General features: G+C 39.9%; 1 protein-coding gene across 8 annotated transcripts; it reads left to right on the top strand.

Moving 5' to 3' along the window:
* Positions 1 to 11,526: 11,526 nt before the first annotated feature.
* Positions 11,527 to 98,420, top strand: CEP120 (centrosomal protein 120). Of its 8 annotated transcripts, none has more exons than XM_043514493.1 (20): positions 11,527 to 11,662; positions 25,650 to 25,806; positions 27,948 to 28,062; positions 30,641 to 30,782; positions 34,167 to 34,315; positions 37,598 to 37,795; positions 39,553 to 39,780; positions 40,037 to 40,253; positions 45,458 to 45,635; positions 46,898 to 47,047; positions 47,974 to 48,156; positions 60,534 to 60,630; positions 60,719 to 60,868; positions 62,857 to 62,946; positions 63,360 to 63,452; positions 68,393 to 68,554; positions 76,361 to 76,483; positions 80,039 to 80,137; positions 95,294 to 95,439; positions 96,099 to 98,420. In XM_043514493.1, the coding sequence occupies exons 2-20, from the start codon at positions 25,679 to 25,681 to the stop codon at positions 96,334 to 96,336; spliced, it is 2,886 nt and encodes a 961-aa protein (XP_043370428.1). In that variant the 5' UTR covers positions 11,527 to 11,662; positions 25,650 to 25,678; the 3' UTR covers positions 96,337 to 98,420. The 8 variants fall into 8 exon arrangements, 6 of the variants coding, with proteins under 6 accessions (XP_043370428.1, XP_043370427.1, XP_043370426.1 ...); XM_043514492.1 differs by lacking the exon at positions 11,527 to 11,662 and adding an exon at positions 11,994 to 12,053; XM_043514491.1 differs by lacking the exon at positions 11,527 to 11,662 and adding an exon at positions 21,474 to 21,971.
* Positions 98,421 to 114,849: the final 16,429 nt, after the last annotated feature.

Here is a 114,849-nt window from a genome sequence, read left to right as displayed (position 1 = left end):
TGCTGAAGTGAAGAAACAGATTGACAGAGCCAGAAGAGTACCCAGAAGTCACCTACTACAGGACAGCCCAACAAAGAAAATAACAGAACGCCACTAGCCATCACCTTCAGCCCCCAACTAAAACCTCTCCAACGCATCATCAAAGATCTACAACCTATCCTGAAGGACGAGCCATCACTCTCACAGATCTTGGGAGACAGGCCAGTCCTTGCTTACAGACAGCCCCCCAATCTGAAGCAAATACTCACCAGCAACCACAAACCACACAACAGAACCACTAACCCAGGAACCTATCCTTGCAACAAAGCCCGTTGCCAATTCTGTCCACGTATCTATTCAGGGGATACCATCATAGGGCCTAATCACATCAGCCACACTATTAGAGGCTCGTTCACCTGCGCATCTACCAATGTGATATATGCCATCATGTGCCAGCAATGCCCCTCTGCCATGTACATTGGCCAAACTGGACAGTCTCTACGTAAAAGAATGAATGGACACAAATCAGACGTCAAGAATTATAACATTCAAAACCAGTTGGAGAACACTTCATTCTCTCTGGTCACTCGATTACAGACCTAAGAGTGGCTATCCTTCAACAAAAAAGCTTCAAAAACAGACTCCAACGAGAGACTGCTGAATTGGAATTAATTTGCAAACTGGATACAATTAACTTAGGCTTGAATAGAGACTGGGAATGGATGAGTCATTACACAAAGTAAAACTATTTCCCCATGTTATTTCTCCCCCCACCGCACCCCCCACTGTTCCTCAGATATTCTTGTTAACTGCTGGAATTAGCCTACCTTGCTTGTCACCATGAAAGGTTTTCCTCCTTTCCCCTTCCTGCTGCTGGTGATGGCTTATCTTAAGTGATCACTCTCCTTACAGTAAAAAGAAAAGGAGTACTTGTGACACCTTAGTAGCTCACGAAAGCTTATGCTCTAATAAATTTGTTAGTCTCTAAGGTGCCACAAGTACTTCTTTTCTTTTTGCGAATACAGACTAACACGGCTGCTACTCTGAAACCTCTCCTTACAGTGTGTATGATAAACCCATTGTTTCATGTTCTCTGTGTGTGTATATAAATCTCCCCTCTGTTTTTTCCACCAAATGCATCCGATGAAGTGAGCTGTAGCTCACGAAAGCTTATGCTCTAATAAATTTGTTAGTCTCTAAGGTGCCACAAATACTCCTTTTCTTTTTGCGAATACAGACTAACACGGCTGCTACTCTGAAACCTGTCATTATGCAAGGCACTGAATTTAGCCGTATAGAGTGGAAATCTGTCAACTTCATGAAAAAACTCGTACAGATACAGACAGACATCATCTTCCTCTCCAAATGCAAACAGATGGACATCATACCGAAAGGACTGAAGGTAAAAAATCCAATACAACCTACATACCACACAGACTATCATAATCTGACATCATAATCAAAAAGGCTGACAAAGGAGGTGCTGTCGTCATCATGAATAGGTCGGAGTATGAACAAGAGGCTACTAGGCAGCTCTCCAACACCACTTTCTACAAGCCATTACCCTCTGATCCCACTGAGAGTTACCAAAAGAAACTACAGCATTTGCTCAAGAAACTCCCTGAAAAAGCACAAGAACAAATCCGCACAGACACACCCCTAGAACCCCGACCTGGGGTATTCTATCTGCTACCCAAGATCCATAAACCTGGAAATCCTGGACGCCCCATCATCTCAGGCATTGGCACCCGGACAGCAGGATTGTCTGGCTATGTAGATTCCCTCCTCAGGCCCTTCATTACCAGCACTCCCAGCTATCTTCGAGACACCACTGACTTCCTGAGGAAACTACAGTCCATTGGTGATCTTCCTAAAAATACCATCCTAGCCACTATGGATATAGAAGCCCTCTACACCAACATTCCACACAAAGATGGACTACAAGCTGTCAGGAACAGTATCCCCGATAATGTCACAAGCAAGGTAGGCTAATTTCAGCAGTTAACAAGAATATCTGAGGAACAGTGGGGGGTGGGGGGGGAGAAATAACATGGGGAAATAGTTGAGCTGTAGCTCACGAAAGCTTATGCTCTAATAAATTTGTTAGTCTCTAAGGTGCCACAAGTACTCCTTTTCTTTTTGCGAATACAGACTAACACGGCTGCTACTCTGAAACCTGTCAGATATTCTTGTTAACTGCTGGAATTAGCCTACCTTGCTTGTCACCATGAAAGGTTTTCCTCCTTTCCCCCTCCTGCTGCTGGTGATGGCTTATCTTAAGTGATCACTCTCCTTACAGTGTGTATTATAAACCCATTGTTTCATGTTCTCTGTGTGTGTATATAAATCTCCCCTCTGTTTTTTCCACCAAATGCATCCAATGAAGTGAGCTGTAGCTCACGAAAGCTTATGCTCTAATAAATTTGTTAGTCTCTAAGGTGCCACAAGTACTCCTTTTCTTTATACTCAGTACTCTGTGTGTTCTCAGCAACCAGGGAACTGGGTCCCAAAACTGTAAACAGCACCATGTCACCATGTTATAATAACCTACAATAACCAATGTTGGTGAAAAATAAGTCGTTATTTTCAATAATTAATATTATAAAAAGGTGCCAGAAAATGAGCAGAGAGACTGAACTAATTTAAAGGAAAAAGGATCTACTGATATAATTCCAGGACTATGCTTGGTAACAACAGAAAATGTGAAACCAGAAATTAATGAACCTAAATTGGGGTGTCAGATATTAGGCCTAATTGGTGGACAACATAATGAGGGGATGGGTGATTGCACCCATCATTTCCATTTTCCTTGAAGAAAGAGACGCAGAGGCAGAGGAGACAGAAGAACAGATGGAGGCTACTGAAGTAAGATGCAGCATCATGGCTTCCGCCCCCACCATCTCTTGGGACCCTGGGCCTTTGTCAGCCTAATTCTGAAGGATGTCCTGACCAAATTGGGCCAGAGAGAGGGTGAGGAACCCCAGTGGGCCAGTCTATATTCCACCCTGGTCCCACCAATCACAGAATCCATTTAGTTGCTATCAATGTGTCTGTAAATTTCTTTTCTAAATTCTGATCTAATTTTTGAGGTTGCAAAGCCAGCTAATTAACTAGACTAGTAGGGACTAATTCATTAGATAATAGATTAGATGATAAATTATATATGACCTGTTTCACAGCAATTTGTACATGGGTCTTAGTTTCAGAGGAAAACAATATGTGCAGTCCAGGTATGTAGCAAAATTGGTAAAAATATGAAATCAAAAACAGTAGTGCTTTAGTTAAATATCTAAGACAGGATGCTATATTTGATAAGCTGCACTTTGCTTACATCTTACAATATTCCTGTTTAACAAGGGATCATCTGGTAATAAATTAGGTTAGGAATACATCATTTCACATTTGTCATCTCATTTCTTTTCCAATGAGGAAAAATAACCCACTTTTGGAGTCCAATTTTTTTTATGACAACTGTGAAGTCAGGAGATGTAAATATACAGAGGTGCACAAAAGTCAAATTAAGTCATAAATAAATGCTTTTGTTCATTGAAAGTGTGATAACATGTTTATAACCATAGGGCAATTAAAGAAACCCCCTTATCGATTTATGATTTGGGATTTTGGAATGGAAAGTCATTTTGAGATAAACCTCATTCTAAGGGGGAGCTTTGGGTTTTTCTCAGCCAGATAGGTGTTAAAATACAACTTGACCCTTCTGTGCTAAAATGTCTTTGTTAAAACATTTTAAATATCTACCTTATATCCTAGCCTAAGCAAGCCCTGCACATGGTATCCTAAGCCATTTTGCTACCTACTCTTAGGTGGATTTAATCCTCTGACAGACGGGTATTGACACAAAGAAAATTCTTCAATATTTTAGACAATATACAGTCTATATAATTTATGATTACTTCATATTTGCTAAACACAGTACTTTAGACACTCCAACTGCTATAAGAAGGGTATTTGTTACTGTCTTGGCAGGAATCTGTTGTTATGAGGACTTCATGTTTCAAGAGGCTGTTTATACAAACTAGTAATTAGATCTGATTAAATCTAGGATTACATTAATTTTTCAGTGCCTGCATTGACCTGCCATTAAATCTACAGTGTAGAGATTATGAACTGACTCCAAATATTCTCCTGGTGCAAACTGCACACAACTATCAAAATAACCCATTTTGTGTGGATAACAAATCCATGTGTTAGTTAGCTAAAACAAAGAAAGGCACATATTTAACCCATGTAACCCTGCTGAAATTTGACTTTGAGTTCTTGCTAAATAAATTGACAGAAAACTTTTCATGAGAAAACAGAAGAAAGGAAATACATTTGTAAACTGTTGGTAGCGGTGCCAAATACCTCTATGGACTTTGGATAGTTTAATAATCATCTGCACAAAATCATGACATGAAAGAAAACTGTACAGTGTGCAAATCAGTGCTACTAAACTAGTTGAGCTACTTGGCTGCCTAACACACTTTTTATAATTTCATGTGAATACGAGTAAGAATTTCAACTTTTGTCCATGTTATGCAAATAATTTAACAACTGTATGATTATTTTGAAGTCCCCTTTAAAATAATCCAGGTTTAATATCTTATTTCTCAACCAGTTATCATGAACTCATATGGAACTCATGACCCCAAATTCACCTCAACTATGAAGGAATCAATAGGGCTGTAGTACTGATTTACAGTTTGGTCAATCACTTGCAGCATAACATTAATGATCTTGATCCCGCTCTTACATACTTTAGTCTGAAAATCCTTGTCATATAAAGGAGACTAATCCGGTTTGTTTAAAATAAAGAAGATTCTGGGCCAGATTCTCAACAGGTGTAAATCAACATAGCTCAGTTGAAGATAATGGAACCACATGGATTTACATCAGCTAAGGATTTGGCCAGTTATCTACAGTGTTGTTTCTTGGCTCAAGAAACCAAACCAGACTCAAAATTTCATTGTACATTGACGTCATTGTAAATCTCTTTAATGACCAAAGAAGTCAATTAAAACATTTGTATTGACAGCTTTCTTTTGGAGAGGTCATATACTTTTACTAATGTAACCTTGTACCTCATCTTGAGCTATCAATGCTGAAACAATATTTCTAAAACATATTGCTTTCTGAATGATTCATAGACCAGAACTGAAAACATAGATAACACAATGACAGAATTCTTCCTTTTCAGATAATAACGTATAGAAAGAAGGGGAGTGCTATATTATAAACCTGATTTAATGACCATTCTAGTCAATAGAAAGAAACCCATTAACTTCAGTGAGCATCAAGTTGGGTCCTAAATGGGTAGACAAAAATAGCATTACCCTAGTACTGAAATAGGAGTGACCCTTTGCAAATCTAAACACAAATATCTTGTGAATACCCTTAGATGTTAACTACATAACTTTTTAAAGAAAAGACCATTGTAATTGTCAGGAGTAAGCTCTTTCACCTGAGCCTGAGAACTAGGCAGCCCGTAGCCTCCAGGCACATTAATGAGCTCAGCTGGGCTGTGGTAAGACCACCTGATTGGCTGGTCTTCCTGATTGACTGAAGGGAGATAGCAGGCCTACTCAGCAGCAGCTCACTAGTTATTCCCTATATATAGCTGTATCTGCCTTGTTTCAGCTTTGCTCCTGGTTTGCTCTGGCCCTTCTTGTGCTTGAGTATTGTCTCTGACCCTTGACTCTGGTTATTGGCTCCTGTTCCAACCATTGGGAACACACCCAGTTGTGACAGTAATTACAAGCTGGTGCATTATTTTGGCAACTTTACTTAGAAGGTCAAACAGTAGTTACCATGTACTTTATACTCTGATTTAGAAGTTGGGAAATCTTTTGGACCTTGTAAGTAATATATATCTTGTAATTTAAAAACTTTTAAATCATATTCCCCTTTCTGCCCAGGATTCTTTTTTTAAAGCATGACAACTTAACACCTTATACCTAGAACTGGCCTAGTAGATAGAGCACTGTGCTGGGACTCAGGATACCAATATTCCTGGCTCTGCCACTGGCCTGCTGGGTGACCCTGGGTAAGTCACTTTACATCTCAGTTTCTTTATCTGTAACAGGGAAATGATGATGATAGCGTAACAGAGTGGCTTGCCCCTGGGCTGCAATGCCTGAGCTTAAGTCAGACATGATTACAAGATGAGCCCCACCTGACAGGAATCAAGTGATTCCAATATAAAAGGCAGCAAGGCCAGAGAGCAGGCTGGGCAAGTCTGAGAGACTGTAGAGCTGGGATTAATGGGGGAAGCAGATACAAGGAGCAAGTGAGTGAAAATAAAGAGAAGTCAAAGGAAGCAGAGCTAGAAGGGAATTGTAGATAAAGCTGTAGCAAGAGAGTTGCCTGCAGGGCCCTTAAGAAGGGGACAGTACCTCAGGGAGGAGGGGTTGTGTCCAGTTTAAGGCCGGATGGAAAATGCATTTCTGGAGCGGGGGGTTTAAGGAACTGTACTAATCTAATAAAATACCCATACCCTGAGAAGGGCTGTGATTGAACCGTGGTGTTTTATTTAAGAAGAGGAGGAAAAACAGGAGCAGGGCACTGTTGAGGCACCTCTGGCCACAAGGGGATGGCTTAGGTGGCTGCCACTGTATTAGAGATACTGCCCTTCTTTGTAATGTGCTCTGAGTTCTGCTAATGAAAAGCACTGTATAAAAGTATACTAATTTATACCCTTTCTGCTTCCTTCCCTTTCTCTTCCCCCACTGCACCCCCATTCTATATCTCTAATTCTAGAAGGGTATGTGTGATGGGTTTGATCACAAAACTCCCTTGGGACTGTCACCTGATGTGCTGAGACTACCCCTGAGCCTATTTTCTCTGCCAGTTTGGGCCTCCAGAGCCCCGCCTTGTGCAGCCAGATATGCCAGTCTGCTCCAACGCTGACCCAGGGTCTGCCACACACCTCAAAGCTGCAGACTTAACTGAAAACAGCTTAAGAAGTGCTCCTGTCTCCAGCACCTAGACACCCAGCTCCCAATGGGATCCAAACCCCAAATGAATCCGTTTTACTCTGTATAATGCTTATACAGGATAAACTCATAAATTGTCCACCCTCTATAACACTGATAGAGAAATATGCACAGCTGTTTGCTTTCTCCAAGTATTAATTACTTACTGTGGGTTAATTAATAAGCAAAACTGATTTATTAACTATAAAAAGTAGGATTTAAGTGGTTCCAAATAACAGACAGAACAAAGTAAGTTACCAAGCAAAATAAAACAAAACACGGAAGTCTAAGCCTAATACATTAAGAAACTGATTACAGATAAAATCTCATCCTTGGAGATGTTCCAATAAGCTTCTTTCACAGACTGGACTCCTTCCTAGGCTGGGCCCACTCCTTTCCCCTGGTACAGTTCTTGTTAACTCCAGCTCAGGTGGTAAGAAGGGGATTTCTCATGACTGAAACCTCATTTGTTCTGTTCCACCCCCTCATGTAGCTTTGGTACAAGGTCAGAATCTTTTGTCTCTCTGGGTCCCCACTCCTCCTTCTAAACGGAAAAGCCTCAGGTTTAAGATGGATTTCAGTACTAGGTGACGTGGTTGCATGTCCTGGGAGACCCCAAGCCTTCATTCTTCCTGGCCTGACGCACAGGAAGGATTGCAAGTAAACAGAGCCTTTTACAACCAATTGTCCTAGTTGATGGGAGCCATCAAGATTCCGAACCACCATTAATGTCCCACACTTTGCATAATTACAATAGGACCTCAGAGTTATATTTCATATTTCTAGTTTCAGATACAAGAATGGTACATTTATACAAATAGCAAATGACCACACTCAGTAGATTATAAGCTTTGTAATGATACCTTACAAGCGACCTTTTGCATGAAGCATATTCCATTTACATTATATTTCACACAGTAGCATATTTTCATAAAATCATATGAAGTGCAATGTCACAGTATTTTGTAATAATCGGGCCTACAAATGTACCCTAATTGTGAGCTCAGCTGTAAAAAGTGAGTGTATAAATTCAAAAGATGTCATAGCAAACTGTAACAACAAATGTTGATTGGGAAAAGGTGCAAAAAGGAGACAGACTAAATTAATCCAAGCAAAAAGGTCTACTTATATATTGATTTTCACTTCTACATTTCCTGAGAAAAGTGGAAATCAATAAACCAAAACTGGTATCAGAAATTAGGTCTAATTGGTGGACAAAATAATAAGGGGATGGGCTAAACTAACCATCATTTCTTTTTGGAGGTCCTTAAAAATAGATTTTGGGAGACAAATTGCCATTTGGGAGACAAATGAACTTCACTTTCATGACTGCCACCCTTGCTGTTTCCTGGGACACCAGACCTTCTTCATCTCCATCCTAAACTAGATCAGGCCAGAGCGGGAGCCAGATGAAATTGCCACCTTCAACAGCTCTAGCTGAAGCCCAAACACCACCTGGGATGTGAGACTTTGTCTCCCCGCAATCCTTGTGTCCTTTTCCTTCCCTACCTTACTACTACTTTCTTACATTTTTGTCTATTAAAACTCTGGTTTAGCCAGTCAATAGTGCATATTTTGTAATGCTGCTGGGAGCAGAGAGGTAAGTAAAAGCAATGTCATAAAGAGCCCAATGGTAGTACAAGTTTGCCAGGGCTTGGAATGGCTGATAAGACCATGTGCTAGACCTGTGTTTTTCCTGCACTGACGTTGCACTAGAGACAGGAGTTGTACTTTTTTTTTTTTAATCACTGCTATTGTTTCCTCTCCTTTTGTGCTAACTGGGCACTTTATTGCAGATATTTTTAAAAAGTTAATAGGATGGTTATAAGGAATTGGGGCTAGGGCAGAAGGGAGGTGAACTCAGGCCTAGGTTTCTCTTTACCAGTGAGGTGGATATCCCTTCCACAATTTTTAGGACATCTAACAGGGAGGGCCCAAATCTCTCCTTCCTGAAAAGATCTTAAAGCAGACAGAAACAGCCTCTGGGGAAGAGCTCCAGCATAAGGGGATTTATGAGCAGTCCAGCAGTATATTACAAGTCCTCAGGCTACTTTATTTTACATTGTGTGGTGAACAGACCCCTAGAAAGGCTCAGAAAAATGGAAGCACAAAGACACCATTCTTGCACCCAGTGCAGAAACACAGTAAATGAGAAGTGGGACCTGAATCTCCAGTAAATTGCAGTTGCTTCTCATGTGTAGTTTTCCATTTTATTCTCTTTCCACTTTTTCTAACAGGTTTCTTAAATACCACTTACAGTTCAGTTCACTAATAAAACTCTTGTAAATTATGTATTAACACAGAGATTCTAGTGTCACAGGTAGGGCCCTATGGAATTCATGGCCATGAAAAATGTGTCACGGACCGTGAAATCTGTATAGTATAGGGTAAAAGCACACAAAAGACCAGATTTCACGGGGGAGACCAGCGTTTCTCAGATTGGGGGTCCTGACCCACAAGGAAGTTGCAGGGGGGTCACAAGGTTATTTTAAGCTAGCGGTATTGCCACCCTTACTTCTGCACTGACTTCAGAGCTGGGCGGATGCAGAGTGACGGCTGTTGGCCGGGCACTTAGCTTTGAAGTCAGCGCCCTGCCAGCAGCAGCGCAGAAGTAAGGGCGGCAATATCATACCATACCACCCTTACTTCTGTGCTACTGCTGGTGTCAGCTCTGCCTTCAGAGCTGGGCACCCGGCCAGCAGCTGCCACTCTGCAGCTGTCAGCTCTGAAGGCAGCGTGGCCACCAGCAGTAGTGCAGAAGTAAGGGTAGCAGTACCGCAACCCCCTCTACAATAACCTTGTGACCACCTCACAACTCCTTTTTGGGTCAGGACCCCTACAATTACACCACCATGAAATTTCAGATTTAAATTGTTGAAATCATGAAATTTATGACTTTTAAAATCCTATGACCATGAAATTGACCAAAATGGACAGTGAATTTGGTAGGGCCCCAGTCATAGGGTAAGGAGACATCTGCATACCATAGAGATAGGTAACTTCTATCTCAGGCACAGCCCTGATTAAATACAACCAGGATAGTGAGAGAGGAATCTTATCCTTATGTATTTTGAATTTATTTAAATACTATATTCAGATAAAAATAAACAACCAATTTTCCACTGGTCCTCCATCCCCTCCCAGCCGTGTCCATGCTGTGAAATTTGCCATAAGTGACCTACAGTGTCTTAGTAGCAAGTCAAAGGCTTTCACTGTCTATTTTAGTAAACTTCCCTTGCTGCCGCTTCCAACCTGAATACCAGCTCCCTTAAGTACAAACTTTTCAACAGGCCTATTGCTCAGTGCATCTAGTTTAGAGACAGGAACAGCTGGATCAAATCCATTTGAAGGAGCGTATCCTACAGTTCAGGTCTCTTTTTCCCAGGAAAATGTTTATTTTTCTGCTGGTCCAAACCCTGCAAAAATATACTCTCAAACTATCTTTCTCCTATTTCACTTTTTCCCTTTCCCAAATGATCAGTTTGCTCTTCCTGAGGATTAGCAGGTCATGCAGTGAGGACAGACCCTTATTTTCAGTTCTTTGCTCAAGAATAGTATTTACACCCTGTTACATACAAACTGTATATAAAGTACAGTTTAATATGTTATTGAAGTTCTCTATATTTTATGAAGAAATAGAACAAAACATCTGATTATTTCCTATAACTGTAAACAACCCATGGCTGATCAAAGGAACTAAAGTTTTTCTCCATTTTTTTTATCAGCAGCTCTATTCATAAGCACCAGAGGACAGAGCAATTTACAATGATCTGTGCAAGGCTATTTAAGTTTAGGAGACACCAATCTTACTAGGCAAAGTGATCTGTAAAAATTAAAGGAACCTGAGGCAGGTTTAAATAAGAGCTAAGCAGACAATAGTCAGTTAATAGCTATGCAGTGATGATTTACTAGGTCATTCTGAAACAAAGAAAGTCAATCTTAGAGCTGAAAATAATGGGGGACAATGTAAAATTAAAAGTATCAGCATTCAATGTAGATTTTTAAATGCTAATATCAGTGGCTTGTATTCTGAATTAAACTGTGTATGCTTTCAAATCAGAAAGGGATATAAGGCTAACTACAAAGAAATGAGATGTGAGTGGAGACAGACTAATTCAGCCCTGTTTAAAATTGTAACAAAGTTACCTATTATCAAGTAAGATCATGAAGATTATTATCTTCTATCCTGTTTCAACTCCTACATTCCATTCCTAATTGTAAGTTAAAGTTGTCAACAGGGTATCCATGTAGCTAATTCACCATTTTTTGAGGCATCAGCTATTGGCCACTACAAGGGCACAATGCTGCAGCTGGTGGATCAATTATCTCATCTGCTATGACAAAAGCAATGTTCCTAATTTGTGCAAACTAGTAAGTGTGGTCTGTAAGGAAAGGATAAGTTGCCTATAGAATTAAATAGCATTAACACTTTTTGTTGCCAAGTTAAGGTTGCTTGTGCCCTTCCAGAACATCAAGTTCAACAAAACTCAAATTTCTGAAACAGAAAATACAAAGCTAAGGTAAATGCCCATGCAACCTTAACTCTGCACATGCCCACAAACCCCCACAGCTGGCAATAGCCACTTGGAATTATCTTTATGCACTCCAGGTGCATTGTGTGTTACATGTAGCTGTGTTGAATGGAGAAACAAGTTGAAGCAGTTTTGAAAAGTTGTGTTTGTGATATGAGGAGATCTGGGTAGGAGTCCTCCCAGGTATGTGATCAATGGAAAGAAGTTAATCAAAAGAAAGAAGTCTTTTCAAAATAAAGAGGTTCTAATCCACATCATTTCAATACAGATTTAGGCAGGTTGTCAGTAGGAGGGCAATGGATTCTTTTTGCCACAGATATTCTCAGTAGTGAGCTTGTGTTTGGGGATTTAATGATGGCTAAGGGAAAGCATAGGTTTTGGTGGTATCCTGTGTACAAATGTGAAGCGTTATATAATGGTATGAAGTGGTTGTTAAATTTTACAAGTGTGGTAAGCTGTAGAAGGATTGTGCTCAGTGTTTAAGTGTGGGACAGATACAGGAAGCACCTGTCTGTTACATTGAAAAGGCAGTGTGAGAGTATGGGTGTTATGGGGCATCACTCAAAGAGGACAGGTATGTGGGTGTTAAAATTATATGGCTGTTTTACCTTAACTCTATTTCCTGGCTATCAGAAGTGTGTTTGCGCTGAACTTTTTATAGCTGTCTTCACCGAAAACCTTAACACCGCGTTAATAAAGAGCTTATTTGGGGATTTTTGCCATTTGATTTACTAGTATTTTATGGGTTTGTTTTAAACAGAGAAATGTTTGTTGGTAGGAGTTAGTAGCCATTTAGATAGTTCTCATCTAGGTTTGCAGTTGATATGCTGCTGTGGCTAGGTAATAATGAAAAGCCACAGCTTTCACATAGTGCTTTTCATCAGCCACAGAGCAGTGAGGTGACTTGCCCAAGGTCACCCAGCAGGCCAGTGGCAGAGCTAGGAATAGTCCCACTCCAGTGGTTTTTCCGTAGGTCACAGAATACCTCCCGCTCCCCTTGTACATTTTGTTATATTGGAATGGGGACAATGGTTGTGCTTTGAAGTGTTTGCAATATGCAGCTACTAACAGGGATGGTGAGAGACATCTCATCCATGCTCTAGGTCCCCAAACCTTGACAGTTCTATTCCATGATGTGTACAGTAAGACTGGTGTGTATTATCTTCTCTACTCCCTTCCCCGCTATTCCCTCAAATATGCAGTCCTCCTGCCAATTCTCTCCTTCCTGTCCCATAAAGCCATTTGTTGGCACTGCTACTTTAAAAATTAAGAGGCAGCTCCTTGCTGCCTTTTGCCCTGTGCTGCTGTGTATAATACAGGCAGCAGTTTACAGGAGGGCCACGCACTACCTTGGTTATGCTTATGTAGTCTGAGCTGGGCCCCTCACTCCCACTGCCCATCCCCAGCTGGGATTCCTGCTTCTGCTTCAGCCAGGTTCCCTAGCCATGCCCCAGGTCTACCCAGTCCACTGCTCCTCAAAACTGGGCCCCTCCCACACACTCTCTGGTAGTTTCACCCACCCCACCAGGGGTAATGTGTGTCTTAAATATTTATGTTCTGGCTTTCAGATGTTTATATTTGTGTTACCTTCAGTCCGCTCCCCACCCCTAATCCAAGCTCCCATAGAGGGACAGGGGCAGAGACATCCCAAGAGGAGCAGGGGCCCCCAGAACAAGTGGCAGGGAGAGGGGATCAGACTGCTACAAAAGGGTAGGGCTCCTGCATATCCCAAAGCGCACACTACAGGGAAGAATAATTGACACCCTCCTTCCCAAAATCCCCACCTTCCTTTGCTACACTTCACATTTTCCAGACCCTCCCATCCTCTTTCCTCCCACTCTCTCTAATCCCTGCTCCTTCCCCCTTACCTGAGCCTCCAACCCCTCTTCCCTCCCTACTACCCATTCCTATTAATCCTCTTTGCCATAATACCCCCATCCCTTGCTCTGTGCCCAGAGTCCAACCCGTTCTCTCCATAATTCCACCTACTCTTGTACCCCCCCATCATACCATGACTCCCAGCAAGCACCTATATGTATAATTTATCTTCTTTTCAAAAATAGTTTCAGTGCCATCTGAATATTCTCCTGTACTCAGATTACATTTCTCACAAATAAATAAATACACCAAAAAAAAAAAAACCCCACAACCTACAATCAACTAACAAAAAATCCTTGACACAGGCAAATTTTCCCTAAAGTGTACAGTTCATTCTCAGATTTCTGCTCAGGGTTGGTTTCCAACTTTAAAGAATGTGTAAAGTTAATGAAATGCTGTTTTTCTTCTTAGAGTTGTATCTCAAGAACCCATTGCTCAAATCACCCCCACGCTCTATTGCTAACCCTATCCTACGCTCCCGTGAGACATAGGAAATTTCAAGACAATGTGTGCAAGCAAATGGATTTTAGTGCATGTGTAGAAGTCATCCTTTAAACAGGATGGGCTTTCCAACCTTAGTTAGTCAGAGTTCCTGCTTGTCTCTAATATTGTATGAAATTAGAAGGAGGAGAGGCTCTATGCTTCCAGCAGTAGCATAGCAGGCTCAGAGAGGTGGTCCATTCATCTTAATGAGATGTTCTCAGATGGAAGAGACTACCCCATGGCAATGCATATAATCTGAAACAGCAGCTCTGAGATATGTTATTGCTCCATTCATGTCAGTGGGTGTTCCCATCCTTCCTACCCACTGCTGGAGAGGCTGTGATATGTGTTAAGCGTGCCAATTCTCAGCTCCTCACTCTAGTGTCATCAGTGTGTTCTTGGTGTATGCTCTGAGCATGTACCATCCTAAGCTCCCAATCCTAAAAGACACAGTTTTCCCTGATATTGACTCACATGTGGGAAGTGCATGCACAGATGGGACTCCTCTCAGACCCTTGGAGGGACATAGCACCCAAGATCCCAGTTTGGAAAAGGGGCTCAGATACCCCTAGAAAGGCAAGCCCCCCTAGAACCTGGCTCACATGAGCAGGGCCTGGATGGGGGTCAGATCCCCAGAGATGGGCAGAGGTCTGCTAGATCCTGGCACGTGCACAGAAGGAGAGAATGGGGGGCTGACCAGCATCCCTGCCCCATTCTTTCCCAGTCCGACTGCCACTCTCACCCATGTCTTTTTTTCCAGTGTCACTCTGCATACCCTCAGAGCCACCCAGGTCTTGTGATCTAGAGAGAGTTTTCCAAATAGTTACCCTTTCTCTACGCACATGTGCAGTGTAATCCATTAGGTGCATGATTAGGCATATGAGCCATAGGGTTTGTACACACTTACAGCACTACAGCAGTGCAGATGTAAGTGTAGACAAGCCCTGCTGCAGCGCTTAGTGAAGAGGCTACTTACGCCAATGAGAGGTGGTAGCTATGTTGATAGGAGAAGCATTGCCATCAACATAGCAGTATCTACACCAGGAGTTAGGCTGGTATAACTGCATCTGTATAACACACTTCTGAGTGACATAGTTATACCAACATAAATTTGTAATGTAGACCAGGGATCAGAGTTGCTTGGTGCACGCCTAACCGGAGAAGCAAGCTCTTTTTCAAATAATGTTTTACTTTAATTTCTCCCAAAGGGCTGCTGGGTACCATACACTGTGGTGGGGTAGCCCTGCAGCATCTGATAACCTTGCACAATGATCTGAGCCCTGGTTTAGTCTCTATCTGTGAGCAAAAAACCATTGCTAGAATGTGTCAACTTTTAAAAAAGTTGTGTTTTGGAGGGGGGCTGTATCTTTGGAACCCCTGGGTCAAATGGCCCCAAATTAGGACCACCAAGCATACCCCATATCCAGCTGAATCGCACACAATTTCAAGATAATCCAAGTAACAGTGCAGGTTTTACAGCTCTTTGAAGAGTCAAGATACAAACAGAAGGGGCTTCTCAACCTTAACTATAGTAGAGATGAATGAACTTGGGGATGATAGAAGGACCGTCACCTCTATTATTAAAAATAAAAAATAATCCCAAACTCCCCACTCCATTGAACACACTTCTCTTCCTGAGGAGAGAATGAGAGAACAAATGTGTGTCAGAGGTTAGTCACATTGCTTAATGCACTATGGGAAGGTGCTTAGATACTATAGTGATAGGCCTGGTACAAAAACCTAGATAGAAAAGAACAGAGGAACAGAATGAACTAAAATGTAATTATAGAAGGACCTGCTGTGTTCCTTTAGGGTTAAGTTAGATTACAGGAGTGCATAAGGGAAAAACATGATGCAATGACACCACTAGTAGAGAAGCAATTGAAAATGTTTATTGAAGTGAAGGAAGAAGAGATGGTGAATTAAGTAATGAACCTTGTAAAATGAAGGATAAATTAGGGCACAGGTGCAAAATTAGAATGTGAGAGATCAGTGAAAACAGAAATTGCAGGGGAATGTTAATGGTTAGAGAGAGCTACTGTAGCTGAACAATTTCTGGGATTGGAAGGAAAAACGAGTGAATTTGGACTAGTCTTTAACAATACCAGTCAGTCATAATTTACCTATTTATGCCATAATTAGTCTAGCAATAGAATGTGAAGTACATTAAGTAATAGACAGAAAATTAAATATAATTAATGTTTACTATTTATAATATATATATTTTAAAGCATTTTTTCCCTTAGACTCCTCGATGAGTTAAGGTAGAAGTGAGATGTGGGGTAGTGGATGGGCTATTTACTACATGCAAATTTCATTATAAAATGATAGATGGATATTGAATCTCGGGTAATTCTAATTCCATTACTAAATGAGGGATTTTGTGTTTAATTTGTAGAGCATGTGCATTAACAAGAATTAAATCAATTACGTGGAAAGATTTCAATGCCTAGGTGGTTATGTGGTGACTTCAGTAGTCACACACACAAACCAATGATTGTAATGGGGTAGCCGTTGACTACTTATTGAAGAAAACACTGTGGCTGTTCTTAGTGATTGTAATGACATACATTTGGTTCAGTCTGAATTATATTTCAGTTTATTTAGAATTTGAGGTTTTGTTTTCATTTTCACATACCTTTATTTATTTCATTCAGTCAACTAAAACAAATATGCTGCACTGAAATATTTAAAATATGAATCATACTGTCATTTGCTTTACATTGTGTTAATTTAATCCCCTTTCAGCTCCCCTGTTCCTGTTAAAGTCTTAAGGCCATTCGATTGTTCCATCCTGGTAACCTTTCAGCCACAAAGATGAAAAATGTGCAGAAATTTAACCATATGAATTTTCATTCCTAGAGTAAATGATTTCCTTTACCAAAACACTTACTTGGGGTGTGGAGGGGAAACCATTATAAAGACTGGCCAAAGAAGAAAATCAGACCAGATCAATGTGGGTGAAGTGGGGTGGGTGTCACAATTCTCAGGTTACTGACTGGAAACTCCTGGTGTTTGGCCTCTGGTTAAACCCATAAGGGGGCACTCCAATGCACACAAACAGGACTCCCCTATACTAAATTAAGCTAAACAATCTGCCTTCATTGAAAGGCGGAGGAAGGCCCTGGCTCCCACTACCCAAGTCCTTCTTGGCATAGTCTCAGATTCACCACTATGGGGCCAGTCAAGCCTGTTCCACTGTCGGTAGATCAGTAGGCATGGGAATCAGTGAGTGCCCTTGTAGTGGGGAGGGCAGCTTCTCTGAAGCTCTCTGGGGGCTTCTCTGGAACTGAGAACTGTAGAACTACAGTCTACTGTCCGTCCAGAGCTGTCCAGATGTCTGGAACTTCCTGTTTTTAAACCCTTATTCCATCCTTGACATGATGGGAGGGAATCAGCCTTGTCCACAGTAGCTCTTTAACCCCTTTGTCACTGGTGGGGGTTTATACACTCTGTCACGATGGAAGACAGTAAAAAGGGGTCAATGTAAGAATGAGAGAAAGCGAGAGGTGGCAAAGTTGTGAATATTAGAGAGACAAGACAATGGAAGAATATGATTGGCAGGAACAAGGTTAGAAGTTGAAGGGGAAACATGATGAAATACAGAAGTTGAACACTGTTGAGGAAGATGGAAACCTAAATTTGTGTAAAAACAATGAGGAGTCCTTGTGGCACCTTAGAGACTAACACACTTATTGTTAGTCTCTAAGGTGCCACAAGGACTCCTCGTTGTTTTTGCTGAAGCAGACTAACACGGCTACCACTCTGAAACTTAAATCTGTGTGATGCTTCCCAGGGTTGTGAAGCATCTTGCTACCACCTCTCTGCTTTGTCTGCATATGCCAGAGATCAGATTCCTAACTCCACCAGCCACAGGCAACATAAGTATTCTCCTCTCAGCATATGAAGGCTCTGCCATCCCTTTGCAGGTTAGCAATAGATACAGTCCACCCCGAGTGCTCCGAGCATCCCCCTGGAGTGCCCAGCCACTGATCCACTGGACATTCACAGAATTCTCATACCCTATGCTTCCAAAAGAGCAGTACACCTCAGCTTTTACTGTTACACCCTCGATCACTGCTCCACTTAAAGCACAGCACTTACATTTGTTTATAGCAAAAACAAGAATATGTTTATTGAACAAAGCTTAGACATACTAGTGATAGCAAGTAGAAATATTGGAAACCAACAGAAATACTGGAAACCAAAATAGAAATATTTGCTTACCCAAAGTCCTTCTTATAGCATTTTCCCACCAACAATGCTGAGACCCTCCTTTCATGTGCCCAAGCCCACTGGCTGCTTGTCTCCCAAGATGAAAGATGCCAGGGTGTCTCTCTGCCCCTCTACATGTACTAGACTAGTAATCTATTCATCACTTTTAAGCAGGGTTCTTCCCCGCTGTTCATCTCTTCCTGTTAATTTCTTCTCATGAAGTCTCCACAATATCTTGATTAGCAATTGACTAAGTATGCAAATAGACTTCCATTGTAAGACACAAAATACACAGTGGCCAGCCAGTGCCTCCTGTCTGGTGTAACCTACATTAAATACAGTACCAGATACATGGGGTCCCTGTACCCTTTGCCAATTGACATGAGAAGTCCTTGGGTCACAATGGGACTAAATCTAATTACATTTTTGGGCCAAACAACCTACTCACTTTGATTTCTAGAATAAATGCTATTGCAATCCTTATTTTTAATTCTGTATAGCCTCACAGATGGCTGGACCCAACTGATTTGGGGTAATTGCCCTTGAGAAGGCATTCTTCCCCAGCAATTGCTCTAAAGGGAATCAGCTTTCAACTATAGCTAAGGTCCAGAGGAGGATGCTGTGGAGATATGCTGAATAAGCACATCTCCTAGGCACTGTGGCCATGTTCCCTCTGTAGCCATCAACTTTTCAATTGGCTGCCTTCAGGCTCTATCAAAGATGCAGGCAAAGCAAGTGCCCAGAGCCTGGTTTCCAGTGGCTTCCAATGACAGAAAACTGAGAATGACTAAAGTGGTGGATGTGAAGATGATTTAGTGTGATGTGGAATGTGGCTTATTCAGGAGAGAAAGGTATAACAAGAAGCAATGGCTGGAAGATAAAGCCAGACAAATTGAAATTAGGCACCATTTTTTAACAGTGAGGGTGACTGGAACCATTGGAACAAGCTACCAAGGGAAACTGTGTGTTCTCCATGTCTTGATTTCTTCAGATTAAGACTGGATGTCTTTCTGAAAGATACGCTTTAGTCAAACATGTTATTAGGTTTAGTGCTATAATGAAAGTCAGACTAGATGATCTAAGGGTCCCTTCTGGTCTTTAAAAACTATTAAATCTAGCATACTTTGGATGCTGTAAAAATAATCCTCCTTTAGGATTATCACTTATGTCTTGCTCTCCATTATTTATTCTACGTTTATGTTAGAGGTCTTTCGTGCTTTTTTTTCCTTATCAACCACAGCCATGCTGCATGCATGATACAACTATATATGTATGCAGTGTTTGTTGCAGCTTTGTTGGTCCCAGGATATTAGAGAGACAAGGTGGGTGAGCTAAAGTCTTTTATTGGACCAACTATATGTGTGCAGATAGCTGCTCTTCATTATCGTAGTGAAAAAATTCACTGAACCCACAACTTTGTTTCAGCTCTGACTTCAGTGGGGCACAATATAATACCTACTGCAGTTGCTTTTACATAGTCAATGTTTGTCAGCTGTTTTCACAGATATCTTCTATTCTACGTTTAAAGGGAAAACTGTGATATTTCTGATACCATTGTGTGGCAACTGTTGGCTGGACAACACTGTTTTTTAATGGTGACTTGTCTATATGTACATTTAAAAAAAAAAAAGAAGAAGCAGCTTTTGGCTATTTTTTCTTGATCTGATGTGTTCAGATGGTATGGAGTGTATGTCAGAGATCTGCATATACAACTATTTTGCAGTCAATTTTCATTTTTGATCCAACTGTATAGTTAGTTAAAATCAGGATTAAAAATGAACAAATTAACAAAAATGTCAAGCACATAAAAACTTGCAGCAAATTAAAGGCTGGATCCACTTGCTATTTAAGTTATTGGAAGAACTTCTATGGTCTTTGGATATATTTCTGCATTTTGGTATACAGATTGGGTCTCAGGAGCATCATTTATGCTATTTGGAGCAAAAGGGTGAAAAATAGTGAACTGAGGCTATTTAATTTTGATAATCAAGATATTTCAGTTTTGTTCCTGGCAAAAACAATTTTTGCACTATATTGTGGCTCACAGCTTGTGTAGCACTAGCATTATTTGCATGTTTTTTAAATAGTTTCTCATAGTACTTCAATGCCAAGTTATTAAATACTAGGAATAAATTACTAGATTAAAAAAAAGTTTTTCACCTCTTCTGTTTATATTTTTCAGTTATTACATCCATAATATTTTATTAACAAATATAAATAAAAGGATATACATGGAATCTTACAAATAGAAATTAACTACTTTGAAATTTAAGTTACTTTTCTTAAGGAAGTCTTTAACAGGCTGGAGACTCTAAAACCAAGTTTTGTTCCTTCACAGTAAGAACTTGTCTACATGTGGACATTTACCAGCATAACTATAGAGCAGTGGTTCCCAAACTTTAACAGCCCGCAAACCCCTTTCACTAAATTGTGAAATTTTGTGAACCCCCTCCTAAAAATGAGTATTTCCAGGGAATTTAAATTTACATTTCCTCCGCACTCCGTGGGGCTCCTGCTGCTGGACCCCATTGACCTCTCCGGTCAGCTGAGCTCCACTGAGCTCAGGCTGCAGGTCCTGCTGACTGCCGGGGCTTGGGCTGCCAGCCCCAACTGCCCAGCCCCGCTCTCCCTGGGCCTCAAGCAGTCTGCTCTGCAACCAGGTCCCACCTGCTGCCTCCAATGCCCAGGGTCCTCTGGCCACCATTAGTGAAATTTTTCTGTGAATCCCCTGTAACGTTCTGCAAACCCCAGTTTGGGAACCACTGCTATGGGATATAAAAGGTATTGCTCTCATTATACTGGTATAGCACCATGCGTGGCCACTCTGAGGTTATGTCTACACTACCGGGACTATACCTATGTTGCCATAACATGGCAGCATAAGATGAGTGTACCCTGTAGAGACAGAAGGGGTTTTCCCATTGCTGTAGGAATTCCTTCTCCTGGAGCAGCAGCAGCTACGCTGATTGAAGCATTTTTCTGTTGACCTTCTCGCTACAGTGGGAGTTAGGTCAATTTAGCTATTTAACTCCTGAGTGCAGTAGGTATGTCAACTTTAATTGCAACTGTAGATCGCACCTTCTAACGTAGCAATCCCTTTCCCCGCTTCAGTTTACACCACCTTCAGTGCAACGTAACAGGCCCAGGATTGTGGTAGCTGGGTTAGATTCGTATGCAAATGAGGAGGCCGATAACAGTGCCTGCAAACCCCCTCTCTGGACATTTCCCTCGCACCCCAGCCCTGTGGCGGCGCTGGGAGGACGGAGAACATAACAGCACGACCCCTTACTTCGCTTGCTTCTGCACGCCCCCACCTACAGCGCTGGGGTGTCGTTCTCCCGCCTCAGCCACAGGTGGCGCTGCTCCACACAATGCGCTTCCTGCCACCCCGAACGCCGCTGCGAACGCTGCGCGGCAGGTTGGCCCGGAGTGATCCCAGACCGGAAGCGGCGCTCTCTCCTCTTCCACCCTAGTCTCTGTGTTTCTTTGTCCGCCACGCTGCCCGGTGCCGCTTGGTTGCTAGGCGGAAGTGGAGCGGCGGCGGCAGCGGTTTGGTTTAAAGAGCGTCCGTGGCGGCAAAGGGCTGCGGGTGGCGGCACCGCGAGCGGAGCTGGGCGCGGCAGATCCTGCTCTCCGGCGGCGGCGGCGGCTTTCTGCTCTGTCCCCGCAGAGGTTGAGACGCTGCATATGGGGATCCCTCCCCCCCGCCAGGGCCCGAGACTCCACTCCCCGTAACCTCCTGTCAGCCCGGACCGGGACACCGCTCGCCCCTGCCTCAGATTCCGTTCCCCCAGCAGGGTCAGGGACCCCCCCAGGCTGCCAGCCTTAGCCCGGATCCCCGATTTCCCATACAGCCCCAAAGCAGAAATGGTTTCCAGATCCGACCAGCTTCTGATCGTTGTCTCCATCCTGGAAGGTAAAGTATTGAGCCCGACACTGTCCTGTGAGCGCAGAGCTGGCTCTTGCTCCGTGCACGATGGTCTCCTGGCATTAACAACTTTGCACTTTTTTCATTTCCCCTTTATTTTTATTTTTTTTTTTTGGACTATGTAAATTTTGCTAAAATACCATGATGATGGATTTAGTAATCTCTGTAAATAACATGCCAAGATGTGGGACAGAATTACCTTTTAAGTAACGTCTGTGGGCTTGCCTTACAACTGATGTATTTTTTGTCTGATTTTTTTTCTCGTTATTGCCAGCAGCAGAGTACTTCATAAGGTATATACAAGAAGAGTTTTAGAACTGAAGTTACATTACTCCTTAAAGGCACAGTCTCCATCTTACTAAAATCAGAATCACTTAAAATCTAAATGAATGAGCAACTTTTGAGTAGTTTTGTTGAAAGGTCTTTGAACCAAATTCATCTCTCATTTCAGTGAGCAGCTGATTGACATTATTGGCAAGATGTAGGGCCTATATATCTTAAGGAGACCCTGAGCCACTACCTTCCACTGGGAAGGTGAAGCAGGGGCTGGGGTAACAACTGTACAGTCTTTAAGAACTTCCCCCCCTTTTTCTGCTTGCTTGTCCTGGATGTTGTATCTAATTCAGGGTATATGCAAATAACAGGGTACTCCTTCTAGGGCATCAGAGAGTAGAAGTATTAAACTTTTGCTTGTCTCATTTGTTTTATGGTGGTGCTTTCTTTTTCTCCAATTTTAAATGGCAGAAAATATTGAAAGAAAACATTCATTCATGTAATACCATAAGATTAGACGGTGTAAAAGTCAATTCCAGGGTGTTAGATTAATCCCTGATTCTGGTTTACTTAAGGGAAAGTGAGTTTTGGCTACGTATATGTTAGAATTGAAACAATAAAAGGGAAATAACATTTTCAGTGTTGTAGCTACCATTTGTATGATTACTTTAACAGAATGAAAATTGTTCTCACCCAATTTCTATGTTGTTATAACATTTGATGGCAGTTTGTGTATGATCAGTTTAGCGGTTCTGTTTGCACAGTGCTTTCACATATAAATAAACAGGGAATGGAGAAGGGGACTTCAATTAAAAAAAAAAAAAAAAAAAAAGGAGCGGGGAGAGAAACCCAAACAGGGTGACTGCAAAGTTTTGTGTATTTTACAGATGTGAGTCAAAGACGGGTATAATTCCTGAAACACTTGATATACTCGTGGCACTCAACTCTAGTCAGCTTTTTAAAAAGTTTGTATGCCCCTTTATTTGCTATAGCTTAATGATCTATATCTTAATTGTTTATAACCCAATCATAATCAAATAAGGTTTGATATCTGGACTGACCAAACCCTATAGAAACACAAATTCTTAAAAATATAAAGACAAAAGCTATCAGCAGTTATACCCCTCTTATTGAAGGGGTTGTATTTTACCTTAACCATGTGAAAGAAGCTGCAAAGTTTAGGATTTGTAATAAATTCCGTGCAGACCTCATTACAGGTTTGGGGCCTAGTACACCACCCCGTTGCACTCCTATTCCTTACAGTTGGATCCACACCTCATTTATCTACAGAAAATGACTTTACTCGGGAGAGAGCTTTCTTCTGAAAATCGTCTGAGTTTGGACATACACTTTGTAAATGTAATTTAAAGTCTTCTGTTAACTTTCAGAAATTTTGGTAGATGGAGAAAGGGTGGTTAAATAAATATCTTGGGATTTTTCATGCTTCAGTTGCAGATTGTCCTAAATGAATGTTTCTCTGCTGTATCTGAAAATATCTGATTATTTCTGTATTACCAGGCGCTTCATGTGTCTTTCTGTGTTTTCAGCATTAGATTCTCAGTGAATGACTTTGGGAAGATCTTTTTTCAGAAATTGTTCTGAATGTTGTTTCTAGAGTGCCCACCACTACAGATTATAATTTGAAATAATTGATAACCAATTTTTGAGACATAACTACAGTAAATACAAAATACATGTTGTTTTACATTCATGGTCATAAGGAGAAAAACTCTTTTTTTCTTTAAAATGAGAAATCCATTAGGCCAGAAGAATGTTGATTCAGACTGCTTTCTTATCTCTCTCTTGTCTCAAGAGTCATGCCATGTAGTAACCACTGGTTTCAGAGTAGCAGCCGTGTTAGTCTGTATTCGCAAAAAGAAAAGGAGTACTTGTGGCACCTTAGAGACTAACAAATTTATTAGAGCATAAGCTTTCGTGAGCTACAGCTCACTTCATCGGATGCATCCGATGAAGTGAGCTGTAGCTCACGAAAGCTTATGCTCTAATAAATTTGTTAGTCTCTAAGGTGCCACAAGTACTCCTTTTCTTTTTGCTATGTAGTAACTAATTAAGGGAGGCAAGAGAGGCATGCTGGTCTAAATTTTCAAAGAAGGATGATTGGTGGTACCCAATTTAAGACACCTTAAGGAAGCCTACTTTTTATAAAGTGCTGAGCACCCACCTCTTTAAAAGTCCCAAGTAGTACTTTCAAAATAACTTTTCACATTTGAAAATGTAGGCTGCTTTTTATGAAGTGTTCAGAATTTTAGGATGTGTATAAATATTTGAGGGATCAATAATGTTCCTTCTCCAGGTATATATTAACATTTGGTTAGACTGATTACTCTTTATGGACCAATAGCTTTCAAAATTCAGTTTATACTTAGGTTAGGAGGTTCTTCTAGATTTTTACATTCCAAAAATACAACTCAAACATTTTTAGAGGTAATGCTTCTGGGCTGAAAATTGGTATACCAAATTCAGATAGATGCTAGTCAAATCCCTAAATAAAGTATTGTGAAAATTTGGGGGGGAGGGGGGAGAATTGCACAATGCCTATCTGGCTGAGTGTTTTTAATACCCTGCTGTTATGAACACCCAAATCACAAAATTAACAAACTATCACAAGACTCCATCTTCATTTCCTCTACTCCTCATTGTTTTAAAAAAATAACAACCTCACACCAGGTTAGTGAAAAGCTTAATGGCAGCTTGTAATGAACCACTTAAAGATCTGCACTAGCAATATACCTACTATGTATCTGACGGTATTGTCTGCCCAGCTTTGATTGCAAGCTCTTTATGGCAGGCGGTGAATTATTCTTGCTTATGACAGTACTAGAACGCTGGTGTACAACAAATAATATAAAAATTCAGCCCTGGCTCTTGAGATAAAGTTAGGAAACGTTGCATATTATACCCATTTAAACAACCCAGTGAACTTCCAGAACTAAAAGGAAAAAAATCAAAATATCATAGTAAGTGCCTGATCCCATACACATGGGAGAGTAAAGTTACTCATGTGAGTAGTTCCATTATATTCAATAAAATTACTCACTAGTAAAGCTATTGAAATACATTGTTTGCAAGACTGGAACCTAATGCATTAAAAGCCAGTTTCTTAATAGAAAATTATTTATCATGTATATTTACTCAGGACACTTTCCTTCCTTTTATGTGTTGAAGTCCACTCTCCACTTATTTGAAACAGAAAGGAATGATAGTTTTTTTAAAAACTAAGATGTGGAAAGTATATTAATACATTTTAAAACAACTTCAAGAAGAATGATACAGGACATTTATTTGTACAGTTTCTGTTTTTTGACAAAAACACAATTCTTCTGTGTTTTTAGCAGAGATGCCTGATAGTTGTGCCTTTGTATTTTTTTCCAGGACGCCATTTTCCCAGACGTGCAAAGCATATGCTTGTGGTAGAAGCGAAGTTTGATGGTGAACAGCTAGCTACAGATCCTGTGGATCATTCAGACCAGCCAGAGTTTGCCACCGAATTGGCTTGGGAGCTTGATAGGAAAGCACTTCACCAGCACAGGTTACATTATAAAATTGTCAATGTTATCATTATTTTTATCTTTACAGCCAGTGAAAGCTGTGTTTGGCTTCTAAAAATTTTAGATGACAGTAGTACTGGGTCTCTTTTATGGCCTGCTGCCATTATAGATTTTTCCCTTCTAGTGAGAGAAAGATATGGTAGATCTCAAAATAATGAAGGCTGCACTCAAAAAGACCTCAAGACTTCTGGAATATGCTGCTTCAGCAGTTTCACTTTTGTTTCTACTACTTGTCCTTCCCTTCTCACATTTATCTCCAGACTTCTCCTTGTCCAGATCTATTCCACCCCCCAACAGTCTCCTGTTCATTGAACTTTTTGAAACTTTTTGCACTTTTAGAGAGAGGTAAGGGATTGACTCTGTGTACACAATTTTGCAGAGGGACAATAGGGTTGAGGTCTCTATATATTTATTTAAAAACATTTTTGCTATTAACAAGTATGTTATCTCTGGAGCACATATCCACAGTTTGAGATCTGCAAAACTAAGCAACTCTGATGGTATCTTCTAGACTGAGCACTGAGTCCCATTGGGTGGGTAGACAGAAAGATTAGCCTAAATAATCTATACAGAAGCGCCTGCCTGGAACCCCATAAAATTGGGTCTCTAATCCATGAACTCTTCGAACTCATTTACAAAACTTTTTTTAAACATTACATGAATATACTGTCTCATACTATAGAATTTATAATTCCTATTCCTTGGTGAGATACATTATAGCACAAAGATATCTTTATCTTTAGATAAACTGCATTTTAAGGGGAAAAAAAATCTATCAAAAAATCTGGATTATTTTACTTTTATAAAAATAATTGATTTTTATCCACCCTGGGTAGTACAATCTGCTATATATAATTACAGTATATATTGAAAGTTTTCCATTGCTGCTACAGCACAAATGATAAATGGTAGTATGAGTGACACTGAAGAAGTCTAAAACTCATGAGTTTTATTTTTTAAAAAAAATCTTACAGTAGAAGAGCATTATGCTACAATACCTACAATGGACTCAAATTATCCTGTATACAGTGGAATATATTACTAGAAAACTTAATCCTACACCATATTAAATGCAAAAAAACAAACAAACCCCTTTTACAGTTCTGAGTTATGGTTTCTGCAGCATCTGTCGCTTAGCCTAATTGAGCATATATAATATCGTATCTGGTGTCAACTCTATGCCTTAATATTAATGCTCAAATTAACAGACTCCCCACACTTAGTTACTTTGCATTTTCCATAGTGGTACCACCATCATCAGAGACCTTTTTTTCCACACTTACTACTGACAAGTGCATGACCATCCCTGCCCAAATATATTGATGCACAAACCACAAGGGGGCATTATCTATGCAGCCATAGCCATCTTTATTTTGATGGCTGTATATGGGGGGAATAATTTCAGATGTTTTGAGGAAATTGTTTTTAATGATGTAGCTAAATTTACATTCTGAAGACGCTTGAAAATAGTTCAAAGGATGTAATCAAGTAGTGAACTCAGTGAACTGTTTTTATTTATACCTTTTTAATCACTGAATTAACACTGAAGTGAAATTCCAATTGAAATAAGTGGTGCTGCTTATTTTGTGTCAGTTTAATACTATATATCCAACTATAGCATAAGATTTAAAAATACATGGTGATGAATGTTACATGTCTGAGAGTAGAATCTGAACCTGCCTCTCTTTCTGAGGAATAGTTTCATGTAATCTGATGAAGTGAGCTGTAGCTCACGAAAGCCTATGCTCAAATAAATGTGTTAGTCTCTAAAGTGCCACAAGTACTCCTTTTCTTTTTTGCGAATACAGACTAACACGGCTGCTATTCTGAAACATGTAATACCACTATATCTTTTCCACGATTGCTTGGACTTTAGGAGGGTCTAGTGAACTAATTTTTTAAAAATGGGATTATTTACCTCCTTATCATTTATAACAGTGTTAGATTGTAGAATTTTAACAGTATATTCAGTTTGTACTGATGTAAACCAGTTAAAAAGTTGCTATATTTTCATATTTATTTTTATACTGTCATCTTTCTGTGCTGTGACATTTTTCCATCAGTTAAGTCTGATTACAGGGATTGTTGGTACAAATTGGATTTCATTGTGGTATTCTTCCAGGCTACAGCGTACACCTATCAAACTCCAGTGTTTTGCTTTGGATCCTATATCTTCAACTAAGGAGACTATAGGCTATATTGTACTTGATTTAAGAGCTGCTCAAGAAAAGAAACAGGTATGTTATTTGTTATGAGGAGATAGTTTGATAGTACTTATATTTTCCATTTTTGTAGGTACTGAAGTAGTTCTTAAAAGGAACTTGCAGAGCTCTCCAATCCCATTTAAAGGAATGTTAACTCATCAGAACATGTAGTTCAAAACTTTTGAAAAGAGATTTTAATAGCATGTGTGAAGTACAAATACAAATATTTTGTATACATTTTATTAACATGATGATGAAATGTAAAATGCACCTGACTTATTTTTAAATTGGTCATTGGAGATTACTGTGATATGGCCAAGCATGTGTGAAGGTTCTTTTGCCTTCCTGAATTTTAAAGACTTTTGAGAATTGCAATATTAACATTGATGTATTTGTATTTCATATGAAATAATTTTCTGTAGTCTGTCTCTAATAATCAGACTAATATTGGATTTTTATTTCTGTCTGTAATTGAGTAGTTGGTTCTTCTTTGCTGAAACAACCAAATTTACATTCTTTATTTAAAAAAATAAAAATAAAAATCCCTCAGATTATGGCAATGAAATAATAGTACAGGGAGAAATTCTCAAAGAATGATTAAAATGAGTGAGAGCCTGGGAGCTGAATCTCTTTAGTTTATCAAAATGATGATTGAGAGGTGACATTATTACAGTGTTAAAGTACCTTCTCAGGAAGAAAATATTGGGTACTAAAGGACAAATGTGTAACAAGAACCAGTGGCAAGTCAGTAAGTTTTAACTAGACATAAGATACACAGAGTGAGTGAGGTAATATCTTTTGTTGGCCCAACTTCTGTTGCTGAGAGAAACAGCTTCAGAGTTGCCTTGAAGAAGAGCTCTGTAAAAGCATGTCTCTCTCAGCAACAGAAGTTGATCCAACAAAAGATGTTATGACACCCACCTGGTCTCTCTACTATCCTGGGACCAATACAATAGCACTGACAGAAATAAGTACATTTTTAACAGTGTAGAATTGGAACAAACTACCAAGGGAAGTAGCAGATTCTCCATCTCTTGATATCTTCAAATCAGTCCTGGATGCATTTTTGGAAATTACGCTTTAGCCAAACGTGTAGAATACAGTGCTCAATACAATGAAATTTTAATGCCCATGATATACAGGCAGTCAGGCTAGATGATCTAATGATCCTTACTGGCCTTAAACTCTGTGTATAAACAACACCATGGCTGGAAATACAATAGCCTGGATTCCCTAGAGCCATTTTAGCAGGGTTGAAAAAACTCATTCTTCTCAAGATAGCTTGTGTTCCATACAATTTTACCATGTGAGGGTCTGTCAGATGAGATCTTAGAAAAACAAGATTTTTCTCTATTTTGATTACAGATTCTATAGTGGATTTAGCCTGTTATCTTGTTGAGTGTGCCCAGACATTGGAAGGAATATGTGCAGTTTTTTCCTCTAGGAGTCTAGCCTAAAATATGGCCAGCTAATTAATATGGCTTCAAATATGTCAGTCTGTGTCTTGATCCAATTTTTTAGTTATATTAAGCTAATTGGATTGAAAAAACACACCTTTGTGTATCAAGACAGGACTTATGAGTCTCGCAAAACACCTGTGAGTTAGGATGCTATCTAGTATACAAAGAGAAGTAATGATTTGCACAAGATTATGCAGGGAAATAGGGAAAAACTGGGAATAGACTTCAGATATCTTGACTCCTTCTCCCTCTGCTGCAGTCATTAAGCCACAGTTGCCTACTTCAGAGGAGAGCAAGAGAAAAATGTTAAAAAGGAAAAAATAAAGCAAAAGGCTGGTGTATGGCAGTTTTTAGAGAGCTATTTTATAGGTGAATGGCAGGCACTTTTGAGTAACCTTGCTCAAGGGTGCTTGGGATGGGGCATGTGCAAAAGGGGCAGTTCACCCCAGGCGCCCTGCTTGAGAGGGCTCCCATACCAGTGGAATTTGAGCACATATCATTGTGACCTGGCGCACAGGGTCACAGTGCCACTTAGCTTTGGCCTGGCTACTCCTCTGTCATGATGGAAGGGTCGTTGGGGAAAATTTGAGCAGTGATCCCATGTGCCAGGTCACGACATATAGAGTAGGGAACCATGCCCAGCCTTGTGGGACAGGAGGCGCCTCTGCAGAGTGAGTGGGGCAAGCTAGCTCCCTACCATCCTACCCCAGGTCTCAGATGGGGAGGGAGAGGTTCAGTTTCAGATTTTGCCATAAGGTCCCCTAAAACTGTGATCTTGCTGTAATTTGTGGCTTCGCTCCATCTTAGCCTTTGGAAGTGCATGGGAAGCAGCCTATCAAGGAATTGTTGTTAGACATGTTGACTGTTAGGCAGAAAGGTTTGGTCCACATCAATCTACCTAAGAAATGTTGTATAACAAAATTTCTGCTATTATGGTGGAATGTGACAGAGAATCAGTCTGATATTTTGAAAATAAACACTGAAGCACATCTTGCATCTTTTGGCAGTTAGGCTGTAGCAGAGTTATTTCATCCTGTAACTCCATTATATGCCTTTGCCATTCTTTTTCTTCTTTTTGGAACATACTTTATCTATATATTATTATTATTATTATTATTATTATTATTATTTTTTTTTTTTAAATTCTGCAGGCACCAAAATGGTATCCTGTGCTCAGCAACAAATATACTAAATTTAAATCTGAGATACAGATAAGTATAATGTTGGAAACTGATACAAAAGCACCAGTGGATGGCTTCAAAGCAAAAGAAGCACCTCCTAGAGAAGGGAAAGGTTAGTAGCATAATAAACATTTTAGTTGCATTTTATTCAGAAAGTTGTGTTTTTCTGTCTGAAGAACATACAGTTGATTGCAAATGATTGTTTTGGGACACAAGTGCATTTTACTTTAATAGCATTTTTATACAAAATATTTACAACCTATTATAGTGCATATAGTACATATAAATGTAAGCACTGAGTGCAAGGGTTATTTTATAATGGCTATCCAATCATATCAGGATCCAATAAAGTGTGTGTGTGTGCTTGTTTGCTTATTGTAATAGGATGGGTGTGAGGTTTCTGTCATTTAAAAACAAACAAGCTGCTTATTTCCTTGACAGAATGTAGTTTTGATAGTTTGTACTTAAGATCATAAAGTATTGAAATCGAGTAGTCCAGAAAAGAGGTGGTAGAAAACAGGGGTAAGAGTTGATCAGGGCACGCAGGAGAATAAAATACAGATACAGGAATGGATTTTTTTAAAGCAGAAGGTGCAAACTTTATTAATGTTTAGTTTGACGAGAGAGAGCTGTTCTCCTGCTCCAAAACCAGTGTGACACACAGACCCCTTGGCAAAGAATCCTCCTTTCTTTGTAAATATCTCTTGCATCAGATCTGACAAACTCACTAGTTATCTATAGAGAGTAACATGTAATGTATCTCCAAACGCTTAAACTTGTCAAGAGTCATAATCATTGTGAAATATATGCATGGGTAATGTTTAAGGAATAATATACTGAAAGTATGCTTGATGGACTTGGAGTAGAAATTGGTTACAAGGAGACAATGTCTTGGTGATGGCCCATATGGGCAAGGGGGAGTTGTCACTCTGCCTTGATTGGCCAATGATGCAGTAGAAGAGCTAGATTATTTAGCTCTGCATAATATGAAGGCTACCTCTACTACACAGCTACTACACAGCTTTTAGCGACATGGCTGTATCACCAGAGCCGTGCCACTAAAAGTTGCGCAGCGTACCCGCTGTTGGTCGGCTCTCCTGCCGACAAAAAAAACTTATGCCCCCAATGTGTGGTGTTGACGTTGCTGGCAGGCGAGTGCTCCTGCTGACAACGCTGTTCACACTGGCACTTGTTGCGGCAAAACGTTTGTCTTTTAGGGGTGGTTTTTTTTTGGTTGGTTGGGTGTTTTTGTCGTTCAATTGCCAGTGTAGACATAGCCTAAGACTTTTGAATGGGAAACCAGCAGAGGCAACAAGAAACAATCAAAACCACTTAAAGGTAAAAAAGAAACTTTACAGCTAGGCAGGGTTTCGCCTTATCTGTGAATAGAAACCAAACACACTTTTCAGGATAATATAGTGTGGGGAAGGACACTGCATCCATTCACTGAGGAAACCCCTCATAAATATTTGCATCCTGGTTCTCGAGAAACCAGCCAGTTCTGCAACAGACTGAATTTTGGTGAGAGGGGAGGAAAATCGACTTTCTTAGATAAGTGTAGATCCAGATTCATGCTTCATCCTTCTTTTTTTTTTTTTAAATTGTAACCATTTGTTTTCACCACTTTATTTTTTTTTTTATTTCTAGTTCAATCTTTATTGTTTTTGAAAACTGCTTTTGTTTTATTATAAGTGCTCACAAGCTCTGTGTGGTTTACAGGAGCAGTGGTTTACGGTAAAACTGGGGTGCGTCTTTGGGTGCAGAGGATCTGGGATATCTGTGAGTAGCCAGGGGCTGATATCACAGCGGAATGATTCAGGAATTGGGGTACACCTATTGTTAATCTGAAAGGCGAAGCTAGGGCTGGCATAGCCCAGACCAGAGTGCCTGAGTGGCTGAAATGTGGTGTTAAGGAACTGACCCCCAGCTACCACATGAAAGACTCCCTCTTCTGAAGGTAGGGGTAACAAGGTGACTGTCAGTCCTGGGTTCCCTGAGAACTGTCACAACAACACAGTTCAATGCAGTGTTAAATGGCATCATGTTAAATAACCTATATTCAGGGTTGGCTCCCTTCAGCCTAACTCTCACTCCTCTAAATTCTTTCACCCTTCCCTGGAAGGAGGAATAAGGGCATATGTGAAAGGTTACCTAAGTTTGTGAAGACTCAAGGTCTTCCCTGTTTCCTGTAGGCTAATAGGCACCCCCAGGTGTCTTACGTCTCCTTCTCAGGTTTGTCTCTGGGATATTGAGCGCTCACCCACAAATTGTGACAAATTATGGGCTTTACTTAAGATGAAAACTTTATCTTTTAATTCTTCACTCCTTAACTTAAAATCAGGCCTCCATGATGCTGTGAGGAAGATGGAAAAACTACTGGACATCTTGCTCTTATTTCCCCAAAGGAAAACTTTCCTTCCTGACCCCAAACAACAGTGATCTGATCAGATTACAAATCTTGGAAACACCAGTCGGGTTGGGAGGGTGGGGCATTTACCTCAGCAGAAGGGTGCTTCTTGTCCTTGAGATCTTTAAATATAGAAAAGAGGTGGCACAATGAAAGAATCATTTCTCTTTTCCTTCAAAGCCAGTTGGGCAGCAAGGAGAGATGGAGAAACCCCGTTTTATTCCTCTTCCCTGCACCTCCCTGTCCAGGCATGACCTCCACTTGTGTTCTTGGTCGAGGCACTAGGAAATAATAGAAGGGCCCAGTCCTTCTCTCTCCTCTCAAGACCACACTGGGGTGAAGGGCTACGGATCTAAAGAGGAACTGTGGTGCAGGAGGAGAACCTGGAGTGGCTGGGCAAGGAGACTTCGACTAGGAGCCAGGAGGGAAGTGGGCACTGGATATCAATGAAGATAGAGAATATAGTGGACGGAGGAGGGACAATTGGAGGCTGTGTATGTAGAGGGGAGAGACTAGGGTTTGCTTGGAGAAGAAGACTAGAATTCAAATAAGGAACTTGGAGTGGAGACAGACTAGCTAGGTGAGGGAATGGGAGTGGTCAGGAGGAGCCAGGAACAGGAAGGAGATGGGGCGGAGACGGGGACAATTTGGAGGAGATGGCAGAAGGAGTCATGCTTGGGGGTGGGGAATAGGCATGTGAATAGGTGTCTGCTAGAGCACACTGCCCTCCAGAGCCTGGGATTCCCAAGTCATCCGAGTCTCTCAATTGCTTTGCTGTCAGCAAATGCCCATGAAACCCACTGATAAAATATTCTGCTCCGCATAGAAGATGCCAGTCTGATACACTATTAGTTACGTTGTTAGCTCAATCAATCGGTGTCTGTGTGATGGATCTAAAGGTTCCAACTCTGCTGGTGGCCCAGGTGGATAGCAGTCTGATGCTCCATGATGTAATTTTGGGGAGGGGGGTTTCAGTTGTGTGGGGGTTTTTTTGTTTTGCTTTGGTTTTTTTTTAAGAACAGATGAAATACACAAATCTGGAAATCTAGAAGAACATAACAATATAAATTCAATTCTCTTCTCTTAAAGTGCCTGCTCTGCTTTCTGAGCTAGATCCTAAAAATATTTTAGCAGTCCTGAATGAGGAAGAAGGCTATCATCAAATTGGACCAGCAGAATATTGCAGAGAATACTTTGTTTTGTCTGTGACTATAGCATTTGCCACACAGCTGGAACAGGTAATGATTATTTTTCACCTTTAAGACCATTATGCCAATAAAACTTTTATAGTATGTGAAAAAGTAATGGTTTTGCTATTGTTTTCCCGTTTCTTGTATTTCCTGTATTTATCTTTTAAAATTAGAGCTTTATAATGGAAACTGGTTGCAATCATAGGACCAGATTTTGCTACTTTGAGTACCTTATTTGAAGGTGGTATTGTTATGCTTATAAGAAGCACATGGGATCTATTTCAGTGGAAAAGGCAACACACTGTGTTTATTGAAGATGCAACAATTAGTGCGCGTGCGCACACACACACATTGTCTCTCTGTCCTACCAGTCCATGTTATAGTTACCAGTCCGGAGCAACCTAGTGGCTGGCTAGGTTGATCGCTGGCAGGGAGGAGCTGGGTTCTGTTGGTCGCGACATGATGCTCCTGGGAAGTCTTGGCAGGGCAACCCCAAAATTTCATGACAAAGCACCCTGTTTATATAGTGATCTTCCTTCATTGGGACCAGTGAGTTTTGCACAGTCATGCTGCAATCAGTTGCCATTTGATGAGTGCTTGTTTTCTTAAATTCTTTCTTTCATTAGTCTCTTGGGGAGATACCCTATGCTGGTTTTGATCACAGCTATCTTGTCCCGATTGATAAGTGCTTGCCTCATCTTTAGAGTTATCAATCAGCCCTCCTTTGACATCTCAATAGGGGCATGTTGCAATCTTCTGGCACCTTTACGTCTGTCCTCCCTAGAACATCTTGTCTGGTGATGGTTTTCACACTTTTCTAACACACACGTTCCTCATTCACATACAAAGCAGGATTGATTTACATAGAACATTTGAACAGGAACATCAAATTGCAGTGCAGGAGAAAACAATCATTGCATTCTTTTACTTATTTCAAAATACTAATTTTAAACCTACAACAAAGCGGTGACTCTAAAGGTCTATTACTGCCTTGAAATCCGCTTCAGACACAAGGTTCTGGCAGATGCATCTTTACCAATGGCACATGAGGCCATTCCTTTCTGCTTTCAGAAAGGGTGGCTGGCAGAATACGATCAAATCGTATCCTACATCAATACATTTAATACATGCTACATTATTATTCTTTATCTTTCATTCTAAATGATACAAAATATAACCATAAAATCCTAGTACTATAGTATGATCTAGTCGCTGGGGCACTGAAATGGGAATCAGGAGACCTGGGTTCTATTTCCATCTTTACCATTGACTTGTGTGACTTTGGGCAAGTCATTACACATCTGTCTTTCTGATCTCCCTTGTTTGATTGTTTCCAAAGTGCTGAGAATCTAGACTTTCTTACTATGTGTTGTACAGTTTCTATTGTGTTGGGGTCTTGATTTCAGCTGGGTCTCTAGGCACTAATGTGTAATACAAATTAGGACTGTCAAGTGATTAAGAGAGCAATTAATCATGATTAATTTTTTTAAACAATAATAGAAAACCGTTTAAGTATTTTGGATGTTTTCTACGTTTTCAAATATACTGATTTCAGTTATAACACAGAATTCAAAGTGTACAGTGTTCACTTTATATTTTCTATTACAAATATTTGCACTGTAAAAAACAAAAAATAGCATTTTTCAATTCACCTTATATACAAGTACTGTAGTGCAATCTCTTTATCATAAAAGTTGAACTTACAAATGTAGAATTATGTAAAAAAACAAAAAAAACCCTGCATTCAAAACTAAAACAATGTAGAACTTCAGAGCCTACAAATCCACTCAGCCCTATTTCTTCAGCCAATCACTCAGACAAACAAGTTTGTTTACAGTTGTAGGAGATAATGCTGCCAGCTTCTTGTTCACAATGTCACCTGCAGTGAGAACAGGTTTTCGCACAGCACTACTGTAGCCAGCATTGCAAGATATTTATGTGCCAGATGTGCTAAAGATTTGTATGTTCCTTAATGCTTCAACCACCATTCCAGAGGACATGCATCCATACTTACGACAGATTCTGCTTGATAACAGTCCAAAGCAGTGCAGACTGATGCATGTTCATTTTCATCAGCTGAGTCAGATGCCATCAGCAGAAGGTTGATTTTTCTTTTTTGGTAGTTTCCACATCGGAGTATTGGTCTCTTAAGATTTCTGAAAGCATGCTCCATTCCCCATCCCTCTCAGATATTGGAAGGCATTCAGATTCTTAAATCTTGGGTCAAGTGTTGTAGCGATCTTTGGAAATCTCACATTGTGCCTTCTTTACTTTTTGTCAAATCTGTAGTGTTCTTAAAATGAACGTGTGCTGAATCATCATTCGAGACTACTATACCATGAAATATATGGGAGAAACACAATTCTCCCCCAAGGAGTTCAGTCACAAATTTTATTGAATGCATTAATTCTTAAGCATCCTCAGCATGGAACCATGTCGTTTGGAATGGTGGCTGAAGCACAAAGGAGCATATAAATCTTGAGTGCATCTGGCATGTAAATACCTTGCAATGTTGGCTACAAAAGTCCTATGCGAACTCCTGTTCTCATTCTCCGGTGACGTAAATAAGAAGAGGGCAGCATTATCTCTTGTAAATGTAAACAAACTTCTTTGTCTTAGCAATTGGCTGAACGAGAAGTAGGACTGAGTGGATTTATAGTTTTTGCACTGTTTTATTTTTGAGTGCAGTTATGTAACAAAGATTTTACATTTGTAAGTTTCCCTTTCACAATAAAGAGATTGCATTACAGTACTTGTATGTGGTGAATTGAAAAATACTGTTTCTTTGGTTAATTGTTTTTACAATGCAAATATTTGTAAAAATATAAAGTGAGCACTGTACACTTTGTATTCTGTATTGAAATAAATATATTTGAAAATGTAGAAAAATATCCAAAAATATTCAATTTCAATTGGTATTCTACTAACAGTGTGATTTACATATATGCAATTAATCACAATTAATTTTTTTTTGTGCTAATCGCGTGAGTTAACTGTGATTAATCGACAGCCCCAATACAAATTAAAGCTACCTCACAAGTAGGCCCATTGAAGACTTTCAGATTGCATCTGGAGTAAGGTACCACTTAGCATGAGGAAGAGTGGCAGAATCTGGCCATTAATGTGGAAAGACTGCCTCTCCATGTATACATATATTTTAAAATATTTTTGCAATTTGGGATTTAGATTAGTCTGGTCTTCTGGAATTTGAGACAGTTTTAGCTACAGTATTTATAACTCTAACCAGACGCTCGAAGGCGGCTGTAATTTGTGTTTAAAAAAATATATATATATATATTAATTAAATTGATTTTTCTTCCCCACACTTAGTTAATTCCTAGTACAACGAAACTTCCAGAACGACAGCCTGAGTTTTTCTTTTATTATTCATTACTGGGAAATGATGTAACAAATGAACCCTTCACTGATTTAATCAATCCAAACTTTGAGCCAGAGAGAGCATCAGTTCGAATACGCAGTACTGTTGAAGTCCTTCAAGTTTATTTTTCTGCACAGCCAAAAATACAGGTAAATAGTTTCTTCTCACCTATGGTAACCTATATTAAGTATAATTCTATTCGGATCTAAACTTGCCAGTCTAGAACTTTAATGAAGTAGACTTCAGAATCAATAATATTATATAGATTGCTAATCTTTTGTCTTGTCATTTTTAAGCTTATTGTATAATATTTAAAAACCCCTCTTAGAGCTTGATTCTGCTCCCATCAAAGTCAATAGACAAATTGGCAAATGGAAGTAGGAGTGGTCCTAAGGGAGACAGTTGATTAGAGAGTCATATAGCAGACATAACACATTTTGTCCTTTTTATTAGTCTGTTCTTTAAATGTGAAGTGTAGAGCTGATTTTATAGGCTTTTTCCTGTTGTACATCATCTCTACTGAACTATATAGTTTTTTTTTAATTTTATATTTTAAACCATTTTAATTGGTTTTAAATAATATTACTCGGTACCTAAAATTATTTCGGATTATTGCCTTTCACAGTTGAATAGTATTTGTTTACAAAGAGTCTTTAAATTTATATTTCTGTAGATAGGACTGTGCTGAGCTGGCATATTAGAATTTAACCTTGATGACGTCCTGCTTTGATACGAAGTATTTTGTATGTCTGGCATATTTTTTTTTCTTTTTCATCATTTTAAAAGAACTAATGCTTATTGTGTAAACTTTGAAATAAGCATAGTGGGCTGGATCCTCATCTGGTCTATATTGGTATCACTTCATTGATATGAATGGAACAATTAATCTGCTTAAAGTTAAGCACATACTTGCATGCTTAGCTGAATGGATGTCAGAGTGCTTTGCACCATTCAAGGTCTTCATCATTTGCTACAAAGGCATATTTATTGTTTAGGAAGATCAGATTTATTGATAGGGTTTAACAAAGATAAGAAAAAATAGCTGCTGTTTTCTCCAGGGAAACTTTTTTTTGGTATATACATTTAAAAAGGAGCTCATGTTGTGAAACTAGATATGCTTATATGCACTTCTTAGGATCAAACTTTACTCCGGGTGTGCAAAGCAGCAAATTCTTCTTGAAATCAACAAGAGTTGTTTGCACGTATTTGAGCACAGAATAATAACCCTAAGCCAGGAATTCAAGAGCTCTAGACTTCCCCTGGTAGTTCATTAAGTCTTTATGGTTAGGATGATACTTGAAGTATGTGGATGCATCCACATACAGTAACGTACCTTTTTGCCTTTGTATATGACTATATCTACACAACGCAGCTTTTAGTGACACAGCTGTGCTGCTAAAAGGCGCACACTGTAGCCGCTGTTTGTTGGCTCTCCTGCCAACAAAAAACTTCCACCTCCAACTTCTGCCGACAAAGCGCTGTTCATGCTGGCACTTGTCATCGGCAAACCTTTTGTCTTTCGGGGGTGTGGGGTTTTTTTGTTTGGGTTTTTTTTTGGTTTTTTTTTTTTTAACACCTCTGAATGACACAAGTTTTATCTTTCACTTGCCAGTGTAGACATAGCCTATGTCACTGTGGTGTAGATAATTGTGCATCTTGGCTATCTACTACAGTGCCTGCTCTGAAAGAACCCTTGCCCAGATTGATACAGAGATTTTAGGGTCTATTTACACCATTCCAGCCCTTTTACTCAGCGTAAAGAGACTGGAGAGGGGCTGGATCTCACTTTTAATCTTTTTTTTTTTTTCACTCCTTTTTAGAAAGAGGTTCAGTTTCAGACCTTGGCAGTGGGAGATATAAATTACATATCTCAAAGTTATTTTCTGAGCACTTCTTTTTATAATAGATCCATCTTTGCTGTGGGGACCAGTCTCTTGGAAGCACTGAAATACCACTAACTGGATTGCTGAAGAAAGGAAATGTGGAGATTGATCAGCACCCTGTGGCAGTTGAAGGGGCATTCAACCTTGTCCCACCAAATAGAGCCAAGCAAAAATTGCCACCATTGGCCTTAGATATGGCTCCTACTGTTGGGGTATCAGTAACCCTACAAAAGGAAGGCATAAATATCCAGGTACAATCCGCTCATTCAGATTGTGGTTCAGCTACTGTTCTAAAAGATGATAAATAAGTGACTTTGTTGAATCAGATTTTACACTTTAAATCATGAAAAGAAAAGCCTGAAAGAACAAGCTAGTGTATATTTGTTACTTATTTTACAACTCCATCTCTGTTTTTCCATGCCATAAGAGTAATCTTAAATTCTGTAAATATAGTAAAGAGATTTTCAGTGCAAACTATGATTAATAAGAAAATTGTATTTTGTTCAGTCATTGATCCACTTTGACCTTCAGACTGAACTAGAACACTCGCAGAAAAGAGTTTTGTCTCCCACACGGGATAAAACAAAGAGCCCAGAGCAAAGATCTCAGAGCGCCCCTTCTGCCCCACTTCAGAATGGCCATTCTCCTCCCACAAAAGATGAAGCAACAGAGAGTGAAGTAGAAAGTCTTCAAAATGACAGGGGCACAAAACTAAACAAAGAAGGTAGGTGATTTATGATTATGAATATTGATCGGCATAAACCAACTATTCTTAAATGTTTTCATAGCACAACCCACAGATTTCCTCTTGGACTCATCCTCTCCCATTTGTGATCGTATAAAAATATTGTTAGAGCATGCCGGGGTGTAATCAGGAAGGCCAAGGCACGATTGGAGTTGCAGCTAGCAAGGGATGTGAAGGGTAACAAGAAGGGTTTCTACAGGTATGTTAGCAACAAGAAGGTGGTCAGGGAAAGTGTGGGACCCTTACTGAATGGGGGAGGCAACATAGTGATGTAGAAAAAGCGGAAGTACTCAATGTTTTTGTTTTGTATTTTGTTTTGTTGTGGTGGGTGTTTTTTGTTTTGTTGTTTTTTTTTTTTGCCTCGGTCTTCACAGAAAAGGTCATCTCCCAGACTTCTGCCCTGGGCAACACAGTATGAGGAGGAGGTGAGCAGCCCTCAGTGGTGAAAGAACAGGTTAAGGACTGTTTAGAAAAGCTGGACATGCATAAGTCCATGGATCCAGATCTAAAGCATCCAAGGGTGCTTAGGGAGTTGGCTGATGTGATTGCAGAGCCATTGGCCATTATCTTTGAAAATTTGTGGTGATCAGGGGAGGTCCCAGACAATTGGAAAAAGGCAAATATAGTGCCCATATTGAAGAAAGAGAACCCAGGGAACTGCAGACCAGTGAGCCTCGTGTCAGTCTGGAAGAATTATGGAGCAAGTTCTGGAGGAGAGGAAGGTGGATCGGGAACAGTCAACATGGATTCACCAAGGGCAAGTCATGCCTGACCAACCTGATTGCCTTCTATAATGAGATAACTGGCTCTGTGGATATGGAGAAAGCGGTGGATGTGATATATCTTGACTTTAGCAAAGCTTTTGATATGGTCTCCGACAGTATTCTTGCCAGCAAGTTAAAGAAGTATGGATTGGATGAATGGACTATAAGGTGGATAGAAAGCTGGCTAGATTGTCAGTCTCAATGGGTAGTGATCAACGGCTTGATGTCTAGTTGGCAACCGGTATCAAGTGGAGTGCCCCAGGGGTTGGTCCTGGGGCCGGTTTTGTTTAACATCTTTATTAATGATCTGGATGATGGGATAAATTGCACCCTCAGCAAGTTCGCAGATGACACTAAGCTGGGCGGGTGGGGGAGAGGTAGATATGCAGGAGAGTAGGGATAAGGTCTAGAGGGACCTAAACAAATTAGAGGATTGAGCCAAAAGAAATCTGATGAGGTTCAACAAGGAGAAGTGCAGAGTTCTTCACTTAGGAAGGAAGAATCCCATGCACTGCTACAGACTGGGACCGAGTGGCTAAGCAGCAGTTCTGCAGAAAAGGACCTGGGGATTACAGTGGACGAGAAGCTGAATATGAGTTGTCGGTGTACCCTTGTTGCCAAGAAGGGCAACGGCATATTGAGCTGTATTAATAGGAGCATTGCTAGCAGATCAAGGGAAGTGATTATTCCCCTCTATTCGGCACTGGTGAGGCCACACGTGGAGTATTGTGTCCAGTTTTGGTCCCCCCGCTACAGAAGGGATGTGGACAAATCGGAGAGAGTCCAGCAGAGGGCAGTGAAAATGATTAGTGGGCTGGGGCACATGACTTATGAGGAGAGGCTGACGGAACTGGGGTTATTTAGTCTGCAGAAGAGAAGAGTGAGGGGGGATTTGATAGCAGCCTTCAACTACCTGAACGGGTTCCAAAGAGGATGGAGCTAGGCTTTTTCTCAGTGGTGGCAGATGACAGAACAAGAAGCAATGGTCTCAAGTTGCAGTGGGGGAGATCTAGGTTGGATATTAAGAAACACTGTTTCACTAGGAGGGTGGTGAAGCACTGGAATGGGTTACCTAGGGAAGTGGTGGAATCTCTATCCTTAGAGGTTTTTAAGGCCTGGCTTGACAAACCCCTGGCTGGGATGATTTTGTTGGTGTTGGCCCTGCTTTGAGCAGGGAATTGGACTAGATGACCTTCTGAGGTCTCTTCTAACCCTAATATTCTATGATTCTATATCCTTCTGGCAAATAAGAATTGCTTGTATGGAAAAAATATTAGAGTAGTTAATGTATTCTAGCTGCCTTTTTAATGTGTGTTAGCAGCTGAAAATAAGTAGAAGAGCCAGCCCCAAGTAACCAGTGCACTGTAGACCACTAGTGGTCCATGGACAGCAGTTTGACCAGCAATGCCACAAATATCTAAAGACCTTTCTCTGAATTTGGGAATTGGTGGGTTAGAGATTTTAGATAAAAATCTTTAAGATACTTTCATTAATTTGTTTGAAGAGTAGGTGAAAAGGTCTGATGTGAAAAAATACATTTAAATGGGGAAGGAGAGGAGGAGCATAGGATATTTAACCCTGAAGTTAAACTTCTCTAAGGAACTGGGAAACGGATCCTCAACAATGGTCTATGAGAATCTGTTTTTTGTAGGAATAGCTGCCTATTTTAACGATTGTACTGCATCAACTTCATGAAACCTAGGGTGATTCATTCTTAATAGTTTTCCTTTTCTCTTTCCAGATTAATATTAAATATTTAAATGTACAATAGAAGTTCACTAATTTTCTATTTGCTATTCCACAAATGTCTTTCTCAAACCCAAATCTCTCCTGTTTCTCAGAGATTTAATAGAAGAGGGATTAGATTTAATTGATTTTTTTACTAAATATTGACCATTATGGAAGCCCCAGTCTTGGTTCCTTGGCCAAGGTTGAGTTGAATTTTCCCATTTTCTAATGTGTGCGGAGGGAGTGGGAAGAAGAAGAAAAACCTATTGTCTTTTAAAAATCACTTTTCTTGTCATCAGTAACTACAATCAGTATTGTACACTAATCATAACTGTGTGGTTATTGCATCCAGTCACTGCAGGGTAGAGTGAAGGTGGATTGGGTGCCTTAATTATGCATTTCTATACTTGAATATATCTAGATTTCTTTTGAGTTAATCTTAACTCTGAATTACCTGGGTTTGCAATGCTTGATTTTGAGGTAATTCAACATCCCTGCAATTTGTTTTACTGTTAAGTTACTAATGTGTACTCATCCTTAACTCTGGTTTTACATAGGTTTTTATCAGGGAATCAACCAGAATGAATTGAGTTATTTTACTAAATAACCTAAACTACATCGGACAAAACAAATGAAGGGAAAAAAAATACATTTTTTAATGGGTACTGTTCTTGATTTTTATTTTCTCACTCATTAACTCGCATCACTTTTCCCCAGTCCCTGGTGCAAAATAATAAGACCTTATTGTAACAAAACAATTTGAACAGTTGCTTTTATACATGTACTAAAGCTGGCTGGACTTTAGGCAATAGCGCTTTAATCATTAATAGAGTTTCTCTAAAAAAAAGTCAGCAGGATTGGGCCCTTAATGTGAAACCTAAAAGGGGAAAAAATCATGAGCACAGGAGTCGATCTATAGTTATGAGAGAAATTGCAGGGTTGTATTTGCTGGCTGGTGTTTTTTGTTTTTTTGTTTTGTTTTGTTTTTTATAATAGACATTTTTGCAAGGGTGGAAGTAGTTATTCCTAAATCATTTCACAATTATCTTTCAGAGCTGATGGTTGAACCTTGCAAAGAAGTTAACAAACAAGAGTCTGAAGAGCTAGCAGTTTTCAAATCTCGGAGCAAAGTCGCCTTTACAGTCAGAGTTGCAAAATTCATGTAATGCTCACTAATGTTCAGTCATAGAAAACTCTAATCAATGCAACTCTGTTTAAAAACTGAAAATAGAATATTTGTTTCCATATACCCCTGAAAATGTCAACTTTTTTGCTTAGATACAATTTTAAAAAAAATGAAAGTTGCTACAGATTTGTAGTGCGTGTGATGACCTCCGATTCCTGTCCAGTCATTTTGGCTACATAATGCAATTAATGAATCTTTTCAATAAAGGGTAAAATATTACATTTTTTTTTAACTGCCCTCAAACTGTTTTCAGTGGATCCCTCTATATATTGAATAGCATACTTTGAAAGCCATCATGTTTAGCTTTCTCCTGTACCTTTTTTGTATTGCTACTTTTAATGCTACAAAACACCAGCTAGCAGAAGATGGATGAGTTTTTCTTTATTTTACCTCTTTATTAGTATGAGACCCATCTTCAAAAATATGACAGAAAATTGCATCAGGTTTGAAAGACCAAAAGCAGAAGAACCAGTGTTTAACGATATGCTGTAATAACAAATTAAAATTAGTTTCAATTTATAAAAGATAACCCTGTCCCTATCTTAGATCATAAAATAGGTTGAGGAGTGAATAAACATATCTTTTGAGATTTGAAGAAGCCATGCTTTGGTAGTCTCATTCATTAAACCCACAACTTGACCCTGCTGTAGCTCCCTGGAGGAGCATTTGGAAAGGTAGGGTGTAGATGGTAGGGCACTGGACTGGAACTTGGGAGGCCTAGCCTGCCAGCCGCTGTATCTTGGGCAAGACGCGCAATCTTTCTGTGCCTCAGTTTCCCCATCTGTAAAATGGAAATAAAACTTCTTTGAAGTGCTTTGAGATCTGGGGATGAAAAGTTCTATATAAGAGAGAGGCATTATTACTTAATCTAAGAACTTTCATTTCACACCCAGGATAATCCTGGGAGTTTGCTTCTTTCCAAGCAAAGAATCTACCCAGACTATTTATCTGATACTTCATCCCTTCAAGGAAAGCTTTTACAATCTGTGTACAACTATTTTCCTTGGTAATTTGCATGTGGCTAACATGCTATTTTATTGTACATACTTACTAAACTCTTAATAGGTATTTTTTTTACAAGTTTTGATGCTCCCTAAAATCTCAGCATCAAGTTCTAAAATTAGTGCCAAAAGACCCTCTTCTTTACCTGTTTTGTCAAATTGAATATACTTACCAGTGCTATAAATAATGAATGTCCATTTTAAAGTGGATGGTAACGTAGCCTCCCGTTTGATATACCTTCTCATACACACTATAAAGCTATGATCATATGGGATTTTATCTTTCCAAATGGTTTTCTCTACTTGAAAAGTAGTAACTTAAAAATTGGAATGTCATGTCTCACATCTAATGTAATTTAGATTGTAGAGTGTTTCAGAGTGGCAACCTGTCTGTTTCCAGTTAAAGTGCCAGGCATGTCATTATATCGTGTATAAATAATGTTATTTGGACAAAGTGGAGGATAAAACTATATACGCAAAAACACCTTGTATTTATATTTTCAGCCTTGAATGCTCTAGCACCTGTTTCCCAGTCCCACCCTGGAGCTGCGTCCTGTGCTTCTGAGTCTGCTTCAGGGCAAAAAATTGCAGTTCCAGCAGCATCACATCATTTTTGCTTTTCAATAGATTTACGAAGTATTCACAATCTAGAGGTTGGGTTTCCAGTCAATTGCATTTTAAGGTATGATATATTTTAACTGATGACCTTACCGTAAGAAAGGGTATTGGGTTTTGTTTTGTTTTTTTGTCCCTCTTCATCCCCATTTTAAAAAACTACACACGGTTTGGAATATTGGTAGCACAGGCAACCTGATGCTTCTCAAGTAGCAGCCTTTCAGTGGTGGGCAAAACACTTTGAAGAGTTAGGGTTGCTCATAACAAATGAAAGTTGAGAGAATTCTAGTAATGTATAAAACATAGTACTTATATTGGATTTTCCTATTGTGCCTTTCACTTGAAAATTTCAGACCATGTGATATAGACTGTCACTCACCCTAAGAAAAGAAAGGAAGATTGTTTGTTTCTTAGGTACAAGTCATTTTTAGGCTTGAGTGGGATCTTCTGGATTGTAAGGGAACACACCTTCCCACCTAATTTCTAAATGGAAGAAGAGGTAGAGAAAATGCACTCCAGTACAGCAGAACTCAAATTGTTGTCATGCATCACATATGAGCATTTTGTTTTAGTAGTTAAGACAAAGAATATTTTTTTCCTATTTAGTATATTCCAAAATAATTGTGCTGACGACAGAGATGATTTTTCTTCAAAGACCCAAAGAGCAAACAAATATTCTAACTAACAAGTTGATGTGCATAATCAGTTACATTTTCAGTGAAGGTCTAAACTAACTTTTTAAACAGCAGTATTTACAAAAACAACCAGAGAAAGTTGGACTTTTATCAGCAGCAGGAGCTTAAGCAGCTTTTTCAAATACAGATCTGGAATGGAGTAGAAGTCTTAATTTCTTATTGGCTTGTGGGGTTTTTTTGTTTGTTTTAAGGGCTTATTGTTTTCAGGGTTTAAATGTAATTGTTTGTAGCTAACATCCAATTTAAATACTTGTTGATATCTGCAATCTAAGTCAGATATGAAAATTCCTTTTTCCACCACACCGTTACAGAAACTAGATGCTATAGAAGGCTAAAATGTTAAATATAACTTGCATAGTCCTGAAGATTAACAATAGCTATAAAGGGCACTTGTGTTCAAATAACAATGAACTTTGGCTCTGATTCTGCTGTTAACGTAAATGGGAGCTGTTAAACATCAAGGGCCAAATTCTGATGTTGGATATGCTTGTACAACTGACATTTGCACACGTATATTCCAAAAGTAGAATTTGGTCCTAAGCTTCTAGCGTCATCAACTGATGATGGTTTTCCTTGACTTTCTTGCCTAGAAGAATATGACGAGTTCAATTTGCCTTTTCTTTTTTCTCATTAGGTACTCGTATCCATTTTTTGGTAGTGCGGCACCTATTGTGACAAACCCTCCTGTAGAAGTGAGAAAAAACATGGAAGTTTTTCTTCCCCAGTCCTATTGTGCATTTGATTTTGCAACTATGCCTCATCAGCTTCAGGACACCTTCTTCAGGTAGCACTTGTATTTTTATCTTATTACATGAAGCATTATTTAACTGTTTTTAATATAGAAAATATTTTGTAAATACTAAGCTTTTTAATTTAGTGTCTTAGAATAATATAAGTTGGTAACCAAGAATACCTAAGATATATTTTTCTTGCCCTTTGAGGCTGTATAGTCTAGCATATAAAGATCAGATTGTGCAAACCTTACTCATATATGTGAACATTTACTTAAACAGGAAATGTGGTGATATCAATTGGAGCATCTGTTTGGGTAAATTCTTATCAAAGTAAAGGCTACATGATGTAGCCTGATAAAAACAGTTTTGCTTTCGCAGAATCATAGTAAGTTTTCTAGGTGTGTAACCTACTCTAGCTGGACTTGGAGTCTGGCAATCAAACTAGCCATAACTTGTGAAACATAGTTGCTGTAAGGATTAGAAAAATGAAATTGTTTGTAGTGGAATGTTTCCCCTCTACATTGCTCCCTTTTTGTAGGCATGTGACTAGGGTGGAGAATAGTTTTCACACATACTCCCACCATAAAGCATAAAACAAAGTGGCATTTTGGAAAGAAGGAGAGAGGTTTTGTAGATGCAGTAAATAAATCATGATTGGTATTTTCAGAAATGGAAAAGACCTATAGGATCATCCAATCCATCACCATGTCAGTGCAGGATTGTTCTCTGTATAGAAACTGGAACAGGGTAGCGATCTAGCCAAAGTGATGGAATGAGGAGAAGATGCAGAGTTGTGAGTCACCTTTCATTCCCACAGGAAAAAGGTTATCAAGGGTATATTTATGCTGTAGTAAGAATGAGCTAGATTGGTTTGTGAAGTTATTTCTGTAAATTATTTCTTGCTTTTCCATGTAGGTGAATGTTATCTCTTTTTTTGTCTGGCCTACTGATACTAAAATACTCTTCTGTATTTCAGGTTACCACTGCTGGTTGAATTGTGGCACAAAGATAAAATGACTAAAGACATACTTCTGGGAGTTGCCAGGCTGCAGCTTTCAAATGTTTTGGGCTTGGAAAAAACCCGATTCTTGGGTACTAATGGTGAACAGTGTTGGCGTCAGACCTATAGTGAAACAGTTGGTGTTATGGCAGCACAAGGGTAAAACCTTTTAAAAAAAAAATACAATATATATTGTTTGCATTACAGCATGTCTTACCTTTTAATTTTATTTGTTTAATATTTTCTTCCGATAAAAGAAACCCACCTTCCCTCTCTTTACCCATTATCCTCCTTTGAAAACCTTTTACTCTTAATTTACATTTAAATCATTAGGTCAGATGCTTGAAAGGGATAGAACTTTACATTCATTGAATTTTATGAATAACTGTAATACATACTGTCATGGTATTTGGGGTTGATTTTTTTTTTCATGTTTTAACAACTTTACAGAATTTCTATATAGAAAAAGTACCTATTATAGCTTGATATTTAAGTTTCTACAGCACTTTGAACATAGTGTTGCTGAAATTTCTGGTAAAATTTGAAAATAGGCAAGAAATGTTTGACTGTCAAAAGAAATATTCAGTTGAGCCGCTCTTTGAAGGGATGCTACCATCCTTGTAGGTCAGATTGGGCCCCCAACTTACATTTTTGTAAAACCAAGCCCTGGTCTACACTAGGAGTTTAGATCGAATTTAGCAGTGTTAGATCAATTTAACCCTGTACCCATCCATACAACAAAGCCATTTTTGTCGACTTAATGGGCTCTTAAAATCCATTTCTGTAATCCTCCCCGACGAGGGGATTAGCGCTGAAATCAACATCGCCAAGTCGAATATGGGTTAGTGTGAACGCAATTTGACGATATTGGTTTCCGGGAGCTATCCCAGAGTGCTCCATTTTGACCGCTGTGGACAGCGCTCTCAACTCAGATGCACTAGCTAGGTAGACAGCAAAAGCCCTGCGAACTTTTGAATTTCATTTCCTGTTTGGCCAGTGTGGCAAGCTGATCAGCACAAGTGACCGTGCAGATCTCATCAGCAGAGATGACCATGGAGTCCCAGAATTGCAAAAGAGCTCCAGCATGGACCAAACGGGAACTCCTGCATCCGATTGCTGTATGAGGAGACGAATCTGTGCTATCGGAACTCCGTTCCAAAAGACAAAATGCCAAAATATTTGAAAAAATCTCCAAAGGTATGAAGGACAGAGGCTATCACAGGGACCCGCAGCAGTGCTGCGTGAAACTTAAGGAGCCTAGGCATGCCTACCAAAAAACCCCAAGAGGCAAACGCCTGCTTGGGGTCAGAGCCCCAGACATGCCGCTTCTGTGATGAGCTGCCTGCTAGGGGGTGCCCCTACCACTGCCCCACCCCTGTATGTGGACTCCTGCAAGGGGGAAGTCTCACGCAACAGGGATGAGGATTTTGGGGACGAGGAAGATGATAGCGCACACCAGGCAAGTGGAGAAACCGTTCTCCCCAATAGCCAGGAACTGTTTATCACCCTGGATCCAGTACCCTCCCAAGCCGGGCTCCCGGACCTTGAAGGCGGAGAAGTCACCTCTGGTGAGTGTACCTTTTTAAATATAATACACAGTTTTAAAAGCAAATGTGTTTAATGATTACTTTGCCCTGAAGACTTGGGTTGCATTCGCGGCCAGAGCAGCTACTGGAAAAGTCTGTTAGCATGTCTGGGGATGGGGTGGAAATTCTCCAGGGACATCTCAATGAAGCTGTTCTGGAGGTACTCCCAAAGTTTTTTGCAAAAGGTTTCTGGGGAGGGCAGTCTTGCATCCTCAATAGTAGGACACTTTTTACCACGGCAGGCCAGTATCTCGTAGTCTGGAATCATTGCATAAGAAAGCATGGCAGTGTGTGGTCCAGGTGTTTGCTGGCATTCAAGCAACATCCGTTCTTTATCTCTCTCTGTTATCCTCAGGAGAGTGATATCCTTCATGGTCACCTGGTTGAAATAGGGGAATTTTATTCAGGGGACATCAGAGGTGGCCATTCCTGCTGGGCTATTTGCCTGTGGCTGAAAAGAAATTATCCCCGCTGTTAGCCACACGGTGCGAGGAGGGGTGAAGCGATCATCCTAGAGAATTGGGTGTGTGGGGGAGGGGGGTTAGTTGGTTTGTGCTGCACGTTAACCCAAAAACATCAGCCCCCTCCTTTTTAAATGGCCTATGTGTCTTTTTCAATTTTAATCTCCCTTTTTTTTTTTTTCCTCCCACAGTTGCAAATTTTCAACGCTGTGATTAGCATCTCTGTCCCAGAGGCTAGCGCAGATAAGAAGGCGAAAAAACACACTCGTGATGAAATGCTCTCTGAGCTCATGCAGTCCACCCAAACTGAAAGAGCCCAGCAGAATTTGTGGAGGCAGACAATGGTAGAGTCCAGGAAAGCACAAAATGAATGCGAGGACAGGAGAGGTGGTAGCAGCATGAAAGGAGGCAGGATGCAATGCTGAGGCTACTGGAGGATCAAACTGATATGCTTCAGCGTATGGTGGAGCTGCAGGAAAGGCACAGATGGCCACTGCAGCCCCTGTGTAATCAATCAACTGCCCTCCTCCCCAAGTTCCATAGCGTCCTCACCCAGATGCCCAAGAACGTGGGGGGCAGGAGTGTCTGCGGCACCCAACCATTCCACCCCAGAGGACTGCCCAAGCAACAGAAGGCGGACATTCAATAAGTTTTGAAGTACAGTGTGGCCTTGTCCTTCCCTCCTCCCCCACCCTTCCCGGGCTACGTTGGCAGTTATCCCTCTATTTGTGTGACGAATTAATAAAGAATGTATGAATTTGAAACAACAATGACTTTATTGCCTCTGCAAGCCGTGATCGAAGGGGAGGGCGGTTGGCTTACAGGGAAGTAGAGTGAACCAAGGGGGCAGGCTCTCATCAAGGAGAAACAAACAGAACTCTCACACCATAGCCTGGTCAGCCATGAAACTGGTTTTCAAAGCTTCTCTGATGTGCAGCACACCCTGATGTGCTCTTGTAACAGACCTGGTGTCTGGCTGCATGTAACCTGTGGCCAGGCGATTTGCCTCAACTTCCCACCCCTCCGTAAACGTCTCTCCCTTACTCTCACGGATCTTGTGGAGCACACAGCAAGCAGTAATAACAATGGGAATATTGGTTTCGCTGAGGTCTAACTGGATCAGTAAACAGCGCCACTTTTAAACGTCCCAATGCACATTCAACCACCATTCTGTACTTGCTCAGCCTATTGTTGAACAGCTCCTGACTACTGTCCAGGCTGCCTGTGTATGGCTTCATGAGCTATGGCATTAAGGGGTAGGTTGGTTCCCCAAGGATAACTATAGGCATTTCAACATCCCCAACAGTTATTTTCTGGTCTGGGAAGAAAGTCCCTTGCTGCAGCTGTTCATACAGACCATAGTTTCTGAAGATGCAGATGTCCTGTACCTTTCCCGGCCATCCCACGTTGATGTTGGTGAAAAGTCCCTTGTGATCCACCAGTGCTTGCAGCACCATTGAAAAGCACCCCTTTTGGTTTATGTACTGGCTGTCTTGGTGGTCCAATCCCACGATAGGGATATGCGTTCCATCTATTGTCCCAGCACAATTAGGGAATCCCATTGCAGCAAAGCCATCCACTATGACCTGCACATTTCCCAGAATCGCTACCTTTGATAGTAGCAGCTCAGTGATTGTGTTGGGTACTTAGATCACAGGAACCCCCACAGTAGATTTGCCCACTCCAAATTGATTCCCGACTGACCGGTAGCTGTCCGGCGTTGCAAGCTTCCAGAGGGCTATCGCCACTCACTTGTGAACTGTGAGGGCTGCTCATCTTGGTATTCTTGTACTTCAGGGCAGGGGAAAGCAAGTCACAAAGTTCCATGAAAGTGACCTTGCGCATGTGAAAGGTTCGCAGCCACTGGGAATCATCCCAGACCCGCAACACTATGCGGTCACACCAGTCAGTGCTTGTTTTATGGGCCCAGAATCTGCGTTTCACAGCATGAGCCTGCCCCGTTGCCACCAGGATGTCCAAATTGCTGGGGCCCATGCTTTGAGAGAAGTCTGCGTCCATTGTCCTCATCACTGCGCTGCCATCGCCTCCTCGCCTGCTTTTGCAGGTTCTGGTTCTGCATATACTGCATGATAATGTGCGAGGTGTTTACAATGCTCGTAACTGCCGTGGTGATCTGAGCGGGCTCCATCCTTGCTGTGGTATGGCGTCTGCAGGAGAGCAGAGTGGCAGCATAAGCAGTCATTCAGTGACAAGGGTTTGCAGACCTACTACATCATTTGGTGCCAGGACACAACAGCTGAGCAGGCTGCATGCTTGCCGTGTTATGGGGAGACAGGAGCAGCGTAGCAGTGGAAGCAGCCCTGCGAGACCAGCAGGACAGCAGAGTGGCAGCAGAAGCAGTGGCTGACAACCTGCGGAGTGGATTCAGGAGAGCAGAGTTGAAGCAGGAGCCCATGAGAGACAACATGGAGAAATTCGCTATTGAGACAGGAACAGGAGAGTAGAGTGGCAGCAGAAGCGGTGGTTCAATGACAACGGTTAGCAGTCCTACTGCACTGTCTGCTGAAAGCAGTATGGCGCCCGTATGAAAAAAAGGCGCGAAACAGTTGTCTGCTGTTTTCACAGAGGGAGGGGCGACTGACAACATGTACCCAAAATCACGCGCGGCAATGTTTTTGCCCCATCAGGCATTGGGAGCATAACCCAGAATTCCAATGGGTGGCAGAGACTGAGGGAACTGTGGGATAGCTACCCACAGTGCAACGCTCCGAAAGTAGACGCTAGCCTCAGTACTGTGGACGCATTCCACTGACTTAATGCGCTTAGTGTGACACACACAATCAACTGTATAAAATTGCTTTCTTAAAATCGACTTCTATAAATTCAACCTAATTTCGTAGTGTAGACATACCCCAAGATTTCACAAAACTGATTGGAAAGCCAATATAAATATTTCTTGTAATTTGTATATAAATAAACATTCCCTTCTGGTGCTGTACAAATGATAGTACTAGAGTATGAGAAACTGAAACTTGTATTGACTGACTTTCATTTTCCAAGTTTAAGAAATGCAAAGATAATCGGAGCAAATAGTGAAAGATAAATTTAGATTTATCTTTTTTTAATAATCTGAAGTGGTGTTAGTAACATGTAAGGACATTGTGAAAAATAAAAATATTTTAGGATAGTGTCCCTGTTAATATCTGTAGACTATAAATATATTGAGAATCATGGACAATTTCTCAGTATTGCATTAAGTCAAATTTTTCTTTTGCCTGGGAAACAGGCAGTTGGACAACAGTAATTTTAGGCACCATTAAGAGAGTGACGGAGCTGAAAATTCCCATTAATTATTTGTTTGCACAAGTTATGTTTAAAAATGTTGTGGCTTTTACCTCCTGGAAATAATATAGCCTATAGCTGGATGTAGTTTTTTTCAGATCCAGCTGTAAACACAGCTGCATCCTCTTTCCATGCAAGTTATTAGGTCTGGGTCTGTTCTTAGCTGACAAAACATAGGCTGTAATTGTTTGGCTTTTTTCTCCTTCCCTACTTTTTTTGTTTTTGTTTTTAAATTAGGATAAATACATCTTGGATTCCTCTTTTCATTTTGGAACATATTATTCTTTTAAAACTTCCCAGCTTGAGGCTGCCCAAAATGAATGTCACTTCCTCAATATGAAACTTCAGAGTTAGTATGATCAAAGCTTACAAACCTTTGTTTGTAATCTTGGGTAATTACAGAGAAGGAGTAGTAAAGTAAAACCCATTCATTAAGGCTTTCATTCAGGAAAACACTTAAGCCTATGCTTAACTTTAAATATGTGCTTAAATCCCATTGACTTCAATGCAAGTTAGCTATATACATGAGTGCTTTCCTGAATCAGAGTGCAAGAGGTTTAATTTAGGTGTCCTAAATTAGTATTGTGATCTATAAGAAACTCATCAGGAGTTTGTTGGACAGTGTCCTTTAGAGGACTTTCTAATAGTACAATAACTTATTAGAAATTCTTACATTTAGGGGTCTCAACCTTTACATATTTTATAAAGTCCCAGTGAAATCAATGGGAATTTTACCATTAACTTCAATAAGGCAAGAATTTCACCCCTAGTTTGTAAATGTAACCGTATGTGTAGCTCTTTGCAGGATCATGGTCTAAATTATTACTTCCTTTATGGAATCAAATGGACTTTTCCACAAGAGTGAAAATTTCTGTTCAAAATGAAACACATGGCAGTATTGTACAAAACTTAATCACTAATAAATTACACTTTCAAAAATGTAATTAGTATATATTTTTACTGTGGCAGTGAATTTTAGATACTCTCATTTCACATAAAGTATTCACTATAGTACTACATGTTAATTTGATCATGTTCAAAGAGACAATTTACCTTAACATCTCATCTTTTTATATAAACTACTTGCATTTAATATAACCTAGCAAAATATAAATATTTTTGAATTTGTTTTCAGAAAATCAGAATTTTAGACAGTTCTGAGAAATTAATTTAATATATGCTTACTTACTCCTCTCTCAAATGTAGTTCACTTTCTCCCTTGGAAAATAGAATATAACATAGGTGTAGTTTGACTTTTATATTTGGGGGGGCCAGCTTCATTTGGTCAATGGGGCCACGTGGGGGGCAAGGGGGAATTCTGCACCTGCCCAAGGTTTACAGTTTGCCAGAAGTGGGATGGGAGAGGGGCAACATGCCCCCTCTCCTCCCCTCCCCAAACTACGCCTATGGAATATAGCTTTTTAAAACCTTTTAAAAAGACTTCAGTATCTCTCTTTTTCAACAATGCTGAATAAAGAAGGACTTGGACCAGAACGTATGATCCATTTGTACATGGTGGGGGAGCAGAGAGATTCTGTGAGGATGCAGTGTCAGGAAAATTCTTCTAACCTTCCCTTGCAAGTTACTCCATGACCACTACTACATATTCAGGCCTTGAGCAGACTCTATAACTGTTATATGCCACCTTTCCCTGCAGGATTCAAATGGTAAATCAGCATTGTTGGCCACAAACACACACTGTACTAAAATAGCCCTCAATGTTAGAATGATTGTTGCCTTTATCTCCATAGTGTCTATATGCATGCTTTTCTCATCTAAACATCCTCTTCTCGTGTAATGTAAACACACGGGTTCCACTGTCTTCCACTCCCAGAGAGATGGAGCAGGCAAAACTTTTTCTTGGTTAGTGGGCATCATTTATTCTGTGTGTGTACTCACAAATTGTAAAAAGTGCCTCTCTTTTTATATCTAGAATAGTAAATCTCTTATTGAAGACACTGTTATTGTACTGAAACTGATATGCATTGTGATGAGACTCCCTAGATGGGGTTTAGATTTCTTTATAGGATGTGAGAAGAAATAATTCCCCATTCTAAAGTGAGCATTAGGAACCCGCAGACTTCTCGCTTGTGAATGCATTCTGTATAAAACATATTTGAGACTGGTTTCAGAGTAGCAGCCGTGTTAGTCTGTATTTGCAAAAAGAAAAGGAGTACCGGTGGCACCTTAGAGACTAACAAATTTATTAGAGCATAAGCTTTCGTGAGCTACAGCTCACTTCATCGGATGCATTTGGTGGAAAAAACAGAGGAGAGATTTATATACACACACACACACACAGAACATGAAACAATGGGTTTATCATACACACTGTAAGGAGAGTGATCACTTAAGATAAGCCATCACCAGCAGCAGGGGGGGGAAAGGAGGAAAACCTTTCATGGTGACAAGCAAGGTAGGCTAATTCCAGCAGTTAACAAGAATATCAGAGGAACAGTGGGGGGTGGGGTGGGAGGGAGAAATACCATGGGGAAATAGTTTTACTTTGTGTAATGACTCATCCATTCCCAGTCTCTATTCAAGCCTAAGTTAATTGTATCCAGTTTGCAAATTAATTCCAATTCAGCAGTCTCTCGTTGGAGTCTGTTTTTGAAGCTTTTTTGTTGAAGGATAGCCACTCTTCGGTCTGTGATCGAGTGACCAGAGAGATTGAAGTGTTCTCCAACTGGTTTTTGAATGTTATAATTCTTTACGTCTGATTTATGTCCATTCATTCTTTTACGTAGAGACTGTCCAGTTTGGCCAATGTACATGGCAGAGGGGCATTGCTGGCACATGATGGCATATATCACATTGGTAGATGCACAGGTGAACGAGCCTCTGATAGTGTGGCTGATGTGATTAGGCCCTATGATGGTATCCCCTGAATAGATATGTGGACAGAGTTGGCAACGGGCTTTGTTGCAAGGATAGGTTCCTGGGTTAGTGGTTCTGTTGTGTGGTGTGTGGTTGCTGGTGAGTATTTGCTTCAGATTGGGGGGCTGTCTGTAAGCAAGGACTGGTCTGTCTCCCAAGATCTGTGAGAGTGATGGCTCGTCCTTCAGGATAGGTTGTAGATCCTTGATGATGCGTTGGAGAGGTTTTAGTTGGGGGCTGAAGGTGATGGCTAGTGGCGTTCTGTTGTTTTCTTTGTTGGGCCTGTCCTGTAGTAGGTGACTTCTGGGTACTCTTCTGGCTCTGTCAATCTGTTTCTTCACTTCAGCAGGTGGGTATTGTAGTTGTAGGAATGCATGATAGAGATCTTGTAGGTGTTTGTCTCTGTCTGAGGGGTTGGAGCAAATGCGGTTATATCGTAGCGCTTGGCTGTAGACAATGGATCGAGTGGTATGATCTGGATGAAAGCTAGAGGCATGTAAGTAGGAATAGCGGTCAGTAGGTTTCCGATATAGGGTGGTGTTTGTGACCATCGCTTATTAGCACCGTAGTGTCCAGGAAGTGGATCTCTTGTGTGGACTGGTCCAGGCTGAGGTTGATGGTGGGATGGAAATTGTTGAAATCATGGTGGAATTCCTCAAGAGCTTCTTTTCCATGGGTCCAGATGATGAAGATGTCATCAATGTAGCGCAAGTAGAGTAGGGGCATTAGGGGACGAGAGCTGAGGAAGCGTTGTTCTAAGTCAGCCATAAAAATGTTGGCATACTGTGGGGCCATGCGGGTACCCATCACAGTGCCGCTGATTTGAAGGTATACATTGTCACCAAATGTGAAATAGTTATGGGTCAGGACAAAGTCACAAAGTTCAGCCACCCGGTTAGCCGTGACAGTATCGGGGATACTGTTCCTGACGGCTTGTAGTCCATCTTTGTGTGGAATGTTGGTGTAGAGGGCTTCTACATCCATAGTGGCTAGGATGGTGTTTTTAGGAAGATCACCAATGGACTGTAGTTTCCTCAGGAAATCGGTGGTGTCTCGAAGATAGCTGGGAGTGCTGGTAACGAAGGGCCTGAGGAGGGAGTCTACATAGCCAGACAATCCTGCTGTCAGGGTGCCAATGCCTGAGATGATGGGGCGTCCAGGATTTCCAGGTTTATGGATCTTGGGTAGCAGATAGAATACCCCAGGTCGGGGCTCCAGGGGTGTGTCTGTGCGGATTTGTTCTTGTGCTTTTTCAGGGAGTTTCTTGAGCAAATGCTGTAGTTTCTTTTGGTAACTCTCAGTGGGATCAGAGGGTAATGGCTTGTAGAAAGTGGTGTTGGAGAGCTGCCTAGTAGCCTCTTGTTCATACTCCGACCTATTCATGATGACGACAGCACCTCCTTTGTCAGCCTTTTTGATTATGATGTCAGAGTTGTTTCTGAGGCTGTGGATGGCACTGTGTTCTGCATGGCTGAGGTTATGGGGTAAGCGATGCTGCTTTTCCACAATTTCAGCTCGTGCACGTCGGCGGAAGCAGTCTATGTAGAAATCCAGGCTGCTGTTTCGACCTTCAGGAGGAGTCCACCCAGAATCCTTCTTTTTGTAGTGTTGGCAGGAAGGTCTCTGTGGGTTAATATGTTGGTCAGAGGTGTGTTGGAAATATTCCTTGAGTCTGAGACGTCGAAAATAGGATTCTAGGTCACCACAGAACTGTATCATGTTCGTGGGGGTGGAGGGGCAAAAGGAGAGGCCCCGAGATAGGACAGATTCTTCCGCTGGGCTAAGAGTATAGTTGGATAGATTAACAATATTGCTTGGTGGGTTACGGGAACCATTGTTGTGGCCCCTGCTGAAGTGAAGAAACAGATTGACAGAGCCAGAAGAGTACCCAGAAGTCACCTACTACAGGACAGGCCCCACAAAGAAAACAACAGAACGCCACTAGCCATCACCTTCAGCCCCCAACTAAAACATCTCCAACGCATCATCAAGGATCTACAACCTATCCTGAAGGACGAGCCATCACTCTCACAGATCTTGGGAGACAGACCAGTCCTTGCTTACAGACAGCCCCCCAATCTGAAGCAAATACTCACCAGCAACCACACACCACACAACAGAACCACTAACCCAGGAACCTATCCTTGCAACAAAGCCCGTTGCCAACTCTGTCCACATATCTATTCAGGGGATACCATCATAGGGCCTAATCACATCAGCCACACTATCAGAGGCTCGTTCACCTGCGCATCTACCAATGTGATATATGCCATCATGTGCCAGCAATGCCCCTCTGCCATGTACATTGGCCAAACTGGACAGTCTCTACATAAAAGAATGAATGGACACAAATCAGACGTAAAGAATTATAACATTCAAAAACCAGTTGGAGAACACTTCAATCTCTCTGGTCACTCGATCACAGACCGAAGAGTGGCTATACTTCAACAAAAAAGCTTCAAAAACAGACTCCAACGAGAGACTGCTGAATTGGAATTAATTTGCAAACTGGATACAATTAACTTAGGCTTGAATAGAGACTGGGAATGGATGAGTCATTACACAAAGTAAAACTATTTCCCCATGGTATTTCTCCCTCCCACCCCACCCCCCACTGGTCCTCTGATATTCTTGTTAACTGCTGGAATTAGCCTACCTTGCTTGTCACCATGAAAGGTTTTCCTCCTTTCCCCCCCCTGCTGCTGGTGATGGCTTATCTTAAGTGATCACTCTCCTTACAGTGTGTATGATAAACCCATTGTTTCATGTTCTCTGTGTGTGTGTATATAAATCTCTCCTCTGTTTTTTCCACCAAATGCATCCGATGAAGTGAGCTGTAGCTCACGAAAGCTTATGCTCTAATAAATTTGTTAGTCTCTAAGGTGCCACCGGTACTCCTTTTATATTTGAGACTGGTGCTTTGGAAGGAATAGCTCTCACTATCTTAGAGGAGGTAGCTGCTCTGTGATGAAACAAGAGGACAGTTTAGTGAGAAAATGGTTTAAGTTAAATGTCAAGAGTTTAAAGTGGAAAAGATTGTTAAATTGAATGGGCAGGTGTATTGATTAAAAAAATAGTATTCAGGCATGTTGCTAAGTCAGAGGTGGGCAAACTACGGCCCGCAGGCTACATCTGGACCGCGGAACCCTCCTGCCTGGCCCCTGAGCTCCTGGTCCGGGAGGCTAGTCCCTGGTCCCTCCCCTGCAGTTCCCCCTTCCCCGCAACCTCAGCTCACTACGCTGCCAGCGCAATGCTCTGGGCAGCAGCGCAGCTGCAGAGCCACCGCCTGATCTGGTGCTTTTGCTGCGCAGTGGCATGGCTGGCTCCAACTGGGCAGCACAGCTGCCTGTCCTGGTGCTCTGAGTGGCAGGGCTGTAATGCCCCCAGCCACCGGTGCTTCAGGGAGTGCGGGGGGGAGGGTTGGATAGAGGGTAGGGAAGTTTGGAGTGATAGTGGGCAGGGGTGTGGATGGGGTTGGGGTTGTCGGAGGACAGGGGGTTTGATGGGGGCAGTCAGGAAGGAGGGGGGGTTGGATGGAGTGGCAGGGGGTGGCAAGGGGAAGTCAGGGACGGGGTCCCCGGGGGCCATCAGGGGACAGGAAGCAGGGAAGGTGGTGGATGGCTGGGCGGGGTTCCCAGGGGGCCATCAGGGGACGGGGGGGTTGGATAGGGCAGGGGCTCTCAGGGAGCAAGAAGCAGGGGGGTTGGATAGGGGGCGGGGCCGGCCACGCCTGGCTGTTTAGGGAGGCACAGTCTCCCCTAACCAGCCCTCCATACAATTTCAGTAACCCGATGTGGCCCTCAGGCCAAAAAGTTTGCTCGCCCCTGTGCTAAGTAGTACACCAGTTATGTTAACTTTTTATAATTGATTTTTAAAAAATTAGGCATACAGTTGAATATAGGGTTCATGGAGTAAATTCAGTTGCGGAATACTTTGATCAAGTATATTTTTCAGATTGGAGATTTAAGATTGTAGTCCCAATTGAAGATTTAAGTCTTTTTGTAGTGTTATGTGTAATAAGTTTTCTTTTTTTCTGTGATTTTTTTTTCTAAGGAGCAACAGTCTTAACTGTTCTTGAAACAGTGATAGATTGTATACTTATTACTGTAAGTTCTGTAAATTAATAGTGTTTTAACACTCACATGCAGCATGCTATGCTTTGGAAGTTTTCGAACAGACTACACTGTAAACTTGTTCAACCTTTTAGCCTTGCTATTCTACACCATCTTGCTGTAAATGAACTACAGTAAGATTTTTTTTTTGGCAACTTCCAAAAAAAATTAAAAAATCATTCTTATGTAATTTTTAGGACAAACAATAGGATAGCAGAACTTTCTTGCAATGTGACTCTGGAAGATTATGGGCTTGTGAAAATGCATGAAGTTCTGGTATCGAATTCTTCTCAGGTAAATTATACATTAACCTAATCCTTTTTCTTTAAAGTTTCAATTAAAGTTAATGAAAAAAGTAAAATTGCATTATTTTCATAATCAGTGTTTAGGTGCTGGGCAGCAGCAGGTCCCTCCACCTCAGCCTCATCATGTCCCAGAAATGGAGCCAGAGCCACGAGAAACTCTTGAATACAAAGCAGCACTTGAGTTAGAAATGTGGAAGGAAATGCAAGAGGACATTTTTGAGAACCAGGTTCCTTTACCTATATTTTTGTAACAAAATTCAGACTGCATCTCTGCTTTAGTGACATTTAACAAAATGGGGAAAAAATCATTAAACACATACTTTTTTATTTTAATTTATTCATAGTTTAAAAAAAAACCCAAACAAGTCAGTTGGTTGATATAGGATCACATGACAGAGCTTTTCTTACTGGTCAGTAGTAGATTACTTCTTGATCACCTAGCAATAGACTGAAGTAGGTTTTTATGACCCTATGAGCTAAAACAGTGTTTCACAAACTATGGGTCACAACCCCTCCCCCCCCAAAGAGTACCAGGGGGGTTGTGGGATGTTGGGGGAGGGAGAAGGAAGGTATTGGGGAGAGGGGCTGATGTGTGTTTCCACCCTCCAATGTTTTCTTCTGCTACAATATCTATGGAGGCGAGAGTGGGCCCTGGCTATGTTTCCTCTCCCATGCACATAGAATCATAGGACTGGAAGGGACCTCGAGAGATCATCAGGTCCAGTCCCCTGCATTCATGGCAGACTAAGTATTCTCTAGACCATGACAGGCATTTGTCTAACCTGCTCTTAAAAATATTCAATGATGGAGATTCCACAAGCTCCATAGGCAATTTATTCCGGGTTTGTTTGTTTGTTTGTTTTGGCCACAATGTTACTCTGTTGACTCATTTTAGCTTGTGGTCCACTATGACCCCCAGATCCCTTTCCACAGCATTTCTTCCTAGGCAGTCATTCCCCATTTTGCATGTGTGCAACTGATTGTTCGTTCCTAAGTGGAGTACTTTGCATTTGTCCTTACTGAATTTCATCATATTTACTTCAGACCATTTCTCAACATGGGTGGAGGGAGTGGCTGATACGGTGCATAAGATTGGGCTCTCTACCTGGGTTGGGTAGGTAGCACCTGGTGGAGACACCTGGCCCAGGGAAGGGCAGGATTCAGAGCATGTGACCAGCCACTGGGGGGCAGGAAGGACAGGGCACAGGCAGCTGGGCAGGGGACACTGGTGCCAGCCACTGAGGAGGTAGGTGAAATGGGTGCTAGCTGTGGAGGCGGGAAGGGCACTGTGCACCCAGCACCCCCTCCGACTGCTGAGTCTCAGTTGCTCTTCCTCCTATCACTTTGGTGGTCTAAACATGGTTTTTTGTGCTTCTAATTTTCAAACTGCCTACCTTGTAGATTCCTGGGGGCCATGTTAATAGAGGTGATCCCCGAGGAGGTCATGGGAGGAAAAAGTTTGGGAATCACTGACCTCAAATATATCCCTGAGAATATTTCTAAAAGATGTACTAAAATGTATAGATTCTTGAGTTTTTAAACTTTTTGAAATACTGTAAGCCCTCAAGTTGAAAAGATGACCATTGTTAGGTATTATCGTCTAACTTTCTCCCGCTATTCAACCTGCGTATTTTTTATTCTCTGTTAAAATCTTCTGCTTAGGATTTCTTGTCCATTGCTGTCCTTCAGTTCATGAAGTTATTATATTTATATCATAGGCATTGTTTCAAGAATAGTGGTAATCGTTCTTACAAATGATCACATGTTGCTTTTAATAGAATTTAAAAAAAAAAAAAGATAAGGGACCCTGCATATAAGTAGCAATTTTTTTATCATACTAAATATATAAAAAGATAATTATTGCATATCACACATGTTGTACTGCTAAATGCTATTAAAGTACAAAGATATTTCAATTTCACTATATGTGTTACACTATTAAAGCATCCTTTTACTAAAAGCCCTGCATGTTCAGTATCCTGCTCTCTCTACAGGTCAGATCTCCCTAGGAGTTCTGCTTGTGTAAAACCAGAATATTTTAACTAAAATCTGCTGTGTGGATCTGAGAACAGAATTTTGTTCTCATTCTTCAGGAAGACTCTCCTAAATAATTACTTCACAGCTGGCTAGCTGTGCATTTTAATTTTTTCTGTTGCCTTTGTTATTGACTTTCAAAGGTGAAGTGTATTTTTGTTGTTTTTTTTGTTTTTGTTAGCTGAAAAAGAAGGAGTTGGCTCACATGCAGGCACTTGCAGAGGAATGGAAAAAAAGGGATAAAGAAAGAGAAGCATTAGTAAAGAAAAAGGTAAGGAGAGTGACCCATACAAATTCTTTTGCAATATGATAACTTCAGACAAGACCATAGCAGGGGATGTGCGGCAGACAAAATCCTTCTTTCAAGCTACATCTAGAATAAAGGCCACTGTGCTACCAATCACGGTACTGAGGTAGTGTATTAGAAAACGAAAAAGGATCTCTGCCATGCCATGTAATTTCAGTATTAGCTAGCCTTAATATTTGGAGATTTGACTTGCATATATGCCTTGCATATAGTATAAAAGTTCATCTCTAATTTCTGATCCTAATACATGCATGTTTTAAGTTTCATTACTGTTTGTTATATAAATATTGGAGTATAGATATCTGGAGCTCTGGGCTTTATATAAAATTGGGATTTTATTACAAGAAAAAAATCAAGAAATCAGTGCTTGTTTTTAGGTAGCGGAATATACAAATTTGGAAGAACAACTTCAGAAAACCTTGACAGATTTAGAGAAGCGTGAACGACAGCTTGTCAGTGCAGAATCAGAGGTAAAAATACTTATCAATATGTCAAAAAGAATGTTTGTTTAAATCCTGCATGTATATGTACTTTTTCTTGAGCTTTCCTACTGCCCCCATTCTGGACTCTCTTAGCAGTGTGGGTGGATATGGGGACTTATCACCCCCAACATGAATATCATTACATCTCATCAGCTTCTTTTGAAGTTTGTGGACAGAGATAAGAGTGCGGTTTTATTTCTGGTATCTGTTTGGCAACACTCTACTTTCACCTAATTCACCTGTTCATTTGCGGTGATGGGAAATCTGAATTGTGTGACATCCGCAACAGTAGTATGTGTGCAGAGAATATATCTGGCTAGATATATTGTAGATGACATTGGAAATATTCTTGGGGAAAGATTGAGGTCATAGTTAATGTTTTGCATTACACTGCAAGTCAAATGAATTTGGTGAGTGTATTACGTACCTGCATCTGTTAGAAATGGGTATCACTTTTCTGTGGGGGGCCACACTCTCATTGACTGTAATTTGATTCATGGGTGAAAAGATACAGGAAAAAGTTTCTCTATTGATTTGCAATTTTCTTGCTTTTTAGGTTTTGTGAGTGGGCGGGTTATGCCCCAGATGTGCCTAAACTGACTTTAACAAAGTCTCTGTTTGCTGTTTTCCTGGGTGGCCTTTTTTTGTTTGTTTATTTAAGGACCCAACAGTTGGAAAGGAGGGTGTGTGTTGAATATGGAGGTGGGGTAGACTTGATAAAAGGCAGAAACAGGCAGGTATTAAGTGTCTATTGTGCACTGGCTCTAGTAGTGGTCTAAAGTAGGGAGGAGTTCTCCAAGACCTCACATCCACAAATAGCTCCCCTTGTCAGCTTCCTCTTATAAGGACTGCATTTTTGTATGCATCATCATCATCACCCAGTAGTGGCACCACCCCAAAGTGTTACCATCCCATCTTAGTACAAGTGGTTCGGAGTTGGGGACGAGGGCATCAATCTGCATGCAAAGGCATTCTGCCTTCCCCCAGCTCTAATTCTTGCCCCTTTTACAGAGACTCCTGCTTCTGCCTCAGAGCTCCTTTTGTTGTCTGAGCAGCCTCATCAGGGCCACCAGATGTGTTTGCCTGCTGGCAAGTGAGCAGAAGGTTGCTGGGTGGAGAAGTTGCTTAGAATAGGGGAGTAGGGTTCCTCTCTAACAGCTTCAGAAAGAGATTCCCCTGCCTCCTCTCTGTTCCCACTCCAGCATACAAGAGTGCTAAGCAGGGGCTGGATGGGCTGAATTGTCCAAATTCTGGCAACCAGTTAAAATGTGTGTGCTGTATATTTTCTAGGGTGGCAGCCCCAAGAACAAGGGAGAAAGAGGAGAAGCAGCACCTAACAATGTTGCTGGGTTCAGGTGGATCTTCCACATCAGGGGAGGAGAAAGCTAATTGTGGATATGGGGTGGGGAAGGCTTCCCTATTACACCCTTCTGGACATTTTCTTAGCAGTGGAGGTGGATATGGGGATTTATCACCCCCAATATGAATATCATTCCATTTCATCAACTTCTTTTGAGGTTTGTGAACAGAGATAAGAGTACTCCAAGCAGGAGCAGTCCTGGCTCTGTCCATGCCGTGCCCTACATTGAGATTCCCTGCATATCCAAGATGTAACTTGCTGTGTAAATAATCATATATCTGACAAATTTCTTTCTGCTTTCATTCAAATACCCAGTGGCTACAGTGTGGCCATTGTCATTTCAGTCTTGAGGAAGGTATTTTTATTAATTTTGAATTACAAATATTTTTAGCTTAGGCCATTATCCTCTGATCCCACTGAGGATTACCAAAAGAAATTACATCATCTTCTCAAGAAACTCCCTGAAAAAGCACAGGAACAAATCTGTGCAGACACGTGCCTAGAACCCTGACCAGGGGTATTCTGTTTGCTACCCAAGATCCATAAACCTGGAAATCCTGCACGCCCCATCATCTCGGGCATTGGCACCCTAACAGCAGGATTGTCTGGCTATGTGGACTCTCTCCTCAGGCCCTACACTCCCAGCACTCCCAGCTATCTTCGAGACACCACTGACTTCCTGAGGAAACTACAAACCATTGGTAATCTTCCAGAAAACACCATCCTGGCCACTATGGCTGTAGAAGCCATCTACGCCAACATTTCACACAAAGATGGACTACAAGCTATCAGGAACAGTATCCCCGATAATGTCATGGCAAATGTCGTGGTGGCTGACCTTTGTGACTTTGTCCTCACCCACAACTGTTTCACATTTGGGGACAATTTATACCTTCAAATCAGTGGCACTGCTATGGGTACCTGCATGGCCCCACAGTATGCCAACTTTTTTATGGCTGACTTAGAACAACACTTCCTTTAACTCTCGTCCCCTAACACCCCTACTCTACTTGTGCTTCATTGATGACATTTTCATCATCTGGACCCATGGAAAAGAAGCCCTTGTGGAATTCCACCATGATTTCAACAATTTCCATCCCACCATCAACCTCAGCCTGGACCAGTCCACACAAGAGATCCACTTCCTGGACACTACTGTGCTAATAAGCGATGGTCACATAAACACCACCCTATACCGGAAACCTTCTGACCGCTATACTTACCTATATGCCTCCAGCTTCCATCCAGGACATACCACACGGTCCATTGTCTACAGCCAAGCTCTAAGAACAACTGCATTTGATCCAATCCCTCAGACAGAGACAAACACCTACAAGATCCCTGTCAAGCATTCTTAAAACTACAATACCCGCCTGCTGAAGTGAAGAAACAGATTGACAGAGCCAGAAGTCACCTACTACAGGACAGGCCCAACAAAGAAAATAACAGAATGCCACTAGCTGTCCCTTTCAGCCCCCAACTAAAACCAGCACATCATCAGATTTACAACCTATCCTGAAAAATGATCCCTCACTCTCACAGATCTTGGGAGACAGACCAATCCTTGCTTACAGACAGCCCCCTAACCTGAAGCAAATACTCTCCAGCAACCACTCAACAAAAACACTAACCCAGGAACCTATCCTTGCAACAAAGCCGGTTGCCAACTCTGTTCACATATTTATTCAAGTGATACCATCATAGGACCTAATCGCATTAGCCATCAGGGACTCGTTCACCTGCACTTCTATCAATGTTGTATATGTCATCATGTACCAGCAGTGCCCCTCTGCCATGTACATTGGCCAAACCGGACAGTCTCTACGCAAAAGAATAAATGGACACACATCTGACATCAGGAATCATAACATTCAAAAACCGGTAGGAGAACATTTCAACCTCTCTGGTCACTTAGTACAAGATTTAAGGGTGGCAATTTTGCAACAGAAAAGCTTCAAAAACAGACTCCAACGAGAAACTGCTGAGCTTGAATTAATATGCAAACTAGATACAGTTAACCTGGGTTTGAATAGAGACTGGGAGTGGCTGGGTCATTACACATATTGAATCTATTTCCCTATGTTAAGTATCCTCACACCTTTTTGTCAACAGTCTAAACGGGCCATCTTGATTATCGCTACAAAAGTTTTTTTTTTCTCCTGTTGATAATAGCTCATCTTAATTAATTAGCCTCTCACAGTTTGTATGGCAACTTCTACCGTGTGTGTGTGTGTGTGTACACACACACAATCTTCTTACTATATGTTCTATTCTATGCATCCAATGAAGTGGGCTGTAGCCCACGAAAGCTTATGCTCTAATAAATGTGTTAATCTCTAAGGTGCCACAAGTACTCCTGTTCTTTTTGCGGATACAGACTAACATGGCTGCTACTCTGAAACATATGAAGCTGTTGTGTTCAACAGTATCTATGCAACATGGTTTTTTTAAAAAAAGTCTTTAGCATGACTAAAGACTTGAGGGGTTCTCTTCCTGGCTTTGGCTTGCTGTGTGACCTTGGGCAAACCACTCAGCGTGCACATGTGTGAAAGTGATATGAGGCAATTTATGGGCAGAGAGTTTTCAGGAGGCAACACAGTGATAGCCATCTTCTTTTACCCAGCCATAGAAAATACTCCAGTTATTTTGGGGGGGGGAGGGATAGCTCAATGGTTTGAGCATTGGCCTGCTAAATCCAGGGTTGTGAGTTCAATCCTGGAGGGGGCCATTTAGGGATCTGGGGCAAAAATTGGGGATTGGTCCTACTTTGAGCAGGGGGTTGGACTAGATGACCTCCTGAGGTCCCTTCCAACCCTGATATTCTACGTACATAATTTCAGAAAGAAATGTATTCGGCCTGTAGCACCTTGAGGGGAGGGATAGTGAAGTGATTTGAGCATTGGCCTGCTAAACCCAGGGTTGGGAGTTCAATTCTTGAGGGGGCCATTTAGGGATCTAGGGCAAAAATTGGGGATTGGTCCTGCTTTGAGCAGGGGGTTGGACTAGATGATGTCCTGAGGTCGCTTCCACCCCGATCTTCTATGATGCTGCTCTTCATACCTTTTTGGAAAATTCAAGCATTCAAGAAAGATTGTATTCTATGTTCAGTTCTGGATGTGAAGATTGAGACCTGTTGAACTAAACGTCTTTATTCCATCTAAATTTCATCCTACTGTTATTGCTCCACCATAATAGGCTAGATGGGATAAACTCAGTTCTTCAGCTTATGATGGATAGAGGAAGTGCATTATCTGTGGACTGTGCTTGGACAGTAAAGATGTTGATATCTCTGGCCCATAACAGGCAGGTGAATTAGAGAAGTGTTAGATCTGTGGCCAGTGTGTAGTAATGTGAAGGTCATTATTTCGAGTGGTGGATGACTATAGTCCATATTGGAAATATAGAAATCAAGTAAGTGAAAGTAATACTTCATAGATAGTAGCCATAAAGAGTGGATCCAAATGTAATGAGAATTTATTAAAACTAGTACTAACGGTTGTAATGATGACTTCCAACTAAAGATCATAAACCTGTCTATTACTGCATTCAAAAATGTTTTAATTTTAAGCTCCAAAGAGTAAAGAGGGAGTTGCAAGCACAGCATGAACGAAACTTTCAAGAACTGCAGGATTCTGTGCGGCGAGTCAAAGAAGAATGTGCACATCAAGTTGAACTGGAGAGGTCAAAGATCAAACAGCTGGAAGAGGACAAGGTCCGCCTGCAACAGCATGTAAGTAAAGAAATGAAATTACCTTCCTTCCTGCTGTGTTGAGTGGAAATAAATATACAAATAATTTTAAAAGTTGTATATTTAGACACAAGCACATTCTGGCAACTTGGAAGTCAACGCTTTGGTCCCAATCATTCAATGAGCTTGACGCAAGCATAGAGGTCCACCTATAAGAAGCTTATTGCAGGAGCAGGGCCTTTTGTTTTATCATTTAGGTGTTATAGCATTATTGCTTTTTGAGGCTGAAAACCAAATTGAAATTATGAAGGTGTATTGTATTTGGGAGTGATGCTGCTGAAGTGTAGTGTATATTTCCAAAATTTTGCTGAAGCAATTAGAATTTATTAATAACATCTCTAACTTTTTTGACTGTTCACTTCATTTTACAGCCCAATTGTAAAGCAATGCTACTTCAGTGTTAAATATTTGAAAATGGAAAAAATAATTTTGAGAATACATTATTCTTTTCACTCAGCATAATTATCTTTCTATCATGTGAATAGGGTAGCAAACCTTTTTGTTGACTGTTCCAAAGGATGTTGGTAACAGAAAAATAAAGCACGTTTTCTTTTTAATTTTAGTAGCATTATTCCTTACAGTTCATGTTTAGCCATTTTACAGCTCTCTCTTAATTATTGTCACTGGAAATACACTACAGAATATTGCTTAAATATTTTTCAGTGTGTTTAGCTCATTTGAATATTGTGTTTTTTTTCTTTAGTGTTTTTAATTTCTTAACATTAGAGTTATGCATTGGTAATCCCACAGTAGCACTGACTAATGAAGAGATCTCTCTGTATCTTACTAGAGGAATCCTTTGTATTAGAAACAGCTGGATTTTTTACAATTTTGTCCTTTTCAGTATGTCTTTAATTTTCATTTAGCATTATCTCCGTTTTAAGATTTTTTTTCATATGAAATTAATGTGAAAAGTAGTATCCAATGTATTAAGCTTTAATGTAAATTTTCCATTGTGGTGGTGAAGAGATGTTGACAACCTAGAAATAGCCCAGCTGTCAAAAATCATTGACTTTTGATTACAGGCATGACATCTGTTGTATTCGTATTTGATCATTTAAAAATTGAGTCCACATTCAAAACTCAATCTGTTGCATTCAGCCAGCATTTTAAATTGTGGATATATCTCACGAGCATACATTTCAGTTTTCCCATAAGTCATATTAAATATTTTTATGTAGACTATTTAAACTATTTTTGCAATATTCAGAGCATGAAATACTTTTGTACAGTTATGTGACCTGGTCATGCCACACCTCTGTTCATATCCTAAGTTAATATATTAGTTCACAATCAGAGGCCAAATCAAACCATAGCTTGGGACGCTGAGGGCCGTATTCAGACATGATATGAGCAGGTTCAACTCCACTGATACCACATCTGAATCTGGCCGTTAGTATACAAAGCCAAGATCTGATGATCATTAAATATAGCCCTAAAATTCATTAATAATAGTAAATATGAGTGTCACAGGGTCTTCACAGGTTTCCTCCTTCTCTCCCCTGTGCTTAGGCTGGCAAAATAACACCTTTTTCAGATGTTTCACTGTTTGTGCTTTTATTTGCAGTGCCACAGTGTAGTCCCCATTATCCCCCCACAGTTATCCCCTTTCTAATCCGTTCCAGGATCTCCTGGCCTGTGAGGCTCCCTTCCTGTGGTGAGGAAGGCAGGAGGCAGAGCTGTAGCCTCCTGTCCCCTCCCAGGCTAGCCTCCCAAATGAGTTTTGTTCAGGACTTTTATAGCCCTCCCAGTCTTCAGTTGCTGCTTAGCTCAGCCTATTGCAGTGAGCCAGCCCCCATCAAGGCCTGCAGCTGGGCTCCCTGCTGACTGCTTTGAGTTGCACCTGGCCCCTCTGCCAGAAAGCAGGGCTTAGCCAGCATTTTAGCAGGGCATTCAAGGGGTTTTACCCCTGCCCTGCCACAGTGATGAACCAGAAGACACAATAATTAGTAAAATATTAGTTGCCACTCTGAATGTCCCATGTATTTTTTCCTCAGCAGAGTAGCATAGTGCTGACTACCTGCCATCGTCCTTATACCACATAAATCATACCTATCAGTCCCCATGAAATTCACAGTGGACAAGCTTATTGCATCCTGCTGGCACTCACCCAGGTTTACACCAACTAGATTCCTCTTCCACCCGACTTGCTGGATCTTGAAATTCTGGTTTTGTTACAGCAGTGTGTCCCCAAATTTGCTCAACCTAGTGCATTGCTTTCAAGTTGTGCTGGTGCAAATTTGCCTGGATACATTGATTGCTTGAAGACCAAGTGTTATCTTGCCCCAATGACACTGCCAGTGGCCTGATGTTGTTATAAAGGAATAATTCATGCTACTCAGTTTCCTTCAGATAAGTATCAGTGAGTTTAGTAATTAAAGAATGACACACCAAGAAATGCTTCCCTACATTCAGGGTAGACCTTCCGTGCGTCCCAGATATTTTTATGGCTCTTCTAATAAATGTAACCTAAAGCATGAAAAACTAAGAAAGCTTTTGCCTTTTCTTTGCCTAATGTTGCAGCGAATAGGAGATGAGAGGGAGATGAGAGAGGTCTGGCCCATAGCGTCTTTATTGTTTAATGCTAGCTAATGGAATCTGGACAGCTATAACCCCATGCAGGATCTTCATATCCATTAGGGTGGGCTGCTTCATTTTTCTGACCTATTAAAAGGCCTATCTTTGTGTCTTCATCCATTTACCTATTTAAGATAGTTGTTGTTCGAATTCTTGATTTTCATGCTTCAAGAATTCTTTCTAAATACCATTTTAAATGACTGTCATGCAGTGTTTTGTGGATGAAGGTGAGCCCAATCATTTTCAAGAATGGATATTTGGGTTGTCATCTTTGAACTGTTCTATTTGAGACCTACTGAATAACGGAATCCTGTTTTGTTTGACACCTAAGTATATTGTTTTGTAACACGCCATATTTACAAAGGAATTAGTAGGACTAAAGAGAGAGATGGTATGTTAGCTTTCTTACTTGTATGATGATGGGCGATCACTGGTTACTGAGTATGATGATCTTCCATGGGAGTTATGAGTCTTCAGGTGGCTAATAAGGCCAATCCTTGAACCATAAGTTCTATTGCAGTGGGGGCAGATGTTTTCGGACTCAAAACCGTGATTTTCAGAAACCCTGTACTCTAAACGAGAAAAAGCTACACTGGCACAGCTCAGGCGATGTTGAATTTCTGCATCAATATCTGCCTTGGATGAAAGATGACTTCCAAGGTAAAGGAAATGATATTCTCCAGTGCCGCTCTATTGATTTGATAGATGGGGCATCTAGTACCTCATTTGGAGAGGGCTAATAGAGCACGTTAGTCTTCTTGATATTAAAAGTGAGATCAAGACATGCGTAAGCATCGGCAAAACACATTCAAGATAGTTTGAAGATCTTTTTCAGAGTGGGCAAAGATTGTGTAGTCATCAGCATACTGAAGTTCACCAATAGATGATGTGGAGATCTTACTCTTGGCTTTCAGCCTGCTAAGCCTGAACAGCTTTCCATCCATTCTGTAAATTATTTCAATGCCAGCTGTAAACTTCCCAGCAACTAGGTAAAGAATGAGGGCGATCAAAACTGCAAACGTGGTTGGAACGATGATACAGCCCTCTTTGTACTTTGAAAGGTTCACTCTGGGAACCAGTACTGCTCAGGTCATTTTCATGTTGTCATAAATACATCAATGTCCTAAAATTGCTTCATCAAGACATCCAATCTTGGAGAGTACAGTCCAGAGTGCATGGCAATTCACTGAATCAAAAGTTTTAGTTAAATCAATAAAAGCTATGTACAGTGGTTGGTTTTGCTCTCGACACTTTTCTTGCAGCTGCCGTGCTGTGAAGATCATATCTATAGTTTCACGAAATGGTCAGAAACTACTCTGTGACTCCGGTAAAATTTCTTCTGACAGGAGCAGAAGGTGAGTTGCAAGGATCCGTTCCAGAACTTTGCCTGCAATGGCTAGGAGGGAGATACCACGATAATTTCCACAATCTGCTTTATCCCCTTTCTTGAAGAGGGTAACTATCAGGGCATCCCTCATTTCACTGGGTATCTTCAGATTTTAAGGATAAGCAGGTAAAGCTGCTGAATTAGCTCTGGTCCACAGTCTTTAAAGATTTCAGCGGGGATCCCATCTAGACCTGCTGCCTTGTTGTTCATCTGCTTGGTGGCACTGTGTACCTCATACAAATTAGGAGGGTCTTAGAGCTCATCCCTAAATGATCGTTGAGGGATTTGCTCAAGGATTTCATCTGCAACCACAGAATTATGGTTAAGGTGATCTTCAAAATGTTCTTTCCAGCAAGAATTGATGGCTTTGTTGTCCTTCAGAAGTGTGGTTCCATCCTTAGAGCAAAGAGGATTCATACCGTGACAAATAGGCCCATAAACAGTCTTGGTGGCACTAAAGGAACCGTATGTATTGTGGATATGTGAGAGATGTTGGAGTTCTTGCGCTTTCTCAGTCCACCATTTCATAGAATCATAGAATATCAGGGTTGGAAGGGACTTCAGGAGGTCATCTAGTCCAACCCCCTGCTCAAAGCAGGACTAATCACCAATTTTTACCCCAGATCCCTAAATGGCCCCCTCCAGGATTGAACTCGCAATCGTGGGTTTAGCAGGCCAATGCTCAAACCACTGAGCTATCCCATTTGTTCTTGAGTTCTCTGGTTTTAAGTTGGACTTCTGCCCTCGCGTTGGCATGGGCTTCTATCTTTATATTATAATTTATATCATTCTGAGAAGCATGAAATGCCATTCTGTTGCTCAATTTCAGCATCATTCTCATCAACCAGTTCTGATGATTTCTGGTTTGGTAGCCTGTGGTTTCCTCACAGGTATAGATTACTGCTTTCAACTGGCTCCAGTGTTCCTCAATTTCTTCTGGAAACTCTGATGGGAGCTTTTCTTCTAAGACTGCTTGGAAGCGGTCACGCTTAATAGGGTCCTTCAAATCTTGAATCTTCAACTTGTGCCTGACCTGCTTCTTTTGTAGCCTCCATTTGGGAGCGATCTTAATTTTCATTCTGGATCGAATAAGGCGATGATCAGTCCAACAATCATCAGCACTTGTCATTGCTCTTGTGAGAAGTATGTCACTACGATCTTGGGCACGAACTATAACGTAGTCGAGGAGATGCCAGTGCTTTGACTGTGAGTGCCTCCAAGATGTTTTGAATTTTTCCTTTTGTCCGAAGAGAGTATTCGTAATAATTTCATGTTCGGCACACTTGGTCAGGAGCAGAATTCCATTTGAATTGCTTTGGCCAACTCCTTCTTTCCCGATTATTCCCTTCCACAGATCTGAGTCTCATCCCACTCATTCATTGAAATCCCCCAGAAGGATGATCTTGTCTTCTGTAGGGGTCTCCGATAAAATGGTTGCCAACTGAGAATAAAAATCTTCCTTTACATTTTCATCTGCATCCATTGTTGGTGTGTCTCAATCTGAGTGTCATAAACCGTTCATTGATGCCAACTGGTACCTCAGAGACTAATAGTAGAACAGACAGAGGATAACTGCACAATGGAGGTGAAACTGTTCTGTAATGTTACAACGGGGCGGGAGGAGGGATAGCTTAGTGGTTTGAGCATTGGCCTCCTAAAGCCAGGGTTGTGAGTTCAATCCTTGAGGGGGCCATTTAGGGATCGGGGGCAAAAATTGGGGATTGGTCCTGCTTTGAGCAGTGGGTTGGACTAGATGACCTCCTGAGGTCCCTTCCAACCCTGGTATTTTATAATTATGATTCATAAACGGCTGTGAACGGCTATGAATGTGGATGTCGGCTGCAGCAAATAGAGGATCTCCAATAATCATGGTGCCCATGCCATTGGTTTCAAGTCCTGTATCCGTCAAGGATAGTGTGGTGACTGTTGTGCACCAGTCTCCCCCCTTTAAAAGAAGTCCCACACAGGCATCTTCTGGTTTTTGGGAAAAACATTACACAAGTCAAAAGTCCGGTGGTGATCGGCGAGTGGCAACAGGAACAGGACAGTGAAATCCGGAAGTTCCTAGTTACAGATCGACACACAGGTGGTAGGTGTGTAATACAGTCGTCTTGCTTGAGGATTGAGGTGGGTCAAGCATCTCAGCAGCTGCACCCACAACTGAGCAGTCCTTTTTAGGATCCACTCTGCTCACCCCATATGGGGAAGGGGTTAAAAAAGGTACCCTAAAAATAATCTTGCCTCTGTTTTTTCCTGGCGGGATAGCCACATCCAGCAGGATCACCACCTCAGTGGTCGAAAATGTAAGAAACTCTTCAACTTTGGAACTTGGAACATACGTACCCTGATGGACAACACAAACAGCAACTGACCAGAGCGACGTACAGTCATTATTGCTCGTGAATTGAGTCTGTTTAACATCGACTCAGTTCATTAGCTGCTTCTCTGAAACTAGAAGAGCTAATGAAGGACAGGTGAGGGAGGGAAAAAGAGGATACACCTATTTCTGGAGGGGAAAATCTATAGATGAACTTCGATAGCATGAAATGGGCTTTGCTATAAAGAACATTAAGAACTTTTACAGTACAAGTATGATGAATTATTGTCAAATGATGTAAATGAAAATGACTGGAAGCTAACTGTCTCCTTGTAGTTTTTTTTTTTGAAGCACTACTGTCTTCTGATGATATTTCTATACAAAATAATAGACAAAATTTTAAATGTTGGATACCAAAACGTGTTGAGCAAGTGGGCCCAAATAAATAGATGTATTAATGCAACAATGTCATGCTTGTAACCAAAATGAATAATTTCTCCAATATTTGGTCCTAAACTGCTAAGCTAAAAAGAGAACCCATGGAGAGAGTTATATTTAAATGTTAAAAGTGAATCAAAATCCGACAGTTAGAAATGCTTCATTTCCATTAATGAAGTAAACTGTGTTATCGAAGTAATCTAATTGAATAATTTTTTTAGTTAACTAACAAACCAACTTATATCATTACTTTATGTACTCCTATTCCCAGTAGGTAATTGAAACTCTCTTGCCAGGCATTTTTTTTTAACATTGCCACTCCAGGTATATTGAAAGTGCTAGTTACTTAAAGATATGACTTGCATAGTTCTTTTGATAGCGTGATATGGTCATACGTTGGTTAAAACAGCATCTTTGAAATTATCCATTTTTATCTAGAAAGCAAAAATCCTGTCTTTCTGCAACTCTGCAAGTATACTGTGAGGGCAAAGATGCCTAACATTTCAGTCATTTGTCACTGAAATCTTGCTGCTTCAGCCTTTTAAATCATTATTTGGCTAACCAAAATATTATTTATTTCCTCTTCCAGACATTCCTGGACAAGCTATACTGATGAAGTTGAGTCAATAGTAAAAACTTCATATAGAAGATACAAATATAGTTGACTTAAAAAAAAAAAAAAAAGCCGCCATGAGTACAAACTTGATAAAACTGCACTGTTGGTTGTAATTCCATAGAATTACAAAGTCTCACTTGAAAAATTTGGTGAACAGATATATTATATGTTAGTCTTCATATCAGAGGGAAACAGAACTTTCTTTCCTGTGTAGCCAAAACTTTCCTTAAACATTATTTCTCTTATGCTCTCTGTATATCCCGTAATCAAGAATTCATTATTTTTGAATGTGAAGTTTTCAGTGTCTGTTTTATATCAGTTACTTGACTGAAATAAAGTGTTAGGTCCAGAGACTAATTTAAGTTCTGACACTCATTCCATCCCCTGTGAATGTGTCTTATTATTAAATTAATGTATTCTAATTGATTTTATATCTGGGTGTTTTTAATGTAGTTTTATGAAGCAGAAAACAAGTATAAGATTTTGGAAAAGGAGTTCCAGCAGTACAAGGAACAGCAATGCAGCAAACCAGAAATCCGGTTACAATCAGAAATAAATCTTCTCACTTTAGAAAAGGTACCTTTGGACTTTACTGATCTTCCATAACTATGTTCTCATTATTGATGAAGATGAAAGAATAATCTGCTTCCAAGATGAAGTGGGTTAATCTCCATTTTTTTGTGTCTTCCAACAATTTCTTCAGCCACTAAATATTTAGAACCTATTTGTAGGTGAAACTGATCTTGTGGAATAGTTTTATATAACTTTTTTTTGACAGTTTTTGACTATTAGAAGTCAACATTTGACAACAGTTAACACATTTATATCCAGTTCTAAGTACAGGGGAAACTAGAAACTTACATACCACTTGGAAAATGCTTATGTTTTAATGGCTACCACTGTAGTTAGAATTGGGGGACTCTGAAGAGCAAAACCTGGGGAGAAAAAGAATTGAGGGTTTTGAATTTCCTAGCTTTTGTTAAGGTAAGTTTAAGATGGACATTCCACTATTACTTTTTAAATAGTGCTCCAGAAGTCCCTTTGTTTGTTTACAGAACAGAAACCACATTTGCATTAGCAATGAAAACTACGCCATTCAACTCCTTTAGTGACGCCTTTTCAACACTAGATAGAATGGCACTAGAACTAGTATTGAGAGGGTAGTTTAGTCTTTGTTTGTTTGTTTCTTTGCATTCTTGCTTGACTACCAGTGAGAGTGTTCATTTCCCATCTGGACGCTTGTTTACAGAGATTTTAACTGAAGCCATCAACTTATTTTAAATGGGTCACTGAACAGCGGTCATGTAATGACTACTTTATTTTACTACTGACTTGAGCTGGTTTCTAAGAAGCAGTGACCATATCCTTGCTAATCCACTGAACCATCCAGCCCCAGATATTCTGTTATCAACTCATGGCAGAGTGGCATGTACATTGGCCAAACCGGACAGTCTCTACGCAAAAGAATAAATGGACACAAATCTGACATCAGGAATCATAACATTCAAAAACCGGTAGGAGAACATTTCAACCTCTCTGGCCACTCAGTAAAAGATTTAAGGGTGGCAGTTTTGCAACAGAAAAGCTTAAAAATAGACTCCAACAAGAAACTGCTGAGCTTGAATTAATATGCAAACGAGATACCATTAACTTGGGTTTGAATAGAGACTGGGAGTGGCTAGTTCATTACACATATTGAATCTATTTCCCTCTGTTAAGTATTCTCACACCTTCTTGTCAACTGTCTAAACGGGCCATCTTGATTATCACTACAAAAGTTTTTTTTTTTTTTTCTCCTGATGATAATTCTCCTGATAATAGCTCATCTTAATTAATTAGCCTCTTACAGTTTGTATGGCAACTTCCACCTTCTCTGTATGTGTATATAGATATATCTTCTTACTATATGTTCCATTCTATGCATCCGATGAAGTGGGCTGTAGCACACAAAAGCTTATGCTCTAATAAATGTGTTAGTCGCTAAGGTGCCACCAGTACTCCTGTTCTTTTTGTGGATACAGACTAACACTGCTGCTACTCTGAAACCTTTAATACTTCTGTATATCATGATAAACTTCTCTGTGATAAATGTAGATGATTCATAATTCTAAAGCAGTGGCATTTCACATTTACCTTTCATTTTCTTTGTCCAAGTTGTATTCCATGCCTAGAATAGGAATAGTCAGGAAAAAGATTGAACTATTTTATATTTGAACCATGTCTTGTCACAGATTGTAGAGAGAACTCCTGCCTGGCCACCCACTAGGACTTCTCTGAGGGGAATCCAAACCTCTACAGCTGTGGAACCCTGGGGTGTTTCAAGCTCCTGGAGCCTGAACACAGTCCAGCACTGCCCCAATCTTGAGGTTCTTATTCACATTCTCAAGGTTCAGACCTTCTGTTGGACACCTTCCTCTGAGAGTTAGAATATGCTGTCCAGCCGCCAAGCCCCTTTGCATTCAGCACTGGCCCCAGACTTCCTAGTACTTAAACATAACCCCTCCCAGGACTCCACCCCAACAGATGTGAAGCTTCTGGCTTATAGTTTAACTCTGTTGGGGCATGCAGTAGTTGTGAAGCTGTCAACACACGCACCCATTGCCTCATCTTATGTCTTTATGCTCTTTTTACTTAGCAGATAAAGCACAGGGAGAGTACAGTTCATACAAAACAATAAAAAATTGTAAACACGGTGTCCCTCACTAGCACACCATTCTCTTGAGAGTCTTTTGGGGGATCCATCTGTGTTCTGTCAGTCAAGCAGACTGGCAAGGGCCTCCGCCCCTGCTCCCCCTCCCCTTGCCTACGCTGATCCAGCATGAGCCTTCCTCATCTTAATCTGGTGCAAAAAGGCTTTCTCTCCAGTTCCCCCAGGAGAGTCCCTTTATGGGTTGCTGATGGTGTTTATATGCTTCTTTTAGTTCTCCAGGCAACTTTCCATTTTTCTCAAACACCATCCACATCCCCCTTTCAGACAAGAGGAGGACATATCTCTCTCAGCTAGAGCTAACCCATTGTTCCAAGACGTTTTACGCTGAATAGATGATTGGGTGTGCATTACTCACCATTGTTTCTGGCCTAGCAGAGAGATTACACAACTGAGCTAACCCATGGTGGAGTCACATATGTAGACTTTCTATGACACAATAATTGATACAATTTTACAAAATCATCCACAATTCAGAAATGATAAACTTAGCCATTCTGTTTGTATCACAGCTTGTCAGATAAGATGAGAATTAAAGAATTTATATTGAAACATGGACAGATTTTCCATTATCACTTAATAAAACTCCAAACTCTGTATTGGCCACGTTAATTAACTTCGTTCTTCGTTTGAGACATTGAGGCAGTGCATTCCTGAAAATTAGCCAAGTTGGCTTAATGCAGGTATAACAGATTGCTTAGTGCATGTAAAAATAAATATTTTTGATATATGACCACTGGTGCCTAGTTGTCTTCATATGTTTTAAATATAGCCTGAAAAAGTATTGTCTATCATTGTAATTCCCTCTTACCATGTTTTATCATTCTAATGTAATCTTCAAATATTTGTTTAGTTGGTTTTATATCTTTATCAATGGTAAGTTAAGCAACAAAATACCTTGCAACGTTCTAGAGCAAATTTGCCTGTGTATAGAGGATAACCATGAAACCTAGGCCATCTTTGATGATTTTCTCCCTCTTCCCCAATCAAAGGTCCAAAATCTCTGAGATCCATATTTGCTTTAGTAAGAGCTGCCTACACCTCTAAAGGCAAGACTTGGCCCTAAGAGTTTTGAGTGCCCCTTAAACTGGAATGCTAACAATTAGAGCTGCTTGTAGAAAAACGAATGTGTTTTTTACCACTTTGAGGCTCTTTAAATAAGTTTACATTAGCTGTCTTGGGGCTAAGACTAATCTAGTTCCTTTTTGTATAGACTGCTAGACAATAAAAATAAGGCTATATTTTAAACAAGATTATGTTCATGTGCCATAATATTTACATTAAATTACATAACAGCTTTAGATGATGTTGTATGTTATACTGCATAAGCACTTTTCTTAAATGGACACTGTGTACATATAATCTTTCAATTATTGTTACCACTAGTATAGTGTTTCAGCTGATATGATTTGAATCACCATCAGGTTGAACTTGAAAGAAAGTTGGAATCAGCTACCAAATCAAAGCTGCACTACAAGCAACAGTGGGCCAGGGCTTTGAAAGAACTTGCAAGACTAAAACAGGTATGTAAATAGGATAGAGTACATGCACAATAAGGATGTAGTAGTCTTTTTTTTTTTTTTTTTTTTTGTGTTCCTATGATAAAGTCTGTTAATATTATGGGCTAGTCATGCCTTCTATTGTTGCATATTGATTTGTATTATAACTGCCAGTGTATGTTTAAAATGGTCAAAACTTTCCTAAAAAGTCAGCTTTGGGCTGGAATTTTTTGCAACTGGGCTTTGTCTGATAGTGACTTTTGGCAAAATCTCTTCATCTATTTTTGAGTTCGGAAAAATGGAAAAATATCTATTTCCCAAAGTTAAATAAAAATTCTGACTACACTTATTTTTAAAATAACAAGGATACAGAATAACTAGCTAAAGCTTGAAACTTAAACTTGGACATAATTCTCATTGTAGACCAGGGCCTTTGCTTGGCTTGGAACTGGGGTGATTTAAAAAAAGGTCGCTTCTGGGGAAGCTCCGTAAGCATCTGCTAGAAAAAGTCAAAAAATAAAAAGTTACAATGGTTTATCTTGGCCATGGTGCACATCCTGTTGTTTTATATTTTACGCCAGAAACTGCAATATTTAACATTTAACCGTATTCAACACTGAACCAGAAAAACGAGAATGAAAAATGCTATGCATGAACAATGTAGGTGAGTTAAAGTCGCTGTTAGAATCTAAACTGGCATTTCTTCTCTTTTACACCCTAACTTTAATTGTGCAACCTTAACGTTGCATTCAGGACTACTTTAAGAACATCTAGAATGTCCTATGCAAAGTCATTCAATAGTAGGGAGAAACAGAGCATTCATTCTGAACCTGCGCCATCACCACTAGCTGCAAAATCAAAAGAATTACTCGGGAAAACTTCTCTGCTGCCCAACCTCTTATGGAATTTGCCCCAAATTCCTTTAGAATGTCAAATGGAAGGGTAGAGGTATAAATCGTGTGTCCAGAAGTAGCATGTAGTTGGGAAGTAGACTTGTAATCGTGGATGGAGATTTCCTGCTAAACAGAAAGTGGCTACCTACAACGTGCCTTAGCTAAAGTTCTGTTTTAGTTGAATATCTTATTTTCCAGGTGTCTCGGGTTATGATGGCATAGCACTGTCAGTATAAAGTTTGTACAGCATATCCTGTAGTACTGGAACATGAGCATAAGCACACTTGCATTTTAATCTGTTCCTGGTGGGGCTGAGGTGCCCGGATGTCTGAGGATCCACTGTAGATTCATGTTTGGCAGTATTAACTGAATTAAACCTATTGCATTAGTCTCTGGTTTTAGTGTTTTAATTTTCTGTGTTTTCCAAGAGAAAAGTGACTGAGTAAAAATTGCTTGTATGTTTAAATACTTTTTAAAAAACTTTAATCTTACAAAGTCAACATCCTGAATGTGGTTTCTTGAGTGAAGGGTACGGGTACTTTGCTGCTATTGGTTAAGAGACAAGTTTGTTTTTGTTTGTGTTTTGTTTTTTGCAAAACTGACTTAACAGGCATTAATGCATCAGTTTACACTGTGATAGCTATATGGTCATAAAGTATACTTAGGCCCACATTTTTGAAGGTATCTAGGAGCCTAAATTTTATTTGCAGAAGGGATTTAGGCACTTCAGAGCCAAAAATCCCACTGTCAGTAGTATTTTGGCTCCTAAATGCCTAAATCGCTTTTGAAAAATGAAATTAATGCTCCTAAATCAGTTAGGTATTTCAGTGCAGTGTACTGCAACACCTACATACCTTTTAAAAAATTATAGAATTTGTAGAACATTGCAGAATACAGCTAACTTAGAGATCTGGAAATCACAGGTTACACAATTTTTTCCTGTCTCTGAATTTTCCCATCTGTGATGCCAATAAAGGATTTTTGATTGGTTTTTTTTTGTGGATTTTTCTGTGTGTATGTCAGTGAGGCATTTAAAATCTCTCTCAGGCCAGCATGTTGCAGTTGTTCCTTCAACCTCAGTGTAGTGAGGCGATGACTCACCAGTGTGGAGCCTCCTGCTGGTCATCTTTGGAATTACCTCTTTTTTCAGCCTTGGGAGCACCCTCTGTAGGCCGGTGTCTCACCTGCCGCTGGACCCGTGACCCTCCTGGACCCCAGTGCCCCTTTTCCTCAGGGTTCTGCCCCCAGCAGTAACCCACTCGCTCTGGGTCTCCCATCCCACGGGAACCCCCAATCCTCTAAACCCACCTTGCCTCAGTGGCTACAGCCATTCATAATCTAGCCCCTGCTTACTGGGGAAGACTGCAGTGTAATGGCCACTCATCATTGGCAAGGGATTAGGACCAGCTGCCTCTGCCTATTCCCAGGCTGCCCCTCTGCAGCCCTCGTATCTTTGATAGGCCTTCAACAAGGCCTTCAGCCTGGGGAGTTACCAGGCTGGAGCTCTCCAGCTCCTCTTGCCTTTCCCCAGCACTACTCTACCCAGGTACCGTTCTCTCCCAGGCAGCCAGATTCTTCTCTCTCCAGAGCTACAGAGAGACTCCTCCTGGCTTACAGCCCTTTTATAAGGGCCAGCTAGGTCCTGATTGAGCTGGCCACACCTGTGGTCAGCTATTCCCTCAGCTGCTTTCACTCCTTTTTCCAGCCATAGCCCTCTCCAGGGCTGCTTTCAGTTGGCTTCTCAGGGCAGCCCTCTCCCAGGGCTGTTTTAACCCCTTCACGGCCAGAGCAGGGTGACCACCCCACTACACTAAGTAATGCATATACATGCCACTATATTATTTTTTTCTTTACCTACTGCCTTCTATAAATATGGTATAGTTTGTGCTTGTAATAATTTAAGATTCCGTAAGCACTTCCATTCAGTAGGGTCAAATACACTAGAAAAAGCAAGAATTTTACCAATCCCTAGATCGAAAGGAAAGCCTAACATATTTAAAGATTGAGAGTTCAGACAAGGGTCTTCATGTTTTCATACTCCATCTTCACCCCTGTTTCCCATCCTTTTTTTTTTTTTTTGCTTTATGGAAGGGCTACTTTTCAAGGAGAGGAGCTTCTAATTCACTCCAGCATTAGGGTAAGTGAGCACCTCAGCTCCCTGAATCCAAATCTGATTCAGCAGGACCCAATAACTCTTTGGATTACGTTCCCCTGCTTTTCCATTTAAAGGTTTTGAAGTGTGTGCTCCAGGTTGCAGCATAAAAACTGCCTTCCCTGTATTTCTGTAAGATTTGCAGTGGAATGAAAGGATCTCTAATCTCTTAGGAATATAGACACCCAGTTATGAGGAAAAGCAAGAATGCAGGGCTAATTCACTCTTTCCTGCAAGACTAAAGATCTCTCTGGTGATTTCTGGGGCATAAAGGGGTAACTTAGCAGGATCTAGAAGAGACCTTACTGAAGAATAGACCAGCCAGTTCCTCTAAGAAAATTACATCTGTGGATTGGAAAGGAAAGTCTACTGGACTGGGGAGAAGGAGCGAGCTATCTGGATATGTGCTCAAAAGGAGACCCTGTTTCTGGATAAGCAGGATGCTGCTACTTCTCTACCTCTCCTTTCTTTCCCCTGTGAAGAAAAAACACAATCTAATGGATAATTGAAGCTTCAGGAAGGTCCTTCAGGGAGAATCACGTGGTCTTGTTGGGAGGAGAGGAGAAGTTTGTGTGCTAAGCAAGGAGGGATATGGAACGTAAGGCAGGGTCATCGTCAAAATCTTTGGATAAGCAGTGCCGAAATCTGAACTCAATGAATTTGAGATCCCAAATTCTCAATGCTCTTTATTTATAACTTACAGATAAATCAAATAAATTAGCGCCATGTATATTTGATGATCGCTAGAAAATCAAAGGTTCAGTTTTATGTGCTGTCCTGAGATTGTTCCTTTTCATCTAATTATTGTAGGTGTCAGAAATTGGTCCCTAATATTTCTGAAATACCTATGCACAAAAGGGTTGATCATTTGCCTCTCTAATCTTTTCACACCAGAAACTTGATTTTCCCAAAGGAAGCACCAAAATGTCCTGCCTTTTGTTTGTTTTCCCTTAAAGGCTTTTTAGATACTTGTTAGATGCATTTCATCTTTAGTTCACTGGTTCAAGTCATGCCAGATGGGTAGTGACAAAAACCATCACTTGCTGATAAGTTTGGTAACTTTAAAGTAATAGTTTTAGTCCAGGACCAACAGAAACCCTTGTTAGACATCTGAACCATTTAAATGAATGGACAGCAAGACCAAATTATACTCCCCTAAAACTTTATCCCTGAAAGTAGTCCACTTAAAATTAGATGGAGGCTTTTTTATGGGAAATAATATGGTAATACTTATGCTACTATTGTTAATGCTGTACTTAGTCAATCTGGCACTTTAAATTCAGTTAAAAATTAAAAAGCAAAACTGATCAGGAACCCATGTACTGTGTCTGAATATAAATTTGGAAATTTAGTTGCTTCAGGAATTCCACATCAGCTTTAGTTCAGATGATTTGTGCCATTGCAATAGTTCATCCAATTTCTTGTTTAAATTGGATTAGTACCATATTAATTTTGTGTTGCCTTAGGTGAATAGCCACAGGGTTGTAATCTGTGCCAGTAATTTGTCACACCAAAGCCCTCTGGAGGACTATACAAAACATTTGTGTAGTGAGGATTAGATGTTGAAAGCCATATCTTAGATTGTTAATAAATGTTAATGACAAAACCCAGCTGGTAAGTCTTGGAAATGAGATCTAATGCTTTGTGCCCATTGCCAAAGAACTGTTTAAACAGAGCTTTCCATTACTCAAAGGTGACCTAGTACAGTTGATTATGCTTCTTTATTTCATAAATTAACTAGCTGAATATTTAGCAAAATGTTCTTTTCTTCTGATTTTCAATTTTAAAAGTCAATGTTTCCTTAATTATAGCATTTTCTTTTTCTTTGGGAACAAGTCATGTTAGAACACTGCTGTGATGGCTTTATATTCTGTAGAAAATGAAGTTTGTGCATCGTAACTATGAAAATTTTGTGTGGACATTAAAAAGAAGAAATTCTTAATTTCTCTCTATCTGGAATTTTTGGATAATAAAACATAGTACCAGTTATAACTAGAGAAAGGCCTGAAGCACACCCTGACGTTTGTGACATAGGCTCATCTCTAAGTGTGAAAACTACAAAATTATACATTTTAATGGATTTGATCATGGTGTGTAAATTTTTTTATAAAATAAGTCTGAAAATCAACAGACTGTATCACAAGGACACCCAGATCTTTCTCCCTCATGCCCATTCCCTTTTTTCCTTGAAGGTATGTACTGTAACTTTTTATTTGTACTGTTTAACAAAATGTTTTACTCTCAAATAAGACCAAAAATTCAAAAATGTGCACATTTGCATTTTTTTCTTTATAACTCAGTTTTAAAATCTTGGCCTTTAAAATTTACCAACTAAGACCCAGATCCTGCAAAGATTTAGGCATGTGTAATTTTACTCATGGAAGTAGAGCCATTAAGGTCAGTGGAACTATTCATGTGCTGAGTTACACACATGCTTAAGACTTTGCAGGCTCGAGATGTAAAATTTAACAAATGTTTGAATGATGCAAGAAATCACTTTTTAAAAATAATGCAACATATTACCATTGCAGCTATAACTAACAGCGGTGTTATGATAGTTTTGAAGGCTGATAATCTCCCTTTTCTGATCTGGAAAATTAACAAAAACCATGTTTATGTTTAAATTAAAATTGTGTACATTTTGTGATAAGAGATTTTATTGTACAATACAAGTCTCTTACCATATATGTACTCTATATGGATTTGTTCAAAGCAGAACTGATGGATTTGTTTAAAACAACACAGACCTTATTGGCTGACATCGACTCTATCTTGTCCAGCCTCCTGCTTATCCACTCAGAGTAATTAATTTGATTAATTTATAAGTAATTTAGCCAAAGATGGGATGTAAATCTTTGTTTAAAAAAAAAAAACAGTTGGAGGTCCAAGGCTTGGTTAAAAACTGTGTCTTGAAACCATCCAGGCCCTCCTACTGACTTGTCAGCTCTGGGTTATTTTCAGAAAACTTTACTTGAGTTCCTTAGCTTCAATCGTAATTTTTTTCCCACAGACTTGCATGGTATGTGTGAGTGGGAGAGTGAATAGTGGCTGCTATTTAGCCATTGTTTAGTCTAGTGTATGTATGTTTACATCTCCCCCTTGGATTTATAGGCAGCTATGGCAAAATAAAGATTGTACTCTTTTGATTGAAGAGCCTCTTAACTAGAGCACCTGGCGGCATGAAGGGAGTCTTTTACAATCTGATTATTTTTCTTTATTACTGATTATTTAATTAATGTTTAAATTACTGTAGTACCAAAGGCCCAAAATCATTATTTAGAGCCCCATTGTGAAAGGTACTATGCAAATATTAAGAAGATAGCATTCCTGCCCCCAAAGAGCTTGCAATCTCAAGACGCACAAAGAAATGAAGGATGCGGGGGAGGGAGGGAATATACCAGGCGTAAATAATCTCAGACAATTGGTACACCTCTTATTAACTATACATATTTGTTTGTTTTGTTTTTTTTCTTGGTGGTGATATGGGGTCATTGGTGGGGTAAGGAGGAATACCAAGAGTACAGAGTTTAACCTGAGAATAGGAACATGAAAAAGGAATAAATAATTATTGAGGGAGAGGAAGGAAAAGTGAAGGGGAGGACAGCATGGAAGGCAGGGAGAGTGAGACCATCAATGTGAAGAGAGTGATAGAATGGTGCAGGACCAGATAACCAATGAACATAAAAAAGTAGTTTGCTGACATCATGGGCATCTGGGTTTTCTGAGGTTACCTTATCACACTGCTGCATTGGGGACTGTTGATATTTGGTGGCCTGGTATACCTGACCAGGAGTACCTTCAGTTCAGGGGCACTATCAATCAGCCTTTGTCTCCTACCACACTACTTCTCCTCTGGCTTTTCTGCAGTTCCTGCAGCAGCTATAGTTCTCTGCCCTGAGGAGCAGATATTCATCTGAGGAAATACATTTCAGGAATTTTTCACATTTTTTCCAACCATTTAGTGAAATCAGTTAGACTGCTCCAGTGCTCAGTAACAATCTTCAGATTTTAAACTTCAAAATTTGATTATGTAATATAAAAATTACCCATCCAGGCAAAGTATCTGTCTAAAGCATACATTTTGCCACATGAGGAGAGCAACAGCTCAGTAAGCAATGAGTGCAGTTTCAGACCTGAAAATACTCTTCCGTTTGTCCTCAGGTTAGGAGTATTACAAATGGAATGCTCAGATCAAATAAATTTTTTAAATGTATTAACCATGCTTTTTCAATTAAGATAAATTGGTAGAGAACATAGGTGCTGGAACTATGGGTGCTGGGGGTGCTTCCGTACCCCCTGGCTTCAGATTTCCATTATATACAGAGTTTACAATGGCTTTCAGCACCCCCACTATATAAATTGTTCAGCAGCCTTGGTAGAGGATATTTAATATTTGGATTAATCTTTGCAGTAGTGTGTTACCTCAAAGTATCAGTGGCAGTATACATTTTTGCAGTGGCAGTTCAAGTGTCATGATTTCAGCAACGTAAAATTGAGACCTTTTTTCCTATTTCATATTAATATGTATAAGATTTATACTGAAAATATTTAACATTATAGAAACTGCAAAAATTTAACTTTGATATTGTTTTGTCAATTAAGTGTGAATAGTATGTAATATAGATACTGTAAATGAAGGTGAGAATGCTGAATCATTTAAATATCTTCTGCTTTCAGAAGATGTTTTTCACTAATTTTCCATTAAAATTGAAATAGTCCTACACAATAGACTACTTTTAGCACCAATGATTAGGGAGCTTGTTGCATAATGTGGTATTGGAAAGTGTGATTTGGAAGAAGTGGTTTTGATATCTGAAAGAGCCTTTGATAAAGGGCAGCAATTTTCATTACCAAATATGGATAAAGAATCTTTCCTTCACCCTCCCTCCCCAAAATCTGAGTTTTACAAAGGATCCATTCTTTTTGTGACCTCTGATCTGATATAATACTAAGTCTTAGCTTTGAATTGCATCATACATAGTATGATTTTCACATACTGTATACTAACTCTCCTATCTGTGTCAAACAAATAATCTATGTTCTTTGGCATCTTTTTCCTTTATTGAAGGATTATATGGGGAGCTACTTTCTGTTTGTTCAGAATGTTACATAAATCACATTTTGTTTATGAATATTTTGGCGGGGGATGGATAGCTCAGGGGTTTGAGCACTGGTCTGCTAAACCCAGGGTTGTGAGCTCAATCCTTGAGGGGGCCATTTAGGGATCTGGGGCAAAAATAAGGGACGGTACTTGGTCTTGCCGTGAAGGCAGGGGACTGGACTCAATGACCTTTCAAGGTTCCTTCCAGTTCTATGAGATAGGTATATCTCCATATTATAATGTTCAGCATACAGATTATGACAGATTGTAAAAGATTTAAAATAGCTATGTTGGGTAAATAATATTATGTAGTTTAGAATGTGGGTTTGGATTTTAAACTACATAATTATATTATGCACCATAAATTGTCATTGTAGTTTATGGGATCACTTCCCATGTACTTTTATGGATTTTTTTAGGGGAAGATTGGTCTTAGATATTTGTGATAAAGTAATATTGAAAAAGGAGAAAAGGACAATGCTAAAAATATAAGTACATCTTCCAGTCACATATCTAGTCAGGTAATTCACATTATTGTTTTGACCCTCTTAAGGTATAAAGGTGCTTATTTTTTATGGTTTTTATGATAAGTATCTAATATAAACCCACAGAAGTAATGAAATACAGAATGACTTTGCAGTAAATATACCAGACTTGGTCTTCTACTGTGCAGAACGATTGTATTGCAATAAGTTTAGTTAAGATTTGCTTATCTGCTTAGATCAGAAATGTGTTACCCAATTTACTAATCTTGACGTTGCTGGGAAGTACTGTCCACAGCTGTCATTGGAGAAAAGATTCTTGGAGACCAATTCTCAGTGTATATGGACAGGAGGCACTTCAGCACACTCAAACTAAACTCTCTCCAGAGCCACATTGTAGCAGCTCACTCTCTCAGTTCTCTGCCCAATCAGAGAAAATTGCTTTGTACAATCACCACATGTATATCAGCCCTGCTTCCACTTCCAGGGAAGCTTTGCTTCAGCCTGCTTGCAAGGCTGGAAGGCCTGATGCAACCTGTTCTGCCAGTATGAAATGACCAATGCAGGACAAAGATAGTGTCATGTAGGCTTTATTTCTCCACAAGATTTCCCTCACATTGGCCTCCACAGACCCCATTTGTGACTGCTGTTCTGCTTGTCCCTCATTTGTGGCCCTTATAAACTGGCAGTAATGATTTTCTGTATCAATAAACTTCTAGACATGAGGGGGCTGTTAGTGCATTCCAGCATAAAAGAGGACCTCCAGACTTTCTTTTGACTAAAAAAGAATCTAGAGGTTTCTAGCCAGTCCCTAGTTTGTCTCCACCCAGCCAAAGATGTCTCTGGTCCATCAACATCAAAAATGTGTACTTTCACTTTCTAGCTCACTTGAAGTAAAGGAGTACTTGTGGCACCTTAGAGACTAACAAATTTATTAGAGCATAAGCTTTCGTGAGCTACAGCTCACTTCATCGGATGCATTTGGTGGAAAAAACAGAGGAGAGATTTATATACACACACAGAGAACATGAAACAATGGGTTTATCATACACACTGTAAGGAGAGTGCTCACTTAAGATAAGCCATCACCAGCAGCGGGGGGGGAAAGGAGGAAAACCTTTCATGGTGACAAGCAAGGTAGGCTAATTCCAGCAGTTAACAAGAATATCAGAGGAACAGTGGTGGGTGGAGTGGGGGGGAGAAATACCATGGGGAAATAGTTTTACTTTGTGTAATGACTCATCCATTCCCAGTCTCTATTCAAGCCTAAGTTAATTGTATCCAGTTTGCAAATTAATTCCAATTCAGCAGTCTCTCATTGGAGTCTGTTTTTGAAGCTTTTTTGTTGAAGGATAGCCACTCTTAGGTCTGTGATCGAGTGACCAGAGAGATTGAAGTGTTCTCCAACTGGTTTTTTGAATGTTATAATTCTTGACGTCTGATTTGTGTCCATTCATTCTTTTACGTAGAGACTGTCCAGTTTGGCCAATGTACATGGCAGAGGGGCATTGCTGGCACATGATGGCATATATCACATTGGTAGATGCGCAGGTGAACGAGCCTCTGATAGTGTGGCTGATGTGATTAGGCCCTTTGATGGTATCCCCTGAATAGATATGTGGACAGAGTTGGCAACGGGCTTTGTTGCAAGGATAGGTTCCTGGGTTAGTGGTTCTGTTGTGTGGTGTGTGGTTGCTGGTGAGTATTTGCTTCAGATTGGGGGGCTGTCTGCAAGCAAGGACTGGCCTGTCTCCCAAGATCTGGGAGAGTGATGGGTCGTCCTTCAGGATAGGTTGTAGATCCTTGATGATGCGTTGGAGAGGTTTTAGTTGGGGGCTGAAGGTGATGGCTAGTGGCGTTCTGTTATTTTCTTTGTTGGGCCTGTCCTGTAGTAGGTGACTTCTGGGTACTCTTCTGGCTCTGTCAATCTGTTTCTTCACTTCAGCAGGTGGGTATTGTAGTTGTAGGAATGCATGATAGAGATCTTGTAGGTGTTTGTCTCTGTCTGAGGGGTTGGAGCAAACGCGGTTATATCGTAGAGCTTGGCTGTAGACAATGGATCGAGTGGTATGATCTGGATGAAAGCTAGAGGCATGTAGGTAGGAATAGCGGTCAGTAGGTTTCCGATATAGGGTGGTGTTTATGTGACCATCGCTTATTAGCACCGTAGTGTCCAGGAAGTGGATCTCTTGTGTGGACTGGTCCAGGCTGAGGTTGATGGTGGGATGGAAATTGTTGAAATCATGGTGGAATTCCTCAAGAGCTTCTTTTCCATGGGTCCAGATGATGAAGATGTCATCAATGTAGCGCAAGTAGAGTAGGGGCATTAGGGGACGAGAGCTGAGGAAGCGTTGTTCTAAGTCAGCCATAAAAATGTTGGCATACTGTGGGGCCATGCGGGTACCCATTGCAGTGCCGCTGATTTGAAGGTATACATTGTCCCCAAATGTGAAATAGTTATGGGTGAGGACAAAGTCACAAAGTTCAGCCACCAGGTTAGCCGTGACAGTATCGGGGATACTGTTCCTGACGGCTTGTAGTCCATCTTTGTGTGGAATGTTGGTGTAGAGGGCTTCTACATCCATAGTGGCTAGGATGGTGTTTTTAGGAAGATCACCAATGGACTGTAGTTTCCTCAGGAAGTCAGTGGTGTCTCGAAGATAGCTGGGAGTGCTGGTAGTGAAGGGCCTGAGGAGGGAGTCTACATAGCCAGACAATCCTGCTGTCAGGGTGCCAATGCCTGAAATGATGGGGCGTCCAGGATGAGTTTTCTTTGTTTGCTGTCAAAATGATACTGCCAGCATGTTGTCTTGCCTTTTATCCTGTCTTTGTCCCCAAGACACTGAAACTCCTGGTCATTGTACTCACCAGCCTTAAATGGTAAGGTATCAGTGTATTGCATTATTTAGATAATCTCTGTATAATGTTTCTTCTTTTCAGGGTGCTTTCTAGGGTCCCAACATGATTCTTTCAGTTCTCCAAAACCATAACTTTATGCCGAACCTCAGCAAAAGCTCATACTTGCCTTTTTGAGGAGCCTGGACCACATAAACGCCAGATCTTGTTCTCACCTCAAGCAGGTGATTCTCCCTGGTGACACATTCCACAAACTGAAGGACACAATCAGAATACTTCTGTTCACTCCATTCACAGCCATCTGATGCTTTCTTCACCGTCCATGCCTCATGATATTCTGTGGTAATACAGATAATATTGTGCATGGACAGGCTTCACTCTTAACCCCTTCAAACATTTTTGCTCTTGTGAGGGGATGATCAAGAAGAAAACTTAAATCTATACACCACCTTTCCAGCTTGTTTGTTTACTGAGATGGTGGACTTTTCCCAATAATCTACTTCAATTTCTCCCCCCAGAATCACTCACAATCTGAATCTTGAGAGAAACAAGTTTTTGAGGAGCTGAGGTACCCACCTGAGTTCCTTTTATGTGACAGGAGCAGCAGTAAAGAAGGAGGTTAGTTGAAACATCAGATAGCTGGACCTGAGGACCATAGGCTATTTCTTATAGAAATTCACTCCTTCCCCAGAATCCATAACAATTCTTTGGAACATAACGGGGCAGCTTGTATTGCGATACAGGTTGAAAGAGAAGAGAGATCTCTTTAGAGCTCTTTTCTTCTTCAGAGATGTTCAGAATTCTGATCTGGGCTGAAAGAGAATCATAATGTCATCCTCCTATGTACAAGAAACTTTCAACATCTGGGCTAGTTCTCAAGCCAAAGGAATGGGGTTTAAACCAATAGGTTCTCACCAGGATCTTGGCCTTCTAGGAGACCCCAAAGATAGACACAGCTGTACCCTACAGTCTCAAAAATAGTCCTGTTGTTCCCAGATACTGAGTAAAGATAGTTTGGCAGGTCAAATCTCACTGCCATGCTCAAGTGAGATTCTACTGTACCTCTTTTATCATTGTTTAGGTAGTGTCAACAGGAAAATCAGGTGGTTGGGCATTCCATACACCTGTTTCAAGGAATTGTCTATCAAACCTCTCCAGAATTCCTGTTGTTGAAGGTCTTTTGAAAGACTACCTGGTCAGCTATTTGAACTCCCCTAGACTCTAGAGACTGAAACTTCTGGATTTATTCTATTCACATGGTGGATAATCTCCTGAAATCCAATCAAAACTGTACAACCAAGGTTTAACACTGTCTCTGTATGCAGTCTTATTTCCTCCTCTGAGTATTAATCTTAACACTGCCTTAATTGGAGACTGACTTTATTTTCTTTTTCTCTTCTTTTCACAAAAGCTAAGCTGCTTGCAGGTTCAAGTGGGAGCACCAGGAGCTCTGAGGATATATGGAGAAACACTGGATCCTCCTCTCTGTATTTCTAAACTTCTATGCAATCTAGATGATCAGACTGGCCTTTTGCCTTCTTATGTAGATGTAAATTTAATCTGGTCTTGCTGACTTTGTACCAGTCTCCATTTGAGCCCATGATGATATGCTCATTGTTTGTTCTTACCACTGAAGTAACTTTTTCTTATGAATTTACCTCTTCATGCAGATTAAATGAGTTTGGAGTGTTAACCATTAAGGAGAACCTTTCCTACAGTTCTTCTGGACAAAAGTAGGATTTTGAACAACTCTGCAAGTTTTGTCCCAAGTGAACTGAGCCTTTCACATTAATTAGGACGTTACCTTTTTGCCTATTCTGTCCTACTGAAGTTTGCCTTTATTATGTGGATGCTGAGACTTATAAGTACTGTAACCTTCTACAGATCGTGTGCTCTGTTTCATATTGCAATATTTTAAAAAAGGCCATAGGCTGATGTCTTTGCCCCATTGAATTTAATAAATGCCCCATTGACTTCAGTAGGGGCAGGATTTTTCACCATGTCCAAAGCCCATATAGCAAAATAGACTTACTGTCCTTTGCTCCAGTCTGCAAATCAATAGGAAAACTACTTCTGCTTTAGTAAGCACACATTCATCTAACCTGTAAGTCAGCGGCTGGCTCGTGGGAAGAAAGCCATAGCCCTTTCATGAGGAAATTTGCGCTAGCTGCTTCCTTCATTTACTAATCGTTACAAAATCTGTTCTTTCCTTGTTGGACACTCTCTTCAGTTGCTGGCTCCTACAGGTTGCTGTCCTTTCCTAATTCTTCTCTTCTTTTCTATTTGCTTGTGGTGCGAGGACTAGTGAATTACATATACTGCGCAAACAGATTTTATTAATGAAGTCAGACAGTGGAGAGTAAAACGGATGCAAAAAAACGTAAAATGTTAAAGTTGCAAAGTCAAGCAAGCACAAGTTAAGATATTCCAGAATTAAGGGGGACCATGCAGTATGACATATGCTATTGTTTCCTACAGGACCCCTGCCTCTTGCAGTGCACAGGATGGACTGTGTGCAGTGAACGAAGCAGGGTTATGTAGAGCATTAGTCAGAAAACAACAGGAAAAGAAAGGATAGTCCTTGTTGTTAAGGCAATTGAATATCACCAAGAAGAACTAGGTTTTGTCCCTGGTTCTGCTATAAAATGTAATATTTGATGCTGGGCAAGTCACTATGTTTTACATTATGGGAATTTGAAAAACGCATTTAGGAATTGAACCAAGTTTTTAAAAAGTGTGTATTGGGTTAATTTTTGTTCTGTTTTTCCCCCTCTTGGCTTTTATTCAGAGTTTGAAAATTGAATAAATGTAAGAAGAAATCTAGGTCTATTTTTAGATTTTCACGCCTGACTTTCTAAGTGCTTGTCTGCATGCACCTTTAATTTGCGGCAAACTGGCGTGAATCTGTCCCACGCTCCAGCACCTTAACTGTCCAGTTCATTCGTGTGGTTTGATCTACCCACTTTGAAATGGGAGTAGATTAAAGCACACTATCTGTTCGTGCATATCAACAGGGTCCATAATGACAGTGTATGACGGGCTATTGCGGGGTAGATTCACATTCCAGCTTTCAGCGAACTAAATGTTCGTGTAGACATGCCCTAAGACTGGACACCAGTTTAGAAAGTAGATCTTTTCACACTATAAAATTACCTCTGCCAAACAAAACTTTGTGGTGCTATGGGCTAGTAGGGAGGGAGAGTTGCATACAGCTACTTAAGGTTTTCAAATTTTACTTCTCACTGTATTGAATTTTTGTGCTTATAATTATCTGTCTAGGTATTTATATAGCCCACATCATTGTAGTTACTTGAGCAGTATTCAAGACTGTAGTCTGTGTTTTTCAGTTTAAGTAAAAACTTCAGACCCATGCACATCAGCTCTAAAATATACCCCTTGGATATTCTACTACTATTTGAGCTAGTACTTTTGGCCTCAGATTTGGTTGCAGTCTGTTTTGGACAAATGGTTAGTGTGATCTTCACTGAGGCAGTCTTTTGCCTCAATCTTATTTCATTTGTGACTGGCATCAGAATTAATCTCATATATACACTAAATATTTTGTATTGACTCATTGTGCTACTTAGTTACTGTTTCTATATTATTACTTGTGGATTCTGAAACACTGTAAGCTTTGTTACAATTAGCACTTTTAATCAGTAATATTTAATGTCAAATTATTTTTTCCCCCCTTAGCGCGAGCAAGAGAATGCTATGGCCCGCCTTAAAAAGCAGCAACAAGAGCTGGAGCACATGAGACTGCGCTATTTGGCAGCAGAGGAGAAAGAAGTGGGAAAAACAGAGCGAAAAGAGCTGGAGGATATCAGAAATGAACTGAACAGGTATTATAGCATTTGTAGTATTTTTCCCTCTGCCTCAAAACAGGGGAAGGTTCAGTTAAATCAAATTTTAATTGGTTGTCAATCCAGTAAAAGAACACAGTTTAGTGTCCCTGAGGTAAAAAATCACTCATTTATAAAATGTAACAGTCTTGTATTATAGAAAATCTATGCCAAAGGCCACTATCACCAGTTTTTGTCATGATTGTGCTTATACTGCAGCAAGTCTTTTTTACTATCAACTCTAAGCAGAACTGCTTCATAAAAAGCTACGCTAATGGTGATTCTTTCAACTCTCCTCTTGGCCCACATCTTTATATTTTAAGTATATCTAATGTTATCCTCCATTTATTATTATGCTTCCAGTAATTTTGAAACCTGAGCTTGGTCACTTATGTGGGTTTTTAAACTGCATTATCAATGCAAAAACCTTGATGAAATCATGGTAATATGTACACAAGTGATCTAAGGTATTTTTGGATTCAAAAGGCTTCCTTTAAATTTAATCAAGCAAGGGTTAGTTTGTTACTTAAAAAAAAAAAATTTCCTTGATTTCCACTACTTCAGTAAGAAATTTCAGTAAAAATCCATTTAGAACGTATTTAACAAGACAGAATTTCCATGTGTCCTCTATTTGTATGATGTGCTTTTTTTATTGTCAGGCTAAAGCAACAAGAAGACAAAAAACAATCACAAGATTCCAGAGATATTTCAGTTGAGCAAGTGGGTAGTCTTCATACTAGACAATTAAATGAAAGCTTGGATGATTATCTCACTCGCCTGATAGAAGAGAGAGATACATTGTTGAGAACAGGCGTGTATAATCATGAAGACCATATAGTAAGTGAATTGGATCGCCAAATCAGAGAGGCGCTCGCAAAAAGAAGCAGTAGTAAATAGTATATTTGGAAAATATTTGTGTAAGTTTAAGTCAGATATCTTACGTTTTAGCATAATAGGATGATTAATTTTTATAAACTAAGGCCCTGATCCTGAAGAGGCTTAGGCACATGATATATTTTACACACTTAGTAGACCTTTTGAAGTCAATGTAAATGTTCACAGGACGTGACGTTAAGCAGGTGTGTACGTTTATGCAGGATCAGAGCATAAGGTTTTTTTTGACAATTTTTTATGTTCAAATATATTTATATGTAAATATACTTACATATTTTTTGTATTTTCTGTTTAAATATCTTCTACCTCTCCCCATTACCCTGGCTGGATTTATTTTTAATAGCATTTTTAAAAATCTCTATTCTAAGCTTCTCATCAGTATTTTTCATAACTTACTTTTATGGATTTCTTTCAAAATAGATTTTTCAATAAAATTGTATGAGTAAAATGTGACTGCAGTAATTCCCAGTGATACGAGTTTTGTAAATTCTTAGGCAAAACAAGTGCTGCACTTCTACAAATGTCCTGTCCTGTTACATTTGCAAATATGTTTAGTTTTTAAATTTTTAAACTATTTCTGTGACCACAGTTAAAATAATTTAATCATCAATTCTGTAGCTGACTATTCTTTTAGCAAAACACCTTTTTTAAACTTGTAACAGTTGCAGATGACACAGTTTTGAAGATAAAACCAGAGGTATATTTTACCAAACTGAAACTGCACAAATTAAGTAATTCCACGTCTGATCTTGTAACCATTCTTAGCATGGAAATCTCTTTGCTATCAATGGGAGTTTTGCATGCAAAGGGACTACAGGTATTAGTTATTCATGAGGCAGTTAAGATCCTAATTCAGAAAAACACTTAGGCATGTGTTTAAGTCCATCCTTATTCAGGAAAACACTGGTTCAATGGAATGTAAGCACATGCTTAAATGTGCATATGTGCTTAATGCCAATACAATTACAATTAGTGCTTTTGTAAACAGAGATGCTTTCCTGAATGAAAGTCTTATGGCAGTGGTTACAAAGTTTTTTCAACCATCTATGGCTTTCAGTTTTAAATTTTTGTGTGAAATTGAGATATAAAGAAGCTAAAATATGAAATGTTATATTTGTTAATTGCCATAAGAGAAGAGCACGAAGAATAGGGTGGTGTTTTTTTGTTTTTGTGACTGCCAGAGTTGAGTAAGGGCCATTCTGCATTATAAGCCCTTTATTCTGTTTCAGCAGTTAAAATTCGTAGTATGGGCAGGGCTGAAAGTTTAGACTTAATCTCTTTTCCCATCAATGAATGTTGGGGTTTTGCTATATCGCCTATTAGCACAAATGTTAGTGACTGATGCAAATCTCATAGTACTGAAAACAATTCAGTTTCACTTCAAACATGAATGAAGACAGTTAATGCAGAAAACGTTATTTTTTTATTTAAAATAATCACTGGACTTTTATGGTGCACAGGCCATATAAGTGCCATATTCTTCTTTTGGAGCTTTGCTTTCATGGAATACAGATTTTGTATTAGTTCTGCGTTTACTTCTGATATATTGTTGATAAAGAGGACAGTATTTCTTTATTCTACCACAGGTCAGTAATTTATTTAATGGACGGTTTGTTTAGGTCACTTTTTTGGAAGAAAACAAACTTTTAAAAACACTTACTTTGTGGGGGGGGGAAAGTGAACATAAATTTTTTTTCATGAGGAATGGTCATTTATCAATAAATACATTTCATAACAAAAACAAGTAATACCTAGTAAACTTTTCAGTTTAAAAAATGTTTATTGTAATATATTAATGGGTTTAAAGATGCTAGTTTAAAAGAAAAAGACAGCAAAAAAAAAAAAAAGTCCACTGGCAATGGGAATAATGAATGCTTAGGTAACCATTATAAATCCTTGGAGAATTATAGATATTTAACTATGGCTACATATTCTGTATCACTGATGTATGTAAATATAGTCAAATGTGGGATGTTTTATTATCTTGAATGGAAGACCCATTCAGAGTTCTTTGAGTCATCTTTCTCAAAGTTTATTCCTTTGCTAGGATTATAATTTTTTTCAAACACTAGAGGGGGCCTTAGACTCAAAAAAAGCAACTATCTTAAAATACTGAAGTGTGGTTTACTTTGGCTTAGGTGAATGTAAAGATTCTCATCTTTAAAATTATAATATTTTAAATTTTGTGATTTTCATGTTTTTGTTATTTAACAAATAAAATCTGAATTTAAACAACTTCACATTTTACAGAGGGCTGAGTGATTTTTATTTTCAAATTGTATATTTGAGGAAAACATTTTACTTCAATTTATTGTTACAGAAAATCTATTCTTAGTGTGTAAGGTGCTTTGCACATAATTGTATATTCAATCCATGTAAATGCTGGCACGTTCAATTTGAAAACTCATTTGTTTCTAATTCATTGGCCACTTTTACATGTCTTTTATAACAAAAGTAAAGGTGGCGGTGGTGCAAGATTTTTTTTTTAAGCACTCATTACCGTGAACATTTTTAGTAATACACAAGATAAGGATACTTTATTTTTTTAAACCTATTTCTAGGCATGCTCCCCAGATGTTCATGTCCATTTACATTTAAAAACAGCGTTGCAAGAATGGGAAACATATATTCTGTGACCCTCTAGATAAAAGGTTTTCTTTATATTTTTGTTCGTACCTATTGACAATAATTGTATTTGTACTTTGACCATGATTGAAAAGGATGTGGATGGAATTTTAGGCTCTCTAGTTATATGCAGAGTAGGTTTAATTTGTTTCAAACATAACTTGCCCGAAGGCTTTTCTAGCTAAAATAGCTGTTTATATTATATCTGGTACAAATAAATTTTTCTAGAGATTTGTTATGTATTTGTGTGTGGGCGTTGTGTTCCAGAGCTGCTTTTAAATGCATTGAATTAACTCAAGAACTGGTCTTGTTCCAGCACACTAGCAATCCAATGAGACCAAATCTCACTTTAATTCACCCCTAAAATGTTTCAGTGAGGCAGGAAAAAGAGCAAACCCCCACCCCCCAAATACACACACAAACACAAGATACTTGGGTTTATTTGAGTTTATCCGATAACTGAAACAGTCAAGTTCCTAAGAAATTCATATGCACCAGCTCCAGCAAACACTTACTTATGCACAGGGTTAAAATCCTGGTCCCATCGGAGTCGGTGGCAAAAATCCTGTTAATTTCAATAGTTCAGGATTTCACCAGTGAAGTAAATGGGATTCATATCTGTAAGTGTTTACGGTATTAGGTCCTTATATTGAAATAGCTTTAAGTGGTTCCCAACCTTCTTCATGTTGCAACCCCGTTTGGGCTCACTCTGTTAACATGACCCTCAGGGGTCTGAGAGGTTCAGGGGTTGAACATTTAAAAGCATGAAAAAACATTTCTAGACCATCCAATTCCTCCAAAAAATGGCAATAGTATGATCCCAATTTTATAATAATTTATAAATAGACACCTCTGAGGTGCAGAAGAACTGGCCACTGGCCATGGAGCATGCCCCCCTCACCCTCCTAACCTACTCTCAGGCGTCCACCTGTCCCATTACCCCCTCCCATCCCTCAAGGGAGGGGGAGCCCTTCTGACACCATCTGGACACAAGAGCCCCTACATCCATGTCTGACCGCCTTGAGGGAGTCCCCACTTTTGTTCCTAGCAAGCCTCTGGTTCTCAGCACCAGGAGAAGCAGGAGCTTCAGCTGCCATGTTGGCAGATTGAGGGCCCAGGTGCCACTCTGAAGGTGTTCCCAGCTCCTGTGTGACGTGCTGATTGCTGCGCTGCACCCATATGTGCGTGGGTGCCAGCTTACAGTTGGTTGTAATGTGCCACAGTTGGGGTTTATCTTTTTCTCACTTAGCAAATGCTTTCTTGCATTTGTAATTCTCCCCCACCCATTTTTCCCCCCCAACATGTCTCAACTCCCTAGGTACCCCTTCACAACCCTCTACCCCCACCCTCCCACCCCAGGGTCATGACCCATAGTTTCAGGGAAAGCTGCAAAGAGTCATAGATCTCCAGAGAGTTGTTTGTTGTGTTCTTGTTTTTTAGTCTCTAGTAGATTAATTAAATTTGCGTTAATCTACAGGATAACCGTGGCCCAGACCCTGCAATTGACTCTGCATGGGCAGACTCCTGCATGGAATCAATTGCAGGACCTGGGCCCATTTTTTGTCCAAATCCAGTTCTTTAACTGGAGATGCGTCATTGGTACCTCCAAAAAATAAGGGCATCTGCAAACGTATTACTTATATGTGATAGCCATTTTCTCATCTCTCTTAAGCACATTAATTATTGAATATTTGTGTCAGCAATGCTGACTTGCTTGGCACTACACAATTTCACTACTAGAAGTGTTACCTGAAATAACTATATAACACTATTGGTTAAAGATAGAAGGGTAGACATGTAACGTTTTTATACCTTCACAACTGACAGTGGAACTTTGATAAAGGTTTTGAGACTTGTACAAACAAATTGAACAAATGTTTCTTTATTAATTACTAGAATGCTTATCTGAAAAATCTTGGCTTTAAAAAAGTTCATAACTGCAGTGCAGTGGAATTCAATAGATAAAGAACTTTGCCAGATGAATATAAAAGAAAACAGCAGTGTTGTGCTTTGGAACTAGATTTTTAAAATAGAGTTGCATAGTTTATTTTCCTGTATATTGCTTTTTGTGTGGAGTTACGGCAATTGTACTTCATTTCTATAATTGTTTAAGTTGTTTGACAATTTGTAATCCACTTTCAAGGTCTGCACCTTTTCTACAATGGTAATTTTATGTCTGACACCAAAGTTTCATGTATTCCACCCCTACCTTTCTTCACTGGAATTAAGATGCTTCTCCTTTCCATCCACTGAGATACCCCAAACCCATGACGCACTGATCAAGGATGGAAGTTCTCTATCACATCTGTTAAGTGCTACTGAATTATGTCTATACTAGTTAATATATATTTACTCAATTATTTATTTTGCTACTACTGTGCTTAAATGATCATGACCTGTGTCAAATCTCAAAGAGGGAAGCACTAGCTCTGCTATTGTTAAAGACAGAACTGCAGAAAGGCGGCTATATACTTAGATCTCATTTCATTTGCTTCTCCGGGGGGTTGTATTAGTAGTGTTTTCATTAGAAATGTTTTTACAGATGTTGGCTCTCCAGATATGAAGTCTCTGTGGTGGAGAAGCAGTCAGGAGTTTGGCATCCAGGATAGAAAGAAAGGGGGGGTGGGGGGGGAAGTCAGTTCTGAAAGACTAATTTTATGGAAAAATAATTTACTGACTTTGAGTATAAATGTACAGTAACCCCATGGAGGCTTTAAGATAGAGGAATTGAATTCTTGCAAGTACAGAAATTGTTTTCTATTCTTAATTTAAAATCCCGCCACATCTGTCATTCTTCATCATAGCAGACTAAATTAGTGCCCATTAATAATGCTCTTGGAAAAGTTGCACTTACTAATTTGTAGGCCAGTTTTGGGGGGGTGGGGGGGTTGTTTGTTTGTTTTTTCAAGTAAAATACTTGCAGTTTGACAGCATTTTGAGAGTCTCGTGTGTTATGGAGAAAAGTTTTGCCTCACAAGTGTACACACAATACACCAGTGTAGTAGTACAGAGGTATGCTGAATGTTTGATTAGATGGTTTTAGTGCATGTGTGGGTATATTGACGAAGGCACATTTGCACTGACAAAATAATTCATAATAAACATTCAGAACGTATATATGGAGACTGTAAGATAAGTTCATGTTTTAGGATTCCAGAAGAACAAGATCTGATAAGTCAAATGATCACACTGGGATGCTCCATCCTGTTTCTAACCGGTCTGGAGTTTGGTTTTACTGTAAGAGGAAACTGTTAAAATTATTTTCACAGAAGTGTCATCACTAAAAGTCATATGTTTAAGAATGTGTTTTATTGCATAAAATGCTAAATAAAGTGCATCGAGTCATAATGATACTGCAGCTGAGCAAAGCATTTAGTTGGTAAATAGTTTAACATGTATTTTATACCAAGCTGCTGATTTGATGCTAGGTGGTACAGATGGCTGATGCACTAGTATTTTAATTCAGGACATAATTCAAGTTGTGCTGTAGGTCACGAATGGGAAAATGAGCTTGTTGGTCACACCTTAAATTCTAGTGGAAGTGTACTCAACACAGAGAACCTTTTAATGTGTTCAATGCAATTGGCTGTGTTTGTGAAAGAGAAGCCCAGGACTTGAGCAGACCACGTGTTACAGATCAGGACTGAGGTGTATTGCCAGGGCTGTGACTGGAAACAGGCATTATATTTATTTATATTACAGTAGTACCTAGAGGCCCCTATCAAAGAGAAGTGTCCCATTGTGTTAGGCACTGTATACACATAAGAGAACAGTTCTCACCCCAAAGAGCTTAAAGTTTGTACAGCTTATTAGCTTCATTTTTTATGTACAGTGATTTAAATTAATGCTTTTAATCCCTTATTTTTATGAGCAGTCACACACCTGTGAGTGTAGAGAGCTGGGTTTGGGCTACTTCTCTGAGAACCTTTTAAACTTTGTGTGGAGAAAAGAGTTAACATACCTTGACATAACATGAACTTTGTTTTTAATCAGGTTTGTATAACTTCTATAATAACTTAGCTAACATACTTTTTTTTTCTTATTTATGGTTTTCGGAAGCATGGCTGATTATGATGTTGCTTGAAACATCTATTTTTTTTTATTTCATCTCTCTCTGGAGATGTTTATGGGGTAACCATAACCCAAACATTTCTGCTGAAGAAATGGTGAGTTAGTAAACCAGAATAATCTGAAGCAAATTCACGGGATGTCAGCAAGAACACAGGATGGCTTACCACACACATACCATAATCTATCTGTACCATAGCTGTGCCTCCCTACCGGTGAGGGGAAGCTACTACTTAAGAAAGCTTGCATGTATGTCACCCTATACATCCAGTCTCTAAAGGGGGGAGTTTTTACCCATCCTTCTTTCCTGAATGACTTTGCTTTGTTTCATACCAGTTCCACCACCATTTTTCCATCTGCTTTTGACCCACTTGTAGATTTCATTGTACCTCCTTATCATGAAAAGTCAGCTTGCATCATATGAGTCCTTAGACTATATCCAAATATATACACTTGTCCTCTTGCTCTGTGAATGCCATTGAATAACATTGTGACCCTTGGGTGGGAAACGCGCACACACTCCCTTGAGGACAAGTGAAATTTTATGGTTCCAGGATTGTATCTTCCTACTCCATACAAAAGAAATCATTGGTCCCCCATCATATATCTAAAATTATCTAAAGTAAGTCTAATTTGGAGAGTGTTTAGAGTCTCGCCCAACCACAATATTATGCCCACGTTGTAGGGCTAAAAGTGTGTGTGTGTATGCAATGTAGAATGGATAAAAAGGAATCTGATTATTTGACTAAAATAGCAAACCATATGCTGAGATAGGTTGGTACAGATGGGAATGGAAGCTGCACACTTCTCTCCTTAGAAGCCTGCAGAAGCTCCTTTTCAGGTTTAAGGGGTAGGAGATGAGAGATTGGGGACAGGGCTGGTGAGCATCTGCTCTTGGTGTTGTGCTCCTTTCTAAATCCAAAGGATCATAGTAAACGTGATTAGCTCACAGTCACAGCTTTTGTCCCCTCGGAGAGGAGGTGATGTCAGAATAGCTCAGAAATGAAACGATCCTTCTTACTCAGCAGATCAGAATTATACTTGTATTGAGAGTCACATCTGCTGATTTTAGAAATAAGTAGCTTGTTACCATTTATTCCTGCTAAGCTTTTCTGAACCAACAGAGTGAGCTGGGTTATATTCTGGACTAGGCATCAGCAAAAATGAAACTCTTTAAGTGCAGGGCCACCATTGGTTCTCATTTGAAGTCAATGAGGTTGCACTTGTGTAACTGATGGGAGAATTTGGAGTGCAGAATCTCCCCCCCCCCCCCCCGTTTGGTGATACGTGTGCCAGAATGAATACATCTGTATTTTTAGACGCCAGATTGAGGTTATATGGAATGGTAGCTTTAAAATAGCATTGTGGGGGTTCCATACACACTGTTTCCAGATCAGACTCCAGATCAGATTTGCTCAACTATCTAATAAAGGGGTAATTTTTAGAGTCCCTTTTAGATTAGAACCAGCCTTCAAATTATTTAAATCAATGCTAAAATATCCATTAGCAGTGGAGTCTTTGGTTTTGCCATGCAAAGGATTTAGTGAGTCTAAAGAATTACATCTTCAACTGCTACCTCTATTGCCAAGGAGCTTTAGTGGTTGTTCATGCTGTCTGAAAGTCTAGTCAAGACATGATTTCAGACATCTAAACTTAAAGTTTCAGCTTCCGGTTCAGATACTGTTCTACACAAAAATAAAAAGGTTCTAAATCTTTAAAAAGAGTAAAGATTCTTGTAAGGTTGATCTTTTTTAAATTTATTTAATTTTCATTGGTTACCAGAGGTATGGGTGAAGCATAACAGAATACAGACAGATAGGGTTAGTAGGAGAAATCAACAAAAGAGACATCCATACAACAATCCCACAATGTGGAATGACCATTTTAATTGCTTCAGTTAACAGAGCTGACCTCTCCTAATACTCCTAATATTACAGTGGTACGTACAATGTGAGGTAGTGTTTTCTAAGATCACTTACTAAGGGAATGTAGTGGATAGCGTACAGGACTGGATCTGCTGAGTGACCTTGAGCAAGTCATTTCATCTTCTTGTGTCTGTTTCCCCATATGTAAAATGGAATTAATGACTGACCTCCTTTTGTAAAGCACTTGGAGGCCTGCAGATGAAAAGCAATACATCAGAGCTGAGTTTTTATTATCTCATTATTAATACACAAAAATGAATGAAGGAGGGAGCGATTAGCCTTTACTGGAACTGTCTTTCTCAAGCAAGTCAATAGAAGTTGCCTATGTTACAGTTCCTTTTGATTCAGCAAAATCTACTAACTATTACTTCCTAGCTTGGTTAACAATTTAAGTGTAAAGAGCCTCTTAAAGAGAGGATTTTACTTTTTTTTTTTTCATTTTTAATTTTTAAAATTGTGGTTTTTCCAGTACCATAACGTCTCAGGAGAACCTTGGGCAGGCTACTCTTTTCCTAGAAAAAAATAAATGGATGTGTAGCACAGTGCCAGGTCTGTTATAGTCTTCTGAGTTGAGTTGTGGCTCTGTCACTGATTTACTGTGTGGCCTCTATGCAGTTCCTCTCAGCCTTTGTTTCCTAATCTGTAAAATGTGGATGATCCCAACAAGGGTGTTGAGGATCAACTAGTTAATGTTTGTATGGTGCTTTGAAAACATTTAAGGCATGGTATTGTTTATTATCATATCCTTTATGTTGAGTGAATACGTAATTGAGAGGGTTTTAGCGAATTCTTTTATAGGAAAATCATTTCCTGACTTATTAGTATTGGAGTACTAATAAAAGTGAATCCTTATTATCCTAAGAAACATGACAGATAATGTTCAAAGTGAAACTTAAAGGGGCTGCAGGGAAGCATTAATACAATAACCTTCAGCCCGTGTGAAGCCAAATGTCTCCCTCACAAAGCAAGACACATACCTCATCAGTGAATTTAATTCCAATGATAAAGCTATAAATTCTCTAAACTGGCCTGGAGTTTAGCATAAACACTCTGAGGGGATGCTGGACCACAGAGAGAGAGAAAGAGAGAGAGAGAGGGAGGCAGAGAAAGTAGTTGCTTAGCTCTGGCTGATTGTCTATTGCCGAGAATGCTCACTATCAGCTGCTGAATCACAAAATCTAAAAATCTCCCTATATATCAACTAGTTACCAGCATTCTTGTGATGGTGAAAAATATCTGATCTCTGAGGGGATGGGGGAGACAGATGCACTTTGTGTAGGCCAGGACTAAGGGCTGCTGCAGAGTCCCTTTGGCAGTCAGCTCTTTGTTTTGCCACTTACTCCTTGGCTAGTGCTGTAGAGCTTAGATTAGAGTGAAGAGTCTATTCATTCTAAACTGGTGATAAAAAACTGATAAATCGCACTCCACAAGGGAGGTTTGTTTTTTTTTTTTCCTTTTCTTTTTGGAGCGTACACACTAGGAGAGAGGCAGGTTCCTCTTACAAACAGAAATTGATGTTAGTGAAATTGTTACTAATGAAAGGTGTGAATGAACACGTGGTGGGTAAATGCAAATAGAAGCTGCATGTTTTTAAGTGTTTACCTCAAAATTAGACTAGATCAGAGTATCTGTTGCCAAAACAATAATAATAATTAATAATAATCTGAAAAGTTTTCCCAAAAAATTCTTCTTGAGTGTTTAATTTTTTAACTTGTATGTACAGATGCACAAATAGTGGCTGGGAAATAATTTGGCAGTCTTTTATTTCCCACCAGTCATCAAATAAATTATTCACAAAATTCCAGTTCTAATGGAAATATTCTGCTAAAAATGGAAATAATGTACCTTAGCCATAACAAACACATCTAGAATTAAAAAATAAATGGCTGTCCATATCTTCATTTTGCTGCTGCTTATTTTACCACTCAAGTTTCAGATAAAAACACATTTCATGCTGTAAGGAATGCAATCTATTACAGAGAATGAACAACATAGTAACTTGTGTACCACAAAATAACAAGCTTATGTGAGTACAGGCAGGTCTGCTGTTTATATTGCTGGATTCAAACTTTAGTTAGATAATTTTTGGCAGTGGAAGCACCAGACTGTTACTTATATGCTAGTTAATACTGACTTACTTTTTTTTTATTAAAAAGAAAACCTCCATTAGTGGTCCCTGAAGTTTTAGCTTAACTGATTTCTTTTCTATTATAATAAGGGATGTCTATTTTAATCAGAGGTTTAACTAGAGATTTATTCCATTTTCATTAGCAATAGAAGTTGCTGCAGCCCTTTGCAAATGTTTGCTTTTCAGAGAAGAGGAATAAGATCCACTTATGAAGGGATGGAAGTATGGAATAAGCATAGAACAACACTATGCAAGATTTCTTTCAAAAATGTGCTCCTGAATGGTAGAATGCAGAGTTGATAGGCATTATAGTTAGACATCTTCAAGATAGAAAATACTGCTATGTATTTTTTTCCTCCTTTTTATGGGGCAGCATCACAGAGGTGGGGGCACCAACATCAAATATTGTAGTAATTTTCTTATAAAAATGGATATTACTCCCATTGGGGATTAAAAGTATCGTTGGGGAGGGCGTTAAAGGCAATATCAAGAATAAGGCTTTCATGAGCTGGAATTCCTGGTTAGCGCTAATACTAACTTTTGTTCTTGTTTCCGTCACCTTTTTTAACACAAGCTTTTGGAGGTTTCTTAATGGAAGATTTAAAATCCTACATTTACATGCATCCTCATAATACATGTTTTTAAAATATCACAATCTAAACTGCTTTTTCTAGTTCCATTTTTGTTATCGTAGTATCTGTTTTAATGGCTATTAAGCTACAACGTCCGTACCTTATCTTTGTCAGTTAATGTATCTAATTCCACCATTCCCGGAGGGAATAAACCTGAAACTAAAGCCTGCAATATATTAAAGAATCAAGAACGCTTATGCAGAACAAACAGAGGATTTAGCTTGGATAAACAGCAGAGAGCTCAGTGTCTTTTATGTCCAGAGCTCAGAACTGGAAGAAGAAAATGACTATAAATCATCCCAGTGCAACAACATAACATAAATGTTGTATGTTTATTTAAAACTTTATACAATCATTTATCTGGGCTGTAGCTCAGTCTCAAAAAGTGCTCTACTGTAATGAGGCTCTGAGGCTAGCAGTGAACAAGAGCAAAAAGATATATGGTCTTCAACCAGAATTTGCTTATGGGAAAAATGAAAAGCACTTAAGCAGGCCCAGAGTATCTATAGTTGGTAGATCAAGTAGGAGGATAGTGCAATAATAACAAAAACTTTGATAAATTTTTTCCTGTTTCTCTTCAAAATATCACATTTCTTGTAATGGGACATTGTTTTGAGAGCTAAGAGAAATCAAGTTGTACCTTAATTTTCACATTTGAATAAGAGCTGATTTGTTGTCTGAAGTATGATGTTTCTCCATAAAAATTAAGATTTAAAAAAAAAAACACAGGGCAGGATTTCATGTTAATATGCATTCCCGGGGAGGGGGACTCATTCAGTTGTGCTGCTGTTTACTCTCATCTGTAACAATACTTACAAACCATAGAGATTATCATGAAACTGTCACCAGTAATTGTTAACTTTTAAAAATGTGTTATTCATGGGAGATTAGAAAGCTAGCAATTATGTATTTACACTTGAGACTAAAAATATGACATACCACAATAAATGTAATGTAGCTTTTATCGCAAACCAACAAATGAAGCTTTCATCTGTTCACAGGACCAGATTCTGTGGCTGCTACTCACACTGAGTAGCACTTTACTGCGTGGGTAGTCCCAAGCAGAACACAGTGGGCCTTCTTAAGGAATGAGGTACCATTCAATATGACATGGCAGAAACTGGCCCACGATGGTCCAGATCCCGCAAGTGTCTGAGAGAGACCTTCACTCTTATGTTGTCCAGGAAGGGTTCTTAGTACATTGCAGCACTAGGCCTTCTATGCTGTTCAGAAGCTCAGTGTTTGGGTGGTGGGGTAGTGATGGTGGTTTAAAAGAGGGCTGCAATGTTGACTTGACTTTTTTTTTTTTTTTTAAATTTGATCTATTGGTTTCAAACTTTCAGCTCTATGTTGCCAGAGTAGTTCAAGGGTTCTTTTTCCATGCGTGTGAGCATACACTCACATGTAATGGTTCCCCCATTTTATTTTATGCTGGCAGTAATATGAAATTGATGTGAGTCTTGTTATATAGAAATATAGGATTTTTCTATGTCCTTGAAATTAAGTGTTCGGCAGTGGCACATGAACCTCGTGCTACAATCACACCTAGCCCATTGTGCAATGCTGTATGTATGTGGACTCACTGAAGCCGTGGCAAGTCTCCTAGTCACTTCAGTGACAACTCGATTAGACCCGGTGGTAGTTAATTCTTTTATGCCCTGCACAGCTGATCAACTGAAGACTTAAAGCATAAGGTACTTTATAGGAGCAGAATCATCATTGTTGCTTGCAGACCTACAGATGTTATCAATGATCATAAAGTTAGCCTATTCTTTTAAAATCCAACCGCGGTAATTGTCTCTTGATTTCAGTTTTGCTTTACTGCCATAAAACAGGTGGGGTTAGGGAAAGTATTGTAAACCCATGTTCAAAGACACAATAGGTAAATCGTATTTCCCCCTGTATTACCATTTTGACAATATCCCTTTAAAACAGAAGTATTAGTGCTATAAACTGCATGAATGCATAAATAGTTCTGTCTATGCAACCACATATATTTTCAAGCAAATATATTTACTATGTCAATAATTAAAATATATATCCATTATTCAATATTTCCAGAGCTGTTATGAACTAGCATGTGAATACATATTTACTTTAGATAATTTAAAATGTAGATTTCCTTGGCAGACTGAAATTACTTTCTAGCAACTGTTTATTCATTTAAATTTTATTATTTACCCCCAGTAACATACAAACATTTAAAAAAAAAAGTCCTATGCCTCTATCCACAGAACTCCCAGTGTATATAACAAAATCTCTTGCACAACAATGGGTATCGGTACAATCTTTAAAATGTTTGTCCAAGCTGTTAAAACAGGGCATGCAGTAAACTAGATGATAGAACTCATTTTATTTTTGTAATTAAAACCATTCTGATGTTGGCTTTTTTTTGTTTGTATTTACATCTTTAAAATGGAGAAATACTCCCACATTGCTGGTATTGGTATATATCTTGTTAGACCACAGAATACAGTAACTGTAATGTACTGGGATATGGCATGGTCTGTGGAAACACTGATACGGTCCCTTAACTAACACAGTGACAGTTGTGTGACCAGCACTGCTTTAATCATTTCCCATTAGGGACTAGAGGCAAGAACCACAGTTTAAAATAGGAATGGGGAACATATAAAGTCTTAGAGGTGGCATCTGCTGGTGGAGACAAGGTTAGTGTAGGCACACGGTTATCAGAGCACTTACAATAGTGTCTGGGAGGCTTCAATGAATGCTAAAACATGGCCAGTAACAGTAGGATTCAAAGCTGTCTAAGATTTATTCCAGCCAGTTTTGAACAGAACAAAATTTAAGGTTTGGTGTTTTTTTTTATTTCCAGCTATGTTGTTATACTGGAGCAACTCTTTTTTTTTTTTTCTTTTTTTTTGCATAAACTATTTTTCTTTTTGTTATATGATGGGCAATTTCTGTCTGTCCTGTCCTGTTCCATAGTATGAATCTTTCAGAAAAAGAGATTGAGATTCTTGAAAATTCTTCAACTTGTCTATTCAGTGTCCTTGTTCAAAGTAGGCAAATTGTGGCTGCAACCTTTTTCTCACAGTAGAACACCACAAATGCTGGCCAGATACTAGAACAGGATCCACATGACTGAACTCCTGCACCCCCAAGTTGCCACAATGACTGTTACTGATACTGTTAGCATTTTTTGCCTGAATAAAATTTCAAATTTAAGTTTTTATCTTTCAAAACAAAAGAAACCCAAGCACTTCATTTTAGTAAAGTTTGCACCAAAGAATAACATCAGTTCTTTGCATCCTTCTCTGTAAGTACCACATATTCTTTCCTCAGGTTTCAGAGTAGCAGCTGTGTTAGTCTGTATTCGCCAAAAGAAAAGGAGTACTTGTGGCACCTTAGAGACTAACAAATTTATTTGAGCATAAGCTTTCATGAGCTACAACTCACTTCATCGGATGCAGTTGGCAGAAAAATTTCTTTCCTCAGGGTCCCCATACCATCACAACAGAACTACAGGGTTACAGTAATCTTTACAAGTCAGTGCAAAATATGTAGATATGATTTTTTAAAAAACACAATTAACTAGATTCATTTTAAATTTCATACATGCCAAAAAAAGAGAGAGAGAGGCTGGTCTTGTTGAAAACAGACTCCATGCAGAGAAAAGGTGTTTCCACCTATTGGTGACTGTAGAGAGAAGTGCTGACTTCAACTGAATGTGGTGGGTCTTTGGCCCACATTAAAAAGTGGATGAGGCTCGTTTAAAGGTCCCTATTGCATTTGGGGTATGAGGGTGGGGAAAGGAGGGTGGGCTTATCTGAACAGAATAAAGGAGGGGAACAGGAAATGACTGGATCAGATGGGGGCATTGACCCACCATGTGCACTGCAGGCAGAGGAGGGGAGAGAATGAGGTGTTTATACCCCCTGCAGTCCAGAAGGAGATTTTTGGCTGATGTTAGGGAAAGAACTGTAAAGTACATGAAAGCTGGCTGTGGAGGAGGCATCCCACGTAATTGCTGATGCCTCCTCATCAAGGCATCCAGTGCAGGTACTTGTTTATCAAGGAGCCTGTAGCAGGATCTGAAAGTGGATCTGGGGGAGGCATCCTCTAAGGAAACTGGAAAAAAGGAATTGGGACTTCTGCCATTTGCTACAGTGGGGAAACTCCCAACCGCCATTAACACTCATACAACACAGGGAGGATAGCGGGGTTGCAGCCAGCTCATAGCTGGGACCAGGTTGGGAATGGGGAGGGTTGATGGCAGCCTTCCGAAACGGGTGGAAATGATGAAGGAAAGAACAATGACCTGCACTGTATCCTTCATTGCCAGGTATTCCCAGATATGTTAAGTGAATCAAGTTGCTGCTTAATTAAACCACATCCAGTGCACCTTGTGTAGCCGGGGCGAAAGAACGGAAGTGACTGGGACTGCTTCTCCCTCATATAACTTCAGTAACTGAACATTCAGCACCGCCAGGCAGTGTTGAAGTGGTCTCCAATAGGCACAACTTTGCTAGAAGGTTCTGGAACTCAACGGCTGCTTTTCCCACCAGCATGAATATGCAGTGGCAACAGCAGCAGAGAGCAGTAACCTCTCTTTTTGTATCTCAGCTTGAAGTTATTGTGCTAAAAGTTATCCCCTGTCCACATGTAATCACCACTGCCATGCTGCCTATAATTACATACTAGTGAGGTTTCCCACATTGCGTTCAGTACAGTATAAACGAAAAGCACACTCTAACTCATTTTAATCGCTTCAGAAGTTACTTATAATATACAACTAAATGTTTAGTTATGCAGAGGACAGCTTGTCACAGACAGCTTTGTTGCTAATGTATACAAATGTTGGTATGGCATTGGCCTCCTCCCTCCCTCCACACACACACACACACACGGTCACACACACACTCACACCACAGCCTAAATAAGCTGATTTATTTGTTCCAGTTATTTGATAAGTGCATCATACCTCAAACCCTAAGAAACCACTTTAGGAGGATTATAAGTTTTATGATGTGAAAAGATTACCCTGAGCGTGCTGAGCAAAGTTTATATTCAACTCAGTGGGAGTGGAGTTATTTCCAAAGGTTGTGGGGTTGGGGGGGGGTGTGGATAACACACACAAGAGGGATTTTCTTTTGTTGGGTTTTCATGAAGTGACTGGCCCCATCCTCATCAAGCCTCTAAAATTACTTAATTCAAGAAAGATTTTTTTCTCCCTCACAGATGTGTCAGAATTTCCCTCTTTTCTTTATAAAAACTAATAAGTGCAGCGGTAAAATAGCTTAAGAAAAACAGCCCTAGCTTTTTGTGTGTCCTACAAGAAATAATCTGTGCATGCATACTGTGTTGAGTGCCAACATAGGCTACATACACATATGCTGTGGTGAAGAGTGTAACGCATGCAAACATGCTGCAGATGGGGTACATATATGGTTTTGATATGTGTGGATCAATGTGGGAATCCAGTTTTTTTTGTTTGTTTAATATATCATGAACATAATTCCTTTTTTAGAGTGAAGGCTTAATAACTTTGGTCTGGACCAGGTATACAGTGGGCAGGCAATATACAATACCACATATTTGTGTCAAAGCACCTCAAATTTGCAGTCCTGCCCTAGGATATTGAGCAAATATTAGCTGTGGTGCTGAATCATGTGGTATTTGTGTAAACATGCAGTGTCCATCTACACTAGGAAATGGGTGCCTCCATTTTTCTGTGCCAAACTTTAGATACTTTGCAAAGGGCTGATTTCTAGAATTTCCTGAATATCAGGCCCCTCTTATGTGTCTAAATGGTGTGAAACAGAACTCTATTCCAGTGACCATTTTATTTATTTTTAAACAGGTAAAGGTCTAATACAGCCAGGGCTACAGGAATATAGACAGGGTACTGGCTTTATATTAATATAGCAATATGTAAATAATGAAAGAAAGACATGAAGAACGCAAAAGACAAAGCATTCTTGTAGATTCCAAAGGCCAGTTTTTTAGCCCATTGAAGTCAATGGAAGTCTTTCCACTGACTGGAAGGGTTTTGGATCAGGTCCTAAGCTAGTGTCTCAGACTGAGCACACAGAGGATTTATTTTCCTCTGAAGTGCACCAGGACCTGTCTGACTTCACCCCAATCATAACAGCTGCACTTTTGGAAAGCTCACTGTGTTGGAAACTACTCCATTCCTCTACCTCCCCCTAGTCCCCCCCTCCCCCCCCCTTCCCCAAACACACACATACACTTCTAACCCTGTTTAAGTCCATTAATGAATGCACTAATGTCTGGCTATATGTACTCTGTAATACCACTGTTACTGGAATGGCATTTATGTTATACTCTGTCTCCTGTATCTTTCATAAGGGAGTTTTTATGTGTCAGGAGAAAATACTGGATAACACTCTTTATTAGCCTCATGATACTATAACCCATCAATACTTGTCTGGGCCTGATGAAGTCATGATATGATTGTTAATCAGAGTGAAAGAAGGGGGTGGGGGAGAGAGAAATATCTTTAGAAAAAATCAATTAAAAACTGGTTGTTGCAGGTAAATACACGCAATGTTTTCAAAGTAAAATAGAGGACAGCAGATTGGCCTGTTGTTTAAGCTCAAGCATAATATCAGTTTAATATCAGGTGTCTTTTGCTCAAGGAGAAAATAGATGATGTACTTGCAGAGTATAGTCCAGTAGTTCTTTTTCCACTTCTTGCTACCTCAGTCATCTTTAAGACCCACCCCCCATTCAGGAAAGCAGTTATGTGCATACTTAGCTTTAAGCATGTGTAGTGTTAGTGGGGGACGTCCCATTAATTCTTCAGCAGGTTAAAAGGTTTAGGCTTCAGTAGGCTGTCTGGCACTTGGTGTTTATTATTCACTTGAAATTTTGCTCTGATCTTTCAGCGTCCCCCTTTGGCAAGAAACAGTTTGGTAAAAAAGAGCAAACTGTTGTGACTGCTTTGTATATTTCTTTTAATAAAACTTGCACATCTCAAAGCCAGAGAGAGAGAGATCACTCTTATTGCTAGGTTCACGTACAGTATACTAATAAGAAGGCCAGTGGTCTGCTTTAGCAGTACCAAAATTTCTCTGGAGCGAGCCTCCTTTGAATGACATTGAATGATCGCTGATATTCTGGGGCCATTTAACGTTTCTAGTATGCTTAATTT

This window comes from Dermochelys coriacea, chromosome 5 (genome assembly GCF_009764565.3).
Source record: "Dermochelys coriacea isolate rDerCor1 chromosome 5, rDerCor1.pri.v4, whole genome shotgun sequence".
In the NCBI taxonomy this organism is placed as follows: Eukaryota; Metazoa; Chordata; order Testudines; family Dermochelyidae; genus Dermochelys; species Dermochelys coriacea.
This window is presented reverse-complemented; position numbering and strand designations above follow the sequence as displayed.

Excerpts from the sequence above, each read along its gene's own strand:
- CEP120 (XM_043514491.1), top strand. The coding sequence starts at position 21,923 with ATGGTTTCCAGATCCGACCAGCTTCTGATCGTTGTCTCCATCCTGGAA. Across the intron at positions 25,807-27,947 it reads AAAGCACTTCACCAGCACAG|GCTACAGCGTACACCTATCA; the intron begins GTTACATTATAA and ends GTATTCTTCCAG. Across the intron at positions 47,048-47,973 it reads CTTCAGGACACCTTCTTCAG|GTTACCACTGCTGGTTGAAT; the intron begins GTAGCACTTGTA and ends TCTGTATTTCAG.